At 38.3% G+C, this 144,179-nt stretch overlaps 2 protein-coding genes and 1 long non-coding RNA gene across 4 annotated transcripts in view; 2 read left to right on the top strand and 1 right to left on the bottom strand.

Annotated features, from left to right (window-relative positions):
• The window catches only part of LOC149780186 (uncharacterized), a 5,087-nt gene extending 4,608 nt beyond the window's left edge, over window positions 1-479 (top strand). The window contains exon 2 of the long non-coding RNA XR_016415021.1: window positions 1-479. This exon is cut by the window's left edge and continues 691 nt beyond it. This is a non-coding gene — a long non-coding RNA (uncharacterized LOC149780186).
• On the bottom strand, window positions 476-1,002 carry LOC149780185 (uncharacterized). Its single transcript, XM_089936932.1, has 2 exons — window positions 843-1,002; window positions 476-652 (listed from the first exon to the last, which is right to left on the bottom strand). The coding sequence occupies exons 1-2, from the start codon at window positions 851-853 to the stop codon at window positions 481-483; spliced, it is 183 nt and encodes a 60-aa protein (XP_089793058.1). The 5' UTR covers window positions 854-1,002; the 3' UTR covers window positions 476-480.
• Window positions 1,003-37,457: 36,455 nt separating this feature from the next.
• Window positions 37,458-101,206, top strand: LOC149780184 (uncharacterized). Of its 2 annotated transcripts, XM_089936344.1 has the most exons (5): window positions 37,458-37,790; window positions 88,523-88,610; window positions 96,405-96,578; window positions 97,845-97,886; window positions 100,698-101,206. In XM_089936344.1, the coding sequence occupies exons 1-5, from the start codon at window positions 37,718-37,720 to the stop codon at window positions 100,711-100,713; spliced, it is 393 nt and encodes a 130-aa protein (XP_089792470.1). In that variant the 5' UTR covers window positions 37,458-37,717; the 3' UTR covers window positions 100,714-101,206. The 2 variants fall into 2 exon arrangements, with proteins under 2 accessions (XP_089792470.1, XP_089792471.1); XM_089936345.1 differs by lacking the exon at window positions 97,845-97,886 and having other exon boundaries at window positions 37,470-37,790.
• The last annotated feature ends 42,973 nt before the right edge of the window (window positions 101,207-144,179 follow it).

Here is a 144,179-nt window from a genome sequence, read left to right as displayed (position 1 = left end):
TCAGAAGCTACTGAGGTTCTAAACTTTATTGGTTCAAATTACACTTTCAGGTATTAAAACGTTGACAGTGTACCTGAATTATTGAGTCCTTATCTTGAACCAAATTCTTTCTGTATGAAGAGGCTACAGCTGGCGGTGGAGGGTTCATTTCACGGGCCCTAGCTTCATGTGCCGTGCGATATGTACTGTATCATTCTCGCCGCATTACAACCTCCTGCATCAGTTTTTGGACACAATCTGAAAATATGAGTTTTATTACAATCATATAGCCAGCTAACAGTGTTGTACATTTTTCTATGGAAAATAAAATAAAATTCGTCCAAAAAGAAAAGTGATCCAAATGCTTTGTACAATTTATATTTCTACTTCAATTTACATTAAAATAGCTGATACTAGTTTACGTATATATACAGGTTGAGTAGTTCTTCAACATCGTATGGACAATTTTTCAGAATTGTTAATAAAAAATGTCAACATGATTTAACCTGTGTTATATTGCTTACCATAATTCTGTTTGACCTTTACTTGATTCGCTACTGGATCACCCTTTCCAGCCTTAGGAAAGGAGATTTTATATTGTGCTTTCCCATCCTTGGCTACAGCTGGAGATCTTGATGAGTTTTCATTGATGTGTAATGTGGCGGGACACAGTCTGGAAATACAAAAATGATAACCCTTAACTGAAAATAATGATTTCAGTCAGATGTACATTATCTTACTGTCACTTTTAAATTATATAATCCTAATACTTTTAATTTTATACGAATCAGCTTCATGGTAAATACATGTATTTCAAAAAGTGATAGATCTTGCAATAAAAACATGAAACTAGAATTATTTACCTTGCTTTCATCTGGTCATAAAAGTAGTCTTGATTTCGCGGCAAAAAAGCAGATGGTGTTGTGGAAGGACTCTAGATGTCTATTCTGCAGGTGACAGCTTCTGTATGTCTTTGAGCAGTAGTCTTCCGCAAACAATTTTTTCAACCTCCCCATGAGCCTTGCTGCTAAGAAATGTAAATTACACATTGTCAGTAATTAATTGCATACTGTCTGCTGATATTTATGCATAATGAATAGATGTACATTCTGTGTGTGTGATCTATGCAGCAGAATAAAATGTATTTCAATATCTTTAAAAGTTTGTTTAATTACATCCAAGTGAAAATTATAAAAGCATTGTTAATTTTAATAATGAAAGTTCAGTAGGATTTAATAGATGGCATTTGTTAAGAACATACTGACACAATGAAGACAAAATTACATCAATATATGCTGTGAGTTATCAAATACCCATCATTACAAGGAGTGATGGGTAGGATATTCATATGCTCAAAACTGTAATATGTTTGCTTCATTTAAAATTTAACATTATCAGTACATTGTACAACAAATTAACTAGCCTGACTTGATCAGTTTCTTGTCACATCGTCATGTAAACACTTGGGAAACAAGTCTCCATGACCCTCATGGACATCTGATATGTGGTTCAAGATGCTGGTCCATTTCTTTCTCACCAACTCGCCATTGCCCTTGCTGCTAGCGGCACACCAATACATGTGGTTGCTGATGGACCGTGCCCACTGTGATACACTATTTGTTCCTTTTTTCTTCCCCACTGCTTTCAGCTTTTTGTAGACTTTTTAAAAAAACGAGATTAAATAAAATAGCTGAAAAATACTATTGCGTAACTGATACAACACTATGTTATGATCACAAACATGCTTAGAATTCCTTAAAATGTGCAAAGCGGCTTAGTGACGATGACCAACTTGGGGTGAGCTTGATTATATGATTCTTGTAATGAGCAAACGTTTGGAATGCCATGAAATAATTGTATGGATTTATAATGACTGAATGCAGCCTATTAGAAAATTTGTGTAATTATTGCTGGGGAAATGCTCTTATAACTTTAGACTAAATGTGCAAAACTTGATTGTTTTGCATGATTTAAATGCATTAACAAAAAAGTATGTATGCATTTGTTATTAGTTTGTCACAAAATACTATGTCTTGAATCAGTTCATACCAGTTTACCAGATTCTTTTTAGACTGTGAAGAGAAAAAAGAATTTGGTACATTAAATAACCAATGAAGATCTCTGGAACATATTTACCTTTTGCCATATGCCATACATCAAACCAGTGATTGATCCCTTCATTATAATCTATAATAATATTTTCTCCAGTCAACAAATAAAGAAGAAATTTGGTGAAAAGTAACTCCCTCCGGTTCGTATCAACATGCCCCATGCTGGGGTAAGTTGATACAGTACATGGGGCAAGTTAAGACATCGTTAGTCGTATTAACTACTGCAGTTGAGCACCCTGTTACATAACTGAGATAGCTGAAAATCAAACACATTCATGATTGATAGTCACCACGCCTTACAAGAAATGTTCAGCACTGGGCCTTACCAGTGCAAGAAACTGAAAAGTTATGAAAATCAGAAAAATGTGAATGAAATTTAAAAAACATGTTTGTCACTGTCAGATCAGTTAGGCCTGCACAGTCACATGTCATCACTAGAGTCACAGTTCTGGCAGACAAAGCTCAAACTACCATCAGTGCATGCTTCATCTGCCCACATCTCACAAACAATGCACTGAACCCAACGCTCTCGTGACTTGCTGTTGCCATATGGCTCAGTGCAAATGAGGCAGAAATTTTCTGATTCAGAATCAGAACTAGCACTCACTCTGAAACAAAGGTCTACGACATCTTATGCGAGACTGCTGTTTCATAACGGTCTTGAGTTTTTCATGTTTCTACTGCTGTTTTTTTACGCCTATTTGCTGTCCTTTTGTCCTGGTTGTTATCTCGCTTCTGTTTGCCACCATCTTTCTTTGCTTGACTGTCGTTATTTCTCAGACCTGTGCTTTGCTTGGACTTTTTAGTCAAACTTCTCGCTGCAGTGTACTGCTCGATCAGTTGTTTTTCTGGAGTGTCAGTAAGAATTCGTGTTCTACCTCTTTTCCTAATTGTCCGTTTCTCACTCCGTGGCCCGGCTTTAGGCAGTGGACAAATAATATGCAAAGAACCTGGACTCGTAGACACTGATGGTTCTGGATCATTAAGCCTACTAGTAGTCGCAGTAGGGGTTGCTGCAGCTGGTTCAGCAAATGATTCCATGTGGTCATTTGATACATGCAGCGTTGATGGTATTATGTTCCCTCAACCGAACAGACCATTTCTGACGTTGACGAATGTGGTTCTTCTTCAGATTGTGCAGGTTGACCTAGGCCTACCACTTCTTGGCCTTCATCGGTGGAAGATTCAGCAGCTGACCGTCGAGCGGTAGAAATTGGTGTCGACGCAGGTGATGATGATTCTTCAGTCGGCAACATCAATCCTTCTGATACTTTGCTAGGATCTGGTCTATCCGTAACTGACGATGGCAAAATAGCGTCGTCTGAAATTCAGTTTCGAGTAAAGGGATAAATTCCTGTAACTTCAAATCCTGCCTGAATATTTGTTGGTGTCATGGCTGACTTGAATGCAGGAGCACATACAGCTGGAATGTCCAGTGCTTGCATGGGCCATCCTGGATGGGCATTGCACCAGGTGTCACACTGTGCATTATAATAGCGTTTCAGTGGAAAATAAACTGTGCAGTCAAGAGGCTGAAGCCGGTGAGAACAATGAGGTGGGAAAGATAATAAGTGCACTCCATTGTCCTTTGCAAACTGGATGTTCTCAACGGAGATGTGAGATTCATGATTGTCTAATAATAGAAGAACTGGCTGGGTAATGGATGGTTTGGTATGTTTAACGAAATGCTGAAGAAAGAGAAGAAAGTTTTCTTTTGTTATCCAACCAGATTTGTGACAGCTTACAATGCACCCTGGTGGATCGTCATCAACAAGTCTCTCTTGGTACCGCTCCTTGGTGGGCGGTGAGCACGGGTGCTGAATTTTTAATCTAGCCATCATGGATAATTCCAAAAAAAATCAAAACAAGAGAACGAAACCTTTATCTGACTCTACGACGAACCATGTAGTGTGGAGTCATTTCCACGCTTCATGGTCATGCAGTCAAAAGATGCCACGAAACCGCTTACCTCACTCTCTCCGTTTGTGATCGAGAAAACAATTACAGGTCTGATTGGAACACCAAAAAGCGTCAAAAAAATGAAATCGGGTTGCCTTCTTGTGGAATGTGAACGACGAGGTGAGACAAACAATATCAAGAAAATAAAAACATTCTTCGATATTCGCTCACACCACACTGAATACGTCCAAAGGCGTGATTCTCTGTCGTGACTTGGCTGGAGTCACCGACGCTGATATCATTGAAGGAATGAAAAATGAAGCTGTCACTGCAGTACGCAGAATACGTATTAAACGTAATAACAACCTACAGGACACCAACACCATTGTTCTCACCTTCAACAAGCCAACAGTACCCAAAGTGGTCAAAGTTGGCTTCTTGCAAGTGAAGGTTGAGATCTACATTCCCAACCCCCTTCGATGTTATAAGTGTCAAAAATACGGCCATCACGAAGACCGCTGCTCTAAAACCCAAATATGTGGCCTTTGCGGAGAAAATTCTCATCAGGAAGCTGACTGTAGAGCAACTCCTCATTGTGTCAACTGTGGAAAAGAGCACCACGCAAATTCCAAGGATTGCGATACCTGGAAACAGGAGAAGGAAATTCAGAGGGTAGAGTACACAAATAATATTCCCTATCCAGAAGCCAGATAACTTGTACAGGCGAAAACAGCCCATCCTGGCCCATCCTTCTCCACTGTAGTGAAGAGCAATCCTAAAACAACGAAGGACGCTCAAACACAGAAGCACCCGATTCAACACCAAGCTCAAACACCCCTCATTACCAATCACAGAAAAACACGGCATCTACACAAACTACTTTCAGCAATAACCAACAACCGAGATCACCAAAAAGCAAAAACAAATCGCATGGAAACAGACAACAAAAGGGGTCAGACGACCCCATCAAATTATATAACAGGTTTGGAGACATTGAGAGCATGGATGCAGAAGAATCTGCTCTATGCGCTCAAGGTAGCTCCAGACCTAACAACAAAACATTCACCCCCGTACTTCCTCCAGAGAAATAACCAAACAAATTCCCACTGCGAAAGGTCTAACCTAGCTCCACAATCTTTCATTTAAATTTATAATGAAAAACACTATCATACAATGGAATTGTCGAGGACTTAAAGCAAATTACAATGATATTCTCCTGCTTTTAAACGAACATGATCCTGCGGTACTATGCCTTCAAGAAACATTCTTGAAAGATACGGACAATATCACATTTAAAAACTGCTCCCTGTTTAACACCTGCTCTCCAAATGTTGATAGGGCATCAGGAGGAGTTTCTGTTATTGTGAACAACAGAGCTCCTCATAGCTTCATTCATTTAAATACCAATTTACAAGCCATTGCTGTAAGCGTCAGTCTACATCGAGTGATTACATTTTGCTCTATTTATTTACCAGCAAACACTAACCTAGTACCAAACGAACTCGACAATCTTGTTCAACAGCTTACCGCACCCTTTGTTTTACTCGGGGATTTTAATGCCCATAACATTTTATGGGGATCAAATCATATAAGTGACAGAGGTCACAAAGTTGAAGACTTTATTTCTAGACACGATCTGTGTCTATATAATACCAAAACACCTACATATTTACACCCAGGCACGGGTACATACACATGCATCGATTTGACAATTTGTTCTTCTTCGCTGTTTTTGGACTATGAATGGAAGGTCGCTGATGACCTTCACAGCAGCGATCACTTCCCAATCTTACTTGTAAATCTTAACTCTACAGTCGATGAAGTAATTCCACAATGGAATTTAAAGAAGGCCGCCTGGGCCAAGTTTGAAACACTCTGCAAAACTAGGCTGAATGAGGATACAGTATTCAATGTTGACGACACCATTCAGCATTTTACATCTATTTTAATAGAGATTGCAGAAGAATCCGTTCCCAAGCCCTCGCCATATTGTAAAGAACCCAAAAACCTTGGGTCACTAAGGAATGTAAGGAAGCCATTAGACTACGCCGAGAATCATTAAGGAAATTTAATAATCATCCGACGCCTGAAAACTTAAATATATATCGCATTGCCCGGGCCAAAGCTCGCCGCATAATCAAAGAAAGTAAAAGAGCATCATGGAAGAAGTATGTTTCTTCTTTAAACTCTCGTTCCTGTTAAGAAACTTTGGGACACTATACGCAAAATAAACGGAAAGAGAAAGGAAAACCCTCTCCGACATCTGACACTGAACAATAACAACTTTAGTTCAAAACGTGACATTGCAAATATTCTTGCTGACAGTTTCTCGAAAAATTCCTCATCATCTAATTATTCAGAAGCCTTCCGAAAACTTAAAACTCAAAAAGAAAAGTCACTTTTAAAATTCACATCCAACAACTCGGAAAGTTATAATCAATTGTTCTCACTATCGGAGCTTAGGGAGGCTTTAGATAAGGCCCATGATACATCCGCTGGGCCTGACGAGATACGTTACCAGTTTCTGAAACACCTTCCAGAATCATCATTAACATCTCTTTTGAAACTCTTCAATGATTGATGGATTACTGGTAATGTACCAAAAATCTGGAAAGAAGCAACTGTAATACCAGTCCCCAAACCCGGTAAAGATAGCCAAGACCCCAACAGCTATTGACCAATTGCACTCACAAGCTGTGTGTGTAAAACAATGGAACGAATGATCAATTCTCGGCTTGTCTGGTATTTGGAAACTAACAATTTAATATCTCCTTTCCAAAGTGGCTTTCGATATGGCCGGAGCACCAATGATCATCTGGTTAGAGTGGAAACATTTATTCGCGATGCATTTATTAAGAAAGAACATTTAGTAGCGGTTTTCTTTGATTTAGAAAAGGCCTATGACACGACATGGAAGTACGGGATACTAAATGACCTGAACGATCTAGGTCTAAAAGGCCGTCTGCCCTCTTTCATATCCAAATTTCTCTCCGACAGAGAATTCAAAGTACGAGTGGGCTCTACCCTCTCAGATCTGCACGAGCAGGAGATGGGTGTGCCCCAGGGCAGTATTTTATCTGTGACGCTCTTTAACATAAAAATTAATAGCATCACCAAGTGTTTGACTCCTGGTGTGGATTGCTCGTTATACGTTGATGATTTTCTAATATGTTATCGGTCAAAGCACATGCATACAATTGAAAGACAACTGCAGCAAAATATAAACAAAATTCAAAATTGGGCCAATGCAAACGGTTTCAAATTCTCGAAATCAAAAACGGTATGTATGCATTTCTGTCAGTTAGGAAATGATCACGATGAACCGAACCTCACGGTGCATGGAACACCTATTCCAGTTGTTGAGGAAACCAAATTTTTAGGTATATTCTTTGACAGAAAACTGACCTTTATTCCACACCTAAAGAACTTAAAAGCTAAATGCTTAAAAGCACTTAACCTACTTAAAGTAGTAGCGCACACTGACTGGGGTGCTGATAGAAAAGTCATCCTAAATTTATACAGAACGTTTATTCGCTCCAAACTAGACTATGGTTGCGTTGTGTATGGTTCAGCCCGAAAGTCATATCTTAAAATGCTTGATCCAATTCATCATCAGGGAATAAGACTGGCTCTGGGAGCATTTAAAACATCCCCGTGTGAAAGCCTTCTAGCTGAGGCGAATGAACCACCGTTATCGCATCGTAGAGAAATGCTTTCCGCACAGTATGCTCTCAAATTAAAATCAAACCCTCTAAATCCTGCTTTTTCGGCTGTTTTTCAACCCAAATACAAAACTTTATACGAAAATAAACCAAACGCCATACCTTCCTTTGGCATTAGAATATCATCCAGCCTTGACACTACAAATATAGATCTGTCTAAAATTCAGAAAACGTCTATGTCCGAAACACCACCCTGGCTAATTAAACAACCAAAAGTACGTTTTACGCTACACGATGGAAAAAAATCCGAAACAAACCCTTCTGTCTTCCACAACTCTTACCATGAACTCCTCACCGAATTTAAAAACTACACACGAATTTACACTGATGGATCAAAGGATGAGGAAAAGGCTGCTGCAGCCTTTGTTTGTGGAAATCATACAACGCAAGTTCGCATACCAACTGGAGCATCAATTTTTACAGCCGAGATCAGAGCAATAGACCTTGCTCTGCAACAGATAGAAAAGAAACATTTTAAACAGTATCATCTTCTCCGACTGGCTATCAGTACTCCAGTTACTACACAATAGAAAACTGGAGAACCCATTATTGAAAAGCATACTCATCTAAAATACCGAGCTGAGTGTCAACCACAATATAATATACTGTTGGTTACCTAGCCACATTGGTATTAAAGGTAACGAAAAAGCAGATCGCGCTGCTAAAATGGCCCTTACTCTAGAGCAATCTGATTTTAAAATACCGTATACTGATTTTAAACCTTGTATGAGAAAGTTCTTTCGTCAGAAGTGGCAGGCATCATGGAATGATGCTGTAAATAACAAACTTCATGCAATCAAGCCAACCCTAGGAGAATGGACTCCTTCCTACAGAACCATGCGTAGGGAGGAGGTAGTCATTGCAAGAATCCGAATTGGTCATACTTATATCACCCACACCCACATACTAAAAGGTGAAGACCCACCAGAGTGCGTTTCTTGCAATGAACCATTCACTGTCAGGCACTTTATGATAGAGTGCTTTGACCTGTAACCTACGCGCGATCGTTATTACATTGTGCATGACATGAAAGAACTTTTTGATACTATTAACATCACTCGTATTATAGAGTTCCTGAAAGCCGTAAATATTTACTCTAAACTCTGACTTTTATGCTATCACCTTGTGCAGTTTTATGCAATATATATACCGTCCCATTTTAATACCTTTTCATCTTTTTTCATTAACTTAGAACATTTACCTCTCCCGTTGATCGGGAAGCTTTATTTTGCACCGTTACCATTTTACCGTTTTTAATTTCAACCATTTATTCTTTTATATCGCTGGTAGATATAGGACCTTTTATAAGTTTTAAAAGATTATACAAATAACACTTTGTATGGCGCTAAATAGCTTTACAGTGCTGATGCGCCGTTAAAAATCAATCAATCAATCGATCTCTCTTGGTACCTCATCCTTGGGAATATGAACATCAGAGGAATGGCATGGCCCAATGCATTTATTGCACAACACAGAGTTAAAAGAGTCCCCCTTTCAGCACTTGTTACAGCTCCCACCTGTTTAACACCTTTTGGTGCTAAAATTTTGCCAGGATTTTGTGCTGTTGTGAGGCATGTCTCATCAGCATTCAGTATGGCCTGTGGTTGAAAATGGAAACGCCTGTATAAGTTCTCCAGATTGTCATAAAACAAATTTACATTTGTACGGTTAAAACTGGTGATACGACCGATGGAGGTGGCTTCCGGTTTACGCACTGACAGAACACTGCTGTGGCGGTTCATAAACCCTGAAAACCAATCATCACCTGCTGACAGATTAGCTTTCCAGTTGTTTGGAATCTCTTTGTTGAGGTGTACTGCTAATTCATTAGCCAGTTTTTGTGTTTCTTTTGGTGACAAGCCAAAAAACATCTTAGATGCATCAAGCAGATATGTGACAAACTCTTTTTTTTCTTAGCGTCGGAAAACAGTTGTCTTGGCCGAGCATAGCCGCACTTTATTTCACCCTCTCCAGAAGCTGCCAGTTCTTTTTTCTTCTTGCAGAATCGATAAAGCTCCATCTTATCTATTCCAAATGCATCAGCGACTTGCCGCAGAGGTCGGTTCTGGTTCAAAACTTCATCGGAAGCACGTTCCAAAACATCTAGCCCAGCTCCTCGAGTGGTTTTCCGCTTATACGTTCGTACCATCTAAAACAGTAAAGTGTAAATAATTGTCAAGTACCATGCATATTCATATTCATGTTCACATTAGGCATACATTTGTGCAACACTCAAGATAAAATAAATTAACACAAATATATGGATATGAATATGAATGATTACGAATATGAATATGAACACGGTTGATTTCGAGTATGAATCTGGATCTGAGTATGAAAATTAAATCACATCAAATTCATCAAACACGTTGAAGCACATCAAACATAGTCCTATTCCTATAAATTAATAAAATGCTTTAATGTACACATGTAGGCCCTGCAATAATGTACACATTTAAGCCTATGGGGCTAGTTGATACAGTATCAACTAGCACCGGCACATGTGTATCAATTAGCCCCGATAGGTAGGCCATGCTAAATTTCTTTGTTACTTTACATGGAAGAGCAGGAACTGAACGACACTTTTCTGTTTAAAAGCGGAAACATCTATGCATAAAATGGTATTAAAATTATATTTGTCGTGCTTACCGTGCTTTCGCAAAATGCTAGCAAAGAAATCTTCAAAAAGTTTTCAACGCAACTCGCAAATTAAAAACATCCGATAACTCGAAGACCAACGAGGTTTACGGCTTGCCGGAAATGCAGCTTAGATATCTCGCGTGCATCTAAAAATAGATACAAGATAGAGCTTTCCTGAAAATAACTAAGGAAGTAATACCGCTTGTATCAACTTGTTCCAGTATGAACTAGCCCCGGCTTCCCCTACACTAGTATATAGTATTCTAATTTGTATTTGTTGTGAGTAATATTGTTTCCAGGAAGAAAAAACTATTATACAATACATATATGTCTGATTATGTACACACTAATTTTTCTTTAATGTACTAGTTTAAACAACAGAATTCATTGAAAATTTTTTTTATAACAAAATCACATACCTGCACAAGCTGGATATCCACAACTTTTGATGTCTGGACATCCATCAAAGTATAACTGCCATATTTGGCAGTGTGGCCTGGGGAGGAACACCTGGCATCTCCACCCAGCTTAAACGACTGTCATATGGCCCGCACCTCATCTAGGTACAGCTGCTGTCTATACTCCCATAGTGACAGTGTTGCAGGCACAATAAAATACGACTGGATTGTAATGTAAGAGCTCATACTCATCCCAACAATTCCAGCATGGCTCAGAAAGTTAAAAATTTTTCACTGGTCTGTTGCCACTTAAAAAACCCGCTGCTGAAACAATTAAATTTCCCCATGTCATGGAATGATGCATTGGTTGACTTGTCCAACTTCTATGAAAGCCACATAGACAATAAGTCTGAACACAAAAACAAGTTCCAGTATTAAACCTCTGATGCTGCAAATTTGTGTACACTTGGGAAGAAGACACGTTATATATTTTTTGCCTTCCAACACTTCCAATCCAAAGGATAATAAATGTCTGTTACCGTGCAACCGGCACCAGGGAAGAAGACACGGAATATCGTTCATGTTCTGTTTGCATTCAAACACTTTCATATGAACTTTGTGGCTGTCCAGTTAGCCAACCACAAAATGTGGTTGTTTCACCTCCACGACGATGACGCCGACAGCCATGGGAGAGTGTGAATTTGATATCGTTCATCGGATTACTCAGGTCAAAGATAACCATGTAAAAAAATATTAAAACAATGGGTTCTATGATATTAAAACGGCCTAGGTAAGTTTTAGTTTTGGTCCTATCTAAGTGAAAGATGGATATCTTTAATTAATCATTCAAATTGTATTCAAATTCGTTATATGGCATTGGAAGCACTTCGCTTTATGCACCTTAGGCCACCAGCGTTACCTTTTCGTACAAACAATATTATGTAGGCATTTTGTCAAATCCTTTCACATTCATTGTATGACATTCAAAACACTTCATACAAATTTCGTCAAATTGCCACTTTCAGAATTCTACTCGGATTCATTATATGGCATTCAAAACAGTTCAATTCGTACACCTTAGGACACCAGCGTTACCTTTTCGTACAAACAATATTATGTAGGCATTTTGTCAAATTCCTTTCACATTCATTGTATGACATTCAAAACACTTCATACAAATTTCGTCAAATTGCCACTTTCAAAATTCTACTCAAATTCATTATATGACATTCAAAACAGTTCGCTTTATACACCTAAGGACACCAGCGTTACCTTTTCGTACAAACAGTATTATGTAGGCATTTTGTCAAATTCCTTTCACATTCATTGTATGACATTCAAAACACTTCATACAAATTTCGTCAAATTGCCACTTTCAAAATTCTACTCAGATTCATTATATGGCATTCAAAACAGTTCGATTCGTACACCTTAGGACACCAGCGTTACCTTTTCGTACAAACAATATTATGTAGGCATTTTGTCAAATTCCTTTCACATTCATTGTATGACATTCAAAACACTTCATACAAATTTCGTCAAATTGCCACTTTCAAAATTCTACTCAGATTCATTAATGGCATTCAAAACAGTTCGATTCGTACACCTTAGGACACCAGCGTTACCTTTTCGTACAAACAATATTATGTAGGCATTTTGTCAAATTCCTTACACATTCATTGTATGACATTCAAAACACTTCAGCAAATAATATAAGGCATTTCGTCAAATTGCACTCTTTGAAAAATTTCAAATTCCATTCAAGTTCATTATATGCATTCAAAACACTTCATACAAGCGTTTAATTATCGTTTCTCTGCATGAAATTAGCATTTTCCATGATGGGAATATACTTTCCCACTTTGGCAAAAATTTGCCCAACGTTGGGCAAAAATCTGCCCAAAACCTACATGTTATCTGGTTTGGGGCAAAAATTTGCCCAACAATGTACCCAAAAGTGGCCAAAAACCTACCTTAACTTTTCCGAGACAACCTCAAGCAGTTTCATCAATGACATTTCAAACACAATATACTTCAAGGCCTTGTGTGGGTCTGTTCTAGATTCCTCATTATGGTCCTCGGCTACATAAGGAGTCTAGCTGGGATCATCACCAGCGTCTGCTTCCTATAAACTTTCCACACCTGGTACATCTACTTCAGAGCTGAGGTTGATGCCTGGTTGGGTGCTTGTCCGATGATGGCGACTGCACTGCACAACAGATGGTCTGCACTATGGTGCTACCTGGACTCCACATGTGCGGGTCTTATGTCTAGGCATATCACAATTGGCCTGTAGTTTTGCATGGCGTCTCCTGGGTTTAAAAATAAATAACAATACAGAACTATATATATATATATATATATATATATATATATATATATATATATATATATATATATATATATATATATTATGAGGTGGGCTGCATTCACAAATGTAAAAACATGGTTATTTGATTATTTGATTCCAGTTGTGTTATTTTTATTTCAAAAACAATGTTTACCATATGGATGAAAGTTCATTTACACGCACAGGTTAAAGAGGAGATAATGTTTTAGATGGATGTACGCAGTGAAGAAATGGAGAGTATCATTACTGGTGTTACAAATACACATAAACATATAATACTTACAACTAAGTTTTATGATGTTTGAGTGTTAACTGAAAATCTTTCCAAGGGTACATCTTGCTGTACACACTTTTTTGTCAAAGAGATACAGGAGTCGTCTGTCTGGGTCTCCATGTGGACCTGACCCTTACGGTAGCTTACTGGTGTTGGTGCGCTTCATCACTCACCCCATACTGTGACTGCAACTTTTGTAAAGGTCTGATCCACATTCTCCATATCGGTGACCTCAGCTGTAATCTCAATCATGATCTGATTAGGAAAAAAATGTTATTTTTTCCCCCCACTAGTCTCCATATTTGGTTGACACAAAAGATTCAATGGACAAATGAACAATGCATAAATTAAGTCCCTTTAAGTATATATTCAATCTTAAAATAAATGTAATCATTCCTAAGTCCAAACTTTTAACCCGTTTTTAGCTCGCAAGTTTCTGACATGCACTGACAAAAATGTCCAACATCTACTGGAATAAACAAAGTCCAAACTTTTCACCAGTTTTTAACTCGCCAGTTTCTATCCTAATAACCCCCCCCCCCCCACACAAGAAGAACAAGACGACGAAGACTCGGAATTTCGTTCATGTTCTATTTACGTTCCAACCTTTCCAAACGAAGTGCGTGTTTGAAAATCTTGCCATCGGGGAAGAAGAAAACACGTTTTTTGCATCATTCATGTTCTATTTACGTTCCAACCTTTCCAAAGGAAGTGCGTCTTTGAAAACCTTGTCATCGGGGAAGAAGAAGACATTTTTTTGCATCGTTCATGTTCTATTTACGTTCCAACCTTTCCAAAGGAAGTGCGTCTTTGAAAACCTTGCCTTCGGGGAAGAAGACACGTATGTTTTTTGCTTTCCAACACTTCCAAAGGATAATACATGTCTGTCACCGTGCAACCGGCACCAGGGAAGAAGACACGGAATATCGTTCATGTTCTATTTGCTTTCAAACACTTTCATATGAACTTTGTGGCTGTCCAGTTAGCCAACCACAAAATGTGGTTGTTACACCTCCGCGACGATGACGCCGACAGCCATGGGAGAGGGAGACAAGCATATAAAACACTTCCATTGCATTGACATTCTACGATGCAAAACCAGCATCTCGAGACTACTCTCAAATTCTCTCTATTGCAATTGTACTTTGAAAGGCCTTTCGACTCTTTCGTATTGGTCCCATTCCGTTCAAATCAAGCACAGATGCATAATACAATTATGCTTAAATACTGCCATTTTTGAATTTGATATCGTTCATCGGATTACTCAGGTCAAAGATATCCATGTAAAAAAAGATAAAAAAAAATGGGTTCTATGATATTAAAACGGCCTTGGTAAGTTTTAGTTTTGGTCCTATCTAAGTGAAAGATGGATATCTTTGATCTGATTAATCATTCAAATTGTATTCAAATTCGTTATATGGCATTGGAAGCACTTCGCTTTATGCACCTTAGGACACCAGCGTTACCTTTTCGTACAAACAATATTATGTAGGCATTTTGTAAAATCCTTTCACATTCATTGTATAACATTCAAAACACTTCATACAAATTTCGGAGCTTCTGATGTATTATTTTGCTATTATACGCATGTATTCACACACATTTCTAAAAATGTAATAAGCTTTGAGATTCGTCAGTCAGCTGCGGGGATACTTGAATCCTGTGTAGGTTTCAGATGGGAAGGTCTTGCGAATCGTGCTCATTACTGTAACAAGATAACCGGGTGGAATTTCTGGATTAACAACAGAACACTTTTGACAATGATATAAATACAATGTTTAATAACGAATGACTTGAATGAGCAAATAATTATGAATAATGTGTGCGTATAATGTAATATAAATATTGGATTAATTAACATAAGAAAGCACAGACTAAATAATGAAAAATACAAATAAATTACTTTACAAAATACAAATTCAAGGGGTGAATGATTCACAATGATTTCACACTGAAGAGATGGATATGGTTTACTCAGCTAGTATACAATGTAGAGTTTTACTCGTATAGTAAAATGAATTCACTGAATGACATGATGCAATAAAAAAAGGGACAGATAAAAAAAGGGACAGATATACCAATCATCTTTAACGTCCCGAAAGATACATTGGGTTTTACGAACCCCAAAATTAGCCCACGGGTAATATATGTAAGGAGATACACTGTCATCAGCACACTTTATTTCAGCTCCATGGGTGCTTATTTCAGCTATACAGCTGCAACAATTAATTCCTGTAGTTGGCTTTACAGCTTGCACCACATCGACCCCGATCACTCCGATAACTTTGAACGCTCGGGTCACTCCGATCAGTCCGACTACTCCGACCACACTGGCCGCTCTAGTCAGTCTAGACACTACACAAAAGTACACACTCCGGACCGCTCTATACAGCTGTACCCACTCTGGTCAGCTCTACGCACTCCGTACAGCTGAAAATATATTCAATGCCGTGTACTATACATGACATGGGCATAAAAACGTATTCACGTTATACACGGTAAGTTATACAGATTACATTATGGGCACGATAATTACAAAAAAGTTTCAGAAATAAACTTAACCCTGCTCGATAAGAATCCTACTCTACTACACATTTATTAAAAATGTAGCTTTATATTACTAATATAAATCCCGTGCTAAGTCGCAAACAAGAATAATATTTGCATTATACTGCGGAAACCAAAGCTACATTGCAAACATACAAAAATAAACGTGGTAATGCAATAATTATAACTTGTATGCAAGAAATTAATAAACTTACATACCTCTACAGCAGAAGATATGCAAGTCCTTATAGTAGACCGCTGACTGACAAGATTATCCGTAATGTGAAGAGCTTTACCTACAGTGAGGTATTTGTACACAGATATAGTCTGTGCACTGAAGGCATTCGGTTCTTCCCATCGAGATCAGTTCGCACGTGCGGCATAGGATGAACCGAACTCACTATTTCGAAATGCAACACATTATACATATATCACTCGGGTATCGTTGTACACAAAAAACGAAACCCGAGTACATGTATTTAGTAAATAAAAGAATTTTTACAATTCCGTGACAACTACACAGCCAGCGGACAAATACTCTATAAGCTATGAGTCGATAGACTCTGAAAGGGCAAACTACAGTTTACTGAACAGTATAGTTATTACACATAATTTCACAAGAGTCCAATCACTCCATACATGGTATTTATTTTTGTAGCATATTGGTTTATCGTGCCTTGAAGTAGGTGGGTGTGTAACGTCTCGTGTGTTATCTTTTTATCGCTGTCTCACACACACACAAGAGCTGAATTGGTCCTAAATTTGTCATTTTCATTTGCAGACCTTTTTCTTTTTAAGTTCAACTTACTCCATTGTGCAATTATAAAAATGTTCATAAAAAAGAATTATAAACAGGTTTTCATTTTTCTTCAAGAGTTTTTGTTTTGTTTTCGCTGCAGGATTAGTACTCGCATATAGATTGGTCGTTTTTCCTTAATCTATCATTTTCTTGAACGTTAGAGATGTATGTTCAAACAGTTTGCAATGTATCCCTCGTGGTTTGTAAAGCAGATAGAGGAACATTCTTCAATTTTTCCTTCTATAATCGACTGAGATTGGCAAAAAAATATTCTCCTGGTTTGACATTGGCACACAATTTACTACACATGCACCTGTATGGGAAAAAGGTTAATATTATTTGAAAAAACTATTGCCTGTTTGAAATTTACAATGTCAATATCTTTGAAGAACATGCATCCAATTATGACATGTACAAGTCCAAATCAGTAACTGATTAATCCAGGTTATAGAAATTGAAAACTAATTTCCCGCCCCCAAAAACTCCTCCTCTGATCTGTAAGTTTCCTTTTTAAAAGTATTGTCTTGACTTGACATAAAATTAAAAACAGAAGAAACAATGTAGCAGAAAAGGAATTTTAAAAAATAGTGATCGGTACAAAATTCTAGCCCCCACCCCGTTTATTCAGTTAGATTTTGTACTGCTATTCAGTTTGGTATTTAAAACTAAAAGTAGTTTATACGCGATATTTGCAGATTTGTTCAGACTAAGATTACTGACCAGTTTGCGTTTTCGAGCAACTGTGCTTCATTTACACCAGGCCGACGATACTCCACTGGAGTCTCTAGATCAGCGCCATTGTCAGAATCTGACGAGTCCTGTTCATCTTTGTCGAATGAACTTATCTCCCTCCGTTTCATACATGTAAGGTGGGATGTTAATGGAATATCATACTTCGGGAATGTCATCAACATCACTATCATTACTAACAGTCGCCATAATTTAAACATTCAAGCACAGCCAACTCATGGAACGCTTGGATGCGTTATGAACAATACCGGTGGGTACGTCGTGTCTCGAATGAATTCACATCCGCTATTTGTTCAGGGGGAGGGAAGCGCGTTACCCTATTCAAAACGGATCGTGAGACGATCGATTTTTTAAACATTTCTTCGTAACGACTTTGTTGTTGTTGTGGGGTTTAATGCCATTTTTCGGCACGCGAAAGGCTATACATGGCTGCCAGTATTAATGGTAGAGGAAGAACCTGGGAAAACGCCGGAAGAACCACCGACGCACGAAAAGCTACTGGCAAGCTTTCTCACATACCCACATGGCTGAATCCGAGACTCGAACTGTCTGACAGTCACACATTGCAATCTTTGTTGTTTCAACTCGACAAGTCATGATATCCTCTTCAATTTTCATCAGATTGTATATAGTCTACACTTGGGCAGAGGCATCTCCATATAGAGCATTATGCACGAAGGTCAAAGACGAAATTCACTGGAACTAACATGTATTGTGGAATCCACCTGAGGAGTCCAGTTCTTAAAATTGATACTTACATAACCCACTCCCACATGCTAAAAGGTGAAGACCCACCAGAGTGCGTTTCTTGCAATGAACCATTCACTGTTAAGCACTTTATGATAGTGTTTCGACCGGCAACCTACGAGTTCATTACAATGTGCATGACATGAACGAACGTTTTGATACAATAAACATCACTTGTATTAGATAGTTCCCAAAAGCAGCGAATATTTACTCTAAACCTTGTGCAGTTTTATGCATTATATATACCGTCCCTTTTTAAATACCATTTCATCACTCTTCATTAACATAGACCATTTACATGCCCCGTTGATCGGGAAGCTTTACCGTTACCATCTTATCGTTTTAATTGCAAATATTTGGTTTTGATACCACTGGTCGATATGAGACTTTATAATTTTTAAAACATTCATATAACACTTTGTTTGGCGCGAAATACCCTAACAGTGCTGATGCGCCGTTAAAATACAACCAATCAATCTTAGAATTGAGCCCAATTTTATGATTTTTATGGAAAGGTGGCTTTACCATTAATATACCAAGGGTCAAGATTATAGGAATTGAAATTTTATACTTGGTTTCTGCATAATTACTTTAATGGACCCAATTTTCATTAAATTAATAAAAGTCCTATCAAGTCTTGGGGAAGACAGGTTGAACATTGAGCCTACTGAAATTGACTTTATTCATTTTGAAATTCCACATACACATGCTTCAGATGAACAACATGAACGGCTTTTTATTTCTGCGAGGGTCAACATTTAAAATCTGAAAGTGATTGCTTATCCATAATGGTATCGGGTCAAATACCATTAGAAACACATGTCTGATATATTACGTATTACAAATACTACAGTTACTAATGTTACAATTACCACTGATGAGAATGCTATGTATATCTATATTATGTGTATTATTTTCATTATAATAGACATTAGAACGTTTATTCGCTCGAAACTGGACAATGGTTGCGTTATTTATGGTTCAGCTAGGAAGATTCTTGACCCAATTCATCATCAATGAATAAGACTCAGTGAACATTTAAGATATCCCCCTGTGAAAGCCTCATCGCTGAAGCGCACGAATCACCTTGATCACATCGTAGAGAAATGCTTTCCGCACAATATGCTCTCAAATTAAGATGAAATCCTTTGAACCCTGCTTTTTCGGCTGTTTTTGAACCCAAATACAAAACCTTGTACGAAAATAAACCATACGCCATACTTTCCCTTGGCATTAGAATATCGTACAGCCTTGACAGTACCAAAATTCATCTTTGTAAAATTCAGATTGTTTTTCTTCTGCGAGACACCTCCCTGACTACTTAACCTAAAATACGCTTAACAATGGAAAAAGGTCTGAGACAAACCCTACCATATTCCACAACTGTTATCATGAACCCCTCATCGAATTTAAAAACTACACAAGAATTATTATCGACGGACCATAGGGCCCCGAATGGTCTAAAACGCTCACATTTACGGATCATTGCCATATCACCTGTCTTAAAGGCAATGAAAAATGCTAAATGGCCCTAAGTCAAGACCCATAAGAAATTAAAATACTGTATACTGCTATTAAACCTAGTAGCAAAGAGACTTCATTTCAGAAGTGGCAGCCATCATGGAATAATGCAGTGAATAATAAACTTCACTTCATCAAGCCAACTCTAGGAGAATGGACTCTTCCTAGAGATGCATCCGTAGGGAGGAGGTAGTCATTGCAAGGATTCACTCCCACATACTAAGAGGCAAAGACCCACCAGAGTGCGTTTCTTGCAGTGGACCATTCACTGTTAAGCACATTATGATACTCTTTCGACATGTAACTTACGCGCGATCAGTATTACAATGTGTACGACATGAAGGAACTATTTGATACAATAAACATCACTTGTATTGCAGAACTTCTAAAAGCAGTGAACATTTTTATGCTATGTTTTTACCGTCTCTTTTTTCAACCTTTTTATACCTCTTTATTAACATATACGATTTACATTCCCAGTTGATCGGGAATCTTTTTATATTGCCATTAACCATCTTATCGTTTTACTTTCAAATATTTGGTTTTGATATCGCTGGTGGATATAAAACCTTTTAAATTATCATACATATAACCATTTGTATGGCGCTAAAAAGCCTAACAGTGCTGGTCGACAGGAAAAATAATAATCACTCTTTACATACGTCTACTCTACGGGTGGTTTCTCGACGTTTCTGTCGTACCTGTCCGTACTTCTGGATACTGGTATCAAAATGCAACTATTCTATTTCTATGTTCCTGCTTCCTTGTTTTGCATTTTTATACCCAGCTAAAGTACGTCTGGTGACTTTAGTGATTAATGAACTTTCTCCATCTTCCTCTGACCGTCCTGAAGTATGGGTCGCTCTCCTGAATAGTAGTTCTTTTCCTCAAGGAGTTGAGTATTAGGGTTCTTCTTGTTTCTTTAGCAGACACGTCTCCTTTGGATGCTGTCATAGGTTTGCGAAATTCTTTATCGGCAGCCCAGTCACCTGTATGGTGCAGATAATTGGTCAGTGTCTTCTCATCTGTTACCTCAATAACATACCTGTCAAGCTGAAATACAAAAGCCCGGTAAGTGAAGTTACAACTCTATGGTTTTAAACTAACAAAAAGAAGTAACAAAATAAACATCAATAAATAAATATATTGCTGTAAGTTACACACAGACAGAATTTCCTTTAAGTTACAAAGTGTAAATTTAAGAGGAATTTACAGTACTGTGAATTAAATCCCAAATAATTCAAAATTTTCTAACACATGTCCAAAAGTACGCAGTGTTCCGAAGGAAATCTAATACTGAATATGCTGCTGTAAAGAAAGTCCTGAATAGGTTGAGGAACTGACAATCTTAATGATTTAATCCAGAGTGTATTTGAATGAATTGTTATGTATTTGTATTGTGTGCTAAAATTTCTCCATGATTACATGCTATGTATGTCTATTGTGTGACTGTCCTTGGAAAGGGATTGCGTTTTTTTTTGTCTTGATATTCTGGATGCAACATATTACATAGTTAATATTTATATGATTTAAGATGATACAATATGATCAATATTAAATGGAGGTAAACATTTTTATATATATTGAGTTCAAGGTCTAGATTTTAAATATCCCCCTGCGGGACCTGGGTTGTAGAATTGGCCCGACGTGCCTCGCTACGTGTCGTAAAAGGCGACTAAGTAGAGGCAACCTGTTTGCCGTGGGTTGCGTCCCGTGTCGGGGGAGGAAAGGATCCTGGTAGCTGAGCAGAGGCTTTCGATGCAATACACTACTTTGGCCTCTACTTCTCTTAGACGGGTGGTCGGGATGGGCCCGGTCTCGACAAATCGGCTGGTCACGCCGAGCTGTAGGAAGTCTTTATTTACTCTCTTACTTTCTTTATCTTTCTCCTTGTATCTCTTATGATACCACCGTTGCCCTTATAGCCTTTTCCTTTATCTTTGACTTTCCTAAGTCTTAGAAGACTTTCTAGAAGGCGGTGGCTTAACGGGTCAATCGGGAGGTAATTTTACCGGCCTTAGAAATTGGCGACTTCAGGGTCAATCAAAGGTGATTTTATCAACTGAGTATGGCATCTGTGTATCCCTGGCATTTGAAAAGTGTCCTCTTGTTGGGCTCCTTGGTGGGCGGGGAGCACGGGTGCTGAAATTTTATTAAAGCCATCATGGATAATTCCCAAAAAAACCCCAAAATAAACGTACCAAAACCGGATCAGAGTCGGATGATGAGCCATGTAGTGTGGAATCCTTTCCTCGCTTCATGGTCATCCAGTCGAACGACGAGTATAAACCACTTGCTGCACTATCGCCATATATAGTCGAAAAGACTACTTGGATTAGTCGGCAAGCCGAAAAGTGTCAAAAAACTAAAATCAGGCGGCCTATTTGTAGAGTGTGAGCGCAAAGCACCTACTGAAAATATCCAAAAAATGAAGACCTTTCACGATATTCCAGTAACCTGTTTCGCCCACTCTACACTTAATACATCAAAAGGCGTCATTCATTGCCGTGACCTAACTGGAGTCGTCGACAAAGAAATCGTCGAGGGGATGAAAAATGAAGGTGTCACTGCAGTCCGCAGGATTCGTATCAAACGAAACAACAATCTGCAGGACGCCAACAGTACCTAAAGTGGTCAAAGTTGGATTCCAACAAGTTAAGGTTGAGATATACATACCAAATCTCCTCCGATGCTACAAATGTCAAAAATACGGTCATCATGAAGACAGATGCTCTAGAAGTCAAATATGCGGCCGATGCGGCGACCCTTCCCATCGGGAATCGGTGCAAAGCCACTCCGCATTGCATGAACTGCGCCAAGGAACACCATGCTAATTCAAAGGAATGCGACACATGGAAACAGGAGAAGGAAATCCAGAGGGTTAAATACACGTCCAACATCCCTTATCCAGAGGCCAGGAAGCTTGTTCAAGCTAGATCACTCCCCGGCCCATCCTTCTCAACTGTAGTGAAGAGCAGACAAAAAGCAACGAAAGACGCCCAAACTCAAACAAATCCACCTGAATCCCATTCCGACTCGAACATCCCGCACTACAAACCCCAGAAAAACTGAACATCGACGCAAACAACATTCAACAATACTCCACCACCAAGATCACCAAACAGTAAAAAAAAGTCGCAAACAAATAGGCAGCAAAAGGGGTCTGTTGACCCCATAAAGCTGCACAACAGGTTTGGAGACTTAGAGGACACGGATGCAGAAGAATCTGCTCCATGTCCTCAAGGTGGCTCCAGACCTAACAACAAAAAAATACACCCCCGTACTTCCTTCAGATAAATAATCAAACAGATTGCCTTCGCGAAAGGTCTAACCTAGCTCCAGAATCTTCAATATAAACTTGTAATGAAGAACACCATCTTACAATGGAACTATAGAGGACTTAAAGCCAACTACCATGATATTCTTCTGCTTTTAAACGAACATGATCCTGCAGTATTATGTCTTCAGGAAACATTTTTGAAAAATACGGATAACATCACACTTAAAAACTACTCCCTGTTTAACAACTACTCTCAATATGTTGACAGGGGGCAACCTGTTTGCCGTGGGTTGCGTCCCGTGTCGGAGGAGGAAAGGATCCTGGTAGTTGAGCAGTGGCTTTCCCTGCAACACACTACTTTGGCCTCTACTTCTCTTAGACGGGTGGTCGGGATGGGCCCGGTTCCGACAAATCGGCTGGTCACGCCGAGCCCTAGGAGGTCTTTATTTACTCTCTCACCTTCTTTATCTGTCTCCTTGTATCTCTCTTGATACCACCGTTGCCCCTAAATTCTCTTCCTTTATCTTTCCCTTTTCCAAGTCTTAGAAGACTTCCTAGAAGGCGGTGGCTTAACGGGTCAATAGGGGGGTAATTTTACCGACCTTAGAAATTGGCGACTTCAGGGTCAATCAAAGGTAATTTTATCAACTGAGTATGGCATCTGTGTATCCCTGACACTTGAAAAGTGTCCCCTTGTTGGGCTCCTTGGTGGGTGGGGAGCACGGGTGCTGAATTTTTTTTCAAGCCAAAATGGAAAATCAAAAAAATCAAAATAAGCGTACCAAAACGGGAACTGACTCAGATGATGAACCATGTAGTGTGGAATCGTTTCCTCGCTTCATGGTCATCAAATCAAAAGATGAAACCAAACCCCTAGCCGCACTATCGCCATTTATAATCGAAAAGACTATACTTGGATTAGTCGGCAAACCAAAAAGCGTTAAAAAGATTAAATCAGGTGGTCTGCTTGTGGAGTGCGAACGTAAAGCACACACTGAGAACATTCAAAAAATTCAAGTATTTCATGACATCCCAGTGACTTGTTTCACACACACATCTCTAAATACATCAAAAGGCGTCATTCGTTGCCGTGACTTGGCTGGAGTCAGCGACAAAGACATCGTAGAGGGGATGAAAAGTGAAGGTGTCACTGCAGTTCGTAGGATTCGTATCAAACGAAACAACGATCTGCAAGACACCAACACCATTATACTCATCTTCAACAGACCAACGGTACCTAAAGTTGTCAAAGTTGGGTTCTTACAAGTTAGGGTTGAGGTATACATACCAAATCCCCTCCGATGCTACAAATGCCAAAAATACGGTCATCATGAAGACCGCTGTTCCAGAAACCAAGTATGTGCACGATGTGGAGACCCTTCTCATCGGGAATCCGAGTGCAAAGCCACTCCGCATTGCGTCAACTGCGCCAAGGAACACCATGCAAATTCAAAAGATTGCGATATATGGAAACAGGAGAAGGAAATCCAAAGGATCAAATACACATCCAACATCCCGTATCCAGAGGCCAGGAAGCTTGTACAAACTAGAACATCACTCCCCGGCCCATCCTTCTCAACCATAGTAAAGAGCAATCAAAAAGCAACGAAAGACGCCCAAACCCAAACAGACCCACCTGAATCCCCTTCCGTCTCGAACATATCGCATTACAAACCCCCAAAAAACTCAACATCGACGCAAACAACGTTCAACAATCCTCCACCATCAAAATCACCAAACAGTAAGAAAAAGTCGACAGGAAATAGGCAGCAAAAAGGGTCTGATGACCCAGTAAAACTGCACAATAGGTTTGGAGACTTTGAGGATATGGATGCAGAAGAATCTGCTCCATGTCCTCAAGGTGGCTCCAGACCTAACAACAAAAAATTCACCCCCGTACTTCCTCCAGATAAATAACCAAAGACATTGCCTCCGCTACAGGTCTAACCTAGCTCCAGAATCTTCAATATAAACTTGTAATGAAGAACACCATCATACAATGGAACTGTAGAGGACTTAAAGCCAACTACAATGATATTCTTTTGCTCTTAAACGAACGTGATCCTGCAGTACTATGTCTTCAGGAAACATTTTTGAAAGATATAGATAACATCACACTTAAAAACTACTCCCTGTTTAATAACTACTCTCATAATGTTGACAGAGCCTCAGGAGGAGTCTCTGTTATTGTGAACAACAGAGCCCCTCATAGCGTCATCCCTCTAAACACAAATTTACAAGCCACTGCTGTGAGCGTCACTCTGCATCGGGTGATTACCTTTTGTTCTATCTACATACCACCAAACACCAATTTAGTAACAAATGAATTAGACGACCTTGTTCAACAACTCCCCACACCCTTTATTCTACTCGGTGATTTTAATGCCCATAACATTTTATGGGGTTCAAATCACATAAGTGACAGAGGTCACAAAATAGAAGACTTCATTTCCAGACACGATTTGTGTCTATATAATATCAAATCACCGACATATTTACACCCAGGAACTGGTACATACACGTGTATTGATTTGACAATTTGTACCCCATCGCTGCTTTTGGACTATGAATGGAAGGTCGCTGATGACCTTCACAGCAGTGATCACTTTCCAATCTCTCTTAACAATACCAACGTTACAATTGACGAAGCAGTTCCACATTGGAATTTAAAGAAGGCCGACTGGGCCAAATTTGAAACACTTTGTACAACTAGACTTAATAGGGATACTGTCTTAAACGACAATAACCCTTTTCAATATTTTACTTCTGTTTTAATCGACAATGCAGAAGAATCCATTCCCAAGTCCTCACCAAACGGTAAAAAACTCTCAAAACCATGGTTCACAAAAGAATGTAAAGAGGCCATTAGACAACGCCGAGAAGCACTGACAAATTTTAATAATCGTCCAACACCCGAAAATTTAACTAAGTACCGTATTGTTCGGGCCAATGCTCGCCGCACGATTAAACAAAGTAAAAGAACATCATGGAAAAAATATGTTTCAACTCTAAACTCTCGTTCCTCTATAAAGAAAGTTTGGGACACGATCCGCAAAATCAAAGGAAATAGGAAATACAATTCCTTTCGACATCTCAAAGTAAACAACAAGAATATCAATTCCAAACATGACATTGTTAACATACTTGCTGATAGCTTCTCAAAAAATTCCTCATTCTCTAATTACTCAGAAGCATTCAGAAGATTAAAAACTCACAAAGAAAAGACACGGTTGAAATTCACATCGAATAACTCAGAAAGTTATAATCAACCGTTTACAATGTATGAGCTGAAGGAATCTCTGAATAAGGCCCACGATACGTCCACTGGGCCTGACGAAATACATTACCAGTTTTTGAAACACCTCCCAGAAGCTTCATTAACAGCCCTTCTAGAAATTTTCAACAATTTATGGATTACTGGTAATGTACCTAAAATCTGGAAAGAGGCAACAGTAATACCAGTTCCCAAACCCGGTAAAGATGGCGCAGATCCTAACAGCTATCGACCAATTGCACTCACAAGCTGTGTGTGCAAAACAATGGAACAAATGATCAATTCTCGGCTTGTCTGGTACTTGGAAACTAATAATTTAATATCTCCTTTCCAAAGTGGCTTTCGATATGGCCGGAGCACCAACGATCATCTGGTTAGACTAGAAACATTTATTCGAGATGCATTTATCAAGAAAGAACACTTAGTAGCGGTTTTCTTTGATTTAGAAAAGGCCTATGACACGACATGGAAGTACGGGATACTAAATGACCTGCACGATCTAGGTCTAAAAGGCCGTCTACCCTCTTTCATATCCAACTTTCTCTCCGACAGAGAATTCAAAGTACGAGTGGGCTCTACCCTCTCAGATCTGCACGAGCAAGAGATGGGTGTGCCCCAGGGCAGTATTTTATCTGTGACGCTCTTTAACATCAAAATTAATAGCATCACCAAGTGTTTGACTCCTGGTGTGGATTGTTCGTTATACGTTGATGATTTTCTAATATGTTATCGGTCAAAGCACATGCATACAATTGAAAGACAACTGCAGCAAAATATAAACAAAATTCAAAATTGGGCCAATGCAAACGGTTTCAAATTCTCGAAATCAAAAACGGTATGCATGCATTTCTGTCAGTTACGAAAACATCACGATGAACCGAACCTCACGCTGGATGGAACACCTATTCCAGTTGTTGAGGAAACAAAATTTTTGGGTATTATCTTTGACAGAAGACTGACTTTTATTCCACACCTAAAACACTTGAAAGCCAAATGCTTAAAAGCACTTGACCTACTTAAAGTAGTAGAGCACACTGACTGGGGTGCTGATAGAAAAGTCATCCTGAATTTATATAGAACGTTTATTCGCTCCAAACTAGACTATGGTTGCGTTGTGTATGGTTCAGCCAGAAAGTCATATCTTAAAATGCTTGATCCAATTCATCATCAGGGAATAAGACTGGCTCTGGGAGCATTTAAAACATCCCCGTGTGAAAGCCTTCTAGCTGAGGCGAATGAACCACCGTTATCGCATCGCAGACAAATGCTTTCCGCACAGTATGCTCTCAAATTAAAATCAAACCCTCTGAATCCTGCTTTTTCTGCTGTTTTTCAACCCAAATACAAAACTTTATACGAAAATAAACCAAACGTCATACCTTCCTTTGGCATTAGAATATCATCCAGCCTTGACACTACAAATATAGATCTTTCTAAAATTCAGAAAACGTCCATCTCCGAAACACCACCCTGGCTAATTAAACAAACAAAAGTTCTTTTCACGCTACACGATGGCAAAAAATCCGAAACAAACCCTTCTGTCTTCCACAACTCTTACCATGAACTCCTCACCGAATTTAAAAACTACACCAGAATTTGCACTGATGGATCAAAGGATGAGGAAAAGGCTGCTGCAGCCTTTGTTTGTGGAAATCACACAACGCAAGTTCGTTTACCAAACGGAGCATCAATTTTTACAGCCGAAATCAGAGCAATAGACCTTGCTCTGCAACATATAGAAAAGAAACACATTTTAAACAGTATCATCTTCTCCGACTCGCTATCAGTACTCCAGTCACTACACAATAGAAAACTGGAGAACCCATTATTAAAAAACATACTCGTAAAAAATACCGAGCTGAGTGTCTCACACAATATAATATACTGTTGGTTACCTAGCCACATTGGTATTAAAGATAACGAAAAAGCAGATCGCGCTGCTAAAATGGCCCTTTCTCAAGAACCATCTGATTTTAAAATACCATATACTGATTTTAAACCTTGTATCAGAAAGTTCTTACGTCAGAAGTGGCAGGCATCATGGAATGATGCTGTAAATAACAAACTTCACGCAATCAAACCAACTCTAGGAGAATGGACTCCTTCCTACAGAACCATTCGTAGGGAGGAGGTAGTCATTGCAAGAATCCGAATTGGTCATTCTTATATCACCCACTCCAATCTACTAAAAGGTGAAGACCCACCAGAGTGCGTTTCTTGCAATGAACCATTCACTGTCAAGCACTTTATGATGGAGTACGTCGACCAACAACCTACGCGCGGTAGTTATTACATTGTGCATGACATGAAAGAACTTTTTGATACTATAAACATGACTCGTATTATAGAGTTCCTGAAAGCCGTAAATATTTACTCTAAACTCTGATTTTTATGCTATCACCTTGTGCAGTTTTATGCAATATATCTACCGTCCCATTTTAATACCTATTCATCTTTTTTACATCTCCCGTTGATCGGGAAGCTTCATTTTGCACCGTTACCATCTTACCGTTTTAATTTCAACCATTTGTTCTTTTATATCGCTGGTCGATATAGGACCTTTTATAAGTTTTAAAAGATTATACAAATAACACTTTGTTTGGCGCTAAATAGCCTAAAAGTGCTGATGCGCCGTTAAAAAACAAACAATGAATCAATCAATCAAGCAAGCAATCAAGCCAACTCTAGGAGAATGGACTCCTTCCTACAGAACCATTCGTAGGGAGGAGATAGTCATTGCAAGAATCCGAATTGGTCATACTTACATCACCCACTCCCACATACTAAAAGGTGAAGACCCACCAGAGTGCGTTTCTTGCAATGAACCATTCACTGTCAAGCACTTTATGATAGAGTGTTTTGACCTGCAACCTACGCGCGATCGTTATTACATTGTGCATGACATGAAAGAACTTTTTGATCCTATAACATCACTCGTATTATAGAGTTCCTGAAAGCAGTAAATATTTAGTCTAAACTCTGACTTTTATGCTATCACCTTGTGTAGTTTTATGCAATATATATACCGTCCCATTTGAATACCTTTTCATCATTTTTCATTAACTTAGAATAGTTACATCACCCGTTGATCGGGAAGCTTTATTTTGCATCGTTACCATCTTACCGTTTTAATTTCAACTGTTTTTTATATCGCTGGTCGATATGAGACTTTTTACAATTTTTAAAAGATTATACACATAACATTTTGTTTGGCGCTAAATAGCCTTACAGTGCTGATGCGCCGTTAAAAATAATGAATGAATGAATCAAGGATATAACTTTAAAGTATTATAGAATAACACTTTGTTTGGCGCTAAATAGCCTAACAGTGCTGATGCGCCGTTAAAATACAATCAAACAAACAAACAAGCAGTTATTGGAATATGCATGGTGTGTTCTTTTTCCCAGAGAGGAGTGTTCCCGCATCGGCCACATACTTGGCTTTTCGATTATCTATCTTCGTGTTCGCGTGTTTCTGACACTTGAAGCATCGAAGTAAGTTTGGTTTGTATATCTGGACCTAAACTTGGGGAAGTCAAACTTAATAATTTAGGTATAGTTGGTTGGTTATTGTGATGTCGATGTGAACTAAAAAATTTCAACCCTTTGATGAATTCTATGTTGCTGACTCCAGCCATGCCACAACAGTGAATCAAGCCTTTGGACGAGTTGAGTGTTGTGTGAGCGAAGGAGGTTTTACTGCATTGTCAAAACAATATTTTTATTTTCTGAATATTTTCTGATTGTCCTTGTCCTTTACAATATACAAGCAAGCAGCCCGATGGTAAACGCTTTTTTGTGTGTGCCGAATCTTCCTATTATAGTCTTTTCGACTACGATTGGTGAAAGTTCCGCAAGCGCCCTTGTAGCATGTTTGCATTGGATCACCATGAATTATCCGTGGTTATGTGTTTAAAATTTAGTACCCGAGCTCCCCGCCACAACGGAGCTCAACAATGGGACACGTTTGATTTATTAGGGATGCACAGGTGGTATATCTAGTAGGCAAAATCAAATCCCTATTGATCCCATAAGACACACTCAGTTGGTAAATTTACTTTACAATTGATCCATTGAGCCACCGCCTTGTAGGGGTTGGGAAAAGGGAAACTAAAGGTGTGCACTATAGGGGCAATGGTGGTATCAAGATATATGTAACATATATTGAAGGTAAGCGTGTAAAATAAGACATCCTTGGGCATGCCGAGCTGATTTGTTGTGGCCGGAGCATCCTGACCACCCGTGTAGAAGAACTAGAGGCCAAGGTAAAATAAAATGGAATAGATGGACAGCTCACGCCTTTTTCAGTTACTAGATCTCTCCAGTGTATTGTAGTATCAAGAAATGGTGTGTTCACCACAAAAGTTCTTATTTAGATGACAAAGCACAAAACAACACAAATATAAATAGTCAACACATCTTATTATATGACTTCCAGGCTTGGATATGTTCTCTCACAAAAGTAAGTGCTGAAAATGGTGAAATATAATATTTGCCAATTTTCAGAACACGTGTTTGATAAAGCATGTTGAAATTGCAACAATAGTTTCAGTGTTAAATTGCATGTGAAAATCAGCATAAATGTTCCATTTGTCCTAAGTCACATAATCTCTAACTCAGATAATCCCAATTCCCAAGCAAATCTTCCACAGAAAAATAAGTTAATGGTTCTAAAACAATGTTCATATGACGTACCTAAGAAGTAAGGATTTTGTGCATCGAATCAATGTTTGGAACCAGACCCGGATTTGTGTTTTATAGTCCACTGGTGAATATGGTAGAGGCACACTCTGGAACCGGATGTTAATAGTTTCCGCGTTTGTTGGCTGAGACGGTTTGTCGTTTCGAGTGACACAGTGTGTCGTTTTGTAACAACAAAGTGTGTGGGTGTGTCGGGTATATTATTTCGACATCTAAATGACACAACCACTACAAAATGGATGGAAATTTGTGATTTCAAAATTATAGATGAAAGTGAGTAGGAAATTATGCCAATACTAAACTTGTAATGGATAGCAGACGGCTGTGTTGATAATTACACAGTGACAGTGTCCTCAGCTAAATCCCTCTATGGGAAATTTTATCTGATATAACGAAATAAACGTTGAAACTATTTCAGAGAAACATTATATTAGTCATTATGAGTACTAAATTTAATTAGTCGGTTGTAGCCAGTCTATCTTGCTAATAACTATCTGCTGAGATGACTAGAGACTTTTGTTCTGTTTGCTTGGTCTTGTGACCTCTACTGGAGTCCAGTAGAACCACAACTGCCAAAACGGCGGATCTCACCCCTATTTATATGTTTCGGAAACACTCGGGAAATTCATGACAAAGTTTTCACGAATATGACTAAATATGGAAGAATTTGGAAAGATTAAACTTTGCGCCTCTTAGTGGAAAGACGAGCGCCAAGTACACACAGTAGTAAAAATAGCGCTCGTTTTCAAACGACAAAAATAGCAATTACCGGTATATCACAATAAATTATACAAAGAGTCAACATTGATGATGCACAACTTAATCACACTGCTGACGAAAAATTATGAATTTAAACGAGTATTACCTTAATCCTGGAGAAAAATGGATACAATTGCATATTTCTCTCTCAAAATAAAAGGTAATTGAAAACAGTTTACAATTCTGTCATGTACACACTGGGCTTCAAAAATCTTTACCCAGATGATACACATTTAAACAGATCATTTTTACATGATTTACATATTGTATCGAACTACTTTTCTTTTGTGTAAGGGTCATATATCAAAAACTGTTACTACCTTTACTATTATTTGCATTGGAAACAGAGGTACAACTTTCATCATGAAGGGAATATTAACAATAAAAGGAGATTATACATTATCTCAAACATTAATGATATCTGTAAATACACTTTATAAGAATATAAGTTGACAGGCAGTCAGGGTTGTTTCACTACTGTATTGGAAAGCCTCTGCTCAACTATCAGGATCCGTTCCTCCCTGACACGGACCGCAACGCACGGTCATCAGGTAGCCCCTACTTAGTCGCCTCTTAGGACACGCAGCGAGAACGCGTTATAGGCTGTACATTTTTGTGGCCTGAAATTTGCATGATTTCTTTTCGGGGAATTTTTTGTTGCTTAACTTCTTTATTAGGTAATTTCGGCTACTAGTGTTTGTTAATTTCTTTCTTTTTGTAATATTTGCCTTTTCTTTAATTTTTTTTTTCATCATCCATCCGATTTTGGTTATTCCAATGACTTGTTTCCTAAACCATTTTAGGTTTGTCGCGGAGATTGGCATAGTGTTGGGCGTAATATAAAAATGATCTTCACGTTGACACATATCTGCTGGTCTTAGCTCAGCATATCGTTTGTAGATAGCAAGTGCTCTCTCTTTCTTTGTTGTTTTTGTTTTCGTACATCTTAGGATTAATATCACTGATGTCCTTGACATTGTCTCCTGTTCATGTTTTGTCTGCCCTTCATTGAGTTCAACATAGTCGAGGCCATTCACATCTTTCTTTAGTGTAACATCCCGCGTTTCAGATTGTAATGTCCACTCACTCCCCTCAAACCAAAATGCCTAGCGTTGTTAATCCACATTGTGCTAACAACGGCTTCAGGTGTTTCCATCCCCATTTATTTTTTCGCAATACAAGGCATTTATTTCTTCGTCTCTGATCGGTTGATTCCGAGTGTGTTTGTGTCCTTTTCCTTTAGATTTTAAATCTTTTTGCTTAGCTCGAAGAGCTTTCCTTGTTAATGGAAAATTGGCCTGTTCCTGTCATGATTGTACGATTGCACTTGCATCTTTCTTGATTTTAAGGTGGTGATCAATGGAGCTGATCATGCTTCTTAAGCTGTTCGGTTCAAGGATAGATCCATCTTTTCTCCTAACACAGTACCCCCCTGCAGGTCCGGGGTTGTAGAATTGGCCCGAGGTGCCTCGCTACGTGTCGTTAAAGACGACTAAGTAGAGGCAACCTTACGATCCCTACGAATGCTTCTGTAGGAAGGAGTCCATTCTCCTAGAGTTGGCTTGATTGCATGAAGTTTGTTATTTACAGCATCATTCCATGATGCCTGCCACTTCTGACGTAAGAACTTTCTGATACTAGGTTTAAAATCAGTATACGGTATTTTAAAATCAGATGGCTCTAGAGTAAGGGCCATTTTAGCAGCGCGATCAGCTTTTTCGTTACCTTTAATACCAATATGGCTAGGTAACCAACAGTATATTATATCGTGCGAGACACTCAGCTCGGTATTTTTGACGAGTATGTTTTTCAGTAATGGATTGTCCAGTTTTCTATTGTGTAGTGACTGACGTACTGATAGCGAGTCGGAGAAGCTGATACTGTTCAAAATACGTTTGCTTGCTATATGTTGCAGAGCAAGGTCTATTGCTCTGATTTCGGCTGAAAAAATTGATGTTCCATTTGGTAAGCGAACTTGCGTTGTGTGATTTCCACAAACGAAGGTTGCAACAGCTTTTTCCTCATCCTTTGAGCCGTCGGTATAAATTCTTGTGTAGTTTTTATATTCGGTGAGAATGATTGATTGATTGATTGATTCATTGATTTATTTATTTTTTAACGGCGCATCAGCACTGTTAGGCTATTTAGGGCCAAACAAAATGTAATTTGTATATTATTTTAAAAATTATAAAGGTCCTATATCGACCAGCGATATAAAAGAAGAATTGGTTGAAATTAAAAACGGTACGATGGTAACGGTGAAAAATAAAGCTTCCCGATCAACGGGGGGGGGGGGTAAATGTTGTATGTTGGTGAAAAATGATGAAAAGGTATTAAAAAGGGACGGTATATATATTGCATAAAACTGCACAAGGTGATAGCATAAAAGTCAGAGTTTAGAGTAAATATTTACGGCTTTCCGGAACACTACATTATTATGATCAACATTCAGCTTCTGATGGTATTGTGGACCGTCAGTAAAAATGGTTAAAGGCCCATGGTAACCATGGAATGCCGAGTTGGGTTGAACTACCATTTAAGGTTCTGAATAAAACAAATATGTCTAATCCGATAAGGCTGAATCTGATCAGACATATTTGCTTCTTTTGGTAGCATCATCCTTCAAAGAAGTAAAATGACATAGAGAATGCTGCCTCCTTGCTCTATGTCTGGGGAATTATCAAGTTTTCTTTCAAAAGGATATATTAGATATAGGTCAGATGAGTACAGTGCTTCGAGTAACATGTGACAACATCAGTGCTGAGGCAGGTCGAAGGACCATTTGTGCAGGCGTGTACGTAGTAGAGGTGGAGCTGTCCCTTGTCTCATAGAGTTTTTTTAAAGGAATTAAAGCCAACTGATATGTACACGGAAGGTGGGTGCGTATGATTCCTCAAAATATCACCAACTCTCCGTTTGAATATTTGCAATGGATGCCATTCTTTGATGGTTGGTTCCATGTCCTAGAGCTTCTTTATAGTGTTTGTTCCAGATTTTGCGAAGCAAAGACAAAAATGTTGATTTATACAATGTTTGAAGACAGTATAAGGAATCTTCCTTACGGAAACGGGTGACTGCAGGACAGATTGGCGGTTTTACCTACTCTTTCATTATCGTTTATACTACTGCTGTTTGGACAGTCAGCTGTATAGGCCACCTTTCCCTTACTGCGTGGGCACTTCATGTTTCTGTAGTATCTTTGCTATTAAGAGGTTGTAAGATTGAAGAATTTGAAAGGCGTATATTGTGAAAGCGGTATCTAAAATGTTTGTTTTTCGAGATGCTTCATAACTTCAGTGGTTGAGTGTGCTTACATTTTACAGTAAAAGTCGTGCTTTTTTCAGGCAATAGGCTCGATATCTAAATAAATTCAGAAAATTAAGATTTTCCTTGACATTCCGGTAATTTCGTTCGTTCACACACCACCAAATTCATCCAAATGTTCTATTCGCTATCATGCTTTGGCTATAGTCAGCCACACATAAATCCTCGAGGGAATGAAAAATCATAGAATTTGCGACAAACATAACGGGAATTTTCAGACACCAATACCTTGATACCATCACCACAAACATATTACACAAAGTTGGCTCTTGACAATTTATGCTCGAGATATATTCCGAACTCACTTCGACATTTCAAGTCGGAAAAAACAGCTATCATGAAAACACCCCTGGGTATCCAGGGTTGTCAAACTGGCCTGGTGTGTCCTCACTGCATATTGTAAGAAGCGACTGAGTGGCAACAACCTGTTTGCCGTGGGTTGCGAGCATGTCGAGGGAGGAAAAGACACTGGTAGTTTAACAAATGGTTTTCCGTTGTAGGACTATTTTGGCCTTTACTTCTTCTAGACCAGATGTGCCCGGTCTTGATAAATCCGCTTGGCACGTGGAGCCCTAAGATGCCTTTTTATTATGCGTCTCTCTCTGTCCTTTTTTTGTGTCTCTTGATACAATTGCTGCATAGTCAATCTACGACTTTGTCGTTTTAATTATCTCATAAAACGTCATAGAATGCTGTTATTTAATGCGTGAATCAGAACTTATATTTACGTGCTGTATATACCATTTATGTATCCCTATCTCTCTAAACGTGTCCCCCTGTTATTGTCCGTGGAGGAAGTGGGTGAATATGCGTGATAAATATAAAACCAAACATAACATAATGGAAAATCAAACGAAATCTAACATGAACCAAGCCATTATCCGACTCGGATAATTAACTGTATCGCAAGGAGTCATTTCCACGCTTCATGGTCCAAAGATCCGACATATCGCTGGTCGATATAGAACCTTTTATAAGTTTTAAAAGATTATACAAGTAACACTTTGTTTGGCGCTAAATAGCCTAAAAGTGCTGATGCACCGTTAAAAAACAAACAATCAATCAATCAACCAAAGATCCGACGAAACTGCTTGATCACTACTACCATTTATAGTCGAACAGACTAATCTTAGCCTAGTCGGCACGCATAGAAGCGTGAAGAAACTAAAATCGGATAGCTTGCTTCTTGACTGAGCGTCACGTACAGACAACATGTCATGAAAATTTACGCATTCCATGTTATTCAGGTATCTTCTTTCGCTCACGCGACACTTAACCCATCCAAAGTTGTCATTCAATGCCGTGACGTGGCAGGAGTCAATGACATGGAAACAATCGAAGGAATTAAGAACCAAGCATTAACTGCAATTCGTCGAATTCGTATCAAACATGAAACAAATTTGCAAATTCACTACTAATGTTCAACTCCTGAAGAAATGCCATGAAAACCTCAAACATTCAATCAGTTAACATTGTCATTTCTTTCTATTTAGCAGCGGCTGTCAAGTTCTTAGAATACTGGACCCTTGACTAGAAGAGTGTGGGTTCGAGTCAGAATATCAAACGTATTGTTGGAGAGTGGTATTGCGTGGATAGAATAAATGATATGCGTCTTTTTTGCCGATTGCGTAACGAGCGCAAATACGAAGTCGTGCATATCTACAAATGGGTGAACTACTCATCCTTGACATAAATGCGTATTATGCGAGTGTCCATTGACGTTTGAGCACATTCTTAATTGATGAAGTAGTAATTGCAAGATTTGGAATAACTCGTGCATAACCCATTCCTACATATTAAAAGCCTAAGACAAAAGTGAGTACGTTTCATGCAACGAACCCTTCACTGCGAAACACTTTATGATAGATTGCTTCGATCTCCAAGCTACACAAGGTAGCTGATTCAATTTTCAACCTATGAAGGACATTTTTGATTTGGTATTTGCCCGTAATTTTATATTCTTGAAAGAAGACGACATAGTATTGCGCCCGAAGTTTAAATTTATTGAAAGAGTTTAACATTTTTTCTCTCAGAACTTTAACCTGTGTGCAGTTCTATTTATTTTGAGTATTTTTAACGTACATTTCTACTGTTAACCACTCTTATATTTGATAACACTTTTACAATTTACAAAGAACTAATACACCTCGTTCCGTTGATATGCAATCAAGATATATTTCTATTATATTCTCGTATTTTTGTACTTGTATCGCTCTTTTAAAGTAAACGTTTTTGACCTTTTTATCTCATATAGTGTTTTTTCTTTTGTGGCGATATACAGCCTTATAGTGCTGGTGCACCGCAATATCTAGTCTTGATCGAACGTGTCGATTTCTAAGGCGTGAGACAGAAGTATTGAGGAAAGCAACTTGAAGAAAATGTGTAGGAACAATCTGACGGAGAAATCCTTGAAGTTTCGACAGGAATGCTGTTAATGCAAACAAAATTAATTTTAAGGACTTTACAGGTGCACCTATATTGATAAGTTTTTGTTGCTGTACTGGTTGATCCACTGAGCATTCCAGTGTTGAGGTATATCTTGGTCGCATATTTAAAACATCAATAATGAACTTTACCCAGGAAGAGAACATTGTTTCACTGATTCGTCACGTCTATACAGGATTGAAGCAAGACACTACACAATGAAGAGGAACCAAGCTAATTTTATTTCCTCCACCTGTTGTCCTGTTTCGCTGAGATTTGTTTTATTCACAGGTATGAGATATTACTCCTATTAAATTAATTTGCATGTTTGATGAATGACGCATCAAAAATTTTTTTTTTAAATCACAACCTACATTCAGTCATTACTACAATGTTCAGTTGATGAGCGAACTTTTTGATACGAATAAAGTCTTGAATTTTAAATTACCCGAAGGAGGTTTACAAATCAAAAGCGTAGCCTGTATTCAACCCTATTAATTTTTTAATTATTTTGTAACCAAGATTATTATCATTTATCACCCTGTTGTATTTTTTATTTTGTTATTACACGTTAACACCGCTCCGGTGGCCTAGTAGTTAGAGCTTCCGCCTTGGATTCGGGAAGTCGTGGGTTCGATCCCCGACCGAGTCATACCAGAGACTTACAAAAAATGGTACTAACAGCTGCCTCGCTTGGCGTTCACCATTAAGAGGTTAGTGTTAGGACTGGACGGCCTGGTGTCAAAATAATATGACTGGGTGGGACATCATGCTGTATGTCTGCGGAATGATGCCTCAGTGGTAGAGATCACTATAAACTGCCACACTGCAGACATCTTAGCGATATGACTGAAAAGTTGTTAAAGCTACGTTACAAATAAAAAATCACACATCACACATTACCGTTTAACAGAAAGTTTACAATCCCCATTGATCGGGAGCCCTCCTATATTTTCATCATATCGTCATCTTTTTATACTTGTATGACCCCTTTGATAATAAACCCACTTTTGACTTGTGCATACGCACTTTTTGCGCCTCTATATAGTCTCACAGTTATAGTGCGCCATAAAATCGACTATCAAAATCATGGAAATTTTGTACCCTGGATCATGTTTTTATTCCAGCTTTTGTCTTCTGAATCTATGTATCTATCTATCAAAACACGCGCATACAATTAAAAGACAACTACAACAAAATATCAACAAGATTGAAAAGTTGTCAGATGACAACGCGTTCAGATACTCAAATTTCAAAACAGTATGCATGGATTTCTGTCAGTTACGAAGACATCATGATGAATCTAAAGTCACGCTTGAAGGAACACCTATACCAGTTGTTGTGGAAACAAAATTTGTAGGTATTGTTGTCGACAGAAAGCTCACCTCAATTCCTTATTTCACACGTGAAGAGTCAGCGACACAGAAATCATGGAAGGCATACAAAATGAAGGTGTCATTGCCGTCCGTAGCATTCGCATAAGACATAACAACACTTTGCAGACGCCAAGACCACTATAAACACCTTCAACAAACCAACAGTACCTAAAGTGGTAAAAGATGGATTTTTACAAGTTAAGGTAGACATACATAACAAAGCTTCTTTGATGTTTTAAGTGTCAGACTTACGGCCATAATGAAGACCTATATTCAAAAAATCTAGTATCTGATCGCTTCGGAAACCCTTCGCATCAGGAAACAGAGTGCAGAGGAACTTAGCATCTCGTCAACTGTGCAAAATGAGCAACACACCAATTTGAAGTATTGTGTTACCTGGAAAATGGAGACGGAAATACTGAGGGTAAAGTACACTTCCAGCATCCCCTATCCAGAGGCCAGAGAGCTTGTACACGCTAGAACATACCTTCATGGCCCAGCCTTCCCATCAGTAGTGGAGAATAATCCGAAGTAAGGACGTGCAAACACAAACACAAACAAGCCCATCTGTTTTAACATGTGACTCCAGCACGCCACATTATACAGCTCACAATAACACAGTATCAACTCAAACAGCTTTCAACAACATCACAAAAGTCTCCAAACAGTAAAAGCAGACCACAAGGAAATAGAAAACGAAAGGGGTAAAATGACCCAACAAAGCTGTACAATCGCTTTAGCGACATTGAGGGTATGGGTGCAAAAGCAACTGCTCGATGTGCTCAGGTGGTTCTAAACCTAACAGCAAACAATTTAATCACGTTCTTTCCCAGATAAATAGGCCCACAGACCCCCCTCGCGAAAGGTCTAACCTATTTATACTATATTTACTTTGAATTCACAGTGAAGGACACTACAAAGGAATTGTCGAGGACTTGAAACCAACTACAATGATGTTCTGCTTTTAAATGAACATGATCCTGTAGTATTATCCTCGCAGGAACATTCTTGAAAGATACAGACATTACACGTAGAAAGTACTCCCTACTTAACACCTACTTGAAAAATGTCGACAGGGCCTCACTTGGAGTTTCTATTGTGAACAGATAGCCATCCAGTTAACACAAATTTGTTAGCGTCACTCTACATTAAGTGATTACCATTTGCTTCATTTACATACCACCAAACACCAACCTGGTGCCAGATGAATTAGACAACCATGCTCAAAAACTGTCTGCACCATTTGTTCCATTCAGAGATTTTAATGCCGATAACATTTTAAGGGGATCAAATCATATCACTATCTATACTTTAGTCACTACATAATAGAAACTGGAAAACTCATTATTAACCAATATTTCCATAAACAATACTGAACTGAGTTCCTCCCACAATATAGGATAATGTTTATTACCTAGCCATATTAGTAATAAACGTAATGAAAAAGCAGATCGTGTCGGGGGAGGAAAGGATCCTGGTAGTTGAGCAGAGGCTTTCCCTGCAATACACTACTTTGGCCTCTACTTCTCTTAGACGGGTGGTCGGGATGGGCCCGGTTCCGACAAATCGGCTGGTCACGCCGAGCCCTAGGAGGTCTTTATTAACTTTCTCACCTTCTTTCTCTTTCTCCTTGTATCTCTCTTGATACCACCGTTGCCCCTATGTTCTATTCCCCTATCTTTCCCTTTTCGAAGTCTTAGAAGGCTTCCTAGAAGGCGGTGGCTTAACGGGTCAATCGGGGGGTAATTTTACCGCCCTTAGAAATTGGCGACTTCAAGGTCAAAGGTAATTTTATCAACTGAGTATGGTATTTGTGTATCCCTGGCACTTGAAAAGTGTCCCCTTGTTGGGCTCCTTGGTGGGTGGGGAGCACGGGTGCTGAATTTTTAATCTAGCCATCATGGATAATTCCCAAAAAATCAAAATAAAAGATCGAAACCATTATCAGAGTCTGACGATGAACCATGTAGTGTGGAGTCATTTCCACGCTTCATGGTCATACAGTCAAAAGATGCCACGAAACCGCTTGCCGCACTATTTCCATTTGTCATCGAAAAGATTGTCACAGGATCGATTGGCACACCTAAAAGTGTTAAAAAGTTGAAATCGGGTTGTCTTCTTATTGAGTGTGAGCGACGAGGTCAATCAGACAATATCAGGAAAATGAAAACGTTCTTTGATATCCCAGTAACCTCATTCGCTCACACCACACTGAATACGACCAAAGGCGTGATTCGCTGCCGTGACTTGGCTGGAGTCACCGACGCTGACATCATCGAAGGAATGAAAGGTGAAGGTGTCACTGCAGTCCGACGAATACGTATTAAACGTAATAACAATCTGCAGGACACCAACACCATTGTACTCACCTTCAACAGGCCAACTGTACCCAAAGTGGTAAAAGTTGGCTTTTTGCAAGTAAAGGTAGAGATTTACATTCCCAACCCCCTTCGGTGTTATAAGTGTCAAAAATACGGCCATCACGAAGACCGCTGCTCCAAGAGCCAAATATGTGGCCGATGCGGAGACAATGCTCATCAGGAATCTGATTGTAGAGCAACTCCGCATTGTGTCAACTGCGGGAAAGAGCACCACGCAAATTCCAAGGATTGCGATACCTGGAAACAGGAGAAGGAAATTCAGAGGGTAAAATACACAAATAATATTCCCTATCCAGAAGCCAGAAAAATTGTACAGGCAAAAACAGCCCATCCTGGCCCATCCTTCTCCACTGTAGTGAAGAGAAATCCTAAAACAACGAAGGACGCTCAATCACAAACAGAAGCACCCGATTCAACACCAAATTCAAACACCCCCCATTACCAAACACAGAAGAACACGGCATCTACTCAGACTACATTTAATAATACCCAAACACCAAAATCACCAAAGAGTAAAAAATCTCACGGAAACAGGCAACAAAAGGGGTCAGATGACCCCATCAAACTATATAACAGGTTTGGAGACATTGAGAGCATGGATGCGGAAGAATCTGTTCTTTGCGCTCAAGGTAGCTCCAGACCTAACAACAAAAAATTCACCCCCGTACTTCCTCCAGAGAAATAACCAAACAAATTCCCTCTGCGAAAGGTCTAACCTAGCTCCACAATCTTTCATTTAAATTTATAATGAAAAACACTATCATACAATGGAATTGTCGAGGACTTAAAGCAAATTACAATGATGTTCTCCTGCTTTTAAACGAACATGATCCTGCGGTACTATGCCTTCAAGAAACATTCTTGAAAGATACGGACAACATCACATTTAAAAACTACTCCCTGTTTAACACCTGCTCTCCAAATGTTGATAGGGCATCAGGAGGAGTTTCTGTTATTGTGAACAACAGAGCTCCTCATAGCTTCATTCATTTAAATACCAATTTACAAGCCATTGCTGTAAGCGTCAGTCTACATCGAGTGATTACATTTTGTTCTATTTATTTACCAGCAAACACTAACCTAGTACCAAACGAACTCGACAATCTTGTTCAACAGCTTCCCGCACCCTTTGTTTTACTCGGGGATTTTAATGCCCATAACATTTTATGGGGATCAAATCATATAAGTGACAGAGGTCACAAAGTTGAAGACTTTATTTCTAGACACGATCTGTGTCTATATAATACCGAAACACCTACATATTTGCCCCCAGGCACGGATACATACACAAGCATCGATTTGACAATTTGTTCTCCTTCGCTGCTTTTGGACTATGAATGGAAGGTCGCTGATGACCTTCACAGCAGCGATCACTTCCCAATCTTTCTTGTAAATCTTAACTCTACAGTCGATGAAGTAATTCCACAATGGAATTTAAAGAAGGCCGACTGGGCCAAGTTTGAAACACTCTGTAAAACTAGGCTGAATGAGGATACAGTTTTTAATGTTGACGACCCCATTCAGCATTTTACATCTATTTTAACTGACATTGCAGAAGAATCCGTTCCCAAGTCCTCGCCATATTGTAAAAGAACCCAAAAACCTTGGGTCACTAAGGAATGTAAGGAAGCCATTAAACTACGCCGAGAAGCATTAAGGAAATTTAATAATCAACCGACGCCCGAAAACTTAAATATATATCGCATTGCCCGGGCCAAAGCTCGCCGCATAATCAAAGAAAGTAAAAGAGCATCATGGAAGAAGTATGTTTCTTCTTTAAACTCTCGTTTCTCTGTTAAGAAAGTTTGGGACACTATACGCAAAATAAACGGAAAGAGAAAGCAAAACCCTCTCCGACATCTGACACTGAACAATAACAACTTTAGTTCAAAACGTGACATTGCAAATATTCTTGCTGACAGTTTCTCAAAAAATTCCTCATCATTTAATTATTCAGAAGCCTTCCTAAAACTTAAAATTCAAAAAGAAAATTCACGTTTAAAATTCACATCCAACAACTCGGAAAGTTATAATCAATTGTTCTCACTTTCGGAGCTTAGGGAGGCTTTAGATAAGGCCCATGATACATCCGCTGGGCCTGACGAGATACATTACCAGTTTTCTGAAACACCTTCCAGAATCATCATTAACATCTCTTTTGAAACTATTCAATGATTTATGGATTACTGGTAATGTACCAAAAATCTGGAAAGAAGCAACTGTAATACCAGTCCCCAAACCCGGTAAAGATAGCGAAGACCCCAACAGCTATCGACCAATTGCACTCACAAGTTGTGTGTGCAAAACAATGGAACGAATGATCAATTCTCGGCTTGTCTGGTATTTGGAAACCAACAATTTAATATCTCCTTTCCAAAGTGGCTTTCGATATGGCCGGAGCACCAATGATCATCTGGTTAGAGTGGAAACATTTATTCGCGATGCATTTATTAAGAAAGAACATTTAGTAGAGGTTTTCTTTGATTTAGAAAAGGCCTATGACACGACATGGAAGTACGGGATACTAAATGACCTGAACGATCTAGGTCTAAAAGGCCGTCTGCCCTCTTTCATATCCAAATTTCTCTCCGACAGAGAATTCAAAGTACGAGATCAAAAACGGTATGCATGCATTTCTGTCAGTTACGAAAACATCACGATGAACCGAACCTCACGCTTAATGGAAAACCTATTCCAGTTGTTGAGGAAACAAAATTTTTAGGTATAATCTTTGACAGAAAACTGACCTTTATTCCACACCTAAAGAACTTAAAAGCTAAATGCTTAAAAGCACTTAACCTACTTAAAGTAGTAGCGCACACTGACTGGGGTGCTGATAGAAAAGTCATCCTAAATTTATACAGAACGTTTATTCGCTCCAAATTAGACTATGGTTGCGTTGTGCATGGTTCAGCCAGAAAATCGTATCTTGGAATGCTTGATCCAATTCATCATCAGGGAATAAGACTGGCTCTGGGAGCATTTAAAACATCCCCGTGTGAAAGCCTTTTAGCTGAGGCGAATGAACCACCGTTATCGCATCGTAGAGAAATGCTTTCCGCACAGTATGCTCTCAAATTAAAATCAAACCCTCTAAATCCTGCTTTTTCGGCAGTTTTTCAACCCAAATACAAAACTTTATATGAAAATAAACCAAACGCCATACCTTCCTTTGGCATTAGAATATCATCCAGCCTTGACACTACAAATATAGATCTTTCTAAAATTCAGAAAACATCCATCTCCGAAACACCACCCTGGCTAATTAAACAACCAAAAGTACGTTTTACGCTACACGATGGGAAAAAGTCCGAAACAAACCTTTCTATCTTCCACAACTCTTACCATGAACTCCTCACCGAATTTAAAAACTACACGAGAATTTACACTGATGGATCAAAGGATGAGGAAAAGGCTGCTGCAGCCTTTGTTTGTGGAAATCACACAACGGAAGTTCGCTTACCAAATGGAGCATCAATTTTTACAGCCGAAATCAGAGCATTAGACCTTGCTCTGCAACATATAGAAAAGAACCGTATTTTAAACTGTATCATCTGCTCCGACTCGCTATCAGTACTCCAGTCACTACACAATAGAAAACTGGAGAACGCATTATTGAGAAACATACTCTTGAAAAATACCGAGCTGAGTGTCTCCCACAATATAATATACTGTTGGTTACCTAGCCACATTGGTATTAAAGGTAACGAAAAAGGAGATCGCGCTGCTAAAATGGCCCTTTCTCAAGAACCATCTGATTTTAAAATATCATATACTGATTTTAAACCTTGTATCAGAAAGTTCTTACGTCAGAAGTATCAGGCATCATGGAATGATGCTGTAAACAACAAACTTCACGCAATCAAACCAACTCTAGGAGAATGGACTCCTTCCGACAGAACCATTCGTAGGGAGGAGGTAGTCATTGCAAGAATCCGAATTGGTCATACTCATATCACCCACACCCACATACTAAAAGGTGAAGACCCACCAGAGTGCGTTTCTTGCAATGAACCATTCACTGTCAAGCACTTTATGATAGAGTGCTTTGACCTACAACCTACGCGCGATCGTTATTACATTGTGCATGACATGAAAGAACTTTTTGATAATATAAACATCAATCGTATTATAGAGTTCTTGAAAGCCGTAAATATTTACTCTAAACTCTGACTTTTATGCTATCACCTTGTGCAGTTTTATGCAATATATATACCGTCCCATTTTAATACCTATTCATCTTTTTTACATCTCCCGGTGATCGGGAAGCTTTATTTTGCACCGTTACCATCTTACCGTTTTTAATTTCAACCATTTGTTCTTTTATATCGCTGGTCGATATGGGACCTTTTATAAGTTTTAAAAGATTATACAAATAACACTTTGTTTGGCGCTAAATAGCCTAACAGTGCTGATGCGCCGTTAAAAAACAAACAATCAATGAATTAATCAAGCAGATCGCGCTCTTAAAATGGCGCTTCCCCTCGATCCATTTTAAATACCATACGCTGATTTTAAACCTATTATCAACAAATCTTTACGTCTGGCAGAGATCATGGAATGACGCATTGAATAACAAACGTCATGCAATGAAGCAAATCTTACGAGAATGTACGCCTTCCAATAGAACCATCCTTTTTGAGTTGCAAGAATTCGAATTGGTCATAGGGATATAATCCACTCCTACATGCTAAAAGACCCATCAGACTACGTTTATTGCAATGAACCATTCACTGTTAAGCACTGTACGTTAGATTGTTTCGCTCTCCAACCTACGTGCTATCAGTTCTACAGTGTGTACGGCATGAAGAACTTACTGATAGAATAAACGTCTCTAGCATTTTAAAATTTCTGAAAGAGGTAAACATTTATTTTAAGATGTAACTTTTATGCTATCACCTTGATTATTTTATGTGATGTATATACCGTCTTTCATAGTCAATACCTTTTCATCTTAATCGTCATTGCGCCTTAAAAATAACAATCAATCAATCAATCTAAATCGTCATTTATATACCCTATTTACTTTCCCCGTTGATTGGAAAGTTTTGTATATTACCCTCACCATCTCATCGTTGTGTTTTTAATTGTTTTTATCATCGCTGGTTGATAACAAACCTGTTATCAACTGTCGTTAATGATACGTATCACCTTCTCTATCACGCTAAATAGCCTAACAGTGTTGATCCGCCGCAAATCTAAAATCAATCAATCAATCACCTCTCGTTTCCACTTTTCACCAAGTGTATATTTTCCACTCGTTTCAATATGTTGTCGGTGTGTGATTGACTACGCGTTCAGTGTTTAAGTAGTGAAATATTCTGTTTTGTTTAGTGCTCTGTTTGCTTAATTTAAACAAACTTGCATGTGCAAATCATAAATGTGACGTATATTTATTAAACCACTATGAATGAAAATAAAAATTCAAAAATTGAAGAGCAACCTATTAATTTGCAAGATTTATACTCGTTGAAGATTAAGACATTTATTTTGTAGCTAACACTGGATAGGGCTATACAGGCTTCATTCATTCTGTCAATACACACTTGATTGTAATCAACCTGAAATGCGTTTGAAATGTAAGTATGTGTATTTGTAGGTGATATAAATAAAATATATGTAAAGGATGTACGCTGTATCTTTGATATAGCAGTCGTTGTAAAAATGTTTCATTAAAAGGAAGCTCGTCAAGCCGACATTTTAAAGAAGGTAAGACACTATAGCTCTATTACCTCTTACATTATAGTGGTGTAAATGTAAAAAATTCTTTTATATAATCATCTGTTTCAACAAATAGTGTTGGATCTATGAATCGATGATTTCCCGGCTGTTCGATAGATACGTGTCAATATATAAGTGTAATAAATGGTATATGCATTGCATTTGTCAATACCGGTTCATGGGTCTCAGCACGTAGCTGAATGTTAAAGGGTCGTGTGGGTGGTTCGAGTTGAGAAATAGTTAGCATTACTTTATCTTTCGTCATGGAATAGATTCTTGTTTAGAACGAAGTGTTACTTTCTAACCTGTTATATATATATATATATATATATGTGTGTGTGTGTGTGTGTGTGTGTGTGTGTACCTATTGTAACACATTTTTATCATACCTTTTTCGTAGTGCTATATGACCTTAGAGTACTGATGAGCCGTAAAATCCACAATCAACGAATCGTGTTTTTGAATTGTTCTCATATTTTGGGTGCAATAAGCTAAAAGTCGAGTCCAAGGAAAGCATTTGATTCTTATTAAATTCAAATCTCGGTTGTGCTGTTCAGAGAGACAATCCTTCTCTCCTAATCTATTCCGGTTAAGTTGTTGTTGTTGTTTTGGGGCTTAACGCCATTTTTCAGCACACGATAGGCTATACATGGCGGCCAGTATTAATGGTGGAGGAAGAACCCGGGAAAACCCCGGAAAGAACCACCGACCCACGAGAAGCTACTGGCAAGCTTTCTCACATACCCACATTGGCTGAATCCTAGACTCGAACCGCCGCAGACAGAGGTGAGATGGCAGTGATCCGTAACGGAGAGCGCTTTAGACCACTCGGCCACTCGGGGCCCCTATTCCGGTTAAGTGCTGACAGCGTGGGACTGACGACCGAATGATAACATTCCGCGTCGTTTGGTGCAGCTCAGATTTGCAATAAATTTTATTACTTTATAAATCTTGTAATTAAACTTTAGTTTTGGAATGTAACGTGTTACTTTTCAATATTTTCTAAGTGTACATTGTTAATAGTCTTAAGACTGCAGATTTATGGACAGGCGTACAGCTATGCGGTAATATTCTAATTTATCATATAGACCGACAGAGAAGGCCAACTTCTATGTAGAAATGTGCTAATTAACGTTATATACAGGCCAGAAAGTTAGCCACTATAGAACGTTGCATTACAAAATCTCTAGAACGTCACTCTAACTAGTCAGTTTTCCCTACTTGGTAAAATCTATAATATTGATAGCAATTTTAAATGGGTCTCGTGAGAGCAGGCAGCGTATCGAGCTAACTGTAACATTTTCATGTACATATGGTGTAGTCGACTGCCTTTTTGTGAAGCAAAATTGAGAAAATAAACTTGTTTATATTGTAAAGTATGTCCACCGTCTTTCTTTTCAGAATCTTCGATATTATTTTCTACAAACGTAATTTAAACAACATCTTCTCCGACTCACTATCAGTACGTCAGTCACTACACAATAGAAAACTGGAGAATCCATTATTGAAAAACATACTCTATACAAATAATAAGCTGAGTGTCTTCCACAATATAATATAATGTTGGTTGCCTAGCCATATTGGTATTAAAGGTAACGAAAAAGCAGATTGCGCTGCTATGGCCCTTACTCAAGAACCATCTTATTTTAAAATACTGTATACTGATTTTAAACCTAGTGTCAGAAAGTCCTTACGTCAGAATTGGCAGGCATCATGGAATGATGAAGTGAATAACAAACTTCATGCCATCAAGCTAACTCTAGGAGAATGGACGCCTTCCTACAGAACCATGGGTAGGGAGGAGATAGTCATTGCAAGAATCCGAATTGGTCATACTTATATCACCCACTCCAACATACTAAAATGTGAAGACCCACCAGAGTGCGTTTCTTCACTGAACCATTCACTGTTAAGCACTTTATGATAGAGTGTTTTGAGCTGCAACCTACGCGCGATCAGTATTACAATGTGCATGATATGAATGAACTTTTTGATACTATAAACATCATTTGTATTATAGAGTTCCTGAAAGCAGTGAATATTTACTCTAAACTCTAACTTTTATGCTATCACCATGTGCAGTTTTATGCACTATATATATACCGTCCCTTTTTTAATACCTTTTCATCATTCTTCATTAACATACACCATTTTCATCCACCGTTGATCGGGAAGCTTTATTTATCACCGTTGCCATCTTATCGTTTTAATTTCAACTATTTTTTTTATATCACTGGTCGATATGGGACCTTTTATAATTTTTAAAGATTATAGATATAACCTTTTGTTTGGCGCTGGATAGCCTAACAGTGCTGATGCGCCGTTGAAACTCAATTACATTCCCTATTTTAATACCTTTTCATCGTTCTGCATTAACATACACCATTTACATCCCCAGTTGATCGGGAAGCTTTATTTGTGACCGTTGCCATCTTATCGTTTTAATTTCAACTATTTTTTTATATCACTGGTTGATATGGCACCTTTTATAATTTTTAAAAGATTATACATATAACATTTTATTTGGTGCTGGATAGCCTAACAGTGCCGATGCGCCGTTGAAACTCAGTTACAGTCCCTATTTTAATACCTTTTCATCGTTCTTCTTTAACATACACCATTTACATCCCCCGTTGATCGGGAAGTTTTATTTGTGACCGTTGCCATCTTATCGTTTTAATTTCAACTATTTGATTTTGATATCGCTTGTCGATATGAGACTTTTTATAACTTTTAAAAGATTATACATATTAAATTTTGTTTGGCGCTAAATAGCCTAACACTGCTGATAGGCCGTTAAAATACAATCAATCAATCAATCAATCATTGGACTTGTTTTCTTCGTTCTGTACACTCAGCCGCTCTCATATATCATTATCCAGTATCTCACAAATTGTACGCTGACGACACCCAAAGATACAAATGTAGCCACCCAACTGAATTTGATTCTTCCATCCAAAGGTGTAGTGAGGTGCATTTCTGATGTGAAATCATGAATGACATGTAACAAGCTGCAGATTAATGATGATAAAACTAAGGCCAGTCTGATCACAACACAAAGACGTCCTCATTCAGATATTTACCTCAAACAATAAATATCAGCAGCACTAACATAAAATTCACACAGTCAGTACGAGGGGCCCCGAGTGGCCGAGTGGTCTAAAGCGCTGTCCGTTACGGATCGCAGCCATCTCACTTCTGTCTGCGCCGGTTCGAGTCTCGGATTCAGCCAGTGTGGGTATGTGAGAAAGCTTGCCGGTAGCTTCTCGTGGGTCGGTGGTTCTTTCCAGGGTTTTCCCGGGTTCTTCCTCCACCATTAATACTGGCCGCCATGCATAGCCTATCGTGTGCTGAAAAATGGCGTTAAACCCCACAACAAAAACAACAGTCAGTACGAAGCCTAGGTGTTACACTTGACAGTACTCTCACGTTGCACCATCATGTACATATGTAAGGCTGCATATCTTGAGCTTAGACGCATCGGTTCCATTTGCAAATATCTTTCAGTTGGTGCCAGTAAAACACTTGTGTTCATTAGTACTTTGAAGACTGCACTATGATAACTCAATTCTGTCTGGTTCATTTCAATGTCCACTCCAGAAAGTTCAGAAAGTTCAAAACACAGCTGCTCGCATCATCCTTAGAGTACCACGATCAGAGCACACTTCCTCGCTTCTATGTACCCTTCACTGGCTATCCATTTGATCCTGAATCAAACACAAAATTTGTTCTTTGTGCTACGTTTCACTGTTGGACTCCAGTTCAACATACCTATCCGACCTCACCCATGTGTATACACCAGAAAGATACATACGCGCCTCTTCTGACAATCGTATACTCATTATTCCCACTATCAAAACGAAGTCATATGGACGACATTCTTTTGCATACAAGGGCTCACAGTAACGTGGAACGAAATCCCCACTGAACATAGACATAAAGACATAGTGATCCTATTCGAGTGCTCTTAAAACTCACCTTTTTCGACTGCAAGAACAAACTTAAAGACCTAATAATGTTTCCTACCATAAATAGGTTCAGCATGTTCTTGTTTTCTTATTTCACAGTGTTTGTGTTTTGTAATAATATCATTATATATATTTTATGTTATAGGTATTGTCTAATGTTGTAAAGCGCTTAGAGCTTCTAAAGATTAGGCGCAATAAAAAGTCAGCATTATTATTATTAGTAGTATAAACGTTACCTGTATTAGAGAATTTTTGAGCAAAGTCAACATTTATTCTAGTCTGTTACTGTTATGTATCACATTGAGCCTTATTATGTAATGTATATATCGTCCATTATTTTTAATAACATTCATCTGTCTGTGGAGAAATATGTTGAGAAGATTTGGTAAGAACCACCTACTCAAGGGAAGCTACAGGCAACCTTTCTTACGTACCCTTCACCTGCGGTTCCGGGGTTGTAGAATTGACCCGACGTGCCTCACTATGTGTCATAAGAGGCGTCTAAGTAGAGGCAACCTGTTTGTAGTGGGTTCCGTCCCGTGTCGGGGGAGGAAAGGATCCTGGTAGGTGAACAGAGGCTACACTACTTTGGCCTCTTTTAGGCGGGTTGTCGGGATGTGCCCAATCGTAACAAATCGGCTGGTCGCGCCGAGCCCTAGGAAGTCTTTATTTACTCGTTCACCTTTTGATCTGTCTCCTTATATCCCTCTTGATACCACCGTTGCCCATACAGTCTATTCCTTTAGGGTTCTCATTCCCAAATCTTAGAAGGCTTCCTTGACGACGTTGGTTTAACGAGTCAATCAGGAGGTAATTTTACCGACCCTAGAAGGCGGTGGCTTCACTGGTCAATCGTACGTAATTTTACCGATTTTGTAAAGCATCTGTGTATCCCTGGCACTTAAAAAGTGTCCCCTTGTTGGTCTCCATGGTGGCTGGGGAGCACGTGTGCTGGCTTTTAAACAATCCAACATGGAACATCAAAAGAACAATCACAACAAACGTACAAAAACTGGATCAGACTCGGGTGACGAACCATGTAGTGTGGATTCATTTCCACGCTTCATGGTCGAAAAGACAATCACAAGATCGATTGGCACAACATAATGTGTCAAAATGTTTAAATCATTTGACTTCTTGTTGAGTGTGAGCGACGAGGTCAAACAGAAAATAGAAAGAAAATGAAAATATTCTTCGATATTCCAGTGAACTCATTCGCTCACACCACACTCAGTACGTCCTAAAGCGTGACTTGGCTGGAGTCAGCGACACATGTATCACTGAAGGGATGAAAAACGAAGGTGTAACTGCAGTTCGTAGAGAATATGTATTAAACGTAATAACAATCTACAGGACACCAATACCAGAGTACTCGCCTTCAACAAACCAACAGTATCCAGAGAGGTCAAAGTTGACTTTTTGCAAATGAAGGTCGAGATCTAAAAACCAAACTCCTTTCGATGCTATAAGTGTCCGCAATATGGTCATCACGAAGACCGTTGCTCAATTCGTCAAATATGTGACCGATGTAGAGACCATTCTTATCAGGAATCTGATTGTAGAGCAACTCCGTATTGTGTCAAACGTAGAAATAAACACCACGCCCATTCCAAGGATTGTAATCCTTGGAAACAGGAGAAGGAAATACAGAGGGTTAAGCACGCATTCCATATCCAGAAGCCATGAAACTTGTACAGGCCAAAATAGCCCATCCTGGCTCATCCTTCTTGGCTTTCCGCACAGTATGCTCTCAGATTAAGCTCAAGCCCTCTGAACCCTACTTTTTGCATCTTATTCAACCAAAATACAAACCCTCATTCGAAAAACTAAACCAGACGCCATAGCTTCCTTTGGCATTAGAATATCATCCAGCTTTGACAGTACAAAAATAGATCTTTCTAAAATTCAGAAAACGTCCATCTCCGAAACACCACCCTGGCTAATTAAACAACCAAAAGTACGTTTTACGCTACACGATGTAAAAAAGTCCGAAACAAACCCTTCTGTCTTCCACAACTCTTAATATGAACTCCTCACCGAATTTAAAAACTATACAAGAAATTTACACCGATGGTTCAAAGGATGAAGAAAAGGCTGCTGCGGCTATTGTGGAAATCACACAACGCATGTTCGCTTACCAAATGGAACACCAATTTTAGGAGATCATAAGTATGACATTTTGTTTGGCGCTGAATAGCCTAACAGTGCTGATGCGCCGTTAAAATAAAATCAATCAATCAGTACAAAAACTGATCTTTCTAAAATTCAGAAAACGTCTTTGTACGAAACACCTCCCTGGCTACTTAAAGAACCAAATGTTCTTTTTAATCTTCAGGATGAAAAAAAAAATTCGAGTTAAACCATTCCATCTTTCCCAACTTGTATCATGAGCTTCTCAGCGAATTTGAAAACTACAGAAGAATTTATACCGACGGATCAGAGGATGAGGAAAAGGCTGCTGCAGCTTTTGTTAGTGGAAAACACACAATACATGTTCGCTTACCAAATGGCACATCACTGTTTCTGCCGAAATCATAGCAATATATCTTGCTTTGCAATATATTGAAATCAAACGTATTTTAAACAGCATCATCTTCTCCGAATTCCTATTAATACTTCAGTCACTACACAATAGAAAATTGGAGAACAAATTTTTGACCAATGTTTCTTTCAAAAATACTCAATCAAAGAGAGTAAACGAGCATCATGGAAGAAATATGTTTCCTCTTTGAACTCTCGTTCCTCTGTTAAGAAAGTTTGGGACACTATACGCAAAATAAACGGAAAGAGAAAACAAAACCCTCTCCGACATCTGACACTGAACAATAACAACTTTAGTTCAAAACGTGACATTGCAAATATTCTTGCTGACAGTTTCTCAAAAAATTCCTCATCATCTAATTATTCAGAAGCCTTCCGAAAACTTAAAACTCAAATAGAAAAGTCACGTTTAAAATTCGCATCCAACAACTCGGAAAGTTATAATCAATTGTTCTCACTATCGGAGCTTAGGGAGGCTTTAGATAAGGCCCATGATACATCCGCTGGGCCTGACGAAATACATTACCAGTTTTTAAAACACCTTCCAGAATCATCTTTAACATCTCTTTTGAAACTATTCAATGATTTATGGATTACTGGTAATGTACCAAACATCTGGAAAGAAGCAACTGTAATACCAGTCCCCAAACCCGGTAAAGATAGCGAAGACCCCAACAGCTATCGACCAATTGCACTCACAAGCTGTGTGTGCAAAACAATGGAACGAATGATCAATTCTCGGCTTGTCTGGTATTTGGAAACTAACAATTTAATATCTCCTTTACAAAGTGGCTTTCGATATGGCCGGAGCACCAATGATCATCTGGTTAGACTAGAAACATTAATTCGCGATGCATTTATTAAGAAAGAACATTTAATAGCGGTTTTCTTTGATTTAGAAAAGGCCTATGACACGACATGGAAGTACGGGATACTAAATGACCTGAACGATCTAGGTCTAAAAGGCCGTCTGCCCTCTTTCATATCCAACTTTCTCTCCGACAGATAATTCAAAGTACGAGTGGGCTCTACCCTCTCAGATCTGCACGAACAAGAGATGGGTGTGCCCCAGGGCAGTATTTTATCTGTGACGCTCTTTAACATCAAAATTAATAGCATCACCAAGTGTTTGACTCCTGGTGTGGATTGCTCGTTATACGTTGATGATTTTCTAATATGTTATCGGTCAAAGCACATGCATACAATTGAAAGACAACTGCAGCAAAATATAAACAAAATTCAAAATTGGGCCAATGCAAACGGTTTCAAATTCTCGAAATCAAAAACGGTATGTATGCATTTCTGTCAGTTACGAAAACATCACGATGAACCGAACCTCACACTGGATGGAACACCTATTCCAGTTGTTGAGGAAACCAAATTTTTAGGTATAATCTTTGACAGAAAATTGACCTTTATTCCACACCTAAAGAATTTAAAAGCTAAATGCTTGAAAGCACTTAACCTACTTAAAGTAGTAGCGCACACTGACTGGGGTGCTGATAGAAAAGTCATCTTAAATTTATACAGAACGTTTATTCGCTCCAAACTAGACTATGGTTGCGTTGTGTATGGTTCAGCCAGAAAATCGTATCTTGGAATGCTTGATCCAATTCATCATCAGGGAATAAGACTGGCTCTGGGAGCATTTAAAACATCCCCGTGTGAAAGCCTTCTAGCTGAGGCGAATGAACCACCGTTATCGCATCGTAGAGAAATGCTTTCCGCACAGTATGCTCTCAAATTAAAATCAAACCCTCTAAATCCTGCTTTTTCGGCTGCTTTTCAACCCAAATACAAAACTTTATATGAAAATAAACCAAACGCCATACCTTCCTTTGGCATTAGAATATCATCCAGCCTTGACACTACAAATATAGATCTTTCTAAAATTCAGAAAACGTCCATCTCCGAAACACCACCCTGGCTACTTAAACAACCAAAAGTTCTTTTTACGCTACACGATGGAAAAAAATCCGAAACAAACCCTTCTGTCTTCCACAACACTTGCCATGAATTTATACTGATGGATCAAAGGATGAGGAAAAGGCTGCTGCAGCCTTTGTTTGTGGAAATCACACAACGGAAGTTCGCTTACCAAATGGAGCATCATTTTTTACAGCCGAAATCAGAGCAATAGACCCTGCTCTGCAACATATAGAAAAGAAACACATTTTAAACAGTATCATCTTCTCCGACTCTCTATCAGTACTCCAGTCACTAGACAATAGAAAACTGGAGAACCCATTTATTAAAAAACATACTCTTCAAAAATACCGAGCTGAGTGTCTCCCACAAAATAATATACTGTTGGTTACCTAGCCACATTGGCATTAAAGGTAACGAAAAAGCAGATAGCGCTGCTAAAATGGCACTTACTCAAGAACCATCTGATTTTAAAATACCATATACTGATTTTAAACTTTGTATCAGAAAGTTCTTTCGTCAGAAGTGGCAGACATCATGGAATGATGCCGTGAATAACAAACTTCATGCCATCAAGCCAACTCTAGGAGAATGGACTCCTTCCTACAGAACCATTCGTAGGGAGGAGATAGTCATTGCAAGAATCCGAATTGGTCATACTTTTATCACCCACACCCACATACTAAAAGGTGAAGACCCACCAGAGTGCGTTTCTTGCAATGAACCATTCACTGTTAAGCACTTTATGATAGAGTGCTTTGACCTACAACCAACGCGCGATCGTTATTACATTGTGCATGATGTGAAAGAACTTTTTGATACTATAAACATCACTCGTATTATAGAGTTCCTGAAAGCCGTAAATATTTACTCTAAACTCTGACTTTTTTGCTATCACCTTGTGCAGTTTTATGCAATATATATACCGTTCCATTTTAATACCTATTCATCTGTTTTACATCTCCCGTTGATCGGGAAGCTTTATTTTGCACCGTTACCATCTTACCGTTTTTAATTTCAACCATTTGTTCTTTTATATCGCTGGTCAATATGGGACCTTTTATAAGTTTTTAAAGATTATACAAATAACACTTTGTTTGGCGCTAAATAGCCCAACAGTGCTGATGCGCCGTTAAAAATCACTCACTCAATCAATCAATCAATCTTTCAAAAATACTAAGTTGAGTACCTTCCACTCTATGGTATACTGTTTGTTACCTAGCCATAATGGTATTAAAGGTAATGAAAAGGAGGATCGCGCTGCTAAAATGGCAAAACGCAAGAACCATCTGCAGGGAGGTAGTAGTCATTGCAAGAATTCTCATGGTCATACGCATTTGACCCACTCCACCATACGAAAAGGCGAAGACCCACCGGAGTGCAATGAACCATTCACTGTTAAGCACTTTATGATATGAATGTTTCGACCGTGATCCTACGCGCGATCAGTATTACAATGTGCGTGACATGAGGGAACGTTTTGATACAGTGGACGTTACTTGTATTATAGAATTCCTGAAAGAAGTAAACACTTATTCTAAGCAGTAACTTCTATGCCATTAGCTTGAGCATTTGTACGTAATGTATATATATATATATATATATATATATATATATATATATATATATATATATATATATATATATATATATATATATAACGTCTCTTAATTTCAATAACTTTTCATCTGCCTTTATTAACATGTATCATTTACATTCCGCGTTGATTGCGAAGCTCTATTGTTTTACCGTTTACATCTTATCTTTTTAATTTCAACTCTTTGGTTATGATACATCTGGTCGATATGAAACTTTTTATCCCCCTGCGGGTCCGGGTTGTAGAATTGGCCCGACGTGTCTCGCTACATGTCGTAAAAGGCGACTAAGTAGAGAGCAACCTGTTTGCCGTGGGTTGCGTCCCGTGTCTGGGGAAGAAAGGATCCTGGTAGTTGAGCAGAGGCTTTCCGATGCAATACACTACTTTGGCCTCTACTTCTCTTAGACGGGTGGTCGGGATGGGCCCGGTCCTGACAAATCGGCTGGTCACGCCTTGCCCTAGGAAGTCTTTATCTACTCCCTCACCTTCTTTACCTTTCTCCTTGTATCTCTCTTGATACCACCGTTGCCCCTATAGTCTATTCTTTTGTTTTTCCCTTTTCCGAAGGCTTAGAAGACTTCCTAGAAGGCGGTGGCTTAACGGGTCAATCGGGAGGTAATTTTACCGACCCTAGAAGGTGGTGACTTCACGGGTCAATCAAAGGTAATTTTATCACCTGAGTATGGCATCTGTTTATCTCTGGCACTTGAAAAGTGTCCCCTTGTTGGGCTCCACGGTGGGCGGGGAGCACGGGTGCTGAATTTTTCAATACACCAACATGAAAAATCAAAAAAATCAAAATAAGCGTACCAAAACTGGAACTGACTCAGATGATGAACCATGTAGTGTAGAATCCTTTCCTCGCTTCATGGTCATCCAATCAAACGATGAAACCAAATTACTAGCCGCACTAACGCCATTTATAAAGACTATACTTGGATTGGTCGGCAAACCAAAAAGCGTTAAAAAGATCAAATGAGGTGGTCTGCTTGTGGAGTGCGAACGTAAAGCACATTCTGAAAACATTCAAAAACTTAAGATCTTTCATGACATCCCAGTGACTTGTTTCGCACACACATCTCTTAATTCATCAAAAGGCGTCATTCATTGCCTTGACTTGGCTGGAGTCAGCGACAAAAGAAATCGTAGAGGGGATGAAAAATAAACGTGTCATTGCATTTCGTAGGATCCGTATCAAACGAAACAACAATCTGCAGGACACCAACACCATTATACTCATCTTCAACAAACCAACGGTACCTAATGTTGGGTTCCTACAAGTTAAGGTTAAGATATACATACCAAATTCCCTCCGATGCTACAAATGTCAAAAATACGGTCATCATGAAAACCGCTGTTCCAGAAACCAAATATGTGGGCGATGTGGAGACCCTTCTCATCGGGAATCCGAGTGCAAAGCCACTCCGCATTGCGTCAACTACAGCAAGGAACACCATGCTAATACAAAAGATTGCGATACATGGAAACAGAAGAAGGAAATGCAAAGGGTTAAATGCACATCCAACATCCCATATTCAGAGGCCAGGAAGCTTGTACAAGCTAGAACATCACTCCCCGGCCCATCCTTCTCAACTGTAGTGAAGAGCACCCAAAAAGCAACGAAGGACGCCCAAACCCAAACAAACCCACCCGAATCCCCTTCCAACTCGAACATTCCGCATTACAAACCCCAGAAAAACTCATCATCGACGCAAACAACATTCAACAATACTCCACCACCAAGATCACCAAACAGTAAAAAAAAAGTCGCCAACAAATAGGCAGCAAAAAGAGTCTGATGACCTCATAAAGCTGCACAATAGGTTTGGAGACTTTGAGGATATGGATGCAGAAGAATCTGCTCCATGTCCTCAAGGTGGCTACAGACCTAACAACAAAAAATACACCCCCGTACTTCCTCCAGATAAATAACCAAACAGATTGCCTCCGTTACAGGTCTAACCTAGCTCCAGAACCTTCAATATACACTTGTAATGAAGAACACCATCATGCAATGGAACTGTAGAGAACTTAAATCCAACTACCAAGCCACCTACCATGATATTCTTCTGCTTTTAAACGAACATGATCCTGCAGTACTATGTCTTCAGGAAACATTTTTGAAAGATACGGACAACATCACACTTAAAAACTACTCCCTGTTTAACAACTACTCTCAGAATGTTGACAGGGCCTCAGGAGGAGTCTCTGTTATTGTGAACAACAGAGCTCCTCATAACGTCATCCCTTTAAACACAAATTTACCAGCCATTGCTGTGAGCGTCACTCTACATCGAGTGATTACCTTTTGTTCTATTTACATGCCACCAAACACCAACCTAGTACCAAACGAATTGGAAAACCTTGTTCAAGAACTCTCCGCACCCTTTGTTTTACTCGGGCATTTTAATGCCCATAACATTTTATGGGGTTCAAGTCACATAAGTGACAGAGGTCACAAAATAGAAGACTTCATTTCCAGACACGATTTGTGTCTATATAATACCAAATCACCGACATATTTACACCCAGGAACGGGTACATACACATGCATCGATTTGACAATTTGTTCCCCATCGCTGCTTTTGGACCATGAATGGAAGGTCGCTGATGACCTTCACAGCAGTGATCACTTTCCAATCTCTCTTAACACCACCGGCGTTACAATTGACGAAGCAATTCCACATTGGAATTTAAGACGTTTAAATTAAAACACTTTGTACAACTAGATTTAACAGGGATACTGTTTTAAACGACAATAACCCTTTTCAATATTTTACTTCTGTCTTCATCGACATTGCAGAAGAATCCATTCCCAAGTCCTCACCATACATTAAAAAACTCTCAAAACCGTGGTTCACAAAAGAATGTAAAGAGGCCATTAGACAACACTGAGAAGTACTGAAAACTTTTCATAATCGTCCAACGCCCGAAAATTTAACTAAGTACCGTACTGTTCGGGCCAAAGTCCGCCGCACGATTAAAGAAAGTAAAAAGCATCATGGAAAAAATATGTTTCCACTCTATATTCTCGTTCCTCTATAAAGAAAGTTTGGGACACGATCCGCAAAATAAATGGAAAGGGAAAATACAATTCGTTTCGACATCTCAAAGTAAACAACAAGAATGTCAATTCCAAACATGACATAGTTAATATACTTGCTGATAGCTTCTCCAAAAGTTCATCATCCTCTAATTATTCAGAAGCCTTCAGAAGATTAAAACTCACAAAGAAAAGACACGGTTGAAATTCACATCGAATAACTCAGAAAGTTATAATCAACCATTTACACTGTTTGAGCTAATGGAATCTCTGAATAAGGCCCACGATACATCCACAGGGCCTGACGAAATACATTACCAGTTTTCAAAACACCTCCCAGAACCTTCATTAACAGTCCTTCTGGAAATTTTCAATAATTGATGGATTACTGGTAATGTACCAAAAATTTGGAAAGAGGCAACAGTAATACCAGTTCCCAAACCCGGTAAAGATAGCGTAAATCCTAACAGCTATCGACCAATTGCACTCACAAGCTGTGTTTGCAAAACGATGGAACGAATGATCAATTCTCGGCTTGTCTGCTACTTGGAAACTAACAATTTAATATCTCCTTTCCAAAGTGGCTTTCGATATGGCCGGAGCACCAACGATCATCTGGTTAGACTAGAATCATTCATTCGCGATGCATTTATCAAGAACGAATACTTAATAGCGGTTTTATTTGATTTAGAAAAGGCCTATGACACAACATGGAAGTACGGGATACTAAATGACCTGCACGATCTAGGTCTGAAAGGCCGTCTGCCCTCTTTCATATCCAACTTTCTCTCAGACAGAGAATTCAAGGTATGTGTGGGCTCTACTCTCTCAGATCTGCACGAGCAAGAGATGGGTTGCCCCAGGGCAGTATTTTATATGTGACACTATTCAATATCAAAATTAATAGCATCACCAAGTGTTTGACTCCTGGTGTGGATTGCTCGCTATATGTTGATGATTTTCTCATATGTTATCGATCGAAGGACATGCATACAATTGAACGACAACTGTAGCAAAATATAAACAAGATTCAAAATTGGGCCAGTGCAAACGGTTTTAAATTCTCGAAGTCCAAAACAGTATACATGCATTTCTGTCAGTTACGAAGACATCACGATGAACCTCACCTCACGCTGGACAGAACACCTACTCCAGTTGTCGAGGAAACAAAGTTTTTAGGTATTATCTTTGACAGAAAACTGACTTTTATTCCACACTTAAAGAACTTGAAAGCTAAATGCTTTAAAGCACTTGACCTACTTAAAGTAGTAGCGCACACTGACGGGTGCTGATAGAAAAGTCATACTCGATTTATATAGAATGTTTATACGGTCCAAACTAGACTATGGTTGCGTTGTGTGTGGTTCAGCCAGAAAATCATACTTGAAAATCCTTGATCCAATTCATCATCAGGGAATAAGACTGGCTCTGGGAGCATTTAAAACATCCCTTTGTGAAAGCCTACTAGCTGATGCGAACCAACCACCTTTATCGCATCGTAAAGAAATGCTTTCCGCACAGTACGCTCTCAAATTAAAATCAAATCCTCTGAATCCTGCTTTTTCAGCTGTTTTTCAACCCAAATACAAAACCTTGTACGAAATAAAACCAAACGCCATACCTACCTTTGGCATTAGAATATCATGCAGCCTTGACAGTACAAAAATAGATCTTTCTAAAATTCAGAAAACGTCCATCTCCGAATCACCACCCTGGCTACTTAAACAACCAAAAGTACTTTTTACGTTACACGATGGAACAAAATCCGAGACAAGTCCTTCTGTCTTCCACAACTCTTACCATGAACTCCTCACCGAATTTAAAAACTACGCAAGAATTGACACGGATGGATCAAAAGATGAGGAAAAGGCTGCTGCAGCCTTCATTTGTGGAAATAACACAACGCAAGTTCGCTTACCAAATGGAACATCAATTTTTTCAGCCGAAATCAGAGCAATAGACCTTGCTCTGCAACATAGAGAAAACAAACGTATTTTAAAAAGCATCATCTTTTCCGACTCACTATCAGTACTTCATTCACTACACAATAGAAAACTGGATAATCCATTATTGAAAAACATACTCGTGAAAACACCGAACTGAGTGTCTCCCACAATATAATATACTGTTGATTACCTAGCCATATTGGTATTAAAGGTAACGAAAAAGCTGATCGCGCTGCTAAAATGGCCCTTACTCAAGAACCATCTGATTTTAAAATACCCTATACTGATTTTAAATCTTGTATCGGAAAGTCCTTTCGTCATAAGTGGAGGCATCATGGAATGATGCCGTGAAGAACAAACTTCATACAATCAAGCCAACTCTAGGAGAATGGACTCCTTGCTACAGAACCATGCGTAGGGAGGAGGTAGTCATTGCAAGAATCCGAATTGGTCATACTTATATCACCCGCTCCCACATGCTAAAAGGTGAAGACCCACCGGAGTGCATTTCTTGCAATGAACCATTCACTTTTAAGCACTTTATGATAGAGTGTTTTGACCTACAAACTACGCGCGCTCGTTATTACATTGTACATGACATGAAAGAACTTTTTGATACTATATACATCACTCGTATTATCGAGTTCATGAGGCAGTACATATTTACTCTAAACTCTAACTTTTATGCTATCACCTTGTGCAGTTTTATGCAATATATATACCGTCCCTATTTTAATATCTTTTTCATCATTTTTCTTTAGCATAGAACATTTACATCCCCCGTTGATCGGGAAGCTTTATTTTGCACCGTTACCATCTTACCGTTTTAATTTCAACCATTTGTTCTTTTATATCGCTGGTCGATATAGGACCTTTTATAATTTTTAAAAGATTATACAACTAACATTTTGTTTGGCGCTAAATAGCCTAACAGTGCTGATGCGCCGTTAAAAATAAAATCAATCAATCAATCAATTAATCAATGAAACTTTTTATTATTTTTAAAAGATTATACATATTACATTTTGTTTGGCGCTAAATAGCCTAACAGTACTGATGCGCCGTTAAAAATAAAATCAATTAATCAATCAATCAATCTTTTGATGTCTAGTTGGTCCCAAATGACAATTGTATCAATCAGGTGTGTTATATGGCTACCTTCGTCACTATTTTGTTTGGATGTTGATATATCAGTAAAGGATTTTCTTTGAACCCCTTCTTTTCATGTCTAGTTCGTTTCTTTCGTGTATGTATTCCAACTTAACTATAAAGCGTTATACCAACAAAAAGAAAATCACAACACTTTGTGCATTAGAAAATTGTCTAGGCTCGACAATACAAAATTTGGCCTTTTAAAAATTTAGATGTCGCTTATACCTTTAACATCTCATTGACTTGACTAAGAAACGAACGTACCTTTACTCTACGTTGGGGAAAAGAGAATGTCGAGACAAATTCTTCCATTCTTCATACCTTTTGTAAGGAACTTCCCTCCAAATTTAAGAGGTATTCAAGAATTTACACTGACGTTTCAAAGGATGGTGACAATTCTGCTCTAGCCTTCAGTAAATCCTGGATAGGTATTTTCAGCCGTAATGAAACCACTATATTTTGCGATAAAATATATCGAAATCACTCAAATATTAGGCTCTTGTATTGTCTGTCTCCCTATTCGCTACACAGTGATGTAGTGAAACAAGTTCGTGACAAATATTATCATCAAAGATACAGAGCCGTGTACCTACCTAGGTCTTTTCTACCGCTCCGGTGGCTAAGTATTTTGAACGTCTGCCACGGAGACGGGTGATGCAAGTTCGAACCCCGTCCGAGTGGTACCAAAGACTTCTAAAATATGATACGAGGAACTGCCTCGCCTGGCGCTCAGCATTAAGAGGTTATTGTTAGGACTGTTTGGCCTGATGTCAGGATAATTTGCATGGAAGGGGCATGATGCTAAATGACTGCGACATGATGCCCCAGTGCTAGACATCACGATACAATGCCAAACTGTAGAAATCATAGCGATATGACTGGAAATTCGTTTAAAGCTACGTTAAAAATCCAAAAGTCACGAACACACACACTCTAGGCCTGTTTGAAAACGGTTATTATGTCGCTTGGTTTATTAAGTCCAAAAATTTACGTGGAAGCGACCTTCCTTCCGAATAGTTTTTAGTCATAGAGTCAAACAGCTGTGAATGAACCTTGTGACCTGGATGATTTTTGTGTCGAGTGTCTTAGGACCTATTCACCGTTCACTTTGTTGTTGGTGTGAAAATTATGATTTGTTGCTTTTTGATTTAAAATAATTTGATATCAATTAATTACTTTTTCCTACTTGAAATAGAGTTCATGTAATTACGTTTACTTGAAAAGTATGATAAACGGCGAAATAATGCCAAGAACTGTGATGTTAAAATTGATTATAATTTACTAAATCCGTAATTGCAATCATAATAATCTAATTGTTCTAATCCACGATGTAATCGTCTTGAAGGACATATACACCTACGGTGCATGTGTAAGCGAGAGAGAGAGAGAGAGAGAGAGAGAGAGAGAGAGTATCAAAACGTAGAGTGTATATTCTTTTGTTTACAAAAACAGTAGGACGATAGAGAGAGAGAGAGGTTCTGCTAATGTAAAATGTGCACACTATGGTTTATAAAAATAAACACTAGATAGTAAGTCATAAAGATCAGAAGAAAAAAATGGGTATCGAAGTGGTACAATTGAAATAAACTATAAAGGCTACCATGAGGGGCATTCATTTAGTACGTTTGCACAAATCTGGCAAAGCTTGCCCCCTCCTCCGTCCCTGTACGCATGCGTGCATTTTTACACACCCCACCTGCATATGAACGCTTGATGCACCCACACACCCAAATTCTAAAGAACGGCTTATATTTGATCCACGCAGAAACGATGAAGGATTAATATTATTAACGTCTTTGATGAAACAGATAGTCCAACGACTTTGAATGACTGGCTGTATCAAATAAATAAGCTGTGAAGCTTTGAAAAGATTGTCTAGTGTCCGCTAAAAATTCAAACACCGACTGAACCCAGTGAAACAGGTTATGTATTAGACAAATTATTATCGAGGTTTCATCCCCCGTTACCTATGCGTACGTACATTATCAGTAGACCCCCAATACGCAAGCGTATGCATTTGGGTTAACCCCCATCCTCCTCTATGCGTGAGTACTAAATAGATTGCCCATGAGGTGTCGACATTACGCAGGCAACCAAGTTAAATTTAAATTGCTGCATCAATTAAATCTGAAGTTCATCTTGAATATTGTGTAAATAATTCTTAATGCTAATAAATAATACAATGATTACTTATTTTCCAACTGGACGATTGGCAGACGCCCTTGAACACGCACACAAAACTATTTTAATCCATTTCCATTTTATACAATTACAATTGTTACAGTCATTGAAATAATATGCGCAGGGAATATTTCAGTCTCCGATGATTGTGAGTTCTGGGGGGACTAGAGCCCATTTCATCTAAAAACGCCAATTACGCTTGTTCCTTTTACCTCCAGCGATCGTCTTTCTTCAATAACTGTTACACGGACATGCGCAGTATTGTTGAATAACTCCCTGCAGATCCGGGTTGGTAGAAGTAGCTCGACGCGTGCACGCTGCGCCATCTATAGTCATAAAGACAATATTTGGCCTGATCGGCACGCCCAAAAGCGTAAAGAAAATTAAATCGGATAGCTTGCTATTTGAATTTGAGCATAGAAAACAAACACAAAATATCAAGAAAATTCAGACGTTCTATAATATTCCAGTTAGTTCCTTCGCTCACTCGGAACTTAATTTATCCAGTTGTGCCATTCGCTGCCGTGAACTGGAAGGGGACTGTGACACTGGAATCATCGAGAAAATGAAGAACCAAGGCTTTACTGATATTCGTGGAATCCGCATTAGATATGGTGCACAATAGCACGACACCAACACCACTATACTATTTTTCTCAACTATTGTACATAACAGACAAAAGATAACCAAGGATACAAAATCCAAACAGATCTTCCCGATATATCAGCGGTTACATATATCCCACATTACCATGCACAAACAAAAACAATCATCAAACAGACGACTTTCAACAACCGTTCATTACCTAAATGACGAAGCCGTAAAAAGTGACAAGAAACAAATAGGTAGCAAAAGGGTCTGATGACCCCATAGGATGCACAACAGGTTGGTGACTTCGAGGACATGGTTGCAGAAGAAACTGATCCATGTACTCAAGGTTTATCCAGACGTTTAAGAAAAATGTTTAACCCCGTACGTCCTCCTGACAAATAATATTATCGATATCCCCCACGAAAGGTCTAGTCTAATTGAAACATCAATTCTAATTTTAATTGATAATTTAGGACAACAGTCCCCTCATAATGGCATTTCTCTAAACACAAATTCGCAAGCCATTTTCAGTAAGCGTCATTCTATATCGAGTGATTACGTTTTGTTTGATTTATATTACACCAAACAACAACCTACTACCAAACAAATTACTACAAGGTTCATCGCACGAAGGACCATTTGATTACAATAAACGTTTCTTGCATTTTAAAATTCATGAAAGATGTTAACATTTATATTAAGATATCTCTTTTGTGCTTTCACTTTGAGTATTGTTATGTAATGTATATACCGTCGTCCATACTAAGTACCTTTTCATGTAAAATATTCAGTGACAAACACCATTTATATTCCACATTCATCGGGAAGCCTTTTCAATTACCATCAGGATCTCTTCGTTGTGCTTTTACATGTTTGATTTAAATATTACTGGTCGATAAAAAACTTTATCAGCTGTAAATACTCCTTGTTATAACCTTTTCTATGGCGCTAAATAACCTTACTGTGCTGTTGCGCCGTAAAACTGCAATCAATCAATTAATCATCCAAACGAATTAGACAATCTAGTTCACCAATTTACTCTACTCTGGGATTTCAATGCCCTTACTACTTGTCGTAAAAGGCGACTAAGTAGAGACAACCTATAATTTAGAAAGTTAAATTCAAACCTTTCCACGTTAGGAGCTTATGGAAGACCTGAACAAGGCCCATTATACATCTGATTGACCGGATTAAATACATTACAAGTTTATGAAACACCTACCAGAACCATAACTATTCGTTCTGTTGGAAATTTCGCAATGATCTATGGACCACTGGTATTGTCCTAAAACTTGGAAAGAAGCAACAATAACACCGATTCTCAAACCATTTAAGTATTCCACAGATCCTACCAACTACCGTCCCACCGTCCCATTGCTTGGACGAACTGTGTGTGTAAAACGATTGTTTTGACCTCGGCTTGTTTGGTACCTGGAAACTAATAATTTAATACCACACTTTCAAAGTGGCTTTTGATATACCCGTAGTTCTAATCACCATCTGATTAAACTGGAAACATTTATTCACGATGCTTTTATCAAGAAGGAACATTTAGTAGCAGTATTTTTTGATTTAGAAAAAAACCGATGATAGAACCTGGAAGTACGGAGTAATCAATGACCTGCACGATCTTGGTGTAAGAGGCCGTCTGTCCACTTTTGCATCGAACATTTCTCTTGAACAGAGAAATCAGAGTACGCTTGGGTTCTACCTTCTTTGATATGTGCCAACAAGAAGTGAGTCTGCCCCAGGGCATAATTTTATCTGTAACGCTTTTTTACTTTAAAAGTAATAGCATTACCAAGTGCTTTTTCCTGGCGTGGATTGCTCCCTACACTTGGATGATTTCCTATATATGTTATCGATCAAAACACATGCATACAATTGAAAGACATCTACCGCAAAATATAAACAAGGTTCAAAACTGGGCCAATTTAAGCGTTTCAGATTCTCAAAATCCAAGGTAGTATTCACGCATTTATGTCGGTTAGGAATTTATCATGATGAACCTATACTCACGCTAGACTGAACAACTATCCCAGTTGTTGAGGAAATTTAATTTTTAAGGCATTATCTTCAAAATAAAATTGATATTCAACCCACACATACAAAACTTTAAAGGTGAGTGAGTGCATGAAATCTGATAGAAAAGTCATCCTCAATTTATTTAGAACTTTTTTTCGCACCAAACTGGACTATATTTGAGCTGTTTATGGTTCAGTGAGAAAGTTCTATGTAAAGGTGTCTGACATAATTCGAAATCAAGGAATAAGACTCGCTCTGCAAGCATTTAAGACATCCCCATATGAAGGCCTTCTTGCTTAAGAGAACGAGCCAACTTTATCACATCGTAGATAAGTGTTTTCCATACAGCATGCCCTCAAATTAAGATCAAACCCTCTGAAGCCAATTGTGTCGGCTGTATTTGAACCCAAAGACAAAACATTATACCAAGATAAACCAAAATACTATACATACCATGGTATGAGAAAATCATCCAGCCTTTGCAATGCAAAAATCAATTATTTCTGAAATCCAGAAACACCTCCCTGGCTACTCAACCAATCAAAAATACTATTTACTGTACACGATAGAAAACAATTCTGAGCCAAACCCTTCCATCCTTCACATGGCTTATCAAGAAGTCCTTGACGAATTTAGTAACTACGCAAGAATTTACACATAATGGAAATCACATGATAAAGGTTCGCTTACCAAATGGTGCATCGATTTTTTACACCCGAAATCAGAGGAATATACCTTGCTATGAATCATCTTTAACATCTCTTTTAAAACTCTTCAATGATTTATGGATTACTGGTAACCTACCTAAAATATGGAAAGAAGCAACAGTAATACCAGTTCCCAAACCCGGTAAAGATAGTGAAGATCCTACCAACTATCGACCTATTGCACTCACAAGCTGCATGTGCAAAACAATGGAACGAATGATCAATTCTCGGCTTGTATGGTACCTGGAAACTAACAATTTAATATCTCCTCTCCAAAGTGGCTTTCGTTATGGACGGAGCACCAACGATCATCTGGTTAGACTAGAAACATTCATTCGCGATGCATTTATCAAGAAAGAACATTTAGTAGCGGTTTTCTTTGATTTAGAAAAGGCCTATGACACAACATGGAAGTACGGGATACTAAAAGACCTGCACGATCTAGGTCTAAAAGGCCGTCTGCCCTCTTTCATATCCAACTTCCTCTCCGACAGAGAATTCAAGGTACGAGTGGGCTGTACTCTCTCAGATTTGCACGAGCAAGAGATGGGTGTGCCCCAGGGCAGCATTTTATCTGTGACACTTTTCAATATCAAAATTAATAAAATCACCAAGTGTTTGACTCCTGGTGTGGATTGCTCACTATATGTTGACGATTTTCTCATATGTTATCGGTCAAAGCACATGCATACAATTGAAAGACAACTACAGCAAAATATCAACAAGATTCAAAATTGGGCTAGTACGAACGGTTTCAAATTCTCGAAATCAAAAACGGTATGTATGCATTTCTGTCAATTACGACGACACCACGATGAACCTAAACTCACGCTGGACGGAACACCTATTCCAGTTGTTGAGGAAACAAAATTTTTGGGTAAGCAGCAGGGAAGTTCTACAGACCAGGTGGCACAGACGAAATTAACCCTTCTAGACAAATAATTTCCGTAGAAGCCTCAGAATTCAAAAATAAAGCCTCCTACGCGAAATAATCTGAAAAATTCCCCCCAAATTTGCATTTTCGGACACAAAAAAAATGCATCTTTTTTTGGGGGGGGGGTGGTAAAATTTGTTTGTGATTGCAAATTTGGGTTGCAATTTTATGAGTAAATTTGATCAAGACCGACTCGATATCTACTACGCGGATCATGAAGATTAATCGTGACAAATCCGTGCGGAGTCGCTTGAGCGTGACTAAAGAAATTTTTAAACTTATTTATGTCCATATCGCCGTTGCACCAGGTTTGATGGATATTTCTTAGCGTGTGAGTATCAACGCCATTGAAAACTGATAAAATATTACAATTATCTCTAATAACCTTTGGAATTTGCGTATATCGCTGCGTCACGTAAATCACATCGGTGTTCTTGTGTCGGCCGCGCGAGAATATCCTGGCCGGATTAGTTTGCTTATCCAGCATCACATCGTCGAAAACAACAAGATTATTAGTATCGCCATCTAAACTTTCTACTGATGGAGTTTCATTAATATCCGTTATAAATTCTATTGTGCCATCCTCAGTTTTATCGCTAAATTCCTTTAGTACTTTATAACATCGCTGATCATCAACGGATGGCGCAACCAAGTATAATTTGTCCCATTTTAACCATCTCATTATCAAATTTAGCAACAATTGCGTTTTTCCAGAACCAGATGGTCCAATAATTATCATTCTTATCGAATTTGGTAATGCCTCGGTGTGCTTTACTTGCTCGCGTTTCTTTGTGGCTGAAAAATCAATTACATTCATGTTATTAGGATATTATGGATTCATATTGTGTTAAGTGTCGCACTCGAACTGCTACGCTAAATCCAATCGAAGTCGTTACGCGCAACAACAGGAATGCAATCAAAGGTGAATGTGAAGTTTGTAAGACAATTAAGTTTAGATTTGTAAAAAAAAAAGTAGAACCGGAGGAGACATCGCAACCTCCTTAACAAATCTGCCTGGAGCTCCTTGGGCGAAATATCCCGGAGAGAAACATTTACCAGGATATAATTACTGCGGACCTGGTACAAGGCTAGATATAAGACTTAACGATAATAATCAACCAAATCCTGGCGAGGATCCAGTAAACGCTATCGATAACGCATGCTACTATCACGATCTTGCATATCGCAGCGGAGATTTACAACAAAGACATCTCGCTGATATTAAATTAATTCACGCAATAGATGCTATTCCTGATAAAAATTTCAAAGAGAAATTGGCAACTTGGTTGATAAAAGGAGCAATGAAAGGTAAATTAGTACTAGGTGCTGGTAATTTATAATGGAGCAAATATATTATTCTCCGCGAGGATTTTGGAAAGGAAAATCAGCAATAGCCAAACTTGCTAAGGCAGCAAAAGTAAAGCAATCTGTCGCTGAATCGTGGCTATCGAGGCAAGCAGTTTGGCAAATTTATCTTCCTCCGCCTAAGAAAATATCATATGCGAGTTTCTCTGTCAGTGTCCCTAATGAAGTCCATCAGGCTGATCTTATGTTTCTTCCTTACGATACCGTCGACGGAGTTATATACAAATATGTTCTGACGGTTGTTGATATCGCTAGCAGATACAAGGAAGCGGAACCGTTATCGAATAAAACAGCAACAGATATTGCTAAGGCGTTTAGCGAAATTTATTCACGATCTCCATTAACATGGCCAAAGCTTCTCCAGGTTGATCCAGGTCGAGAATTTCTTGGCGCGGTTACTTCACTGATGAAAAAGAATAATGTTAAAATCCGTCGCGGTATTGTAGGTGTTCATCACAATCAAGCTATCGTTGAGAGATTCAATAAAACTCTTGCAGAACGATTATTCGGATATCAGTACGCGAGAGAATTTATCCAAGATAAACGATCTCACGATTGGGTAACAAGATTACCTCACGTGATTAACGCACTAAATAACGAAGTAACACGAACAATATCAATGAAACCCGCAATTGCAATTACAAAGACAAAAATACCACTAAAGCGAGATTCTACTATTCCACCTGTGTTAGGTAGCGTCACGGTCAGATATTTATATAAGGAGGGAGAAGCTGAAGGTGGCAGAAAAAGAGCAACCGATCCAAACTGGAGTGTTACAACGCATAAAATATCGGCCGTAACAAGATCATCAGGAAGACCAGCAATTTATTTTCTAGATTCATTAGCACCACAACGAGGATTTACCAAAGAAGAACTACAAGTAATTCCAAGAGATACTCAATTACCGCCATCTTCGTTAATGTGAAATTTAATCCTACCTAACTGAGATAATTTTCTTACTCGAGAAACTGCTAGATAAACTAAATTTGACCAGGAAATTCTATCATCGACGATCCAAACTTGACCATCTACTGTTAATCCTTGTGACGAGTGAATCGTTGCTGCATATCCAAGTTTCCACGGTGATCTTTCTGCGTTTATTGCATCATTGACAAGATTAATATCAACGAAAATAATATCGTTCAAAACCATTATTTTTTCTTCTCCGCACGGCAAAGTAACATTAATATTTTGTTTTCTAGTATCAGCTGGCCTATAGCACAACGGAACCTGTAGCGTTGGAAATTTCTCACAATGAAGTTTGAATAATATTTTCTGAATAGCATCGCGAATAATTTTCCTACTAGCAACTATCAAATGATCAGGACGCCACAAATTTAGAAAAAGATCCATCGAAGTTTCGTCGATTATTTTTCTCATCACATCGCATTGAAACTTATTAGGTTGCAATCGAATCATTTTTTTAAACTCGGTCAGTAAAATATCATTAGATCTATAATCAGCGTCAATTTCTTCATAATAATCTACAAAATTTCTAAGCCACCTGTGAGGAGATTCACCATCAATAGGATCAGGTTGCCCATGATCGCCGCACATTATTACTGCAGTATTTTTTTCTTCCAACCAACTTAGGAATGATTTTAGTATAACTAAATTTACTGTGCAAATTTCATCAAATATTATAATCTTGTTGATATATTTGTTTCCCATTCGAGCCGGATCCCACAATCCACCGCTGTACTTGAAATAACTGTGATAAGTACAAGAATTAACGCCACGTTGTTTTATTTCTCGCGCTAATCTATGAGTTGGAGTCAACACGATCATATCAGAATTTGAAAATAAATTTATTGCTCTTGTTGTTTTACCACTACCGCCAGGACCATTTAGGTAAACGAATTTGTTTCGTGAAATTGGATCAAACGCAGATGATGCTGTTGATATTTCATCACATTTATCTTTATGAAACTTATCGCAATCTTCTACATCCGCGTCCTCACAATAATCTAGAATATCCTCGTTTTTTATTCTCCAAGTTCCCCAGGAACCATCGGTGATTAAATTTTCCAATCTACATTGAAATTTCTTATTGATATAAAATGAATCCGTTGCAACCCTTACCGCGATATCAGAAAATTTATTTATCATTGACAGCAAATTGATACTTACATAAGCGAGCATTGACGACCGCAAATGAGTATACTGTGCTGACTCTCCATCGAGATAAGTTATCACTGTTCCTAATTTTTCTCCATCAATAATAATATTTTCTCTGTTGCAAAATATTCCACGCGACACTGTATCAGCAATAATAAAATCCATCTCAGCATCATTGATAAATAACCTAGCGTGTCTGTGTTTATGATCAACTGATCCTCCTTGAGTAAATTTACCAATTATTTTTCTTCCAATATCTTTCGCGTTCTCACAATCTGTCGGCAACCACACCTCGGTCTGCTTTCTATACGATATAATTGCTTCACTTACCGTCAGCGATATCAACATCGACGAATCCAACATATATCTCAACAATACCGTAGGGACCCATCTTCGCTGAGATAAATGCCGACCAAACCAAATATAACAAATTTTATGCAAATTTTCAGCAAGTTCGAATGAAGTAACATAAGCGAATCCTGTCATTATAAAATCAGGTAACGGTCCGTTAATTGCCACTCTCGTCATCTCGTTAGTAGGATGACCGAATTTAGCAAAGTAATTTGCACAATCGCCATACCCAAGGAAACTTCCAGGATAGCATGCGCTCATATCAACGGAAATCATATCTTCGAAATAATATTTGGTATTCCATAATCCTCCATGGCCGTATTCGATACAGCTAAGTTGAATATCATTAAGAAATTCATTTCTTGTAGGTTTCCACGAATTTCTTTCTCTAGCAGCATGAGCGGCAACAGACGGAACAGTAAAGCAATTTGTCAGTAATCGATCTGGATTTGATGAATACTTCACCGCGATATTTCTCATTGATTCATGTAATATTTCATCTCGGTAAATATCTCCGCGTGGTAAGATAAATTGATCGTATCTTTCTTCGCTAGAAAATAACCAAATCGATATTGGATCGGACTTGGCTAATAGTTTGATAAACCTAAACATTGCATCGGAACTATCTTTGGATTCCACGGGATAAAACTTAACAACACGATCTCGCGGGAATATCATTACCGACTGACTCCACGCATGTGAATTATGATCAACAATTTCGATTGGTGTTCCTCGAGAATTATACGGCGATGAATATAATATTTCACCCGATAGTGTTTTAACCGTAATAGGAAATTTAAGTTTCTTACTTAACGCAGCAACATCATCGATTGATGCGCCATCAACAACTGTCTTTGCCCATAAATTAATTTTATCCAATCTCAATTGAGTTAGACCAGATCCGCGACGGGCATTCCTCATATGTTCGATAACTCGCTCAGCAACGCAATTTATTATCGGCGATTCCCTCATCGTAGGTAGGTTTTTCACATCAGGATTATTATTCAGCCGATAAATTCCATAAACAACAGCACTAGAAGGATACGCCCTAGCATAATAAGGACCATCAATCCCCAGCAGCAATCCTGGTTTCGAATTTTTATCAATAACGACATTTTTCTTACCGCCACGTACTGGATCTCGTTTATCGCGAATAATCCAAGTGTCATCGGGCATTTGTGCAATAAATTTTATTCCGAAAATAAATCTCTCTTCTTTGTGTGAGTTTTTTATATGTTCGATTATCTTTTTCGCTCGCTCTAGATTCATCGTAGCATTAACAAAATTAGTTTTCCAAGTTGACCAAACATGAATCGCTCCATCATCGAAAAATTCCTTCTTCGCACTATCAACTTCAGGAATGATATATTCTGCCTCATCAAGATCAAATATATCCATTATTATATTTTAGACAAATATCTAAATATAATGAAGCAATGCGCGTGGATAACAGTTGGATCAACAAAATCATGTAACAAATCCTGCAGAGGTGAATATTGTGGCGCTCATATATACGAAATTCGACGAGGTAACAAAGGACCACAGCGATGTTTAGTTTGTCAAGTTGGCATTCGAGGAAAGACAAGATTATGTTTCTCCTGTGGAGGGAAAAAATATCGTGAGTTACGGAGATATTATGAAAAAAGATCCTCCTCGGTAATAAAATGCGAAGAAGATTATATTAATCGTTTCAAAGCAAATTTCGATTTAAACAAAGAGAATATCATATATGGAAATGAAATCAATGATTCCCATGAGTGAATATAAATCGCATCCCATCATCGAAGGTTACGAAGCATCTGAGGATGGTAATGTCAGAAACATCAAAACAAAGAAACGTGTTGGTAGTATTTGTAATTCGGGATATCTCAAATTTACAGTCCATAAAAGAAATGAAAGAACAGAATGTTATTCGAATCATAGATTTATATTCGAATGCTACAAAGGACCAATAGAGAGAGGACTTGTTATCGACCACATTGACGGTAATAAACTTAACAATAAACTTTCCAATCTGCGCGCGGTAACCCAGAGTGAAAATTCAAGATTTGGTAATAACCGTGGATTTCCTAATTATTCGAGGACTGTTAAATCAGTGAATCAAGCAACAGGTGAGGAAATCGCGTTTACATCGATGTCTGCAGCAGCAAAATATTTCGTTATTGACTCGCATTCAGTAAAACGAGTGGCAGAAGGAAAATACAACGCAACATTTTCTTATGATGCTGATTCGTGGATCAAATTCTCCTATGTACCAATAATATTTGATTCGGAGAGTGACGAAGAATAATTGAATATCTCCGCAAAACAAAAAAAAAAGATTAATTTTGAAAATTTCCCTGGATTTTATTTATTTTTTTCGCCCATTTTTTCCTGGGAGATAGATTTAACAAATTCACTTGCGATTTAAAAATCAGAGATTCTCACGATTTCACCAAAAGATTGATACTTACAGTTTCTCCTCGTATATCAAGTAAATTTCCTTTCTGATCCGTTAATTTGAAATTTATTCTTGATAAAAATCGATTATGACATCGCAGGTAAAACGGATTCATTGGCTCCTTGATTATCAAATAACCGGGAGATGCGCTAGGTGAAAATGAATACAATATAAAACCCTGATTCGCTTGATTCGACACTGACGAATCAACATTGTAACTACCCTCGACAACATCCGCGTGAAGATAAATCGCGATAACTTCCGTTATATTAACGATACCCGGCGATATGTGCCGTCCACCTTTGTCAGGATCGTTATTGTGTTTAAGAATCAATTCTGAATGTACTTTTTTGGTCCATGCGGCATGTAATTTCGGAAATAAATCATCAATGGTATCAGTGACGGATTTTCTCATCGCATCAAAATCAGAATTGGGAAATTTAAATTTTGGTAGTGTTTCCTCGGTTAATTCAAATACTCTCATGAATTTTTGTTTCTCACCCGAGTTCTTGATCAACTCGAATTTGCTAATAGGAAGAACATAGTCGGCAATTGATATATCGTCGACTATCGCCCGAATAAACATATCATGATAATATTCAATATCATTCGCAAGTTGATTTAAAATTTTCACGTGCTTTATAATTTCGCTACATGAACTAGATTTATTTAGGATGCATTCATGAAATGATCCTCGCAATAAATTTAATTGTAATTCGTGTTCTTGAATAAACTCGTCTAGTGTTCTTCTTACCAAGATACCGTCTATGGGGGCTATTATCCTGTTAATGTGGGTAGCGTCGAAGATTTTCACATCTGGGGGGATTTTAGGAAGAGGCAACCACGAGAGAATTCTTTCGTTAATAAAAGTGAAAGCGAACATTACTAGGTTAAATTTGTGGTTATTCATGAGATTGATGGCGCTGTTGATCAAAGGTTTGTGTTTGATATCTCCATACCATCCTTCGTCGGTTGTAAAATCTTCCTTTTTTGGTTCCGGTAGTTCTGGAAGGGTTTCATCATACCAACCTGGAATAATAACATCCGATTTCTTTGGTTCTGCTAGAGGTGCAACCTCGGGCCAACCTAATATATTTCTAATCGATGATTGGTAAATATCTACCACGTACGGTGATTTCACTTCTATCATTGACGATAGTGTTGGATCATGTGAAGATATCTTTATTCCCGGAGTAGCATCGCCGGTTAAATTTGATATTCTAGTGGTAAACTCATTATTCAGTTGATCAATTTCATAACTGCCCGTTGGTATACCAACAACGATCCAATCGGGTGTTCCATCGGGTTTATTTTTATTTGCAAAAACAAGTGAATTATTTGGCATCAAATTACCAAATGATTTCGATCTAACATTGGGCCAGCTATTGTAGACACGCAACTGTGTTAATGCAATTTCGTTGACGTTAATTGGTGTTGAGAAATTAATGCTAAACTCTGGTTTCGTTGAACTTAGCGATATTAACGTTGTTGTTGGTGGTGTCGTGTTTGTCACGATCTGGGCTAACTCGGACATTATTAATATTCATTTGTTCAATCTCCGAGTAAATACTAATCATTGAAGAAAATTCTAGATCGGATATAATACCATCGTTGAGACTCTCAGAAAGTAACAATGATAACTTCGAGTACGCGTCACTAACTTTAGTTAGTTTACTTTTGTACGAAGATAACTTTTCATTTGCGCACGATGATATCTTTTTCGCGATGATATTAAGAACACCCGCGATTGCTGTTGTTGACGAGATTATTATTGTTGCTACGATTGGCGCTATCATTGTTACCGCGGATAGAATTATTCCTGCACCAGCGACCACAGCTGATACTGCGTACACTGCAACATCAATGATAACTAATTTGCGCTGGTATTTATTTATTTTTGTTTGATAATCGTCAAGTTGTTTTCGCAACGAATCCTGCCATAGGCGAGCTTGATTGTAACGGTAATCCGATGCTGTCATTTATTAGTATCTTACGATAACAATTGCAGATAATATGGCGTATGTTCGGATAAATATTCGAACATTATAGAATAATGCACAATTCCCATGCTGGTTCTTGGCGTGAATATTGATCTGTCTGGCGGTTCTAGCGTGAATGTTGTTTTGCTATATTCACTTAACGAAATAATAATAAAAAATCCAGGGCAGAATTCATAAATTTTATTATTCTGATTCGGTTGTACCTTAAATTTTATATCGGAGATAATATTTGCTCGATATACGCCAGCAATTGGCGCGGTAAATTCAAAAGAATCATTATCGGGTGTCCAGATAGAATCATTTATGATTAACACAAATGTTGGATCGAATTGTGTAATTCTATCTATCAATTTATTTGGTATATAGAATTTCTTCAATATTGGGATATCCAACGATGATATTTTTGTGTTGATATTGTTAATTTTTGTGGTTATTTCGATAATTTCCCTACCTAATTGCTTTACGTCAGTGGCGTGACCAGTTTTATCGTCGGATTGGTCAATCTTTGCTATTGTAGCGAGAAGTTTCGTGTTTAAATCTTGAATTTTTTCGTCGTACGTTGATGTATCTAACTTTTGACGAGCCAATTCACGTACCACGTTAATTTCATCGTTGATGGATTTTATTTGTACTTGCATCGCGTTAATCCCCCTGGTAAATTCAGGAACAACAACATTACCGAGTTTAATAATTTCCTCGTTGATTTTTTTGTTGAGATCGTCGATCGATGGTTTCTGGCTCATCAAGATATTTACTTCGTTAATTTCGGCAAGAATACCAGTAATTTCCTCGTTGATTTTTTTTATTTTCTCGCTGAGATCGTCATCGGCTTTCTTATTTGCTAGTTCGTTTGCGGCGGAGGAAGTATCAGTTGATGTTTTTATATTCTCGTCAAATTTTTTGCTAAATTTATCTAAAGCATCGTCAAGTTTTTTAAGGTCGTTATTTAGCCTATTAAGTCTTTTTGTCATTCTATCTTGAAGTTCGTCGTGTAATGCTTTATCGGCCTTCAGGGATAATTTTGCTATAATATCGGCGATATCAGCAATAGATTTTAATACCATCTCCGATTGGCGAGTAAATTGACTAATGTGATCGCGGTATTCGTCTCGCTTGATTATATCAGTTATTTTAACGTTACTAGTTTGTAATCGCCCTTCGGTATTTTGAAAAACAGCAACTTCGCCAGGATCAACTTCTGACAGCGATAAAAGATTGTTAATATCGCTCTTGGTTGCAAACTTTGATGTATCGATGTCGACTGCATCTTTTTTTTCTTTCCTAAAGAGAGACCTACCGTAAATGTCAACCATGATATTTATCTACGGTATATTCAAATAAAATTTTGCGAAAAGGACGAGATGATTTTGAAATTGCATCAAGGACGTTAATTGTCTCCCGGCCGCATATTGGTGGATCTGCTAATGTTTGTGTTGGAAGTGTTGAATACCAAACCGGAAGTTTTAGTTTTGACACATATTTGATAAATTCATTTGGCGGTGCTAATCCGTATGAGTCGAAGTAAATAACTTCGCGAGGATTAATCGCGTAAGCAACCCAGTGAGTGCCAGGACCGGAATTTTTATCGAGATTTATTATTCCTGTCTCAGTGGGATTTGGTTTATCTGGTAGTTGATCTCGCATAAATACGCCTCTGAAAAATTTTATTTTCTTTTTTTTTGCTTCACTTATTAAATCTAAATTTGAGGCTGGTAGGCTCGACTTAGACCGGATCCGTACGGGGGTCGTCTTAGATAAAGGCCGGATCCTTGTTGCGGCTGCATCAATTTTGCTAGAAGAGAGAAGGGGGAGATAAATCCTCCCTTTTTTTTACGATATCCTCTTCCAACAACTTTTCCTGCTATTGCGGAACCTATCCCACCAAGTGCACCTAATCCTACTGCCTTTGCGCCTGCTATTAACGCGGGTATAAGCGCAGCCAATGGAAAAATACCACCTACTTTGATCATATCTCTGATTGCTCCTATCGAGAGATTCAGGCGAATACCAGTATTTGCTGATCTGGCTCTGGTGAAATGTCCGTGTTGATTTTTAGTTAACGATAGTTTGTTAGGTCCACCGTGAAGTTGATTACTTTTTAAGGTTAAACTTAAACCTCGTCGCGCTGTTGTTGCTGCATGAAGTTTTTTCACCTGACCGGGGGTCAGAGTTACGCTGACGTGATCGTATGGCATATTAATAATCACTTAATCTAAATTTAGAATTTATTACATGTTCTCTACGGGTGCATCGATGACTCTCATTCTACCACTGATGCCTTCTAGAATCATCGTTCTATCACTGAGAATAACTGCAATTGCTCTTGCATTTCCTCCTCCTGTGTTAATTCTGGCTTTGAAATGAATATCAACGACAGACTGCTTTACCAAATCGAGATGTTCCAGGGAAAAGTAATAGATGGGATAGAGAGTATTAAAATCTAACTGTGATATTTGCAATCCGGTATCAATATTTTGATCACGACCCATAAAACTTAGCAAGCGATGATACGCGCGTGCCGTAGTATATTGGGGAAAATCGATGGCTATTTCCTCGGATGGCTCCTGCTGACCGTTTATTCTCAGTGAAACGTTTGTTGCCTCGAATTGATCAAATACCATGTGACTATGCAGTTGATCATTTCTATTCATGTTTTGTAGAGCAACAAAGATGTGTCTAGGTGCCGAAGAGCCCTGCTGTGAAGCAATTCGCCAGGTAAATATTCCGTTAATATTAACATTATCAGTGGAGTCGGTCATCGTTGTCAGCCAAGACATGATGGATTTTCCTCCTTGATTCATAAATGATAATAATTTTTCTTCTACGATCATTGATGGAACTATTGCTGGCATCCACAAGGTAATTCTTTCAAGGACAATTTTACCAATATCAGCGGCTGCACCAGCTTCTCGCCAGATGGCCCTATCATCATTTGCATCTCGAACAAAAGATATCGTATGCTTCGCTCCGTAAATAACTTTTCTGAAATGCCTGCAAAATCCAAAAATGTGAGATAATGGAATTGCACAGGAAAATCTTCGTTCACCCCCAATTAACATTTTTTTTCGTGTGGCAAATCCAAGATTGTATTCGTCATTAGTGTTAATTATCACAGCTTCGACGTCAGCAATATTGGCAGCGGCAGTGTGCTCATGCGGTCGTCTAATGACAAATGAATTATGATCAGCATGATCAGAGTTATCCTTGGCGAACATCATACTAGGGCCGGCTGATCTGGTAAAATCATCAGAGTATCTTGCTAGTCCTATGATCGTCGTTGCTATATCAACATTGTTCGTAATTGCTTCAATCTCTCTTCCATCGATCATGTAAGTGGCGCTCTTGAATAATGCCATAATGCCGTTATTGACCAATCCAACTTTAAAATTTGCTCCAAAGTTGGTATTGTCGGTTTTTACAATTCTCCCAACAAATTCAATATAAGCCTCAGATGGAAGAAAATATCTTGTTGTATCGTGAACTTGCATTTCCCTGCGACCAGGAGCATTTGGCTCAACTACATCGTACGAGAAATACTGAAAATCTCGCACTGATGTGTCCCTGCCTACGGGTTCATCCATGTCAAATACTTCATTTGACACTTGTGCGAACATTTATTATTAATAATATCGTCTAAAACGAAGACCACTACCGGAAACAAAACTTGTATTTGCTAGATTTGTCTTAGCAACTTCATTTGCGAGATTTGTATTAGCAACTTCCTGCGCTAGATTTGTTTTAGCAACTTCCTGCGCCAGATTTGTTATAGCAGCTTCCTGTGCTAGATCATTTATTTTTTTATTTGCCGCATCATTTATGACCTTACTAACTTCAGGTGGCATTTCTCTGGTAATGGGTAATTTAACAGGTTGCTTTTTACGTACTAAACTTAATATTTTATTTTTGATAGCGTTGAAGCCTTTACTGGCCAAATTACCGATACCAGAAACAGCAGTCTCACCTATCTTTCCTATCGCTTTCAATCCTAGTTGTTTTACCATTGGTCCAATTTTAGGTATTACTCGCGTGACAAGACTTCCAACGATATCGCCGAATCCATTACCGTGAATATATTTGTATACTGGCAATCGAGAGTTTACTATGCGGACCTGATTAGGTCTGCGTTGATGTTTGTGAATAATCATATTATTTCAATTGTGTTGATTTAATCGATGAGTTCATCGACAAACTCCTTGTAAATGTGAGAATCGATGATACCACCACGGAATAATCGCTGACAAATATCTGATGCTTCGTTGACTATCTCACGGGAATTATTTCCTGCTCGCTTTCCTCCGATTAATACTTCAAGACGAGATACATCGTTGACAACACTATCGGGACAAACTGAATATCCACTTCCTGTGTGTGATTCTGGAGATTCCAATGGCGTTACGTAGAATAAATCGTCTGACGGCGTTGAAGATTTCTTCTTCTCCTCTGATGATGACCCCGGCGATGTTCCCGACGACGTCCGTGGTGAATATATTTCTGGTGGAGATGGGGGAGTCCCAGCCGGGTGTCTTTCTAGTTTTTTACCCTCAGGATCGTATAATAAATATTTCTCAGTGGGACCCCTGTAGTTTGAAGCTGTTGGTTCCGGAGGTGGGTCTTTCCACCAGGGGCGTTCTGTGTGAGGATAAAACTTTTCACGTATTTCAGGAAATTCAATAGAGTGGCGAATATCAAAGGAGGATGAATCAGAACTTTCATCTTTAGGTGACGAACTTTTACTTTTAGGTGACGAACTTTTACTTTTGGGTAGAGAACCCTCAAATTTGGGTGTTGAAATTTTTACATCTTTTCTTACTTGATAATTAACAATATCCGATAAAAATTTTAAAAAATCATCATCTTTAAAATTTATTGGTTTTCCTAAACTACCAAAATAAACTATCGCATGCCAAACAACATCGTTGACTTTATCAGCATTAATATCTTTTTTCAAATAAATTTTTTTAGTTTTCAAATCAGTTTTTGAAGCAATTACAACTCTCGCAACATCATCTTCACGAATTGCATGTATGTTATCTTCATCCAAATAATTATCAGCAGGTAAACTAGGATCAGGAATAAACGAACCAGATTCATCGTATATGTATTTAGGTACAATTATCGGTTCATCACTCTGATCTTTTTTCTTTTTCGATTTTCTCTCTTTTTTCTGTGGTAGAGTTTTCTCTTTTGGTCTAGCTCCTAATTCCTCTGGTTGAAATATTGGCTCCTGTGGTTGAATATCTTCCTGTGGTGCTGCTTTTCTTCCTCGTTTTTTAGGTGTTGGTCTAACTTCTAATTCCTCTGGTTGAAATATTGACTCCTGTTGTTGAATATCTTCCTGTGGTGTTTCTTTTCTCCCTCGTTTTTTAGTTTTTTCCTTCTTCTCCTGTTGTTTTCTTTCTTTTTCCTCTTGTTTTCTTTCGTCCGCTACTTGCTTATTAAATCTTTGTGTATCTCTTGCCGCTTCTAAAAATCTTCTGTAACGTGGATCCGTTACTACACTCACATGTGTTTTTCCCGTATAAACTTTATATACCATGCTGTACCAATTATCACGAGTCCCATATCTTTTTTTTCCTATTGGAGTCAAATATTCATTTCGATCGCTAAAATAATTTTCCGCAAAATCACCAATTTGTTCTATAGTATACAATGCCGAGAGAGGTCGCGATATCATATTCCATCCCTCCTCGGTAAAATTTTCTCTTAAATTCTCAATATTAAACTTTCCTTTTATCATTAAAGGTTTTCCTCCAGGTTTTTTTCCTCCAGGTTGTCCTCCATCATCAATTGCAAGTTGTTGCGCCGCTGCTGCTATTGCTAATCGCTCGGGTAATGTTCGTGATTGCTCCTCAATACCTTTCAACATAGGAAAAATTCCGCGTTTCCTGGTATCTGGATCTTTTTCGTCGCCATATACAACCTGCTCAATTGTTCCGGTCACTGGCTTCAACCATTTTGCCGAAGTTTCTGAAATTCCATGCTGCATATCTTCGTAACCACGAACATTTCTCTTAAATAATTGTTTTGTCGGAATAAACTTCTTTAATGTCGCTAATTGCTCTCGTGCTAATCTGGCCGAATGAGGTTCTCCAACTGTGCTAACTTTTCGACTCATCTTATTTTCAACAATATTGTTTTATTGTGAAATAAAATTAAAATCCGCAGTCGGAATTTGCAATGCCAAATAAATTTTACAATACCCCCCCCCAAAAAAGCTGCCATTTTTTTTGTGTCCGAAAATGCAAATTTGGGGGGAATTTTTCAGATTATTTCGCGTAGGAGGCTTTATTTTTGAATTCTGAGGCTTCTACGGAAATTATTTGTCTAGAAGGGTTAATTTCGTCTGTGCCACCTGGTCTGTAGAACTTCCCTGCTGCTTTGGGTATTATCTTTGACAGAAAACTGACTTTTATTCCACACCTAAAAAACTTGAAAGCCAAATGCTTAAAAGCACTTGACCTACTTAAAGTAGTAGCGCACACCGACTGGGGTGCTGATAGAAAAGTCATCCTGAATTTATATAGAACGTTTATTCGCTCCAAACTAGACTATGGTTGCGTTGTGTATGGTTCTGCCAGAAAATCGTATCTTAAAATGCTTGATCCAATTCATCATCAGGGAATAAGACTGGTTCTGGGAGCATTTAAAACATCCCCGTGTGAAAGCCTTCTAGCTGAGGCGAATGAACCACCGTTATCGCATCGTAGAGAAATGCTTTCCGCACAGTATGCTCTCAAATTAAAATCAAACCCTCTGAATCCTGCTTTTTCGGCTGTTTTTCAACCGAAATACAAAACTTTATACGAAAATAAACCAAACGCCATACCTTCCTTTGGCATTAGAATATCATCCAGCCTTGACACTACAAATATAGATCTTTCAAAAATTCAGAAAACATCCATCTCCGAAACACCACCCTGGCTAATTAAACAACCAAAAGTACGTTTTACGCTACACGATGGAAAAAAATCCGAAACAAACCCTTCTATCTTCCACAACTCTTACCATGAACTCCTCACCGAATTTAAAAACTACACCAGAATTTACACTGATGGATCAAAGGATGAGGAAAAGGCTGCTGCAGCCTTTGTTTGTGGAAATCACACAACGCAAGTTCGCTTACCAAATGGAGCATCAATTTTTACAGCCGAAATCAGAGCAATAGACCTTGCTCTGCAACATATAGAAAAGAACCGTATTTTAAACAGTATCATCTTCTCCGACTCGCTATCAGTACTCCAGTCACTACACAATAGAAAACTGGAGAACCCATTATTGAAAAACATACTCGTAAAAAATACCGAGCTGAGTGTCTCCCACAATATAATATACTGTTGGTTACCTAGCCACATTGGTATTAAAGGTAACGAAAAAGCAGATCGCGCTGCTAAAATGTCCCTTTCTCAAGAACCATCTGATTTTAAAATACCATATACTGATTTTAAACCTTGTATCAGAAAGTTCTTACGTCAGAAGTGGCAGGCATCATGGAATGATGCTGTAAATAACAAACTTCACGCAATCAAACCAACTCTAGGAGAATGGACTCCTTCCTACAGAACCATTCGTAGGGAGGAGGTAGTCATTGCAAGAATCCGAATTGGTCATACTTATATCACCCACACCCACATACTAAAAGGTGAAGACCCACCAGAGTGCATTTCTTGCAATGAACCATTCACTGTGAAGCACTTTATGATAGAGTGCTTTGACCTACAACCTACGCGCGATCGTTATTACATTGTGCATGACATGAAAGAACTTTTTGATACTATAAACATCACTCGTATTATAGAGTTCTTGAAAGCTGTAAATATTTACTCTAAACTCTGACTTTTATGCTATCACCTTGTGCAGTTTTATGCAATATATGTACCGTCCCATTTTAATACCTATTCATCTTTTTTACATCTCCCGTTGATCGGGAAGCTTTATTTTGCACCGTTACCATCTTACTGTTTTTAATTTCAACCATTTGTTCTTTTATATCGCTGGTCGATATAGGACCTTTTATAAGTTTTAAAAGATTGTACAAATAACACTTTGTTTGGCGCTAAATAGCCTAAAAGTGCTGATGCGCCGTTAAATAAACAATCAATCAATCAATCAATCAATCAAGAATTTACACATAATGGAAATCACATGATAAAGGTTCGCTTACCAAATGGTGCATCGATTTTTTACACCCGAAATCAGAGGAATATACCTTGCTATGAAATACATTGAAAACAATCGTATTTTAAACTACATTACCTTCTCCGATTCACTATCCGTACTTCAGTCGCTACATGATAGAAAATTGGAAAACCCATTACTGATCAATAGTGATATCGAACATTCCGAACTGAGTACCTCCTACAACATAGTTTATTGTTAGTTACTCAGCCATATTGGTATTAAAAGTAATACAAAAGCATTTCACGCTGCCTAAAAGTCTCTATCTCAACAACCATCTGATTTTAAAATACAATACACTGATTTTAAACTTAGTGTCAAAAAGTCTTTTGCGCCTTAGTTGGCAGGCATGATGCAGTCCAGCAGTGAATAAAAAAACCTCAACGATATCAAGCAATTGGCCTACTTCTCATACATTCATCCGTAGGAAAGAGGCAGTTATAACAAGGATTAGAATAGGACATATTTTTGTAATCTACTCCTAGATATTAAAAGGCGAAGACCGAGCTTACTGCGTTTCTTGCATCAAACCCTTCGCTATGAAATGCTTTATGATAGATTGTTTCGGTCTCCAGTCTACACGCGTAAATATCCTTTTGCACAACCACGCTTGGGACTCCTTTGGTTTCTTGATGTTTTCGCTGGATCCGGAACTTCATTTCAGCTCTGGAGCTGCATAACACAACAACAATGAAGTACATGTTAGCTCGTAGTCCCACATTTGCTTGAGTTGGGTTGCTGAAGCACTCATTCTTGAACTTAACAACAACCTTTTCATAGCGTTGTTAAACAACATTTTTTTTTTTTTGGATTATGATTGTTTTCAAATTCGTTCGCGAGTGTGCTTGATCCGATATCCACATAAATGTCATCTTTGTTGACATGCATAAGAAGTAAATTGGTATCGGTATAAAGGATCTTTACACGATCCTGATAATCTAGTCATATTAGAACGGATACATGAATAAATTTGACAAGTCAGACACAGACAACCAACATATATTGGTTTTGTGGGCTTTGTTTTAGACATTTACTATGTTCATCAACAATCTCACCATCAAAGCATAGATCTCACCGGAGATAAATGCTGGACTAGGGATGAGCCTTGGATGCTCATCCTGTTCTCTATCCCTAAGCAGGTGAACTCAGATGTGTTTGCTCACGTTCTCCATTGTTTTCAGACAACATCGTTGTTTAAGAGCTTGAAATGGTCTTTCTCAAACTCATTCCTGGTCTTTTTCATAATTCTTATAATTAACTACTCTTCAAATATGACAATTAAGATTTCGTTAGTGGCGAAACCACTACACAATTACGGCTGCCAGATGTTGCGTCCATATGTTAAGCAAAACTAAAGACAACAGACCTTGCTCTGAAGTATATTAAACCAATATATTTTAAACCCTATCATCTTCAATTACTAGTGTCATTTAAGTCACTCCTCAATCGAAGTTGTAGAACCCATTACTAACAATACTCTTATTAAACATACTGACCTATGTGCTTCTCACAATATCATATACTATTGGTTGCAATGTCAGTTAGGTATCAAAGGTAATGAAAGAGCAGAACGCGCTGGCAAACTAGCCCTATCTATGCAACTGCCGCACGTGAAAATACCATAAATAGATCTGAAACCTAGAATCAAAACTTTCTTATTTGATAAGTTTCAGGCATATTGGAATAATGCTGTCACCAAAAAACTGTTTGTTGTGAAACCCTCTTTGGTAAATGCAGTCATTCTCCTACAGAATCATTTGTTTTGGTCGTATTGCTGGGGGCCCCAGTGGCCAAGCGGTCTAAAGCGCTATCCGTTACGGATCACTGCCATCTCACCTCTGTCTGCATGGGTTCGAGTCTCGGATTCGGACAATGTGGGTATGTGAGAAAGGTTGCCAGTAGCTTCGTGTGGGTCGGTGGTTCTCTCCCGGGTTTTCCCGGTTTCTTCCTCCACCATTAATACTGGCCGCCATGTATAGCCTATCGTGTGCTGAAAATGGCGTTAAACCCTACAACAACAAAAACAACTTATTTTTGCTGGTCGTAATGAATCTTTTATCAGCGGTAAATAATCTGACCTATAACCTTTTATGTGGCTCTAAATAGCATTACTGTGCTGATGCTCTGTAAATCCACAATCAATCAATCCATATGCATCAGTTCACCATTAGTTTCCCCAGGTATAATTCGACACACATGTGGAAGTTATGAAAACTATGAGGTTTACAAATACTGATTTTAGTCATATATGCTTAATGCACGTTTAAGCGTATGAGTGACTCTGCAATGATATGTGTGGTTTTTTAGGAATGATTCTCCTTTTGATCATAATTAAATTAGATACAGTATAACAAGTACATTGCTCAGAAGAAATTTTAATAATTGCTAAAACAAACACAACAACATTTTGAAATCTATAAAATACTTTATGATACTTATCACCACATTATTATTACATGTTATAACATTTCTTTCTCTGTTTCAGGACTTTTCCTCCTAAACCCAGTTGTAAGCTGGAGAATACCAATTAGGAAAATAGTAGAGGCAGGAGTAGAGGCAGGAGAAATTGGATAGTAAGTATGCATATAAGACCCCATATTATTCCGCTTTTGGATAAAGTGATTTTGTAGCTCTAGCTGCTCATATAACTGAGGTAAGGTTTTGCAATTATATCAGAGAGCAAATTTCATCATTCAGCATTGCTCAGACGTGTCAATAGTAATCCGATACTACTGATGCTTAGTTTGAGATATGGTGTAGAACAGACATTTAATTGACAAGGCTTAAACCTAGACTGGTGGTCAGCATATTGCGTACTAAATTTGCAGGTTTCCGGTTATATTTTACAACATCACCCAGGGGCCCCGAGTGGCCAAGTGGTCTAAAGCGCTCTCCGTTACGGATCACTGTCATCTCACCTGTCTGCGTGGGTTCGAGTCTCGGATTCGGCCAATGTGGGTATGTGAGAAAGCTTGCCAGTAGCTTCTCGTGGGTCGGTGGTTCTTCCCAGGGTTTTTCTCCGGGTTCTTCCTCCACCATTGATACTGGCCGCCATGTATAGCCTATCATGTACTGAAAAATGGCATTAAACCATACAACAACAACAACAACAACGACATAGACTTATAACAAATATCAAAAATGCTCTATGGTAAAAAATGGTTATTGAGAAGGCGTGGTTATTTGAGTCAATTAAGTGATTGATAAAAGTAACCTCACCAGATGCATGCATGTCTGCTAGTTTACCCTTTGAATAAACCTATACTTCAGTAGACAAATTACCTTTTCTAAACGATTTACCTGGATAGCTTGCATTTGGGATAAACTGTGCATACATCATGTGCATGTGCCACTTTGTACTTTAACTTGAAAATACATGCCGTCGTACATTCTCAAATTTGCAGTTAGTGACGTTATTTAAATTGACAGGTGGGTAATGTCCTGCTTCCATTCGGCCAATGTGGGTATGTGTGAAAGCTTGCCAGTAGCTTCTCGTGGGTCGGTGTTTTTTTCGGGGTTTTCCCGGCTTCTTCCTGCACCATTAATACTAGTCACCATGTATAGCCTATCGTGTGCTGAAAAATAGCGTTAAACGTTGCAACAACAACATCAGCCTCTAAATATAACTCAACTTCCGCTTGTACTGGTGCATTTTAATGACTGTTTTCAGATGTTTTATTGATTAAAAAGCATATATTCGTCAGTGTATAGGGGCAATTAAGAAATGTTGAAAGTCCGACGGGCTAGTGCTGCTTTCATATGACGGTCAGCGGCTAAATAAAATCGGTCCCATGCCTCGAACCAGCGTAATTTTCAGGCCCTGCTTATCTTTAACACACCAACACTACCCAAGGAAGTAAACGTTGCAGTTTTGCACATCACGGTTGATATATCCCAAACGTACTACAATATTTTATATGTCAGTATTATAGTTAACATGAAGACAGATGCTCCAAACGCCACGTGTGTGCTTTGCCGATGTGGTAACTTTTTGAATCTGGAACGCGACTATTAAGTCAATCATACTGTATATACTGTGCAAAAGAACGTCACGTCGATTCGAAGGAGTGCAAAATCTGGAAACAGAAGCAGGCGATTCAAAGGGAGAGATACACTCAACTATCCCCTACCCAGAAACAACGAAATATGACAAAATCTAGAACCTCCTTGCATGACCCATACGTATCAACTAGAGTAAAGACTTGTCGATATATCAGTAAGGATGCACAGACCCAAACAAGTCTACTTGCCGCAGTAACACCTTCACATATTCCTCATTATAAACCTTAAAGAAGCACAACTTACGTACCAAGAATATTCAAAAATGCCCAATAGAAAAATCACAGAATAACAAAAATAAAACGAACAATAATCGGCAGCACAAGTTTTCTGATAACCCCTAAAAGCTGCATGATTTATTCGGCGCCTTCGATCCAGAACAAATTGATTGTTAGCATCTGACCTAGTAACAAACCTACAACCCCGACTTCCTCCTGATTATTAATTATATAGAATAAGTTCCGTCTAGAAAGTGTAACCTAATTACTAGAACTTCTCTAATTATGTTTCCTAATGAAGTACACCATCTTACAATGAAAGTGTCGAGAACTTGAAATCACCTACAATGATCTTCCTACGCTTTTAAAACAACATGATTTTTTAGTGTTCTGTCTGCAGGAAATATTTTTAAAAATACAGACGTCACACTTAAAAACATCTCCGTTTAAAATACTCTTAAAATGTACCTTTCCTCTTCCTATCCGGTGTTGTCGAATAGACCCGATGCGCCCTCACTACGTGTCGTAAGAGGCGACTGAATGGAGGCAACTTGTTGGATGTGGGTTGTGACCAGTGTCGAGGGTGTAAAGGATCCCGGAAGTTAAGTGAAGGCTTTCCAACGCAACACACTAGTTTGGCTTATTTTTCTTAGACATGTGGACGGGATGGGACCAGCCTCAATAAATCGGCTGGTCAAGTCGATCACCCTGAGGTCCTCTTAATTTGCTGCTCTTACTTTTTCTTTCCGTGTATCTCTCTTGATACCACCTTTGCCCTTACAGTCAATTTCTTTGTTTTACATTTTGTTCTCCACTCTATAGACTCTGCAGAAGGAGATGACTTAACGGTTCGATCGGGAGGAGTCATTGCCCACTGTGTATATCAACTTTGTATCAATGGTACTTAGAAAGTATCTCCATGTTGGATTTAGTGTTTGGTCGGTCACCACGCATCGTGGTCAGCCAATCCAAAGATGACAGAAGATCTCCTACCTTGCTATCGCGATTTATAGGCAAAATACTTGGATTAGAAACAGCGCAAAAGCCTGAAATCAGTAGTTTACTTGTACAATATGAGCGAAAAGCACATACCAAAAATATACCCCAAAATAAGTTTTTCCGCAATATGTTATAACGTCGTTCGCTCACACATCACCAAATTCGTCCAAGACCGTGATTCACTTTCGTGATTTGGCTTGAGTCAGCAATACAAAGGTATGAAAAATATAGACGTCACTGACATCCGCAGAATTCGCATCAAATGTGACGAAACTTTGCAGAATATCAATACCAGTATAGCCACCTTCAACACACCAACAAGTTAAAATGAAGATATACAAATCAAAGCCATCTCGATGTTTCAAGTTTCAAAAGTACAGTCACCACGAAGATAGATGCTCCAAAAATCAAATACGTAGCCGATTCCAGGATCTCTCTCACCGGGAATCCGAGTGCATAGCCACCTTGCCCAATCTTGTCAAGTCTCGTAAAGAACAGTGAATAGTCCGAAAACAATTAAGGACGCACAAACTCAAACAAACCAACCTAAGTCAGCAATGTGCTCACACTTCACATTATATTTCTCAGAAAAATGCAATATCTACTCAAACAACATTCCAAAACACACCGGCACCAAAATCACCAAAGTAAAACAGAGACAACAACAGCTTAAGCGGGAAAATGAGTCTTATTACCCAATTAAGTTGCATAGTAGTTTTCGAGACTTTGATGACATGGATATGGAGGAATGTGCTCTCTATAATCAATGTGGCGTAAAACCGGTTGCAGAATTTGAACTCCGCACTTCCTCCTGAATAATAAGCATACAGATGTCCCCCGCGAAAGGTCGAACCTAATTATTACAACATCTCTACTTTTAATTCATACTGAAGGAAATCAAACTACAATGGAATTGCCGAGAACTTAAAATGATATTCTTCTGCTTTTAAGTGAACATGATTCTACAGTGTTATATCTACAAGAAACCGTTTTAAAGGTACGGATATTATACGTAAAATTATCCCTTTTTTAAAAACTGACTATAAGTGTTGACAGGGCCCCAGGAGGAGTATCCGTTGTCGTGTATAATACAGCGCCTGATAATGTTATTCATTTAAACAAAGTTTCAAAAAAATGATGTAAGCTTTGCTCTACATCGATTGATTACTTTGTGATCTATTTAGATACCATCGTCAACTTACTACGAAATGAAATAGACAAACTGGTTTAACACCTCCCCGCCCCGTTTTTTCTACTCGGGGATTTCAATGTTCATAACAATTTATGTGGATAAATTTACATACGTGACCGAGTCAAAAAGGTAAAAGATTTTATTTCTAGACACGATTATCATCTAGGCACAAAATGACTGACACGTGTACATCCTGTAACGAGCACATAGACACATTGATCTGAAGATTCGTTCTCCTTCGCTTAGTTTGGATTATGATCGGAAGATCGCTGATGACCTTCACAGCAGTGACCACTTCCTAGTCTCTTTGAAGATGCATTCAAGAACCCAATTCATATTGGAATTTAAAGAAGGCTATGCTAAGTTTGAAACATTTGTAAAATTAGACTTAACAGTGATACCCTTTAAACCATGCACGATCCTATTAAGCATGCTACCTCTAATGAGTTGACATTACATCCATTTCTAAGTCCTCACCTAACTCTGAAATAACTAGCGAATCATAGTTCACTTAAGACTGTAAAAGCCCATTAGACAGCGCCAAGAAGTACTGAGAAAGTTTATCAATCGCCCAACGCTCGAACGTTTAAGTAGATACCGCATAGTCTTGTTAAAGCTTTCCTCACGTTAATGAATGAAAAATAGCATTATCGTAAAATAGGTTTCTACTTTAAACTCATGTTCCTCTATAAAGAAAGCGCAGGACACGTTTTGTAAAATAAATGGTTGGAAAGAAACTCTTTTCCGACCGAAAAAAGTAAACAGTAAAAACTTGAGTTTCAAACATAACACATCAAATGTACATGCTGATAGAGTCTTCTTAAACAGTTATCAACGTCTAATTATTTACAGAATCATCGAATCAGAAGAAGACAAAAGGAAAACCAACACTTAAAATTTAATAATTAAGACAGTTGCAATCGACCGTTTCCCTTTTGGAACTTGTGGAAGCTTTGAACTGGGCCTATAATACATCCACTGGGCTTGACAAAATACGTTACCAATATTGAAAACACCCATCAAAACCATGATTAATTTCTATTTTCAAAATTTTCAAACACTGGTAATGTAATAAAATGTTGCAACAAAAGATAAAGAAGATTAAAAATGGAGTCAATACCAACGGTTTCTAAATCTCAAATTGAAAAACTGTTCATGTATTTCCGTGATTTACGTAGACGTCATGGAGATCCGGAGGGCATCCTGGAAGGAACACTGATATCAATTGTAGACGAAACCAAGCTTTTAGGTACAGCATTTGATAGAAACCTATTCCTGCGGGTATGGGGATAGATTTTGATGCAACCTCGCTGCATGTCGTCAATTACGACTGAGTAGAGGCAACCTGTTTGCTTTGGTTTGCGACCAATTTCGATCCCAGAAAGGATCTTGAAAGTTGAGCAAACATAATTCTGATGCAACACATTATGTCTGCCTCTACGTTTCATATCCGTTGATGCCACTATTACCTACACTTTATCACCCTCTTTTCTATTTGGTTTCTTCTCTTAGGAGTTCCTAGAAGGCGGTGGCTTAGCGGTTGAATCGGAATATTTCTCTGCCTGCTGAGTATACCACCTATATATTCTGGCACTGGAAAAGTGTCCCCTCGTTGAACTTCTTGTAGGGTGAATGAGCATAGGTGATTTTCAAATACTATACACTGATTTTAAACCTAATATCAAAAATTAATTTTAGTAAGTGACAGGCGTAATGGAATGATGTTGCGAATAATAAACTCCATATAATCAAACCAACATTAGGCGATTGGCATCCTTCTTGCGGAATCATGCTTAGGAGTGTGATGTCATGTGATTTGGATTTTTAACGTCGCTTTAACAATTTTTTAGTCATATCGCAACGATGTCTGCAATGTGGCAGTTTATAGTGATGTCTAGCACTGCGGAATCATGCCGCTGACACGTAGCATGATGTCCCACCCAGTCACATTATCCTCACACCAGGCCGACCAGTCCTAACTTCTTAATGTTGAACGCCAAGCGAGGAAGCTGTTAGTACCATTTGTGTTAGTCTTTGGTGTTATTCGGCCGGTGTTCGAACCTACTACCTCTCGCATCTGATCAAGGCGGACGCACTAACCACTAGGTCCCCAGAGCGGTTTCCTTAGGACTGAGTAAGTTATTACAAGAATTAAATTTGGTCATTAGTATATAACCTACTCGTAAATAATAAAAAATGAAAAACCACCCGAGTGTCCTGAGAGGAACCATTCGGTGTGCAGTATATTATGATAGATTAGTTCATTCTCCATTCTATACACGATCGTTACTACGATGTTCCGCACACGAAGGAGCTCTTTGATGACATATTGTAATTTTCCTAAAGGAAGTTAACATTTATTCGAAAATTTAGCTTGTGCGAAATCCTATTTGTGATCTGATTTGTGATTTTGATTTTTAACGTAGCTTTAACAATTTTTCAGTCATATCGCTACGATGTCTGCAATGTGGCAGTTTATAGTGATGTCTAGCACAGGGGCATCATGCCGCAGACATGTAGCATGGAAATCCTATTTGTATTAATTTCATTGAGCTCTGTTGATCACCTTATTTTGTTTTTATTACAATATTATTCTATTTAATTAACATTTACGTTCCAAGTTGATCGGGAACCTCACATATTTAAACCATGTCACCTTGTTTTTGTAATGTTATCGATCTTTGTTAATAAACTTGTTTTGATATAGCTTTATATACCGTATCACTTTTCTGTTGTGGCATATATCCTCAAAGTGATGGTGCACAGTTAAATCCAATATCAGTCAACAAATCTACACCACCATACATCTTTATTGGGTTAAATTGATAATGGTACAATGCACTTGTATATATAGCTCGGTCCGAATTGAAACGGATTTAATAGTGCCTGAAATTTTAATACAAGTAACAAATTTCAGTGTGTGCGTACTGTCTCTCTTCCATTCAATGGAAAACTCTCTCTCTCTCTCTCTCTCACACACACACACACACATACACACATCGCGAACAAGTTCAAGTACAATACCTATAGGTGAAATATCAATGACAATATATTGGGGGTGAGTCTGCTTCAGATACGTCGTATTCCCGGAGCGATAGTACAACTACTGTTGCCGCTGTTCGTTTTGTTTAGAAGAAGTTTACCTTCATTTACCGCTGGATTATTTGCTATTGCCAGGGCAATAATTTTGCCTGCAGCTTTTATACCACCATCGCCTTCTTTATCATTACATGTCTACCATGATTTCGGTAGGAAAGAGAATGAACATTGGGAGGATGTTTTGCAACATCAGAAATAGGAACGTGTGTTCAGTAACAATATGAAGTAGACGCAAGGATGCCATAGGAAGAAACAAATAGAACGATTGAACATTGAACGGAAGGAAAAGATTTTGAAAATAAAGCGGCGAATCTGCTACAATGCAATTTGGCAAAGTTAAATCACCTCCAAGAAGTTTATTAATTCATTTTAGCTAATCGCAAGAGAAATAGACCATCATAACCCAAGCCTTCGAAACCTCCTATGATTACATGAATTCTCACCACCAACGGGGACGCCATCAGTAGTTGCTGCTACCACTAAAATATCAGCAATCGCTAAAATATCAGCAATCGCATCAAGATTTGACCATGGAAAGGTATTAAGAGTTAAAATTGATGATATATGGTCCAGAACTTGTATTTGTTATTCAACAATAAGAATGCCCAAGGTCTTTCAGGGTCACCTATATCTTTTATCTTTTACCTCAATTATTGCCAAACCAGGATAAACTTAAATCTCTCCATGGTAGCAGGTGTGAGTGTGAATATATTATCCATACTAAAAAAGAAACATAATACTACTCGTACTATTAGTAAATCAAATTTTAGCTCCTTTTTCACCCTCCCCTACTATTTCAGTGATATGGCTGATGCTAGTCGGGACGGCGGACTAATTGGTGCTGGAGTTGCAGGGGCTATTGGGATCTTCTTTTGTTGCCTAGGTATGGTGAGTCGTGGGCTATGCAAGCATAGTGACGAAGGGTCTGGCCGGGACACAACTCTTGCAACCCAGAGAGTGAATATTGCCACTATGTATGTATGTCTTAATTCTATCGCGTATGTATGTGTTTATGAATTCATGCATGTAAGTACATATTTTGTCAGTATGATATGTGGAAGGTAGCAAAACGTCAATAACTACTTTATTTCAGTTGTTGCACACTCATTTTTTCAAGAATGGTCGTGATATACATGCCATGCAAACTAGACAGAATTAGAAACACGTTACAGTACGTGGACATTTTTAACGAGGTCAACGTCAAGGTGTGATCCAGTACGAACCAGTTTGAATGCCGCGCGGAATGATGTTGCAATGACAGGAACGCGTGGTAAAAAAAACAAAAAACATTTGTACTGCAATGATGTAATAAAGAATGTCTTTGGATGCATTGTCAATAGTCCGTCCCAAAGTGGTCTTTTACTTCAGAAAGCCAATGAGCCCTTTGTATCCCACTGAATTTATGAACGAATTGTTCCTATCAAATTATATCTGAGCAAAAATGCAAACTCTCATCACAGATTACCTAAGACTGATAAGAAGCAGGAGTTATGGGTTATTGCATTTATATGGGAAAATATGAACGACCTTGGGTGTGTAGTATTGCCATCCACAAAAGGAGTTCATATTTTCCCATACAAATGCAGTAACCTTTTTATTATATGCTCATTTTCTTATTCTACCTAAGGCTAGATTATGTTAACAGAATGCACTACAAGAAACAAAATAACTGAATGTGTACCGTATTCCAAACTAAATACACAAGCACAGACTCATCATTACACAACAACAAACATTATTACTGCGCATATAACTCCGCCCAAGATTTATTTGAATTTACTCGCGCGCTAAACATAACTTTTGAAATAAAATGCCATGTCTAGTTAAAATTGAAATTTGGAGTCATGTTGTGAATAAATCCGCATTGCAACAACTTTTCCATTTGATCCGGAATGAATAGACTTTTTGTCGATTCTACGAAATTTCGTGATTATGGACTGGATTTATATGTTACAATTCCATATGATATGTATCGGGTTGAAGAAGCGAGGGAGAAGCGTGTTGATATCTGCAGATGTGTTTCTGTTTCTGTCATTGAATGTTTGAAATCATTTCGTGGGAAAAATATGAAGTCGTTCAATTTCAATTATCAAAAATATGCTATGGGATGTAATGCTTATCTCATTTTGAGCGCAGTAAGGAGGATGTAAATGCACTTATATTCGAACTACAGTACAATTTTGAAATGTGTAATCAAGATTGACAACTTATGACATGGCTCATGTAATTCGGATTTGCAGAACTCAGAAAGTACATTTTGAGGAAATCCAGGATGTAAAACTGTAAGTATATTTTTCTGTCATTCTTATTACCAGCGGAAGAGGACAGTTTATTCCTTGTCATGCATGTTATTTGTAAGGACCCTATCTGGCATCTACTGTATAGCTAGCTTAAATCCGAAAAATTGTATCAAAAACGTTAACGCGGAATGTGCCAAAGCAGCTGGTATGTGGCAGTCCACGAAACATCTGCTTTACTTCATTCAGAAACAAATTTAATCAACCAAAACGTACATCGCCTACTACGCGAGTGTACATGATTTGTTTACAAATCAAAAGTGCTAGCGTCTGCGTCCATTGTTTGTTTACAATAGAAAGTAGTTACTTTATGAGTGCAATATGAAGTTGCGCGCGAGTTCAGTATCGTAAAATATTGAAAGATTCTGACAATGAAAAGTTAATGGAGAAAAAATGAGCATATAATAATTAATAATTGTTTATCAAATCATCAATTTATATAGATCGTGACATGACCTATGATGCTACAGTATACTTTAGAAAACTGATATTTTTGATGGAAAATGTCGTTTACTCATGAACTCAGCATCTTGGCTGCTACGTTTAATTATGACAAAAGTCACTAAGGCATTAATTCTTCAACTACTATAAATTAATGTACGCATGTGTTTCCTCAAAGGGTAAAATGATAACTGTACATTAATAAATTATGGGCATTTCAAAATAATAAGGATAAGGATAGCAACAATAAGATACTTCGTAATTCCTTTTCTGTGCTTATTTCTCACTTTTATTACCTCAAAACAAAATAGTGTGATTTATTGCTAGTTACTAATTAGATAATGTTGATATTTTCACAGTAATGTGCTAAGAATTTCATTTTGTTGTTGTAATATGCGTTTAATATAGCCAAATTTATTTTTAAATTTTTAAAATAGAAATGACCACAACTGCATAAACATTTTGCATAGTTATGTCAATATATATTTAATTTGTTGCGGATACGTAATATACAATTAAGATTTGTACATTGAGTCCATTCATTTTAATTATACACTTCAAAAGTGCATTTAGAATGTCTCCTTGAACACAGATGAAAGAAAAATTTAACTATTGGATTCTGGACATACTGTTAAAAATATTGGAGAAGATATCAATAAATACAGTTTATCTCGTATCGTTAAAATGTGAACAGGTTAACAAACATGGTTCTTTTGATCGGAATTATAATTATATTACCTCTGTTCTGGTGTTTTACACACGCATATACCAGTCTCTATTGTTGTGTCTGAATGAGAAGATATCTTTCATTGTTCTGCAGGTTCATAGTCACATAGTTTTCTGATTTCAAATTCTATTTCAATGACACATGTGTTGTGAGGTTTCACATATATGTAACATCACGAGCCAAACGTTTTGACTAATATCCCTGAGTCATTATTATTATTATTATTATTATTATTATTATTATTATCATTATTATTATTCACCATTATAATCCAAAACAAACCAAAATGCCATTCCTCACATTGGCATTTGATTATCTTCCAGACTTGGCAATAACAAAATTGAGCTTTCACAAATCTAAAATCCTTCTGTTTCCGAAAGACTTCCTTGTCCAGTTAAACAACCCAATGTACTTTTTAAGCTACAAGACGGAAGAAAATCGGAGTCAAATCGTTCCATTTTTTAAAAAAAAAATCCTATCAGAAACTCTCACCCAATTTAAGAACTGCACAAGAATTTACTCGGATGCCTCAAAGGATGAGGGAAAGATAGGTGTAGTCCCATTAGTGCAAAGCATAGTAGAAACTTTCGCTTGTGAGATGAAGCAGTCATATATTAAACCGAAATCAAGACAATATGCATTGCCATCAAATATATTGAAAGCAAACATATTTAAAACGTCTTCGCCGATTCACTAGCAGCAGCTAAATCACCATTCATTAGGAAGACCATTACTGACGAATATTCTCATCAAAGACACCGAACTGTATGACTCTCAAAATATAGTGTAATGTTGGTTACCTAGACAAGTCGGTATTAAAAGTAATGAAAAGCAAATCGCACTGATAAAATAGCAATATTTCTGCAACAATCTGATTTTAAAATGCCATACACTGATTTTAAATATTGTATCAAAAAACACTTCTTAGTAAATGGCATGAAATGTGGAACGATGCTATGAAAAACGAACTCCATGCGACCAAACCAACCCTAGGCGATTGATCTACTTCCTACAAAACCACCCGTGAGCACGAGATAGCAATTGTAAGAATTAGAATTGGTGCGGTTTTTGCAAGGAGTTTTTCACCGTGAAGCACTTCATTATAGATGGTTTCATACTCGCGATTGTTACTACAATGTTGACCAAATGAAGGAACCTGTTTATACGCTAAATGTGTCTTCTATTTTAAAAATTTCTTGCAATTTTTGTCAACTACAATTAATGTTTTAGTCAATTCCAGAAGTTGCAATAAACTTTATCTTTGGCTTATGTGAAAAAATAAAATAATGGTTTACATTGTAGAGATTGCATTTAATTATGAAATATAAAAATATTTACAAGAATGAATTTAAATGGTTTTCAGCATACTATAATTATAAGTATTACAATTCTCATTATCCATATATTGCTAGTAAAAGGTATGAACAGTTTATTTGTCTTAAAAGTTTTATTTTTCCCATCTTGGAACTACTTCTCTTTCACGAAACACGAATGCCTTGTGCTCTCAAAAACCTGTATTAGGAATTGGTCAGGCAAGAGTTCAGTATGTGACATAATCCGCCTCAATTACTTTTCAAATGTTGTTTTATCTATGTCATTAGAAAAGGATACTTCTATATGTTTTACAGCTCCAGGAATCCGTAATGTGAGTCCAAAAGCTGATGAATGACGAGTATAGGATAGTGACAAGCAGTCAAAATTAGTCTATTTCGAAGTAACATAGTTGGATCCTCAAAACGTATTTGTTATATATTATACACATATTATATTCTATTCCGTTGTACATTAATTTTTGTCCGTTGTATTAGTCGTACTACTATCTTAAAAACAGAGCATGCCATGAATCAGATTCTCGAAAATATTTTTTCGGATAAACTATTTTGAACGTTTAGTTTCAACGACAGGTACTTTTAGCTTCGCTTAGTTGTGTCTAGCTTCACATATGTAATGCTCTATGATAGTGTTGCTCTTTATAAAAGGAATTGCTATACCAAACAAGCATGCAATATCCATATCTCTTTAAACCTTTAGTCAAATATTGACTATCTCAGCAACCAGATTAATTGAGCACTTCAACTACACGGGACCAAGTAAAAGCCAGATACTTTGTGAAAAATTACAGGAGAACTTTCAATGACTCTATGCGATCATACCGATTCTCTTGGAAATAAGCATAACATTATTGTGCTGGTTTATCTCTGATATGTTTTGATAAGTTATCTAATTTATGTATTTATGGTACCATTTATTCATTATTCAATATTTCTTTAAGAAATATATTTTATGAACTTTGTAAAATGCATTTCAACCAATACAAATAAAATTCATTTCAAAGCCGCATTGCTTGAGGTTTTGGCTATTGTACTTCTTGCTGACGTTTACAAAAATCTATCAGAATTCCATAAACATTGCCATTTACCAATTTCGCATGATAACCATTTATTGATACCAAAGCAGATATGCAATAATGAGACAGGAGGCTGTTATCTGTTTTCACATTTTGAGGTGAAATAATCCATCCGACTCATCCTGCCCGCACGCCTAAGATTTAGTGGTAGGGGTGCTGTACGACAACTTGGAATAACGCCCTACTTTGGAATCAAGAGATACCGGGTTCGTTTATGCTAGGCGATATAAATGGAGTAAAGCGTGTACACAGCGTAAGAGATCTTAGTTAGTTGAGTATAGAAGTTATGGAAGGAGGTTTTGATATTTTAAGCAGTGCAACATTACATTGGCAACAAAATCACAACTATATATGTTATATGAAATCATGTAAATACCTTATTTAACATCTTTGATGGAAACGCTGAAGAGGAATTAAAATTCTGTATCAATTTGAAAAGAGAAGATGTAAAAGTAATGGTATAAAAGTAAGTAGGTTTTTTTTCCACCTTAGCCTTCATATGTTTCAGTAATTGAATCTGAAGAAATATCTTATGAATAGTGTAATTGATGACTTTTGTAGATTACTATAATTATTAAATTTATCTGATTATTAATAGTATATGAAATATATTAAAATAAATTAGCAATTGTATTTCGTAATGAAAAACAAAAACCGATCAGTTGGTAAGATTCATTTTGTTAGGTATTAAGAACGTTGATCCTATTGATAATCGCAATATTAACACGATACAGACACCTTCTTAACCATGAAAATATTTACAATTTCTTTGTTCCTTTACCATTATTTAAATTTTAGAAAGAATATCTTGCAAAACATTTTGAATTCAGCAAGAAAACAAACGGAATATTAGTGCATGTTCTTTGAATTAATATTTTAAATTATGGTATAAGTATGATACTACTACGACACTTTTTTTATTCTTGCGCACCGGCCCAAATCAAAACATGTATTCAAAACATGGTACGAAGGCGGAATACAACTTGTGAAGGTTGAGCATTATAATTGGATTTCTAGTGTTAGATAATATTATTAGCAATTCTTTGGATAAAGTTAGAAAAAATTAGGGTTAGTTAAACTAGCATGGAGGCACAATGAGGTTCGCCGTAAAAATCAATTTCCCTGGAATTTTGAATTGCTATAAAACATGGATTCATTCTTCCTACAATTCCTTAAATTACTCAACAAATATCAAAGCTATGAATCATGAATGCACTTGTAACATGCCTGAATTGCAATTGGTCTTTTATTGCAGATATTTTTGACTAATCAAGTGTACGATTTAGGTCATACTAGTGGCGGTAAAATGAATAGAAAAAAAATAAAACAACATGAATTATTGATATGATACTTATAGTATGAATGTATGAGACCACCCACATGAAAACTGATTATAAGTGGTCGTAGCATTAGTGTCATACTTTTTGGTTTCTAATTTGGTATCATGAATATGAAAAATTGAAGCATATTCTATTAAGTTGAAATTGAACCATTTTCATTTCTTTTGCAGAGAAATCAACGATATAATTAGTTGTGACATTAATTTGTACAAACTTCAGAAGATTTTAAATATTAAATCGTCATACTGGGGTGCATAGATGACAATTAGTTTAGTGGGTTAAATATTCTACTTTTCCTCTTGCAATTGAACAGTAAATATTGTTGTTAGTTTTAACTTGTGTTTATGTGTTGTCAAATATAAGTATTTTCAATAATTTGATTTGGTGTCTAAGTCTAGATATGGTTTATAAAATGTCATATTAACCATATGAATACTTTGGCACACAAAATCTAACAAAACAAAAAGGAAAAAATTACAGCAAGGTGTATTTCGGAGAGATCACCAGCATAGGATTAGGATTCAAACGTTTATTTTTGCGAAAATAAATTGCAAAAGCCCAAATTATTTAAAACCCTTGGTTATATATCGTCCTGTCTATACATTTACTCTGTGTCAGCGTCCTTTTGGTATCAAAATATAAGACCTAAAATGTTGTATCAATATTTATGTTGCCTTTACATTACTTATTTAGATAAAAAAAATATTTCATACTCTTGAAAGTGTTTGATTTTAAAAGCTTAGTATAACCGGAATTATGAATCATATCAACGTATTTCACATCTGGGATCACAATGGGCCAAAGTCAGAATGCTACAGCACTATATCACGGCTTGAAAAAATATCTATACTAACACTTTAAAGAGAAGCTTTGCTTGACCTTTACTTAACTTTAATACAACTTTTCAGAAATAGTTAAAGGTCTTAAAGATGATATGTACAATAATTTTAGGGTCCTAAGCTGCAAAGAAATAGCCCACTTTACCAATGAACAAAAGGTGTATGAAAGATGATCTTTTAGTTTCCAAAGAGGCAGTAAATGTTTCCATTAAATAATTAAGGGAACCATTTCCATTTCTTAAAAGGTAAACGAGACTATATTTAAGACATTACATATCTTTACATTAATTAATATATAATGCAATTTACTTTTACATTAGTCAGTAGCTACCGTTACAAAAATTAAAGTTGCAGCAAGTATCATCTTTTATTATTTTTTACTGGCAACAAAATAAGCAGTTTCTACATGAAGTTTGATAATACGCACCTTTTATTTTCACCAGAGTATATCTTGTGTGTACAATCCTGCAACAAGGCTTTCAATTACACATTCAACACCTTTCATCTGTGAGCCTGGGTTCAATCCTCCGTTCCAGCAGTTGCCATCATTCAGGTTTTATGGTTTACTCTAGGTGTTATAATCTCCATCACATCCAAGACCACCATATCCGAAGTATATCAGCCATCAAGTGCACAAAAATGATGGTAATCTGATGCATGTAGAATTTATATATCATAAAATTTTCATGCCTATGAAGATGTTCGTTCACTACTGTAATCTTGGTAGCAAGTATTACTGTATAATACTGTGGGTTTATGGGACAGGTAAGTGTAAAGTGTAAAGAAATACCATAAAGAACGAACTCAAAAACAACAAGCTATTAGCATAATCCCTAATTACTACATTAATTTGTAATTAATGTTTACAACCGTTGCCCATATAGTCTATTCCTTTATCTTTCCCTTTCCCAAGTCTTAGAAGACTTCCTAGAAGGCGGTGGCTTAACGGGTCAATCGGGAGGTAATTTTACCAACCCTAGAAACTGGCAACTTCACGTGTCAATCAAAGATAATTTTATCAACTGAGTATTGGTCTCCACGGTGGGCGGGTAGCACGGGTGCTGAATTTTATTTCAGCCAACATGGATATTTCCCAAAAATATCAAAATAAACGATCCAAAACTTTATCTGACTCTGATGACGAACCATGTAGTGTGGAGTCATTTCACTCTTCAAGGTCATACAGTCTAAAGATGCCATAAAACCGCTTGCCTCACTCTCTCCGTTTGTGATCGAGAAGACAATCACAAGATCGATTGGTACACCAAAGAGCGTCAAAAAGATGAAATCGGGTTGCCTTCTTGTTGAGTGTGAGCGACGAGGTCAGACAGAAAATATCAAGAAAATGAAAACTTTCTTCGATATTCCAGTGACCTCATTCGCTCACACCACACTCAATACATCCAAAGGCGTAATTCGTTGTCGCGATTTGGCTGGAGTCAGCGACACAGATATCATTGAAGGAATGAAAAACGAAGATGTCACTGCAGTATGTAGAATACTTATTAAATGTGATAACAACCTGCAGGACACCAACACCATTTTACTCACCTTCAACAAACCAACAGTACCCAAAGTGGCCAAAGTTGGCTTCTTGCAAGTGAAGGTTGAGATATACATTGCAAACCCCCTTCGATGCTATACGTGTAAAAAATACGGCCATCACGAAGACCGCTGCTCAAAAAGCCAAATATGTGGCCGATGCGGAGACCATTCTCATCAGGAATCTGATTGCAGAGCAACTCCGCATTGTGTCGACTGTGGAAAGGAGTACCACGCCAATTCCAAGGATTGCGATACCTGGAAACAGGATAAGGAAATTCAGAGGGTAAAATACACAACTAATATTTCCAATCCAGCAGCCAGAAAACTTGTACAGGCCAAAACAGACCATCCTGGTCCATCCTTCTCCACTGTAGTGAAGAGCAATCCTAAAACAACGAAGGACGCTCAAACACAGACAAATCTACCCGATTCTACACCAAGCTCTAATACCCCCATTACCGAGCACAGAAAAACACAGCATCTACACAAACTACATTCAATACCCAACCACCGAAATCACCGAAAAGTCAAAAAAGTCTCACTGAAACAGCCAACAAAAGGGGTCAGATGACCCCATCAAACTCTATAACAGGTTTGGAGACATTGAGAGCATGGATGCGGACGAATCTGCTCCATGCGCTCAAGGTAGCTCCAGACCTAACAACAAAAAATTCACCCCCGTACTTCCTCCAGAGAAATAACCACACAAATTGCCTCCGCGAAAAGTCTAACCTAGGTCCACAATCTTTAATTTAAAAGGATAATGAAGAACACCATCATACAATGGAACTGTCGAGGACTTAAAGCAAATTACAATGATATTCTTCTGCTTTTAAACGAATATGATCCTGCAATATTATGTCTTCAGGAAGCATTTTTGAAAGATACGGAGAACATCACACTTAAAAATTACTCCCTGTTTAACACTTACTCACAGAATGTTGACAGGGCCTCAGGAGGAGTTTCTGTTATTGTGAACAACAGAGCCCTTCATAGCTTCATCCATTAAAACTCCATTTTACAAGCCATTGCTGTAAGCGTCACTCTACATCGAGTGATTACATTTTGCTCTATTTACTTACCACCAAAAACTTACCTAGTACCAAACGAACTCGACAATCTTGTTCAACAGCTTCCCGCACCCTTTGTTTTACTCGGGCATTTTAATGCCCATAACATTTTATGGGGATCAAATCATATAAGTGACAGAGGTCACAAAGTTGAAGACTTTATTTCTAGACACGATCTGTATCTATATAACACCAAAACACCGACATATTTACCCCCAGGCACGGGTACATACACATGCATCGATTTGACAATTTGTTCTCCTTCGCTGCTTTTGGACTATGAATGGAAGGTCGCTGATGCCCTTCACAGCAGCGATCACTTCCCAATCTCCCTTGTAAATCATAACTCTACAATTGATGACGTAATTCCACAATGGAATTTAAAGAAGGCCGACTGGGCCAAGTTTGAAACACTCTGTAAACTAAGCTGAATGAGGATACAGTTTTTAATGTTAACGACCCCATTCAGCATTTTACATCTATTTTAACCGACATTGCAGAAGAATCTATCCCCAATTCCTCAACAAACTGTAAAAGAACCCTAAAACCTTGGCTCACTAAGGAATGTAAGGAAGCCATACGGTAACGCCGAGAAGCCTTGAAAAAATTTAACAATCATCCGACGCCCGAGAATTTAAGTAAATATCGTATTCTCCGGGCCAAAGCTCGCCGCACAATCAAAGAAAGTAAACGAGCATCATGGAAGAAATATGTTTCCTCTTTAAACTCTCGTTCCTCAATTAAGAAAGTTTGGGACACGATCCGCAAAATAAACGGAAAGAAAAAACACAATTCTTTCCGACATCTGAAACTGAACAATAACAATTTTAGCTCAAAACGTGATATAGCAAATGTTCTTGCTGATACATTCTCTAAACATTCCTCATCATCTAATTATTCCGAAGCCTTTCAAAAATTGAAAACTCAAAAAGAAAAGTCACGTTTAAAATTCACATCCAACAACTCGGAAAGCTACAACCAACTGTTTTCACTATCAGAACTTATGGAGGCTTTAGACAAGGCCCATGATACTTCCGCTGGGCCTGACACAATACATTACCAGTTTTTAAAACATCTTCCAGAATCAACTTTAACATCTCTTTTGAAACTCTTCAATGATTTATGGATTACTGGTAATCTACCTAAGATATGGAAAGAAGCAACAGTAATACCTGTTCCCAAACCCGGTAAAGATAGCGAAGATCCTACCAACTATCGACCTATTGCACTCACAAGCTGCATGTGCAAAACAATGGAACGAATGATCAATTCTCGGCTTGTATGGTACCTGGAAACTAACAATTTAATATCTCCTTTCCAAAGTGGCTTTTGTTATGGACGGAGCACCAACGATCATCTGGTTAGACTAGAAACATTCATTCGCGATGCATTTATCAAGAAAGAACATTTAATAGCGGTTTTCGTTGATTTAGAAAAGGCCTATGACAGGACATGGAAGTACGGGATACTAAAAGACTTGCACGATCTAGGTCTAAAAGGCCGTCTGCCCTCTTTCATATCCAACTTTCTCTCAGACAGAGAATTCAAGGTACGAGTGGGCTGTACTCTCTCAGATTTGCACGAGCAAGAGATGGGTGTGCCCCAGGGCAGCATTTTATCTGTGACACTTTTCAATATCAAAATTAATAAAATCACCAAGTGTTTGACTCCTGGTGTGGATTGTTCACTATATGTTGATGATTTTCTCATATGTTATCGGTCAAAGCACATGCATACAAAGAAAGACATCTACAGCAAAATATAAACAAGATTCAAAATTGGGCTAGTGCGAACGCCTTCAAATTTTCGAAATCCAAAACGGTATGCATGCATTTCTGTCAGTTACGACGACACCACAAATAACCTCACCTCACTCTGGACGCAACACCTATTCCAGTTGTTTAGGAAACAAAATTGTTAGGTATTATCTTTGACAGAAAACTGACTTTTATTCCACACCTAAAGAACTTGAAAGCTAAATGCTTAAAAGCACTTGACCTACTTAAAGTAGTAGCGCACACTGACTGGGGTGCTGATAGAAAAGTCATACTCAATTTATATAGAAGGTTTATACGTCCAAACTGGACTATGGTTGCGTTGTGTTTGACTCAGCCAGAAAATCATATTTGAAAATGCTTGACCCAATTCATCATCAGGGAGTAAGACTGGCTCTGGGAGCATTTAAAACATCCCCTTGTGAAAGCCTACTAGCTGAAGCGAATGAACCACCGTTATCGCATCGTAGAGAAATGCTTTCCGCACAGTATGCTCTCAAATTAAAATCAAACCCTCTGAATCCTGCTTTTTCGGCTGTTTTTCAACCCAAATACAAAACTTTATACGAAAATAAACCAAACACCAAACCTTCCTTTGGCATTAGAATATCATCCAGGCTTGACAGTTCAAAACTTGATCTTTCTACAATTCAGAAAAAGTCCATCTCAGAAACACCACCCTGGCTACTTAAACAACCAAAAAATTTTTTTACGCTACACGATGGAAAAAATCTGAGACAAACCCTTTCGTTTTCCACAACTGTTATCAAGAACTTCACACCGAATATAAAAACTACACAAGAATTTAAACCGACGGCTCAAAGAATGAGGAAAAGGCTGCTGCAACCTTCGTTTCTGGAAATCACACAACGCAAGTTCGCTTACCAAATGGAACATCAATTTTTTCAGCCGAAATCAGAGCAATAGACCTTGCTCCGCAACATATAGCAAGCAAACGTATTTTAAACAGTATCATCTTCTACGAATCGCTATCAGTACTCCAGTCACTACACAATAGAAAACTGGAGAACCCATTATTGAAAAACATACTCGTCAAAAATACCGAGCTGAGTGTCTCCCACAATATAATATACTGTTGGTTACCTAGCCATATTGGTATTAAAGGTAACGAAAAAGCTGATCCCGCTGCTAAAATTGCCCTTACTCTAGAACCATCTGATTTTAAAATACCGTATACTGATTTTAAACCTTGTATCAGAAAGTCCTTACGGCAGAAGTGGCAGGCATCATGGAATGATGCTGTAAATAACAAACTTCATGAATCAAGCCAACTCTAGGAGAATGGACTCCTTCCTACAGAACCATTCGTAGGGAGGAGATAGTCATTGCAAGAATCCGAATTGGTCATACTTATATCAGAAACCCACATGCTAAAAGGTGAAGACCAACCAGAGTGCGTTTCTTGCAATGAACCATTCACTGTCAAGCACTTTATGATAGAGTGTTTTGACCTGTAACCTACGTGCGATCGTTATTACATTGTGCATGACATGATAGAACTTTTTGATACTATAAACACCACTCGTATTATAGACTTCCTGAAAGCCGTAAATATTTACTCTAAACTCAAACTTTTATGCTATCACCTTGTGCAGTTTTATGCAATATATATACCGTCCCATTTTAATACCTTTTCATCTTTTTTCATTAACACAGAACATTTACATCTCCCGTTGATCGGGAAGCTTTATTTTGCACCGTTACCATCTTACCGTTTTTAATTTCAACCATTTCTTCTTTTATATCGCTGGTCGATATAGGACGTTTTATAATTTTTTTAAAAAGATTATACAAATAACATTTTGTTTGGAGCTAAATAACCTAACAGTGCTGATACGCCGTAAAAAATCAATCAATCAATCAATCAATCAATGAATAATATAGATTCTTAGTTTAAAGAATAAGAAGACAAGCTACTAATAATTATTCATGACTGCTGAAGATTAAAGTAAGTTCTATAAGTTAGATATCGTTTTGTTTCAATTCCTCACCTCTTGTGTCAATACCTGGATCGATATGGCAAAAGTATCAAGGAATGAATCGTTTCACTTGTAGTAGTATAAACATCCTGATCCGTAATGGAACTTTTATAGTCTCTTTAAAGTTTACTTGTCTCTCTTCTAATTTAGTTTTCAGATTTGGAATTTTATTTCATTGTTTTGGGCTATTAGGATTTCCTTATGGTTTTAAAGAATCTCCTTCAAAAGTCCCTTGTCACTTTACCCCGTAAACAGAAGAGAAAAGAAAATTAATAAAAGTTTGCTTAAAACAAATGCAAGAAAAGCCAACATGCAAACGGATATAGGACATAATGAGATATATACGTATTCCCATATATGCAGCACTTTCTCACTATATCGTTGTTCACGGGATCCATGAATTAATAAAATGTGATCCATTGTCCTACCTTCCTTATATAAGGGACCTTGTTATGCAGAGACACCTAATAGTGAGGGAGTGGTGTACAGCATTTGTTTTTTTTATAAAGATAATCATATAGATATAAATGATTTTAAATCTCTAAATTTATTAGCTTGCATTGTATTTCTCTGAGCCATTATGGTCCCCACACGTATCTGAACAAACTGGAACACAATTTGTAAAATAAAACTTTTGTAATGTTTCAGTTTTTACAAAGAGCCATGATAGTTACTTTCATTTATCTAAAACAAACTAAAAAGCTGACAATATTAAATCTTATTTCAGAAATAATTGTTCATTTCAGTATTAATAAGTGATTTTGTTTTACAACTTCCTTTTTGGGGAATGGATCTATCATCTAACAAAAATCTGGGGAAAATGATAAAAACAAAAACTGTACTGGACCCAAATGAGGCAGTTTAATTTATAATGGATTGACTAGTAAATCAAACTTATGACTGATCATTAAATTTTATTAAATGTCTTCTGCAAGTTCAGAGGTGCTGCATGCAGATATCCTTCTTGCAGGCAATGATGTCATAAGATATAGAGACTGATTGTGACTAGAGTTTTTCTGAAAAGATCACGAGTTGATGAGAAAAATAATATCTTGATAAAGTTACTCTACAACTGACACCTTTATTAAATCTGACATAAGACATAAATTTATTTTTACTGATAGCATTAGATATTACAACCAATAACATTAGCTCTGAAGAGCTATTACTCCGGCAAGAAATCTGTAGCAGATACAGAGACAGGAACAGGACCATGGGTATTTAGAAATAAATATACATCTACATCATACACACAGAGAAACATTGCCATACACATACATAAATACATAACATATTTACAGAAAGATTTTAACAGACATTAAAACAAAATATGCAAAAAGAATACATATACAGCCTTCTCTTTATCAACCGGTCACCAGCTAATTAATGCAATTTATTACGTGCTCTTTTTTAAAGTACATAGATCTTTTGTCGACTACAAAACAGAACCTTGCTATTGGAAAGTCAGTTTGCTGTCCAGGAGGAAACACATTTGTATGTTTTTCTACTGGTGACAATCTGATATAGTGGTGAAATCAGAGAGTGCAAATTGCATATGAAAACGCTAAAAATAGATAAAATAGAGAATGATAGTTGGGGAAGAGAAAAGGGTTGGGTGGTGCTGATAATTCATCCATTTATGTCTCTCAAAATGTACCATAGTTTTATGCTATTTACGCTATATATCTGAATTTTTACAATTTACAACACATATATTTATGATAAATTGTATTCAAACCTTTCTTTCATATGTTACAACAAAAAGGAAATATGCGTCAATATATTATCTTACCTCATCCAAATCAATATCGGACACCGAATCGATTGACAAAAGTCTTGAATATCGCGTTGCAATTACAGTTGCAGCTTCTGGTCTTTTGTTTTTTCCTCTTCCTTTTACGGAATCCGCTTTTTCTTCAAGATCACTGCTCGATTGTTCCGACGGGCTCATGTAAAGATGTGAATCGTTGTCGCTGAGTGAAAACTTTTGCTGCCTCTCTTGACTAAATTGATTGATTGAATTTGAATTAACAAAGTGTTCGTCTAGACTAAAGTTGCCATCGAAGTCATTTATTGTCTTATCAGACAATGCCATTCTTTCATTTGTTATGGTAAGGCTGTTTGAAATGGCAGTTGAAATCTGCGCCAAATACCAATTACAGGAAGAGGATTTATTGGCTGGATTACAACCATCTTTAGCGGATGCTGATCTGTGCATGAGCTAGATATAGCCTCGCTGCTGCTGCAGAGTTACGATCGAGTCAGTGATAAAACAAGCTTCACCAGAATCACGTTTATTCGCATCGAAAGGAATGTTTGTTTTCAACGTTGTTGCCAAAATAAAAGCAGAACACAGTTCAACATTCAGATGCTGCATATAACTTACACATAGCCAGGTAACTGGACAATGAGTATGCTTATCAAAATATAATCTTTCGTAAGTTTCGGGGGTTTGTGTGAGAGTGAGAGAATGCTGACTGATAAGGCCAAAATTACGAGATGATTCGGACCAAATGCCAGTCTGATTAGGACCATTTTAATTATTACAAAGTTTCAACTTGGGTATAAAAGTGATATTTACATTCGTTTAAAATACTATATTTCTCATTATTTGCCATTTATCCTGGATTCCCTTTTTAACGCACATAAGTACTTACTTTCACCTTGTGACAAATATACTCCTTTCATAGCGATACGTCTCATTACTTTAGAAATAACTTGGTTTTGTCTTAAAACAATTAGACTATTTCTCGTTGTACATGCGTACAACGTTATATAGGGTGAATATGTTTTTCCAGGTAAGCGACTGTATATCATGTACCTAGCCACAGATTACTGTGTCGGGTATCATGACTAACATGAGGTGCACGGGTATTCTACCCCGACTTGTACTCACTCTCCTATGGATTTCAGTAAGACGAATCACGAAAAACCACACTGGTCATTTTTGGATCACGTCAAGGAGTATACATTCTCCTTTATTCTCCAGCCATAGGGGTAAGTGTTAAATTTACATTCTATTTATTTGATAGGCGAGGTTTATTCGGTTTGTACTGTGTTATCGCGTAATAATGTTTATTACAACGCAGATTTTTAAAAGTAATATCATATATATAGAAATTACGCATAAACTATTATGTCCCATTTGGTTTTATTATAGCTGCGTATGTGAATCTGTAGCTGCGTCTGTGCGTCTGTGTGTCTGTGTTGGCAGTAGCTGTGTCTGGGTTGGAAGCTGTTTCTGTATTGGAAGATGATTCTGACTGTATTCGTAGCTGACTGTTATAGTAGCTGACTATTATGGTAGCTGACCGTGTCTGTAGTCGTGAATGTATATGAAATGTTATTGTGAATATAACTAGAGCGGTCCGAAGCTGTACGAAGCAGTCTAAAGTTTCTTGGAGTCATCTGGAGCTTCCAGAACGACGCTGTCTGTTGTGATAAGATTATTGTGAATCTTAGTCGTGATAAGATTATTGTGAATCTTAGTCGTGATAAGATTATTGTGAATCTTAGTCGTGATAAGATTATTGTGAATCTTAGTCGTGATAAGATTGTGAATCTTAGTCGTGCCAAAGATTGTGAATCTTAGTCGTGTCAAAGATTTTGAATCTTAGGTGTGTCAAAGACTAGTTTTGAATCTTTAGGTGTGTCAAAGACTAGTTTTGAATCTTTAGGTGTGTCAAAGACCAGTTTTGAATCTTTAGGTGTGTCAAAGACCAGTTTTGAATCTTTAGGTGTGTCAAAGACCAGTTTTGAATCTTTAGGTGTGTCAAAGACCAGTTTTGAATCTTTAGGTGTGTCAAAGACCAGTTTTGAATCTTTAGGTGTGTCAAAGACCAGTTTTGAATCTTTATAATTTTGTTCTTCTTGAACAACATACTGTTTAAGGGGTAAGTGCAGCCCTTGAGGGTTCTTGGATCTGCACTTCATTTTATTCCATATTTGTTTTGTTTATTTTCAATTGTAATTTTACATCATATATTTATCATTATTAACTCATTCATAAATTTCCATCTTTCTTACATTGTGTTTGGCTTCTTCATTTCGTCCAAAAACCCACTCGGTTACAATTCTGCGACACATTGGTTATGTTAGCAAAGTATGCATACACAATGACAACTATATATGCTCTTATACTCTTCTTTGCATACTTTCGATGAGACGACCCTTTGTCGGAAAGTTTCTGTATTACGTCACCTATTATAGCGCACCTCACAGAAATCTATTTCTGTTAGTGACACCATTCTGCATAAGCTTCGGGAAGAAAACTATATTGCAGAGGAAAATCAATAGGTCATATTAAACTCAAGTTTACGCATAAATTACAGACCGAAAGTTATCTTAGCATTCCTGAAACGTTTCTTACATTTATAATAAATTTGATTTTGGTACAGATTTTGTCTCAAAGCAATAATAATCAAATTTGGAAAAATCGTGATATTATTATAAATTGTGTACTTATTATTTAAAAAAATGATATTTAGCATTTGTCTTTTTCCCCAATACTTAATTGGCATTTTGGAACGTCAAAACTGTTTTACATGCTTCGCAATTTTTCTGTGTGTGTGTGTGTGGGGTGTGTGTGTGTGTGGGTGGGTGGGTGTGTGTGTGTGTGGGTGTGGGTGTGTGTGGGTGTGTGTGTGTGGGGGTGTGTGTGTGTGTAATTACATTTTTTAAAGTAGATTAATGTAGAATTTATCTTTATGTTAAATAAAACTTATATACTAAAACAATGAGCACGTAAGTTTGTTTAATAGCTGAATTTATAATGTATTATTTAATTGTATGCACATTATTATTGAAAGTGACTTGGCAAAAGCCGTTTGATCAATGGCACCTTAACTAAAGCACATTTGCTAATTTACGGAATTTAATTTCAGTCTAAGACAAGAAATTTAATGCTGACCTGAAATAACTTTGCGATCTTTGCTTACTTGAAAGTGTTATTTGATTATGTGTTTAAAATAATAAAAGATTTAGTTCAGGCTTGACACTAAAATTAAGGAACATTTTTATGTCTTGTTCGTTATCGAAAATTCCGTAGAGAACTATGTTCCATTTCAGAAAACTATAGTAAGTATACTATTCCGGTTCTGAAAAAAAAATATCCCCAGCAAATTCTAATTAATTATAAACGATGACAAGTTGAGAGCTCAGTTATTGTGAGCAGGGAAACAAACGTCAGTTATATTAGAAGAATAAAATGTACGGCAGACTAAACTAGATGCTGAAATACCTTCCATTTCACAAGTAATTTTGGGTGATATTCAGGAATGCATTATGAGTATGACTGGTATTATGTTCTCCCTTGTTAAAAATTGAATTGCTGTAAGGGGTGGATAAAAGAAAAGTATAACATTGTACTAGCATTATTCACAATGTTTTGCAGAAAATTACCTACAATGACTTGCAGAAATAGTGTATTTGTACAGGAATTTCAATGCCTGTTGTCATGTGCTATACATTCTAAATGAAACTGAATTTCGTTTAGCAGCTCAAAATATATCAAGTTTTGTAATTATACTTTTTAAGTGAAGTATTCAGAAACCTTGAAGGGTATACCTACTAGACTGTGTTGTAGACTTTTGGAAATGTAAAGATTGACTGGCAACTGCTTAGACCCTTCATCCTTCTGTGTGAGAATTTAATCACCAGAAGTTTCATTTTCTTAGGCATAATTAGCATTTATTGTAACTTTATGAAAATGTATGGTTTACCTGCATTTCTCATGAGCTCACAGGAAAACCTGCTCTTTGAAAACAAGCACAGAATGAGAAGTTTATCAGCAATGAAATCATAAGCAAAAGAAGACTATTAAAGAAGAAACTCTTTGAGCTGCAGATTAGTGAGCTAAAATTAGCATCCATTTCAAACTTTACACCACCACGAGGAAAAAGGAAAAATCTACATGTAAAACATCAACAACAGGTCGTGGTTCATATACTTGTGATGACAATAAAACCGGTTCTATCACATATGAAATGGAGGTGTATCCACCTGTGATTAGCTTGCAAAAATTTCAGAAAGTTAGGAAGGATGTCCGAAAATACAGTGGTATTGGAGTAATTAAAACATATAGGTATGCAGTAAAGATCACGAATATCTGGCATGTTCATGGTTCATCTTTGCCTTATTGAAACCTTGCTTGACAAAGTCAGCAGAGCACCATAGCACTTATACGCATATTGTCTGTTACTCTATCCATCTGTTTAACAATTTGGTTTTGTGCTCAAAAGCTTACATTTTTTTAAATTTGTCATTTCTGAACACATTGTATGTACACAAAGAGTGTTGATAACAACCTGGTTCATGATTTTGTGAAAACTTTTCAACATACAGAAATTTCGTAGGCGTTTATCATGAATATTAAAATGACCTAACTACATTGTCAGGACATTATATCATTTTCTCAGCATCGTATGCTAGTATACGTGTTTCAGAAACCCAAATCTAAAGCTTTAAATTTGACATAATATTTTGTGTTAAAGTTGTTTTGTTTAATTTTAAGTCACTGTAAAATTAAGATGAGATTAAATGTACTGTATTGGTTTTAAGTTCAAACCCAGAAATTAGTTCTTGCCTGTAAGAGACAAATTTGTATTGAATCATAATGAATTGTGTTCATTGTTTTCAGAAAAAGGATATCAGCTACACGTACATTATATTACACGTACTTTATATTAGTTACTGAAACTTCAAGATAATGTTAATATAGAGTGGCATCCATTTAAAACAAAGCGATAGCTGTCAGTGAAATTCGTTATTCAAACTTGGTGTGGAAACATTAATGTTAAATGTTGACTGGTTCAAGTCATTTAAAGATACAAGTTATTCTGTAGGAGCTATATATCTATGCGTATTGAATTTACATAGAGAAGAAAGGTTTAAAGAGGAAAATATTATTTCAGTTGGTTTAACACCAGACATGAAATCTGAGCATCCAAAAAAAAACAACGTTACAGAACCACTTGTAGAGGAGTTAAAAGTTGCTTGTACTGGTTTCCATTTGAGAAATTACCAATCTCCAGATGCGCCAGTTCTTGTCAGGTTAGCATTGTTATAAGTCGGTTGTGATATTCCAGCAAGTATAAAATTATGTGGCTTTTGAGGCCATTCTGCCACATTGGGTTGTAACAAATGTACTAAAGCATTTTTAGGTGGGATTGGAGAGAAGAATTATGGTGGTTTTAATTTATCGGAGTGGAACTTGAGAAATAACTCATCACACCGAAAAAGTAGTTCAAAAGGTCATGAAAGCAAAGACCAAAGGTGCCAGAGAAGAGTTAGAAAGGAAAGATGGCATACGTTACTCTGTTCTCCTTGAATTACAATATTTGGATTATAGAATGACCATTCCTGACCCTATGCATAACTTTTTCCTAGGAAGTGCAAAACATATGTTTAAAAATTTGAAATGTTACAAAACCACTACGTGCCGAACATTTAGGAATGATACAAGAGAAAATAGAACTGATTCAATGCCCCTCTGATGTTGGAAAACTTCCTAAAAAGTTCTCATCAAGTTTTGGTAGTTTTACTGCAGACCAGTTGAAAAACTGGAATATACTTTTCTCAGTTTTTTCTCTAGAAAAGGAACTGAAATCAGAGGATCTAAAATGCAGACGAGCATTTGTCCTTGCATGCAAGAATTGATGCACCGAGTAACACCTAACAGGCACATTCATGCACACTTAGATCAGTCTATTAAAGACTTTGGACCCATATATTCTTTAGGTTTATCAGTTTTTAGAGAAAGAGAGAGAGAGAACGGTTTATTGGGTTCAATGCCTAAAAACGGAAGATATATTGAAATTCAAAAACTTGCACACAGTGGATATTGTTTGCAATTTGAATATATGGAATGACTTTGGAACAGAATTCAACAAACTGTTTGGCTTAGATGAGTCGCTAGATCGTGGAACTCAAAGTGAAATGGGACGACAATCAGATTTTGAATGTATAAAAATGTTGTTAAAGAATGTATACTTTCAGAATGCAGATAGGAGATTAAACGATTGAATTGTCTATCCCTCAAGTAAGAGTATGGCTTTGACTGGGGAGATTAAGTATCTATTACTAATGTATGGTGTACAGTATGATTTCTTCAGTTCATTTATAGCTGTTAGACAGGTATCGATATATGGTACTATACTGGGTAATAAACAGGGAAGGAGTTAAAGATCATCAATGATTCTGGCTCATTGGTCTGATGGAGAAGGTGAGATTGATGGTTGAAATACAGTTGATTTGACCCCACGGCCTGGTCAGATTGACAAACATTTGTTACAGTTTGTTTTTGGATGGTAAATTGTGTTTGCATTCAATAGCAAAAGTTATTTGGTTTGCAGAACTAGATGCGATGTGAAACCATGTATGTGTAGAACTAACATGAAGCTGGTACACACAAACCTTGTGTGAAACTATGCACATGCATAACTTAATGAAGCTGGTAAACAAAAGCCTTGTGTGAAAATATGCACAAGATAACAGACAAAACGTAATAAAAATGTATAGATGTATAACGTGCATGAATGAGGAAGAAGTAAACGACCATTATTGATATTTAAACAATGGGGTTATATAGAAGATTATTAGATACACAAGTACCTTGGTTTCTGCATCATGTTACTCTTTATTTTAACATATGTTTGTAACCCTATAGTTTAAATGTTATCAATTGCAATCAAGTCAATATGTGTTTTCCATAATGGCTATGATAAGGCTATGCTGACATTGGAATATAAAATCCAAGAATTACAGAAATATTCTTTCAACAACCATATTACTTATTCAGAACTTACAGAGAACAATTCATTGATTTCAAGAGATGGAATCGATTAATGTGTCATTGATTAGTTGTTAGATATCTTTGGAAATATCAGGATATATAAGATGTATTTCCGAAACTATGATTGCGATTTGGTAGCTATTTAACCCCTTTGATGCTCTTTGAGAAATATTGGTCATCAACGTGTTTACAAATATATCGATTAAGATATTGTTTGTTATTCTGATGTTGACTGTACATTTTGATATAATGATTGCAATATTTCTTTTTAAAAACATTGATCATTTGCTACTGTGATCATTTTTCATTTTTATCTGGAAAAATTGTAGTTTAACCAGAAAGGTCAAGTCCCATTAAACAAATCTCTTTGGTAGACCTAACTATACCATCTGTCCTTAAGTTAAATGAAGCAAAGTGGACAAACTGTTTAAAGCTTGTAAGCATGTGGCACAAAGGTTGTAGTTTAGTTTGGATTCAATACCTGTAAACCCAAACTTTCCATGCCTTTTATTTTTGTAAAGACAACTTAACTCCTATTTTGAGTTTTTACAGTGACTAAAGATGAACTTTCATCTTTTTTATGTAAAGATGTAAAGGTGACACTGATACATTTTTCTGTCTTTACTTGTATTTAGGTATATCTTAAATATTTGTAAATTTATCTTATCATGCAGTGTATTAAACGCAAATTACTCGTGTGTATTATTTATATCAGGTGTGTTGTAGATAATGTACAGGTGACTTATGCATATTATTAAGTTGCATGTGAAAACATGAATGAAGTACTAGCTTTCTTTACTTCAGGCTTGGTTAATGCTATCTACGAAGAAGAAAAGAAGCTATGGATTCTTTCTTATTTGACTATTAGTATTTAATTTGTAATATTCTAGTAGCATAGAGCATCATGCAATGCAAAATGACATTCCGTTTTTATTGTACATGTATACTGATAACCGATTTCCGATATGATCATTAAAATTTTGTAAAACTTGATATTTATAATAATTGTCACTTTTCCAAAGTTTTGTAACTAGAAACTCCAGATTTAGACGTATCCGTGCTTTCAGCTGCTTGTTCGGAAATTGTTATATCGGTACTTCTTTCTTGGAAGGTGTCTTATTACAATGATGTAAAAAGTAGTTAACGTATTTGCAATTTAGTACTCATTAATGTACTAATTTAGTTTACATGATTATAATTTCATCCCGTTTCAATGTCTTCTTAAAATTTTGTAGCTTTTTACTCTTTGTATTTAGACTTTTATACTTTTTCATTCTACCTTGCTGACATGATAAATTGATAATTCAAACAAGGCATGACGTATAAAATTAAAATGTCATTGTCACATTCCTCCTGTCATGTAGATGATCTGAGTAGAATTTCATTCTGGTTTGTTTTCCTTTGAAAGAATTTCATTTACCAACTTACATGTACTGATGCACTTTTTGATGGATTTGAAATAAATATCCAGGCAAAAGGTGGAGGTCATAATCAGAGATAGTTGGATTCATATACGTATTTTAGGTTTATAAGTCAGACTGGCCGCTTTATTTTTATTCGGTCACACATTTCAGGGCACGATTAGTTAGAACTGTTTAGACTATTTAGCTGGTCATACTTTACAGATTATGGGGGACAATTTAGTCAAAGTGCATCTGAGTATCACTTGATTGATTTCTTTTATAAATATCGAATTATTGTTAACTTAGTTTGAAGTTTGGTTATTTTTGCCATAGATGGCTTTTCGTTTTATGATCTACCATCTCAATAAATTTTATCCAGGTAAGATTATATATTGGATTGTACTGGTTAAAGGTACGAAACTTTAGTATGTATATTTGTAGACATTGTAATGAACGTCGCTATGTACAATTCTAACTAACATGTTGTTTTAGTAACATATCGGTCAGATATCACATAACGCTCACGTTGGGTAAACAACTGAATTAATTTCATGTTACTACGCCAGAGAAAGGGGCTCCGAGTGGTCTAGTGGTCTAAAGCTTTCACCGTTACGGATCACTGCCATCTCACATTTGTCTGCTAGGGTTCGAGTCTCAGGCTCGGCCAGTGTGGGTACGTGAGAAAGCTTGCCAGTAACTTCGTGGGTCGGTGGTTCTTTCCAGGGTTTTCCTTGGTTCTTCCTCCACCATTTATATTGGCCCCTATGTATAGGGGGTTTCACCGTTGCAACGGAGTTACTGATCTTAGCGCCTAAAATTACCTCCCTTAGCTCCAATGCGCATGGCCACAACATATTTCCAGTTCCGGATAGTTCACCGTTCTACACTTGGTTAGCGAAACATAAAGTCAACAAAGGAAGGAATCTTAGCTGTACTACAGATAATTATGGTTAAACCAATGAATCAATTATATATGCCAAACATCTTTTGTTCATACTAGGAGAATAATTATAGACATTAAATCAGATAATTAGATTCAGTGTCCATACTTACATTATATCAGCTAATTAAATAATATTTACTTTCCATACTTAAATGATATCAAATAATTAAATTAAATACACTGTCCATACCTGATAATATAGATTCATTATCCATAATTTCAGATACATTTGTAGGAACATTTCACTTTACACTCCGACTTTAAACATTTATTACACATTTTTGGATATATATCTTTAACGAAAACAATCTCAACAATTTGCATTTTTCATATGTTGATATACTCTTCTTTCTCAGTCACTTTCGCAAGGCTAATAGTTCGTTTATAACACGAGTTAAGAAAGTTATAACACAAGTTGGATAAGAAAATTATAACCACGAATTCGATACGGCAGCTGATTTGTAATGCTGAATATTTTAAACCAGAAACTTTTTTTTTAAAATGGAACCCAGTACTTTAATGTATTCAGAGGAACTTAACAAAGCAATAGTTACATTAGCTATCACAACGATAAAGGAGTGTAATTAATGCAGACGGAATATTTATTCAAATTTGGGTGTAAATATCGTACAATATTCAGATTAAATAACATGCCCAATGACGTTTCTTATTCATTTTCTTTTTGACTTTTGAAACATCAAGTATCGGACGGTACATGCACTAACTTTCAGCATGATTTTTCTTTGCTTACGCTGACACGTAATAACTCTCAAATTTGCTGGGGTCTTTAGATAGCATTTTTGATTGCCATCAGAAAACTCATCTAGAACAGCGTTCTTAAAATTAGTTTAATTCTGTTTAACTTTCCTTGCATCAAATATGTAAGTTTTAAAGATCCAATTATTTCAGATTCCGCCCTATTACTTTGGTTCGCCGTTTAAATCGATATTGATCCGCGTGACCGGATGTACAATTGCAAACAGTATGATTTAGAAAAGAGACTGTTTGTAAGAACATGCTCTACAAGTCAATAATAAATGGATACTCAGAAATATTCATATTTTGTTGTCTTTATCTATCAGTCTCTCTTTCTATCTTAGCATAAATTTATGCTCGTTTTTAGCCAGAAGTATGTTTATGTAATATATGTATGCGAACACAAATTCATTCGATGTTTTACATACCCATGCACCAGATGAAAGGAGACATACATCCATACACACACACACACACATACACACATACATACATACATACATACATACACACATACATACACACACATACATACACACACACATACATACACACATACATACATACATACATACATACATACATACATACATACATACATACATACACACACACACACACACACGGACGGACGGACGGACAGACAGACAGGTGAGAATCACAAATGTCCTATACATACATAGTGTATCTAACATCGATACTTCTCTAAATTGTATACTCGAAAATTTCCAACCGTTCAAGGAGATAAAATTAAAATAATCATCAAGGAGACTCGTACGTGCGCCTGACAGTTCAAGCGTGGTTGACATTTGTGCATTAATAGAAAAGCAACAGTCTAAATCAATAAGAAAAGAACCTTAAGAAGTTAGAACTTTTTCTCGTTGTCGTTCAACCTCCATTAACTGATATGATTGTAGCTGTAAAAAATAAACATATTTTCATTATTCTTCAAGCGGGATAAATTGCAAGTACTTTTTACGCAGCGATACACTTTCGCATAATCAAATAATACAAATTAGAGTATAAGGTAGTAATGGAAAGATAATGAAGTTCTGAAATGGGCAGAGAATATTTATTTGAAAGTTGGGAGCAGCGCAAGTTAGTGGGGAAAAAATTAAAGATGTAAAAACAATTGATCAGATATTGATAGAATTTCTTTTTAAGATAGTGAGATATCGATCCTGCTTGCATAATGTGAGTGGTCTTCACATTTTCTTGATCTACATCTGCCAGCTTAATTGATTGAACTATCCGGAAGTGAGTTGCACCGAGATGCCCTCTGGTGTTTTCAAGGGGAGATACTAACAGTGAAACCCCCTGAAGCTTATCTTGTGCTGAAAATGGCGTTAAATCCTATAACAACAACAACAACAACAACAACAGAGAAAACTGCAGCGAAAAGCTCTTTCGCTTCTGTAGGAAAAAGTCAGATGAAATACAATACAGAATGTCAGTAGTGAATGGGGCCACCCTAGCCTCAATGGGAATTATCATTACAGAGACCCCTGGGCCACTCTAGCCTCAATGGAAAATTAACATGGAGAAAAATCGTGGGCCACTCTAGCTTCAAGGGGAATTTAACATGGGAAATAGTCTTGGGCTACTCTAGCCTCAAGGGGAATTGAACATGGAGAAAAAACCCTGGGCCACTCTAGCCTCAAGGGGAATTGAACATGGGATTTTTTTTAATAATTTTTTTAAAATTTAAATTTAAATTTAAATTTAAAAAAGGGGTAGGCAATTGAATAAAGTCATTCTCTTTTCGAGAAATATGGCTGGCCCTGAAAAGGGCCTTTGGTTTCTTCTTCTTCTTCTTCTGCTTCTAATTTCTTCTTTTTCTCCACCAACTTCTTATTTTCTCACCTACACTCTTTTTTCTTCTTTTTTTCTCCTCTTCTTTCTTCTCTTCCTCCTCCTCTTCTTTCTTCCTCTTCTCATTTTCTTCTTTTTCAATTTTTTCATTCCATTTTCCTATTCTTATCCTTTCCTCTTCATCCTCCTTCTCCTCCTTTATTTCCTTCATCACACCACTTATCATGTCCTTTGCTTTTCTTAAGTTGTTAATCTCCATTTTTACTCTATGCGGACTATAAGAATAGTGGTCTTCATTGAGTCGTACTAGCATTTGTTCTATCATGCCCAAATTGTCAAGGACGTCTTGCAATGTTTGAAATTTATCGAGGTGATTCGAAGCCATCTTCTCTGTAGAATGGTTTGAACGACGAATACTGTGGGTTCTTATACGAAAAGCGTGGACGTGAAGGAAAACATCCCCCTAAAACATAAAATTGATATTACCTAGATCATGACCTAACATCGTACAGACGTGAAAGAAAACATCCCTACTTTTCTCATTTCATATAATATACTATCCACATAAGTGAAGCAACAATAAACAAACCCCAAATCTACTATTTACACACGCAAATCATTAAAACAAAATCCATAATCTACTATCCACACAATCGTACGTGAGCGCTTACAAAACCCAAACTATACTCTCCACATACGCTAAGAAACAATAAACAAAATCCATAATCTACTATCCACACAATCGTACGTGAGCGCTTACAAAACCCAAACTATACTCTCCACATACGCTAAGAAACAATAAACAAAATCCATAATCTACTATCCACACAATCGTACGTGAGCGCTTACAAAACCCAAACTATACTCTCCACATACGCTAAGAAACAATAAACAAAATCCATAATCTACTATCCATACAATCGTACGTGAGCGGTTACAAAACCCAAACTATACTCTTCACATACGCTAAGAAACAATAAACAAAATCCATAATCTACTATCCACACAATCGTACGTGAGCGGTTACAAAACCCAAACTATACTCTTCACATACGCTAAGAAACAATAAACAAAATCCATAATCTACTATCCACACAATCGTACGTGAGCGCTTACAAAACCCAAACTATACTCTTCACATACGCTGAGAAACAATAAACAAAATCCATAATCTACTATCCACACAATCGTACGTGAGCGCTTACAAAACCCAAACTATACTCTTCACATACGCTGAGAAACAATAAAGAAACCCATAATCTACCATTCACACAAACTTACGTGAGCAGTTACAAACACAAACACACAAACACATACCCTCGCACTATGAAAAAAGAGTTAGTGTTTATAATCACACTACTCTACCTACACACACACACACACACACACACACACACACATTGGCAAATCGATAGTTATTTCTTTTCTAGAGTATTGGGTAGCCCTGAAAAGGGCTGTTGTTTTTTGAACTCCAGATGCAACTATCTAATGATTGCACCTTCCTGGCCTGGCGCCACACACGCATTTTCTTCCCCAGTCTCCTTTCACCTTTCTTCTGGGGAGCGAAGAGGGAGGATGATTCGCTTCAGCACCCCAATCCTCTGTCTCGGGAATATTGAACGACATCCTCTCTTCTCTTTTCTTTTCCTCCTCTTCCCTCTGTCTTCTCTCCTCCTCTTCCTTCTTTATTCTTTCTTCTTCTATTATAGCCTCCGCAGCCAGTTCATTTACCAGGCGCCTGACATATTCCAGATGTATCTGGAGTTCAAGAAGTTTGCTTATTCTGCTACTATTCATTCTTGTGTTGATCAATGAACAAGGGTAACTAGACTGCCGAACGAGTTTCAATTTATAGTGAAAGCGCGTACGTGAAGGAAAACATCCCCCTAAAAACATAAAATTGATCTTACCTAGATCATGACCAAAAAAAAAACAACAACGCGCGGACCTAAAAGAAACACTCACTCACTTTTTTATTCTACCCATCAGTATTTTAAAATTTTTTATAAATCACTTCAATTGACTATCCACATACTCAAAGCAATCCAATCTAACCCCGAAATCTACACCTCAAACACCAAATAAAGACATCATTTTAATCTACTATCCACACCAACGTACTTGATCACTTACAAACACACAAACTCACAAACACATACCCTCACATTTTTTTAAAAAGAGTTAGTGTTTATTTTCACACTGCTCTACCTACACACATTGGCAAATGGATAGTTATTTCTTTTCTAGAGTATTGGGTAGCCCTGAAAAGGGCTGTTTTTTTTTTTGCTATGGCAATCTTTTAGTTTCTAAGAATGCGATGTCCTCTGAGGATAGACTTTCTGGCGATAGGTCTGCTTCTTCGGAAAGAGAAGAAGAACTCTTTGGTGTCGATACGACAATCGACAAAGCCTCTGTCAGCTTCAGGTTCTTGTTGCTGCTGTTGTTGTTGTTGCTGCTGTTGCTGCTGTCTCTGAAGTCTGCACTTCTCTGTCCATTCTTCTTTTTCCCTGTTCATTTCTTCTCTGAAAAGCTCTTCTATCAGGTCTTCAGTGATTTTTAACATTCTCACATTCTCTATTTCTTCTGGCTTCGGTATCAGACTGTGTCTGACCCTATGCAAATTCACGTAGGCTTCGTTGAGCTTAGCTAGTTTGGAGCACATCTTAGGAGGATGAGTCGACAATGGATGGCTAGACTGGGAACAACCCCGGTTCTTAAAGTTAAAGCGCGGACGTGAAAGAAAACATCCCCACACGGTTTTCGAGCCACAACGTTCATGAGAGGGATAGTAAGAAATGAAAGAGCATCAATCCAACATTCTTATAGCTAAACAAAAGACAAAGGCATTTTTTTCAAAACACAACATTTTTTATTCAAAAATCACTTAACACTAAACAACAACATTTCTAACATTTTTTAACAATAATCCAACACTATAACATCAAACAATTTTTTTCAAATCACAAACATTTTTTCTTCAAATACTAACTACTTTGAACAAGGCTGACAACGTTGTGAATGAAATTGTGATTTCCACTGTTGGAAATCATTAGGCCATTGATGGACACTACGTTTCCTAGCTTGAGACAAAAGATAAGCATAATGGTCACAAAACCATCGATCTACTTTCACATCATTTCTTGAAGAAGAACGAGGATCAAAATGAGTCACTAAATGTTCTAAGGAATAGCCCAGGCTTCGATGATGCAGAAAATACACGCAATATTGTCCACACACCAAGGAATCTGTGCCTTGTAATTTCACATTATTGAATCGGGTGGTCTGAGCATTTCTTCTCATAAAGTCAATGATATCGTCTTCCAAAGGGGGCAATCCGTACGAATCGAAATATTCCACACATCCTTCTTGAGGAAAGTAGACGGCTACCCAGTGGGTTCCTGGGAGATGACTGTCGTCCGTGTTGATCACGTAAGCTTGATGGTCTTGAGGTTTGCGATGAGGGAGTTCATCTTTAGCACAGACGACAGGATTCCAAGAAGCCGTATACGAACTGTGGTTCAAAAGGTAATAAAGTTCCCAGGTATCCATTGATTTGTGTGTGTTTTTTTTCTTCTTCTTCTTCACAGGTAATAATAAGTCGTCAATTCGATCCTGACTTTTTGCTTGAAAATGTCTGACGAATAAACGGTTATTCGTTCTGTTTCCTCACTCTGATTCAGGAGAGCTTCGATACGATGGATCTCTTGAGTGGTTAATGGTGGACAAGAATGTTTACGCAAGTCTTTATACCACTGGTGCAACACGTCTTTGTTCGAGATGAGACTCCAAGCTTCGTCCAGATACTCGTCCAATTTTTCTTCTTGACTCAACATCAGGCATTTATCGTGTTGAATTTGACTGGGATGATCGTTTTGACATCCATAGCAATTTTTCTTGATCAATTCCGTCATTTTTTCGACCAAGTGTTTGGCAAAACAGGAGACTAAATGGGCTTCTTGTTCTGACCATCTTGACTTCATCATGATCACTTCTTCTTTTTCCACGAACCGCTCCGGTGGCCTAGTGGTTAGAGCGTCCGCCTCGGATGTGGGAGGTCGTGGGTTCGATCCCCGGCCGAGTCATACCAAAGACTTACAAAAACGGTACTAACAGCTGCTTCGCTTGGCGCTCAGCATTAAGAGGTTAGTGTTAGGACTGGTCGGCCCGGTGTCAGGATAATGTGACTGGGTGGGACATCATGCTACATGTCTGCGGCATGATGCCCCAGTGCTAGACATCACTATAAACTGCCACATTGCAGACATCGTAGCGATATGACTGAAAAATTGTTAAAGCTACGTTAAAAATCCAAATCACATCACATCACACATCTTTTTCCACGGTCTCCTCACATTTCATGTCCAAAGTTTATCCACTAGGTAAAGAGGGATAACAGTCTTCCATGGTTTCTAGTAATCTAGGATGACTTCTCTCAAACTGTTGATTTCTATCGTATTATCGAATTCTGCATACAGGATGACGTTCACCGTTTCATCAGGGTCTCGGTCTTTAAACTGAATTTCCACACGAATCTGGCCGGATTTTATAGGGTGTAAATGTCCCTCGTCGCTGCCTTGGTCTGGAGTGAAATCGAAAGCCCACAAAGCATAGTCTCCTGCATAATCTTCGTACGTAATGCCGTGACTGGTGTTGGTTCCTAACTGGCCGGTGGCTTCGTACAGGGACAAGTACGATCTCAAGTAATTCTTCTTTTTAAAGTCAGGTTCGAAAGGTCGGGTACACAAGGTTTTGTCATCGCGACTGACTTCGATTTTGGACACGCCAAAGTGTTGAAAGTAGAAAGGATTTTTTTCGGCAGCTCCGTTGAAGGCTGTATTCTCAACGATACCAACGATCAAACGTTTGGGTAACTATCCTTGGAACAGATGATCTTCGATCATGGATCGCTGTCCCTTGGGAATGGTGAAGGTTTTCACTTCCACGCGTCGTATGGGATACTTGGCAGTCGTTCTGCTCAACGTCTGACTGATGTCGTTACCTACTTTAGGTAACACTTCCACACGACGTACGTAGAGTCTGGCTTCTAGGATTTTGGTTTTGTAACCGTCACTATCAGCCAATAAATGGAAAGCGGCACTGCTACGATTCAGTCTCAGGCGGACATCCACCCCGTTCAGCAAATACTTTTCTTGCAACCACATGTCCAAATGCAAACGATCCATCAGTTCTAAACTTGTGTCGACTCCCATGATTCTCTTTCTTCGTTCTACAAATCCATCATTGTTGTCTTTCTTTTCATCAGTTTCCAATATTTCAAACTTGGTAGGTTCGTCAGCTTCCCATACCACACAGGCATTGAGATGAGTGTTCTTGGCATCTATTCCGTACGTCAAGAGATTTTCCAGGTAGGCACGATAAGGGTAAGTATCCATGCTGCTACTGACCAGTTTGTTATTCAAGTACAAGTCCACTCCACTGAACAAGGAATGCATGAAATTGTTGACGGGAGCTACTGCTTCATCGTCTATAGCACCTCCAGTCTTATCTAGAATTTTGACTTTCAGGTACAAGTAACTGCTATTCAGATCGATGTAATCTTCGGGCTGTCCTTTGATTTCAAACTCGATGGGAGCGGAATCGGCCAATGAGGAGACGGGATGAAATTCCACCCACTGGGATTCTTGCATGGTCATCATGGTGGGGGGCATGGCAAACAGATCCAGTTCCGTCTTGGAACAAGCGCAAGACTCTCGGTGCATCATTTTGTTCTGTTCTTTCTCAATAATCGAAAACGTCTAAGTCTCGAACGGTTCTTCTTTTCTTGGCCTTTCTAGCTTGAAGTCTGGTGAAAGGGTGTTTTCTGCGTCGTCTCTTTCTGCCTTGTCCTTGCTGAATGCCTGACTCGGTAGCGTGCAGGGCATTTATAGGTGTGTCTCAGCGACCCAAAATGTCTTTGCCCGTTTGCAGCAAGACATTTTTGCCTGTCCTCATGAAGGCTTCTTTAGGGTTTTGTTTGTCGATGATGACATTTTGGAGAAATTCTTTGCCTTGCGTCAGTGCCGCATCTTTCAAGGCGTGCAATCCGCGTGTCACCATCGGTTTCAACACTGGGGCCACCGAACGAAAGGCCGATTTTAACATATCTCCTAAACCGTGTCCTCGCTGTCGAGCAACCCCTCGGTACACTGGATACATGACTTACGAGTCGTGAGAGAACCGTTTTCGAAAATGGAGTTTCACAGTGACTTTTCCTTTGGTGAATGGAATATTTTGTCCCAAATCTCCTTTTATAGCAATGTTGATCGTGTCCAAATACGACTTGCTGACAGGCAAATAGTGAGGATGTACAAATTCGCGGTGGACGTGGTAAGTGTTTCCACCTTCCTCGTCAGTGTTCGTGGCAGAATCCACTTTGAAAGGAATGACACGCAGTAACGGCACGGAGGTGTGTCCCACCACGTTGTACTCCACCACATCGGAGTACACGAACATCAAATTCAGTCCTTGGTTCAGTTCTACCGGGGTACGAAATAACTTGCTAAAAGACTCGTTGTCGTAAACGATGGGTAATTCGTTTTTCTTCATCATGGCCATTCTCAGGTTCATGTCTCCGCTCAACATGTCATACAATTCAGGACAAAATAAAATGGACAGGATTTTACTGCGTTCAAATTTCATCAAGAAGCGACGAGCTGTTTTGTGGTACTCCATGGTGACACTTTTGTTAACATGCTCCAAAGCTTTCAGAAACACGACATTAAACCTGGAGGCTATGGTGCTGACCAAATGTTGACCACTAAAATAATAGCCTGGGGAAATGAACAAGTGATAGGTGGTGTACTTTTGTGTACGGGTTTTCTTGTCATATTTGACATTGCTATCCATCCACTGTTGCATTTGCTCGTCATGAACTTCCACATCAAAAAAATTTTGATTGGGAAGGACATTGAGGACTTGGGTCGGGTGAATGATTTCCACTAAAGCCACTTCCCAATGGGCTTCGTGATCTAAGGGGATGGCCTGAGGTAATTTGGCCGTGTAACAGCACAATGTGTTGTGGGGAAACACCTCCATGGAACTCTCACTGGGTAAGGTTAAGTAAAATTGGTTTTGGTGACTCATAATTCCAGAGTTCTGTGGCTGTCCGAGGGGTTAGTGGACGTCAGAGGCGTGTCTCCGCTCAAAATGGGGTTCTGGTTGTGATTGTTGTTGGAGTGGTGACTGGCACTGGCACTGGACACAAGGTTCCCGTTGGAAGAGAATTTCAGGGAGGGATTGGGAAGCAGGTAACCGATGCAACTGCTCAATAAAATGGTCCACAATTGTTTGTCTCCTTGTTGCAAACTCAAATTGGCGATGGCTGCCCCGATGACACAATACACCACGAAGATTTGGCAGAAAAAGACGATTTGCGTTTTAGGCACAAGTTCTCCACACCACACCCACAAGGGTTGTTTTTGTAAATCTTGCACAGAAGAACTAGGTGAAGAAGGAGTGGTCGACGTAGCTGCGTCTGCTGTGTGAAAGGGCATGATGGTCACTTCTTTTTATAGTCGATGACTTGCGAAGCGTCGATCCAAGAATCAAAACTGGGTGGATATCCTTTCCAACGTACTTTCACTTCTTTGACACGTCGTTTGCCCACTTTACGGGTTCTGCGTTCGAGAATGCTTTCGATGTCGTACACGTCGTCTTCTTTTTTGGTGACACGTTGTAACTCGGGCAAATAAAACGTTCCTTTGAGCACTTCTCCGTTCATATCTTCCAATTTATAGACGACATGATGACGGCCATGCACTCGTCCAGTGACGCGAAACAATTCGGTCGTCCAGTTAGGTAAGTAACCTTTGTCGAAAGTGCGTTTGGTTTTGCCAATGCGCACCCAATCTCCTACGGCCAACTCTCCACTTTTCTTGGGGACAGCCCTCGTCGGGGACGTACCAAACCGGCGCTCAAACACCAACACTTCGTTGTCGGGAGTCACGTCTTGCGGGGCACATCCAATGCTTCGATGGTAAGATTGGTTGTACGCTTGCACCAGGTGCGGTAAGATGTCGATGTACTTCAGAGTGTGGTGATGCGTAAAATATTTCCACATGCGTTCTTTCAAAGTGCGTTGAAAACGTTCCACGATGCTGGCTTTGGTTTCGGGATTCTCGGTGGTAAAAAAATGAATGTCACGTTTCTTTAATTCTTTTTGGAAAGCTTGGTTCAGAAATTCGGTACCTTTGTCCGTTTGCCATCGAAGAGGGTGACGACCGCTTTGTTTCAACACCCGTTGCAGGGCTAGCACAAACTCGCTGCTCGATTTGGAAGTCAAGGGTACGACCCAGGCAAATTTGGAAAAGACGTCGATGACACAAAACAAATATTTGTAGCCACGATTGTAGCTGGCCAAATGAGAGACATCGGCTAAATCGGCTTGCCATTGATGATCGATGCCTTCCACTCGGGTGCGACTTCTGGCAAACTTGCGTCGAATGGGTTTGTGTAAAGTGTAGGTAGCTTGTTCTTGTAACCATCGTTGCACTTGAGGTAAACGGAGATTTTTCAGTCGCGTTTTGGCAGCACGATACAATTTTTGAACTCCTGCGTAACCTGCAGGATGGGAGGGATCGTAGTAAATGCTGGCTAAGACTTTTTCCATTTTTTTGTGTTGGTTGGTGTGTTAATAAGGCACCCACTCTTGGAGGATGCTACTCTTTTTCTCTTGGGGTATTTTCTTGGATTGCAATGCTTTGCGTGTGCGACCGGCAATAGGTGTTGAAGAGGAGGAGGATGTCTGAGCGGGGGCTATCGGTTCTTGTTTCACTTCTGTCTTCACTTCTGTCTTCACTTTCTTTTTCTCTTTTGATGAAGAAGGGGTGGCCATCATCTTTTTAATCCATCCAATTCTGGAGGTAGGTGGTGTTGTTAACTTGCGTACTTTTTCTGGTGGAGTTTGAAACCCTTCTTCTTCTTCTTTTCCTTTTTCTGTCTTGGTCACTGGTACTGGTACTGGTACTGGTGATGGTGCTGGACTTTTCATCAAGGTCTTAAAATCTTTCAGAGTGGGTAGAGCTGTTTCGTCTAAAGCTTTCTGGTGAAAGAGTTGCAGTCGTTGCAAGAGTTGACCGTACTTTTGCGATTTTTCTGTTTCGGACAAATCTTGGCGATCCATCAAGGACTGCAATTCGTGTTGTAACTGGGACATCTCGCTCAAATTGGGATTGGGAGGTAAATGCGGGGTGTGTTGTTCTTGCCACCGATGGTATTCCATCCATCGTTTGTAAGGCACTAAAGCTAGTTTTCGTCCTTCCATGGGGTTTTCAGGGGTCGATTCTGAGATCTTGGAACTTCCGAGGCCTTTTTATCTTGCTCCCACCAGTCCTCCCAACATGGTTCCCAAGACTCCTTTCAGTATGGGCCCTAACAAGAGAGGTAAAATACCTCCACGTTGCACTAACATCTTCTTTTTTTGACGAATGGGAATTTTCTTTTGAACCATTTGGCGAAGAACGTGACGATGTTTGCCTAAGCATTGTTTCTGGTGTTTGGACAAAGGGATCGTGCCTTTCAAAACGTTCAAACAACATTCGCACACGGTATCGATGACCTCTTTGGAGGCTGTTTGAATGAGTTTTTTTCGTAGGGGTGGAGAAGCTTTGGACAGGACAGATAACATGTCCCCATGTTTGGCTAAATGTGGTGGCAGTCCTTTCCTTTTCTTTCCTTGGGGTTTTCTGGAGGGTGACATCTTTGAGTCTTCAGGAGCACCAAAAAACACTGATACCCGACTTGGTCAGAGGCCTTTTTTATATTGGAACGCGTCGCCACTGATTGTCTTTACGTCGTATTAGTTTGAGGACACGCATGACACGTCGTGCAGGGGTACGCAACGGACTAAATCGAGCCAGTTCTTGCTTGGACAAATCCAGTAAACTTTGTAACATGCCCGATCTTTCTTGAACTTTGATTTTGGGAGAAGGTACTTTGTGAGCCGCAGCCACTGCCACTAAATTGGAAGGTCCTGCCACTGGGGAAGTTCTTTTGGGGGTCATCAACGGAGAACTTCTTGGTGTGATCAACGTCTCCAAGTACTCTTCAGTTCTGGGTGTCATTAACGGAGAAGTGGACAAACGTGAGGCTGCCGGAGACGCAGTCACCGCCGTGGCAGGTCGTGGTTTGCGAGTGTAAGGTTGCGTCCTGGCCAAAGTGCCTCTCTTGCGACTAGTTTTCTGTGGACTTTTCTTTTTCTGGGGACTTTTTCTCTGTTTCTTTTTCTGGGGGCTTCTTTTGTTTTTCCGGGGTGGTGTCTGGTAAGAGGAGGGTCCTGCCACTGGAGAAGTTCTCCTTGGGGACCTGGTCTTTTTCTTCTTGGGGCTTCGTTGGATTTTTGTCTTGGGTATAACTTTGGGGGCATTAGGATCCCATCTTAAGAGTGAGCGAATGATGACCCCTCCTAGAGTACCGCTCCCTCCAGGTCTCAAAATGATTTGTTTTTTGGTTTGAGTATCGATGCGGGGATCGGCCAGTTGGACCAAAGCGACTTTGTTTCGATCAAAAAAGCGTTTGGTTTGATGAGGAATCTGAATGATTCCTTGGAGTAATTGACGTGCCGTCACCGTGAACCATTGTAAGACTTCTTTGAGACTAGCTTCTAAGACACGAGCTCGTGTTTGTGGATCTTTTTCTCGACTGATGCCATACAAGGCACGAATCAATTTGACGGGAAGATGCGACTGAAGGGACGTCATGTTCACACTGTGTGAGACAGACGAAAAAGGGTCTGAGGTTTTTATAGATTTTTTTTCATGGGGAGTGAAATGAAGTCGAGGACGGAGACGTGTACAGGACAGGCCCTCCGTCTTGGCGCCAGTGGTGAAACAAGTGGGTACGAAATCGCAAATCCTCGGGAGTCGTAGGTTTCAAATCGACGAGTAAATAGGCGTGTGGCGTTTGAGTGGCATCGTCGTACGCCTGAGTCAGCCAAGGCGTTCCTAACTGTTTGGCTAAGACTTGCACTTGCGATTTATTTCGAGGGCTTTTAAACAAGACCACGTAATGCGCATTGAGACTGATGGTGCGATGGGCTTTACTTTGTTGAAACAAATTTTGGGTGATGTAAACGACACTGGCATTACGGTGATGCCCTTTGCGCGTGAACCACAGTTTAATTTCTTCTTCGTCTTCTCTTAACATGTCGTCGAAAATGACCAAATGGGTTTGACGGGAGTCAGAGACGATGCCGTCGTCGTCTTTAGGAATGCCTTCCACAAACACGATGGAATCGCCTTGACTTTCTCGAAAGAGGTTGTACGCCGATTGCCACTCTTTGTACCACCACACGATCCGTTGAGGTGGCCGATCGATCAAATGATGTTTATGTTCGATCAAACGTTTGACGAATTCGGTTTTGCCTGAACCGCTAGGTCCAGCAATGAGCATGTTAAAGGGATGGCGAAGATACAAAGCCTCCCAACTGGCACGATCTAAGTGTTCGTCGATGACTTTGACAGTAGAGGAAGAGGGAGCAGAGACAGCAGAGGTAGCCATGGTGTGAGAAATGTCACTTGTGACACGAAAAACAAACAAGACAAGAGTTTATATACTTTTTCAGAACACGTTTATTGAATGTTTTTTTCAAACATGAATACGAAAGACAAAAATACATAAAAGCCAAAGGCTTAAGTACAAGAATAAAAGGCACATGATAACCATGAACGTGGAATAAAAACAAGTGTCTGTACAACAACCACATGTTTTGGGTAAAGTTCTAACCAGTTCTATAGTAGGGGGTAAGGTCACACAAGTGTCCTTCCGAAAGGGTCTTTCAGGCCTGTCCACGACAGTCCTGTCCTGGGTGACGGGTTCTTCTGGCACCGTCACTAACACAGGTTGAAAAGTAACTTTTTTCCTTGAATAACTCTCGTGCATACTGGGCCACCTCTTGTGTCCAAGCCTCAAAACCCTGGTGTCGGTGATGTCCAACATTTGACTCCTAACCAATCTGGTTTCTTCTTCGTCAACGACATGGTAAGTTACTTCAATGAACAATGAACTATCGATCTTGCCTAGGGTTCCTTTTTATATACAGACCAATACCGACGTGACCGTACGGCAACGTAAAGTGATTGGGAAGTCGCACTCGCTTCTGGTATACAATTTGATAGACTTTTTCCAAGGGTCGACTGACGATGTGGTGAGTGGGTAAACGTAGAATCTTGTTCGGTTGATAGGTGGTCACTTTAAAGTTTCCATCCTCTCCCGATTTCAAGGCTTCTTTCAATACCCCAAAGTTGACCACTCGACTGGTACGATAATTCAGAGTCAGTCCTTTCACTTTGCACGTCGTGTGCACTTCTCCTTGTTTGTCCCGGTATTCGTAGCCGTAATTTTTGGGGCCGCCACTGACGAAACTTAGAATCTTGTCGTCGGGATGCTCGTCTGTCCAGGCTCCTAAACGGTCTCCTTCGATGTCAGGGTGCTGTTGACTCGGCTGATGGATGTAAATGCAACTGTCCGTGTCAAAGTACAGGACGCGTTCTCCTAACAGTTCTAAAGCTTCGTACAATTTTAAGCGAGCATGAGCTGTCACGTAAGCCGCAATGATGACATTTCCAAAAGGGTCGTCTTGTACAAAGTCCAGATCTTCTTCGTAATTGACCAAGATCAAATCCTCTCGAACGACGTCCACGTGTTTCATGTATTTGGTTTTGTCGTGAATCATCTGGAAGTAGCGGGAAGGTTCTGTCAAATATTCCGTCTTAGGTAAACACGGTCGTTGTGCCATTTTACCCCACAAGCAATTTAACATCACTTTGGCAAACGATCGCCTGCCTTCGTTTTTTTCGATGTGGTCTAAAGAGATGCCTTCTTGTTCGTAGTATTTCTCTTTGAATTTTATTTGTTCTTCGGGAGTGTGACACCAGGAAGGATAGCCGCTGGCTTCTTGTTTCAGTTTCAAAAAGGCATCCACGTAGTCGGCGAAAATGCCTTTCTGAGTAGGGTCACCCTTGTGGTACTGTTGTGTCTTGGGAAAGTGGCAAATTTTTTACACTTCTAACAGTTGGTATCCCATGTCCAGAGCTTTGAACAATTCTATGCTGACCCAGGTTCCCGTCAAGGCCCGTTCTTCCTGGCTGTGCTGACAAGGCTGATCTTGGTTGCACGTTTCGGCACAAGTACGGCACAATGGAAACATCAGTTTGCCTTGTCAATGGTGAGGTAAGACGGGATGGTATAGGTTCGTGGGAGGCAAAACTTTACACTTGATCAAGCCTTCGTATTGTCGAATGTTTTTCAGGTCGATGTGTTCCGTTAACAATTGCGGGTGCCCTACAGGAAAGCGACAATATTTGCACACGTAGGGATACAGCGAACACACGTCCAAGTATTTGATTTCTTCTCCTTTCTCTTCGTCGGCTTGGTACGGCAAACAGGTGGCATTGGTCCTTCCTCCGTACAAAGTATCCCTCGGGTTCAGCGGGTCCATGAACTGGTAACCTTCCACGAGGCGTTTAAACTCGGGATCGGTTTTCATACGGTGATAGTACTCGTGTTCCCACATTTCCACCACTTGGTATCCTTCCTGTTCTAACTTTAGGCGCCGCTGACAAGTGTCCTGGTACAAGTCTTCCATGGTTCGTTGCAAAAACTGATTTTTAGTGCCACGGTCAGGGTAACAGACGGGACATCCGTGAAATAAGCAACCGTTAAACTCGTACACGATCTTGGGGTTTTCTAAGTCCCAGCCATCGACCGAATACGTTCCGATGGTCTTTTCACCCCCTCCGTTGCGGGCATGCTGAATCCACTTGTCTTCCTTGTCGCACAAGTAATGTAACCAACGTAGGCTTTGACCGAGTATTCACGTTTGACAAAGTGGGTCGTTTGAGGACTGATGACAGCCACAGTGTTTTCAGGCATGAATCGTTGTCGATCCACTAAGGAACACGCTTTGGCAATGGTGCAAGCTTCTTTCAAAGGATCGACCCCTCCGTGTTCCATGAACAGTTCTCGAAATTTTCCACAGCAACGCCGTAAAATGTCCACGTCGGAACGACAATACTTTAGCATTTCTTCCTGAAAGTCGAAAAGGTCCGAGGCGTGAGCTTGGTACCAAGCGTAGAAAGCTTCTCGTTGTTCGGTACGCATGTTGTCGGGGTCGTAATAGTGAGCCTCAGGTAAATGGGGTAGAACGGTATGTTGATTGGCTTCCGTATTGAAAAAGTGAGGAAAGTACCCTTTAGCCATTTCTGTCATTCCAAACGTTTTAGGCATTCGACTCAAAGGCATGGCCAAGTAACTCATCGAATCTTTAAACTGCACTTGTCCCACTTGCATGAAAATGATTTTGGCTCCGTTCAAAGTCACTTTAGGACGCTTGTTCCGTATAGTATCTGAGAAGAAACTGTCCATCGTATCCGGAGAAATTGTGAGCCATCACCGTGGCATGACGATGAGAATCTCCGTAACGTTCGATGTCCTCTTGGCTCCACGTCTTGTCGATGGGATCTAAGACCCATTGGGCAAAATCGGCTAACGTGTTCGGTCCTCGAAAGATTTTTTCACGTCCTCCAGGAATCTTGCTGCAGTGAGGGCAATGACTGAAGATAGGTTCTTGAATGCACTTCTCGCACGCTCGATGAGCCACGCAGAATTTAGGAATGTGAATGCCGGTCTCTTGCATGCATTCGAAATCGAAAAAGATAAAATTGCTTTTCTTCTTGTGACCGTCCTCTTTCTCTGGTGGGGGTGGGTATTTTTGCACGTAGCATTGGTGTTCCAAGTCGACGATGTGGTGACAAATGTGACATTTTTTCTTTCCTCGACATACGTGTGCCTTGGTACTGTTGGTACCTATGCCTTGTCTACACGTAGGGCACAATCTGAGGAGTTGACAAGCACATTTCTTCTGTGAACCTTGTGTTTTCAAATGTTGTTGGTAACAGGTAGGGTGACAAACGTGCGCAGACAAGTCGAACAAGGCACTGGTTCTTCGCTCAGACAGGGTGGAGAGGCCAAACATCCTGGGCATTTCCATCCACAATGCTTGTGTTGCTCTCGATTGTTATAACCATAATCACATTTCTCACAGTAATATCTGTATCCCAGGAATCCGGTGATGGTGGTAATGGTATCGAAATGGTCATCGTGATAATAAACATGAATGTATTTTCCGTCCTTAAAGTCTTGGCCTCGAAACAACAGAGGTCCGCGCATTTCTTGAGGGTGCACTTTCTAGGTGTAGCGTGGAGCTAGGGCATCTTGCAATTTTTGCATCTCATGAATGCCACAGGGTGTGTCTTTGGACAGACCAGCTTGTTGCAACAGGAGTTCGGCTTCGTTTCGTTGTTTGGCTCGGTCCGATTGTCGAATAGTTTTCCAGGCTCTTTTCCATTCTACCGTGTCGTTCTTGTTGGCATAGGTTCGTCCCACCACGATGGCTCGAGCTAAACACATCTGGTCTTGAGGGTTGTTAATTCGGACGAGACTTGTTTTGGTGTTGCGAAGGTCATCCACCAATAACATCTTTTTGCGTCCAGTCCCTTGAGGAGGAGAGACGTGGGCCATTTTCAGTGTGGCTTTACCATCGGTGATGTCAAACTGGTCATTAGATTGTTGTACGTGTTGAATCTTGTCCATGACTTTGGAAGGGGTTAGTTCTGCGGGTCTGCTAAACTCGATCCAAACAGGGGATTTCAAACCGTCGTGATCTATGGATAGTGTCAAGCGATCGTCTTCTTTGGGTTGACATTGTCGCTTGAGTTCGGTGAGCAAAGAATCCCACATCTCGGTGATAAACCCTTCTGCTTTCTGCAAGGGTACGTCGGCCTTGAAATTTTTAAACTTCACTGTGTAGGTGTAAGCCGTGGTTCTAAATTTTCTAGAGGAGCGCTTTTCTGTCTCTCGAATGGAATAGTACTTTTCAGGGTTGACTAAGGGTGGTGAACTTGGTTTAGAGGGTTCGGATTCTGGTTCACTCATGTCCTCTTCAAAATCACTGGCATGAATTTGTGCCAAGATTTCAGCCCTGGTACGAGGCGATAGATCACGTTTCTGCCTCTTACTTTCTTCTTCTTCTTCTTTCTTCTCGAATGAATAGGATCGTTTCATCTTGAGTGAAAAACGTCAAATGACTAAAGTTTAAACACCATAGACTAATTTATAGTCATGACAAACAAGCGTATATAAAAGGGTGTGTGTCTTGTCCTTTCACTATTCATTTCACTCTCAAACCGAGCACAACGATGGAAGAGACTACCCAGATGGAACGTTTCGTTAGAGCTTTGCGAGGGGTCATTAGAAAATTCTCTTCAGACCAGCCTATGGACTACTCTCCTTCCTTTCGAGATAAAAGTCAGGATACTTGCTATATCTGTCAGAAGAAAGGGCATTGGTCTTCAGAGTGTCCAGACCGTCAAAAAAGAAAAAAAAACAGGGGCTAAAAAGAGACAAAAGTCAAGATACCTGTTATTATTGTAAAGAAAAAGGACATTGGTCTCCAGATTGCCCAAAAAAGAAACAAGAGGAGTCAGAAGAAAAGAAGGATTCTTCAGAAGAAGAGAGGGATTCTTCGGAAGAAGAGAGGGATTCTTCGAAAGAAGAGAGGGATTCTTCAGAGGAAGAAGAGGAAGAAAGAAGACAATTCTATTTAAAAGAGGCAAAGAAACAGGAGAAGAAAAAAAGAAGGGAAGAAAATGAGGAAAAAACGGTGAAGAAATTCAAAAAACAGAGAGACTAAACAAGGAGAAAGAAGAAGTCAATGAACTTTTAATTAAAGTGTTCTGTTGTGAATTGTGAATTGGATTGTAACTATGGAGAAAAGAATACATTAATGATATAAGGTAAGTGTCTTTGAGTTTTGATTTTAAAATAAGAAGCTACACTCACGCACTCATACACAGACACGTACTATAAGGGTAAAATGGGTGGGGTTTATTTTTGAGTTATTGGCAAATTGAAATTGTATTTCTTTTCGAGAAATGTGGGTGGCCCTGAAAAGGGCCTTTTTTCTTTATGGTGTAGGAGTGAGTTTAACCAATCAACTTTAACTGCCTTAAGCCTTTGCCACGGCCAAGGCCTACTTCTGATGATTGGGTTGAAATCACTAAGGGCGGTACGATAGGCTTAGTCACAAGGTTGGCGTGTTTAGCTCGGGAAGGTCGTATTCTCTTCGGTCGTGATAAAGAAGTCTGATACATTTGTTTCAGACTTCTTAACTCCGCTAAAATGTCCAACAGTACCGTAGCCGTTTGATTTTCACCCTCTTGTTTCTTTGCTGATACTTCTTCTTGCTGTTGTTGCTGTTGTTTTTTTCTTACCTCTTCTTGTTGCTGTTGCTGTTGCTGTAGGAGAAAAGCTTGTTCCGCTTCCTTTTGTCGTTGCATAAATTTCTCCAATTCTTCTTTCTGTCTCTGTCTAAAATTCTCCACTTGCGGTAATGAAGAAGGTAACGAAGGTTCCGGAACAAATTCTTGCGAGGTAAGAAAATCCACAAAATCCCAATTTACCTCTTCTGAAAGTAGGTCCGGGTTCCCTTGGGCAGTCTCCCCTACTGGTGCATCCCAATGGATCGTTTTCTGAATTTCCGTCATGTTGAATCACTGTCGCATAGATTGACTGCACACAAGCGCTAGCGAATCTATATAGACCAACTGACGTCACAGACTAATCTCTTCGGATTGGATGCGGGCTGACTGAATTTTGTAACGCGTGTTTGGATTGGTGAATGAACTCAATCCGTTTCAATCCTACCTCTACCTATAAATAAGCGCAGTTCAGTGCATTGATTCACTTGTTCTCGTCGCTTCAAGATGTGGACCGATGTGCAATCTTCTACGCTTGTGTCTTCCATGATGTTCCGGACGGACATACCCATCTATGTCCGATCCAAGTGGACCGTTGTCCACAGGACAAACACCAGTCTGTGGATACGTAGGATCTACGTAGAAAGACAAGGATGCCTCAAAAGAGTCCCGATTTACGGTCCTACAGTGAAACGCAGCCTAAGGACAAGAAGAAGACCAATGCGGTGCCCTTTATGTTAATGGATACATTAACATAAACCCAAAGGCCCTTTTCAGGGCCAGCCATATTTCTCGAAAAGAGAATGACTTTATTCAATTGCCTACCCCATTTTTAAATTTAAATTTAAATTTAAATTTAAAAAAAATTTAAAAAAAAAAATCCCATGTTCAATTCCCTTTGAGGCTAGAGTGGCCCAGGGTTTATTCTCCATGTTCAATTCCCCTTGAGGCTAGAGTAGCCCAAGACTATTTCCCATGTTAAATTCCCCTTGAGGCTAGAGTGGCCCACGATTTTTCTCCATGTTAATTTTCCATTGAGGCTAGAGTGGCCCAGGGGTCTCTGTAATGATAATTCCCATTGAGGCTAGGGTGGCCCCATTCACTACTAATGTCAAGCTACTTGACTTTTATGTCAATTTCTTGTCATGGAGTCTAGCAAACGATGAAACAAATATTCGAAGATAAATAATCCTCGTAAATGCGAGTTAACGGTATGAAAAAACAAAGTACCTTGACCTAATTCAAGGTAAAAGCTGAACTAATTCCATGTTACTACGCCAGGGAAAGGGGCTCCGAATGGCCGAGTGGTCAAAAGCGTTCACCGTTACGGATCACTGCCTTCTAACCTCTGTCTACGTGGGTTCGAGTCTCAGGCTCGGCCAGTGTGGGTACGTGAGAAAGCTTGCCAGTAGCTGCTCGTGGGTCGGTGGTTCTTTCCGGGGTTTTCCCGGGTTCTTCCTCCACCATTTATACTGGCCGCCATGTATTATCTTGTGCAGAAAGTGGCGAGAAATTTCCAGCGAAAAGCTCTTTCGCTTCTGTAGAAAACGTAAGATGAAAAATAGTACAGAATGTCAAGCTACTTGTCCTTTTTGTCAAGGAGTCTAGCAAAATATTATAAAATAATATTCAAAGACAGATCAGCCTCGTAAATGCGAGTTAACGGTATGGAAAAATAAATTACCTTGACCTAATTCAATGCTAAAGAAGATAGACGGAGGTCATGAGTAAGTACACAACCCCAACATAATAAACAAATAAATACACAAATGCACACACACACACACACACACACACATAAAACTGTCATACAGGTTAGATAATTTTTAATTCGTACTCAACAGAGATTCGAACCCAGGTGCGCGGGTAATCGGCACCCATCACCTTGCCTGCACACACGCGCCCATATTCCCTCACGACCAAGCACACATCACCTAAAAAGGATGCTACTTAATCTGTGATATATGCACTAGTGTGTAGCAGACACACTCGCATGACGAACAATTATTTAAAGCTCATCTATCTACAGTCATTTGGGATTCCTATGAAAGAAAGCAATTTATATAGAATTAATTATAGAGAATTATAAATATATACCAGATAGAACGGAAAGTGCTATCTCTGGGTTCTATAGAAGAATGCTTGATACTTCTATAGTATCATTTGTTTTAAGAATTTAATTCTGCCTACCTATATCAAGCATTCTTCTATAAAATCCAGGGATAGCACTTTCATATATTATTCTTAGCATGTGTTAGGGAGCTGTGCACTAAGGGTGTAAAGTTTCCTTCAAGGTTTTTTGAATTTTAACCTACATAACTACCTACCATGTTTTGGTTAAAATAAATAATGATTGTCAAATCTCCCTTGAATGAAGAGGAATGAGAGAAACAACGCTCCAAGGAGCTCCCGTCAATTCAAATCTGCTCACTAAAAATGTCGAAAGCCAAGAATCAATAGTAACAATTTTCCTGTAGAAATTAAACTATGAAAGTGGACAATTGATGGCTGTTGGAAATTGTTTTATGGTATACTGCAGCTTAGACCAAATACAGATTTCATCAATGAAACGTTGCATTCCAGATCTGGTTAAATCCAAAGATATTCAAGTTATGCTGCAGAATCCAGACTAAAAGAAGTGACAGGCAAATGCCTCAAATCATGCACATCATGTAATAGACGATAGAAATAATTTTTTTATGGTGCATGCCTAATTGCCCTGAAATTAATCATTACTTGGTAAAGTCAGGCTCCTTAAGCCAACGTTAGTGTGGATAACGCGTTTAAATTACACAGAATATTGATAATTACATTTCTTCAGGGTTTCTCAACATAAGGTTACATGGTACATTGTAGTTGATATCCAAGAATACACAGTAATGGTATCTAGCTGAATCAACGTAAGAAGGAAAATAATACTGAGCCATAGCTGACTTAAATTATGTTATGGATTGCTGCAAATCGAACCGATTGAAGATATCGTCAATTTAAAGCTGCATTTGACGTTGGTTGATAAGCAACAATGCCTAAAAGGGACTATAATTTCTACAAATAATAAATCAAATAAAAATGACTATAACTCATTCGAGGTATGATAAACATCATGCGGTAGATAAAACTGATTGAAATATGACTGTTCCCAATGCAAGTATTCGCAGAAGAAAATGACGGGCGACC

The sequence above is a fragment of the Sinohyriopsis cumingii genome, chromosome 16 (assembly GCF_028554795.1).
Source record: "Sinohyriopsis cumingii isolate HCF-2022 chromosome 16, ASM2855479v2, whole genome shotgun sequence".
In the NCBI taxonomy this organism is placed as follows: Eukaryota; Metazoa; Mollusca; class Bivalvia; order Unionida; family Unionidae; genus Sinohyriopsis; species Sinohyriopsis cumingii.
Note: the sequence above shows the minus strand (reverse complement) of the source record. Positions and strands in the feature narration are given on the sequence as shown.

What these genes read in the sequence shown, in the direction of transcription:
- LOC149780184 (XM_089936344.1), top strand. Translation starts at nt 37,718, where the DNA reads ATGAAGAGGAACCAAGCTAATTTTATTTCCTCCACCTGTTGTCCTGTT. An exon ending in GAGATTTGTTTTATTCACAG is followed by an intron (nt 37,791 to 88,522) that starts GTATGAGATATT and finishes TCTCTGTTTCAG; the next exon opens with GACTTTTCCTCCTAAACCCA. An exon ending in AGAGTGAATATTGCCACTAT is followed by an intron (nt 96,579 to 97,844) that starts GTATGTATGTCT and finishes TCGGATTTGCAG; the next exon opens with AACTCAGAAAGTACATTTTG.